Raw genomic sequence first — 144,179 nt, forward strand, 5'->3', positions numbered from 1 at the left:
TCATGGTTTCACTTTACAACCCCAGTTCTTTCCTCTCCCCCAAATTTGCAGGACCCTACTCCATTTCAGACAAAGTGAGCCCCTCCGTGTACAAGATAACGTACCCCAATGGTAAAACTGGTTGGTTCTTCACCAACCACCTCATAGTCTACGGATGACAATTTAGCCACTCCCACCATATCTCTCTGACAATAAGAGATGATTATGCCCTGCCCATCGGCAACCTAGTCCGGCCCCTACGCCAACCCTCCCCCAGGCATGCCAGCATTTATCCCTTATCTACGCCCACAGGCCCGAACTTGTCTCCGCCCACAGGTACAGACTTTCACCTTGCATTTGACTCCGACGACAGCGAGAGCCTCCCGGGTTTGATTACTATCCCTGAACACTGGCGCGATCTCTCTGCCACCAGTCACCCCAGGCCCCGGAACCTGACTTAGATATCTTTGACCCCCTTTATGCCCTCCTCCAGCCACTGCCACAGCCACCGCCCGACCATAGTAACTTGCCCTCCACTCCCACCGCCCCTATGCTTCACTACAAACAAGCCCCTCTTTGGCACCACGACAACTCTTGCAGACTGGTAAGGCATGACGATTCGAACCATCCGATGGCCCACGCGGCCAAGGCACAGAAACGGCAGAAATGAGTCTGGCAACCAGGAGATGGTGATGATTCAGATACTGAGTCTCGTTTCGGTAATGCTTTTACAACACTGTTTGGTACAGAACCCTGAGGTGTCCAGATGATGAGAAAGAGACACCGTCTAAGTATTAAGGTGTCCAAAGTTCTAATGGAGCCTACCCGCCTTTTTCCTTCTTCTTCTTCGACCACATAGTTTTAATTCATGTCGCCCGAAATTACTCTACTAATTCGAGGGTAAGATGCCCAATGACAGTTAAAGGCACATGTTTGTTGGGAAATAGATCACTGTTCTCCCAGTCTTTATCACAGGTTTCCACACGACTGCAAACTTTCCCGTTCATCCAGGTTACCGAGGTAGGGAATTACGGCTCTGATGCCCGCTCTACCTGAGTACCCCAAATTAATCCGGTCAGTTAAGCTCGGGTAGTGGAGTAACGGCACTAACCCCCCTACCCAGGGATTCCACCCATTCTTCTCCCACAGCGTCCCACATGAACCTCGTGTTCCCTTCGCTTCACACACTCTGGAATGGTTCTCTACACTCTGCATTGCCTTTGGCAGGCCTTAGTTTCATCTTCTGAATTCTCTCTTTGGTTGTGGTATGAAGAATATATTTTGCCACATTCCGTACACCCCTTGATTCTTTCCTTTACCACCCACGACTCCCTGGTCGTTCCCCACATGCTATTTACATGTACAACACAATTGGTTGGTGATCACTGCTGTTATACACGCTGCTACACGCAAACTACCCCTGAGCCTTGGGACGAAAATCTATAAAACTGGCTGCCCTGAAATTCGGCTGGTTAAGGTAAGCCTCAACCACCACTGGTTGCAAGTAAAGAAAAGACTGGTCGAAGAAATTGTCGGACCACTCCCTGCATCGACCTCAAGCTACGAGAGTCTCTGTACTTTAAAAATTTGCATTTCGTGTCTCTCCAAAATGGTATTTCAAAAAAAAATGAGGGAGTCGCACATGGTGACAATTGTAATAGATTATTGGAGTAAGGAGAGAAAGACTAATAAAACAAGATATTAACCAAAGATAATAACAGATACGATGCTTGCACCCCCAGGATTACACGGAAAACAGGATGAAGCAAGGACTGCAGACATGCGTTTGGATCATCGCTGGACTTCTGCAACTGCGCACGCAACGGAATTTTGTCACAAACCCCACACCAGCCACGAACACTGCCACCCAACAGACACCACCAGCTCGGACACGACACCACACATAATGACAGACATCGAAACCCCCGCCTGCTGCAAAAACATTGCCAAATGGAACCCCTTTCATACATAGCAGAGGCCCTTCTAATAATTTCAATAATCTACAGTGTCATTCAGACACTCTGACTCCATAAGTGGTGAGCAAAAGCCTCCCACTCCCCGATATATACAGTCCTTCTTTGGAATTCAACAAAATTGAACTCATGTAACAATCGCTGCTAAAAATAAACCATGTTCCTCTTTAACTTTATTCGGATTCAGTAGAAATGTGATGCTGCTGTTTTAAATTTTGTACTGTATATAAGTTCTTTGATATCCACCAGCAGCATAGAACATAGAACATAGAACGATACAGCGCAGTACAGGCCCTTCGGCCCTCGATGTTGCACCGACATGGAAAAAAAACTAAAGGCCATCTAACCTACACTATGCCCTTATCATCCATATGCTTATCCAATAAATTTTTAAATGCCCTCAATGTTGGCGAGTTCACTACTGTTGCAGGTAGGGCATTCCACGGCCTCACCACTCTTTGTGTAAAAAACCCACCTCTGACCTCTGTCCTATATCTATTACCCCTCAATTTAAGGCTATGTCCCCTCGTGCTAGCCACCTCCATCCGCGGGAGAAGGCTCTCGCTGTCAACCCTAACTTACCCCACTGATCATTTTGTATGCCTCTATTAAGTCACTTCTTAACCTTCTTCTCTCTAACGAAAACAACCTCAAGTCCATCAGCCTTTCCTCATAAGATTTTCCCTCCATACCAGGCAACATCCTGGTAAATCTCCTCTGCACCCGTTCCAAAGCTTCCACGTCCTTCCTATAATGAGGCGACCAGAACTGTACGCAATACTCCAAATGCGGCCGTACTAGAGTTTTGTACAACTGCAACATGACCTCATGGCTCCGGAACTCAATCCCTCTACCAATAAAGGCCAACACACCATAGGCCTTCTTCACAACCCTATCAACCTGGGTGGCAACTTTCAGGGATCTATGTACATGGACACCGAGATCCCTCTGCTCATCCACACTACCAAGAATTTTACCATTAGCCAAATATTCCGCATTCCTGTTATTCTTTCCAAAGTGAATCACCTCACACTTCTCCACATTAAACTCCATTTGCCACCTCTCAGCCCAGCTCTGCAGCTTATCTATGTCCCTCTGTAACCTGCAACATCCTTCCGCACTGTCTACAACTCCACCGACTTTAGTGTCGTCTGCAAATTTACTCACCCATCCTTCTGCGCCCTCCTCTAGGTCATTTATAAAAATGACAAACAGCAACGGCCCCAGAACAGATCCTTGTGGTACGCCACTCGTAACTGAACTCCATTCTGAACATTTCCCATCAACTACCACTCTCTGTCTTCTTTCAACTAGCCAATTTCTGATCCACATCTCTAAATCGCCCTCAATCCCCAGCCTCCGTATTTTCTGCAATAGCCGACCGTGGGGAACCTTATCAAACGCTTTACTGAAATCCATATACACCACATCAACTACTCTACCCTCGTCTACCTGTTCAGTCACCTCAAAGAACTCGATAAGGTTTGTGAGGCATGACCTACCCTTCACAAAACCATGCTGACTATCCCTAATCATATTATTCCTATCTAGATGATTATAAATCGTATCTTTTATAATCCTCTCCAAGACCTTACCCACCACAGACGTTAGGCTCACCGGCCTATAGATACCGGGGTTATCTCTACTCCCCTTCTTGAACAAAGGGACCACATTTGCTATCCTCCAGTCCTCTGGCACTATTCCTGTATCCAATGATGACCTAAAAATCAAAGCCAAAGGCTCAGCAATCTCTTCCCTGGCTTCCCAGAGAATCCTAGGATAAATCCCATCCGGCCCCAGGGACTTATCTATTTTCACCTTGTCCAGAATTGCCAACACTTCTTCCCTACGCACCTCAATGCCATCTATTCTAATAGCCTGGGTCTCAGCATTCTCCTCCACAATATTATCTTTTTCTTGAGTGAATACTGACGAAAAGTATTCATTTAGTATCTCGCTTATCTCCTCAGCCTCCACACACAACTTCCCACCACTGTCCTTGACTGGCCCTACTCTTACCCTAGTCATTCTTTTATTCCTGACATACCTATAGAAAGCTTTTGGGTTTTCCTTGATCCTACCTGCCAAAGATTTCTCATGTCCCCTCCTTGCTCGTCTCAGCTCTCTCTTTAGATCCTTCCTCGCTTCCTTGTAACTATCAAGCGCCCCAACTGAAACTTCATGCCTCATCTTCACATAGGCCTCCTTCTTCCTCTTAACAAGAGATTCCACTTCTTTGGTAAACCACGGTTCCCTCGCTCGACCCCTTCCTCCCTGCCTGACTGGTACGTACTTATCAAGAACATGCAATAGCTGTTCCTTGAACAAGCTCCACATATCCAGTGTGCCCAACCCTTGCAGCCTACTTCTCCAACCAACACATCCTAAGTCATGTCTAATGGCATCATAATTGCCCTTCCCCCAGCTATAACTCTTGCCCTGCGGGGTATACTTATCCCTTTCCATCACTAACGTAAAGGTCACCGAATTGTGGTCACTGTTTCCAAAGTGCTCACCTACCTCCAGATCTAACACCTGGCCTGGTTCATTACCCAAAACCAAATCCAATGTGGCCTCGCCTCTTGTTGGCCTGTCAACATATTGTGTCAGGAAACCCTCCTGCACACATTGTACAAAGAACGACCCATCTAATGTACTCGAACTATATCTTTTCCAGTCAATATTTGGAAAGTTAAAGTCTCCCATAACAACTACCCTGTTACTTTCGCTCTTTTCCAGAATCATCTTCGCCATCCTTTCCTCTACATCCCTAGAACTATTAGGTGGCCTATAGAAAACTCCCAACAGGGTGACCTCTCCTTTCCTGTTTCTAACCTCAGCCCATACTACCTCAGAAGAAGAGTCCCCATCTAGCATCCTTTCCGCCACCGTAATACTGTCCTTGACTAGCAGCGCCACACCTCCCCTTCTTTTGCCCCCTTCTCTGAGTTTACTAAAACACCTAAACCCCGGAACCTGCAACAACCATTCCTGTCCCTGCTCTATCCATGTCTCTGAAATGGCCACAACGTCGAAGTCCCAGGTACCCACCCATGCTGCCAGTTCCCCTACCTTATTTCGTATACTCCTGGCATTGAAGTAGACACACTTCAAACCACCTACCTGAACACTGGCACCCTCCTGCGAAGTCAAATCTGTGCTCCTGACCTCTATACTCTCAATCTCCCGTACCCCAAAACTACAATCCAGGTTCCCATGCCCCTGCTGAATTAGTTTAAACCCCCCAAAGAGCACTAACAAATCTCCCCCCCAGGATATTGGTGCCCCTCAGGTTCAGATGTAGACCATCCTGTCTATAGAGGTCCCACCTTCCCCAGAAAGAGCCCCAGTTATCCAGAAATCTGAATCCCTCCCGCCTGCACCATCCCTGTAGCCACGTGTTTAATTGCTCTCTCTCCCTATTCCTCATCTCACTATCACGTGGCACGGGCAACAACCCAGAGATAACAACTCTGTTTGTTCTCGCTCTGAGCTTCCATCCTAGCTCCCTAAAGGCCTGCCTGACATCCTTGTCCCCTTTCCTACCTATGTCGTTAGTGCCAATGTGGACTATGACTTGGGGCTGCTCCCCCTCCCCCTTAAGGACCCGGAAAACACGATCCGAGACATCACTTACCCTTGCATCTGGGAGGCAACATACCAAACGTGAGTCTCTCTCGCTCCCACAAAATCTCCTATCTGTGCCCCTGACTATTGAGTCCCCAATTACTAATGTTCTACTCCTTTCCCCCCTTCCCTTCTGAGCAACAGGGACAGACTCCGTGCCAGAGGCCCGTACCCCATGGCTTAACCCTGGTAAGTCATCCCCCCCACAAGTATCCAAAACGGTATACTTGTTACTCAGGGGAACGACCCATGAGAGTACCTTAGATAGCGTTAGCTAGAGATCAACTGTGCGGATAAATTAAATGTTTTATAGTGACCTAAATTATAGTAACTGTTAGAAATTAATTCATTTATGAATGTATCAATGGAATATTAGGTAAATGTCCCAAACCATAAGATAGAGTAGAGTAGAACCTTGCCTTGACCAAGGGTGACCGGTCCACCAAGGATGAACAGGGATCAATAGTGTGATCAACCACGCTTCGTGTTCAGGATCAAAAGGACAGAATATAGCCATCTCAGATGGCCACCTGCAAAGGACCATTGGAATCATGGCCAGCCCAGGACTCAGACAGATACACAGCCTATGTGTATCTAAAACACAGGTAACCAGACCTTACCAAAACCCCCGCTTGTTTACATTTTAATGGCCAATTTTCCCAGGACAATAGAACTCCAATCAAGCAACTGGTATAGCCACAGACTGATCGGCGCCACTCCCCTCTCTCAGAAAGCACAACTGCCAAAGTCAATGACCGCTAAGGACCCACCCAGCTACCAAGACACCCGTCCCTTTATTGGCCGAAATCGAAGAGAGTGATTAGACCCCTGTCGAACTATTGGGTGCAAGGTTAAGGACCGCCCCAAAGAGCGCAAAATCCCGGGGGGATAAAAGAGAACGCAGCCATGTGTTCTGTCTCTCTTGGATCCGGCCTGTGCCTAACCCAATTGCAGCACGAACAGCCAGCCAAGTTCAAGACCAACGATTGCCACCTGAAGGATGAGCCCAGCAGAGACAGAGCCACTTTCTTCGAACCAGCCAAGTGAAATCCAGATATAGGCCTTTATCCATTTGCACAGTGCCGGTCACCCTGAAGTTAAGTATAGGTTATTGTAGCTGATAAGAGTAGATTAACTTGTAGTAGATATTGTGTTTGTTTGTTGAGATGACTCTTGTGTACGTAAATAAACCATCTTTTGAACTAACTAACTGGTTATGTGGTCATTTGAGCGATATAAAGGAAAGGCTTGTGGTTCACCGATATAAATAAATAGAGCAATGGGGGGGGGCTTGCGTTGCCGAATTTGATTAATTATTGGGCTGCAAACATTACAATGGTGAGGAAATGGGCCGTGGAGGAGAGGTCGGTTTGGGGATGGCTGGAGGCAGCATCGTGCAGGGGAACATGTTTGAGGGCTTTGTTGTTGGTGTCTTTGCTGCTCTCGCTAGCCAGGTATTCCGATAACCCAATGGTGGTGGTGTTGGCTTTCAGGGTGTGGGGCAGTGTAGGGAGCACTTTGGGTCAGAGGGTATGTTGTTGTGGGCACCTATCTGCAATAACCATAGGTTTGTGCCGGAGAGACTGGTTGCGAGGTTCCGGGGTGGCGGCAGGAGGGGATTGAGTACGTCAGGGACTTATTTACAGGAGAAAATTTGCGGGATGGAGGAGTTGGAGGAAGTGTATCAGTTGGCCAAGGGGAATAGTTTTAGGTACCTGCCGGTTCAGGATTTTGTGAGGAACGGTGCTGCCCTTCCCGGGGTTACAGCCTCCAGTGCTGCAAGATAAGCTCCTGTCGGAGGACAAAATAGGGGAGGGGAAGTTGTTGGATATTTCTAAAACTGATGGAGAGGGAGGAGCGCCCTGGTGGAGGATGTTAAGCACAAATGAGAGGAACTGGGTGAGGAGGTGGGGGCTGGGACATGGGCTGAGGTCTTGAGGAGGGTGAATGCATCCTCATCATGTGCGAAGTTAAGCCTCTTCCAGTTTAAAGTGGCGCGTAGAGCCCACATGACGTTGGCGAGGATGAGGAAGTTTTTTTGAGGGGTGGAAGATTGGTGTGGGTGGTGCGCAGCGGGGCCCGTGAATCACGTCCACATGTTCTGGCTGTGACCAAGACTGAGGGGATTCTGGCAGGGATTCTCGGATGTTATGTCCGAGGTTCTGGATGTGAGAGTGGCCCCGAGTCCAGGATGGCAATATTTGGTATGTTGGAAGTCCCGGGTGGGACTCTCTCACATCTGTTCTAAACATTTCCCCACGCACTTTAAACCTATGTCCCCCCAGTACTTGACTCTCCTACCCTTGGAAAGAGCATCTGACGATCCACTCTGTCCATGAAACTCATAACAGGGGCAGCACGGTAGCATTGTGAATAGCACAATCGCTTCACAGCTCCAGGGTCCCAGGTTCGATTCCGGCTTGGGTCACTGTCTGTGCGGAGTCTGCACATCCTCCCCGTGTGTGCGTGGATTTCCTCTGGGTGCTCCGGTTTCCTCCCACAGTCCAAAGATGTGCAATTTTAGCATGGCCAGTCCACCTAACCTGCACATCTTTGCGCTGTGGGAGGAAACCGGAGCACCCTGAGGAAACCCACGCAGTCACGGGGAAAATGTGCAGACGTTGTGGACAGTGGAGCTGTGAAGCAACTGTGCTAACCACTGTGCTATCATGCTGCCCACTTGTCCAGATTAAACTCTATCTGCCATTTCCCGCCCAAGTCTCGAATCAGTTTATAACCTGCTGTACCCTCTGACAATCCTCTTCACTATCCGCAACTCCACCACTTTTTGTGTCATCTGAGAACTTACTAATCACACCAGCTACATTTTCTTCCAAATCATTTACATACACCATGAACAACAAAGGCTCCAGAACTGATCCCTGTGGAACACTGCTAGTCACAGCCTTCCATTCAGAAAAGCACCTTTCTACTGCTACACTCTGTCTTCTGTGCCCAAGCCAGTTCTGTATACAACTTGCCAGCACTCCTCTGATCCCATGTGACTTCATCTTTTGTACCAGTCTACCATGACGTACCTTGTCAAAGGCTTTACTGAAGTCCATGTAGACATCATCTACTGTCTTTCCCCTCATCTATCATCTTTGTCACTTCCTCAAAAAACTGAATTAAATTAGTCAGGCACGATCTGCCCTTCACAAAACCATGCTGTCAAAATAGTGTTGGTGGACTTACCGCCCTGTGAATGGTAAGGCTCCAGCAGCTGCTATTTTTACAGGAGCCCAGAGTTGGACAGTTAAAGTGCTGATCTGTTTTATTACCTCACAATATCCATGTGCACACTGATGTTGCCCAGTTCTACCTCATGACCGCTCCTCCACTGCCTCCGAATTGTCAGATTGTTTGTCTGATGTAAGTACTGGATGAGCTGAAATTTTCTCCAACTAAATATGAAGCAGACTGAAGTCATTGGGCGGGATTCTCCTTTTGGGATACTATGGGCGGAGAATCGGTCGTGAAATCAAAATCGTGGCGGTGCCAGAGTGCCATGTTCGAGCCTCGACAGCAGCGTCAATGTGTTCTACTCCACATGTACACTGAACAACGTTCGCATTTCATTAGTGGGCCTGACCCGGTTTTCTCCGGAGCAATGGCAGGGCAGACTGGAGTCAGGAGCGGTGTAGCCGTCTGCCAGGCCTGGGGGTGGGGGGGGTGACAGGTGAATGGGCCGTGGAGTCGGGGTGACCACCCAAGGAACAGGGCACTTCGGCATGGAACGCCATTGCTGTGGCCTGCAAGGCAGTCACCTGCAGTTCCCCCCACAAACCGTCATCCGTGGGCTGTGGCTGTGCAGAGCAACACCGGCCATACAGATGCAGCCAATCCACCTACCCCGCATTCCATTCCCCCCCCCCTCCAACCCACCAACTTCCCCCCACCCCAAAAAGGTCATCACCGCCAGTGGGGCAGGAGGAAGTGAGAAGGAGCACTGCATCAGGCAGCGCCTGTCATTTGTGATCCTGCAGGATCGGGCATGCCGTGGAAGACTCTGGCTGAGCAGGGAGACAGTACAATATATCTGACAAATAATGGTGCACCTGGCCCGGGGGGGGGGGGGTTTGGTGGGCAAGGGAAGAGTCCACATCCCGGACCCACACCAGAGTGAAACGGATTGAAATATTCTGAACTGTTGTCATCTGTGAAAACAGAGAAGTGAGATTGGGTAATACGATGAACCACAACAGGGCAAGGCACCAGATCTGAAATTTCCAATGAAATTCTGAGTCACTGCCATTACAAAGTTTAGAATAACAATCATTATTTTTTTTTTAGAAATTTAGAGTACCTAATTGTCCAATTAAGGGGCAATTTAGAGTGGCCAATCCACCTACCTGCACAGAAAACTGCAAACTCCACACGGACAGTGACGAAGAGCTGGGATCGAACCTCAGATGGCCGCGTCGTGAGGCAGCAGCGCTAACCACTGTGCCACTGTGCTGCCCTAGAATGACAGGCATAACGAAGAAAAATTTTCAGTGAACTTCACTCAGAAATGAACAGTTCACATAGTCACAGAAATATATAATAACCAATCTTAACCCAGCAAGAGAGGTTAGGTAGGATATGGTTGTTTTCGCTGGAGCTGAGAAGACTGAGGGTGACCTGATCGAGGTGTGCAAGATTATGAGGGGCATGGACAGGATGGATAGGGAACGGCTGTTCCCCTTGGTTGAAGGGTCAGTTACGAGGGGACACAAGTTCAAGGTGAAGGACAGACGATTTGGGGCAAATTCGAGGAATAACATTTTTACCTAGTGGATGGTGATGGTCTGGAATGCACTGTCTGGACTTCCAGTGGTGGCCATGGAGTGAGTGGTCGCACATTTGGTGGCTGCCGCTCAAGGTGCATTTTGTTGGTCCTTCCCACCTGTATGGGAGACTTTTTAAGTACAAAAGGTGTGTGAGTGCCCAGGGAAGGTAATACTCCTCGGGTGAAATCGGTGTATGGATCAGAAGACGAGGAGCGTCACGAGAAAGAGAGAGCAGCTGGAGCAGGACAGTTTTTATGGTGCTCCACAGGTTAGGAGGGCGGAGGGCAAGGGGGCAGTGCTGCCCATCCAGTGGTCAATGGAGCAGCTGGTGGAATTTTTAAACAACAAATTCCAGCAGCAGATGAAGGAGTCTGAGAGAGAACTGGCTGAAGTGGTGGAGCCACTCAGAGCAGTGATTGAGAAAGTGGGGCAGAGACTCCAGAGGACACAATTTGAGGAGATTCGGAATGTCTGAGGGCATCAAGGGAGTGGAGGCCACCAAGTATGTGGCGAGGATGCTGGAGCAATTGATGGGGGAGGGAGTCTTTGACCGGCCCGTGGAGGTGGATAGGGCGCTGAGGAGGAGGCCATAGGTGAGGGAGCCGCCGAGGGCATTGGTGGTGTGGCTGCATCGTTTCCTGGACAAGGAATGGATTCTGAAAAGGTTGAGGCAGACCAGGAGGTGCACCTGGGAAGGGAGTGAGCTGTGGGTCTGTCAAGACCTGGGTACGGAGTTGGCGAAGAGGAGGGCTGGGTTTAACCGGGTAAAGGATGTCCTCTGCAAGAAGGGAGTGAAGTTTGGGGTTTTGTACCCTGCCCACTTGTGGGTCACTTGCCAGAAGCAGGAGTTTTATTTTGACTCATCAGAGGAGGCGATGAACTTTATGAGAGACCATGGACTGGGAGGAGTGTGGGGACATTGAATTTTGGAAAGGAGCTTTGGGTTTATGGTAGAATGTTTGGGGTGGGTTTCGACGAGGGAAAGGTGATGGTGAATGTGCCTTTTATTCTTCTTTGTTGGCTGGTGGGTGGGAGAAGGGGGATGGGGAGTTTAGAGGCCTTGGGCAGGGACCGGCATGCTAGCTGGAGGGGCTAGTTAATGGTAGTGAAGTGGGGGGGTTGTCAGGAAGAAGGCGTGTGGGGGGTGGGGTTAGTTCTTTAATTGGGTGTGGAGACGGGAGGGGGTGGAGGTTTGGTGTGGCTCAGTTGGGAAGAGCGAGATGTGGTCGACATCCGAGGGCGGGCTGGAGGGGCGCATGATGCGGTCTGGCCCAAGCAAGTGTATGGCTGATCGGCAGGGGAGGGGGGAGCAGGAAGCCCCCGACCAGGTTGGTCACGTGGAACATGTAAAGGTTGAATGAGCTGGTTGAACGGTCGGGTGTGTTCACGGATCTGAGGAGTCTGAAGGAGGGCGTGGTGTTTTTGCAGGAGACAAACCTGAAGTTGGGGGATAAGAGGCTGAGGAGGGGATGGAATGGGGCAGGCGTTCCACTCGGGCTGACGATGGAAGTGGCGGTGTTGATCAATAAGAGGGTGGCGTTTGAGGTGGGGAGAATTGTGGCCGATCCAGAGGGTAGGTGTGTGGTGGTCAGTGGAAGCTGGAGGAGATGCCGGTGGTCCCAGTAAACATTTATGCCCTGAATTGGGATGATGTGGATTTTATGAGATGTGTGTTGGTGAGGATTCCTCTGTGAGCAGCTCACAGGTCATTACGTACATGAAAAGAAAAAGAAATAAAAGAAAATACATAATAGGGCAACAAAAGATACACAATGTAACTACAGAAGCACCGGCATCGGATGAGGTATACAGGGTTGTAGTGTTAATGAGGTCAGTCCATAAGAGGGTTGTTTTGGAGTCTGGTAACAGCGGGAAAGATGCTGTTTTTGAGTCTGTTCGTACGTGTTCTCAGACTTCTTTATCTCCTGCCCAATGGAAGAAGTTGGAAGAGTGAGTAAGCCGGGTGGGAGGGGTCCTTTATCATGCTGCCCGCTTTCCCCAGGCAGTGGGAGATGTAGGTGGAATTAATGGATGGGAGGCAGGCTTGTGTGATGGACTGAGCTGTGTTTCTTGTGGTCCTGGGCCGAGCAGTTGCCATACCAGGCTGTGATGATGTCAGATAGGATGCTTTCTATGGTGCCTCTGTAAAAGTTGGTAAGAGTTAATGTGGACATGCCAAATTTCCTTCATTTCTTGAGGAAGTATAGGCGCTGTTGTGCTTTGTTGGTGGTAGCGTCGATGTGGGAGGAGCAGGACAGATTTTTGGAGATGCGTACCCCGAGGAATTTTAAACTGCTAACCATCTCCATCTCAGCCCCATTGATGCTGACAGGGCTGAACAAAGAACAAAGAAAAGTACAGTGCAGGAACAGGCCCTTCGGCCCTACAAGCATGCGACAACCATGATGCCCGTCTAAACTAAAATCTTCTAGACTCACAGGGCCCGTATCCCTTTATTCCCATCCTATTCATGTATTTTGTCAAGATGCCCCTTAAAGGTCACTATCGTCCCTGCTTCCACCACCTCCTCCGGCAGCGAGTTCCAGGCACCCATTACCCTCTGTGTAAAAATCTTGTCTCGTACATCTCCTCTAAACCTTGCCCCTCGCACCTTGAAGATATGCCCCCTGGTAATTGACCCCTCTACACTGGGAAAAAGTCTCTGACTATCCACGCTGTCTATGCCCCTGTAATTTTGTAGACCTCTATCAGGTAGCCCCTCAACCTCCTTAATTCCAGTGAGAACAAACCAAGTTTATTCAACATCTCCTCATAGCTAATGCCCTCCATACCTGGCAACATCATAGTGCATCTCTTGTGTGTACAGAACGTTGCTTCCTGAAGTCAGTGACCAGCTCTTTAGTTTTGCTGGCACTGAGGGAGAGGTTGTTGTCGCTGCACCATTCCAATAGGTTCTCTATCTCCCTCCTGGATTCTGACTCGGCCCACTATTGTGATATCGTCAGCAAACTTGAAGATGGAGTTGGAACCAAGTTTTGCCACGCAGTCATGTGTGTACAGGGAGTAGAGTAGGGGCTAAGTACGCACCCTTGCAGTGCCCAGGTATTGAGGACTATTGTGGAAGAGGTGTTGGTGTTCATTCTTACTGATTGTGGTCTGTGGGTCAGAAAGTCGAGGATCCAGTTGCAGAGTGAGGAGCCAAGTCCGAGGCTTTGGAGCTTTGATATGAGCTTGGCTGGGATTATGTTTTGAAGGTGGAGCTGTAGTCAATAAATGGGAGTCTGATTTAGGAGTCTTTGTTGACGAGGAGTGTAGGGCCATGGAAGTGGCGTCTGCTATGGACCGTTTGCGGCGGTATGCGAATTGCAGTGGATGAAGGCGGTCTGGGAGTATGGAGGTGATGCGCTTCATGACCAACCTCTCGAAGCACTTCATTACGACTGAAGTCAGGGTCAACAGACAGTAGCCATTGAGGCACGTTGCCTCATTCTTCTTTGGCACCGGCATGATGGTGGTCTTCTTGAAGCAGGTGGGGACCTCGGAGTGGAGTAGGGACAAGTTAAAGATGCCTGCGAACACATCTACCAGCTGGTCCGCGCAGGCTCTGAGTGCACCAGCCAGGGATTCCATCCGGGCCCTGTCGCCTTCCAAGGATTTACTTTCAGGAAGACCAATCTGACTTCGGAAGCTGTGATGGTGGGTATGGGTGAGTTATGGGCTGCGAGGGCACTCAACAGCGGATTGTAGGTTTCCTGCTCGAACCGAGCATAGAATGCATTGAGTTCATAGGATAGGGGTGCGCTGCTGCTGGAGATTTTGCTCAGCTTCGCTTTGTAGCCGAGAGTCTGTCTGTGACCCAAGCATGGTTTGATATTCTCTGTTTTCATCTTGGATGGCTTTGTGGAGGTCGTAGCTGTATTTCTTGCATAGGTCAGGGTCGTCTGACTTAATCGCCTCAGACCTGTCCTTCAGTAGGGAGTCAATCTCACGTACGTTCCCCAGCCGGAAACCATGGCTCAATCGTGAGATCACCTCCTCTGATAGTGATGCAAACACTTCACTCACCCTACCTACCAGCTTTGTTTAAATCAGTAATACCCACATGTCCTGTGGCCATTTCAATTCTTTAGCTACCTTCTCAAATGAAATGTAAAAGTCTTCTACCTCCTTCTCATCAAACCTTGGAAATGCTTGTACATATTTAAATAGATCCCCACCAAGCCTTTGACTATGATGCTCTTTCTCACTACCCTCATCACTATCATCCAACTGTACGTTTCCCTTTACGCCTGCCAATTTTAACTGACTGTCATGTTTCATGGACATTTTATGAAGTTCAAACTCTCTCTCTTTATCTTTTTTCCCTTTCACTTTCTTTTTCCTCTCTATCTATTTTGTATTCAAGCTGCTTTAATTCTTTCTCATGTTACATTTTTAAAATTTGTTGCTGAATTTTTGCCATTTCCAATGAGTCAAACTGTATCTCAGGCAACTTTAAATGTTAGCCACCGCCATAATGACCTCACCTTTTCACATTTTGTCAGGTAATGTTAACTGCAATGTTTTTGCCAAATCTAACAGTCTGCTTTTAGTCTCTGTCCGTAAGGTACTGCATGTGACTGTCTCCACCCCCAAACACTTCTGAGCCTTTGAAAGAGCCATTGTCCACAACACACTCCCGCCTTAAGCTAGAATACCACACCTCAAAAGCAACCACAATATGCTCACATATCACTGTCTTTCTGTTCACTAAAGCCAATCCAGTAGGTAGACTTTTATCCCGGAGAAGCCCCCAATTTGTTATGGGCCAGGGTTTAAAGAACCCCAAAGTGTATCATGAAGTTCACCTGATCCACAACTTTTAATAGATTGTGGTATGGGGAGCACACGGCCCACTCTACAGGTGCGGTACAGCAGAAATGGTAAAGTATTTTTTTAAAGCAAAACAATGTTTATTCTATGAACTCAAGTTAACCTTTTTAAAACATACAGTGAACATCTTTGAAACCATTAATTAAAATACAACCCCCAAAGAATACAACACTAAGTAATCCTTAAGCTGTCCTTTTAACATACATAAGACTTAAAAAAGAACTTTTAACAGAAGCACATCAGGTAAAAGTCACTGCTGAGAGCAGTTATTAGTTTTAAATCATCAAAAGATCGATTCACAGTTTTTAGATTGCGGAGAGAAAGACTCGTACCCCTTCTGGCTGTAACTGGAGCTATCCAGCTCTGAAAACGAAACTAGAACATAGAACAGTACAGCACAGAACAGGCCCTTTGGCCCTCGATGTTGTGCCGAGCAATGATCACCCTACTCAAACCCACGTATCCATCCTATAACCTTTACCCAACAACCCCCCCAACCTTACTTTTAGGACACTACGGGCAATTTAGCATGGCCAATCCACCTAACCCGCACATCTTTGGACTGTGGGAGGAAACCGGAGCACCCGGAGGAAACCCACGCACACACAGGGAGGACGTGCAGACTCCGCACAGACAGTGACCCAGCCGGGAACCGAACCTGGGAGCCTGGAGCTGTGAAGCATTTATGCTAACCACCATGCTACCGTGCTGCCCGATGCTACCGTGCTGCCCGAAACTAAAACACACCCTGCAGCAAACAGCCTAAAACAAAAGTAAAAAGCTGACAGACTGCCCTTCTCCACCCACACTCTGACATCACTGATAAACAGCCATTTCTTAAAGTTACGTTTCTTAAACACCCATTTCATAAAGGTACTCTCACATGACAGCACTGTCCAGAGCCCTGGCAGGGACCAGGGCGCTGGTTATGTTTCCGTGGTTGCGTATGGCAGGGTCCCGCTTGCTGGTTGGGATAGAGGGGTTGCTGGGGGGGCATGTCTGCGATCTAGACGGGTCCTGGAATTCTGCAGGCAGGGGAATACCTTGCAGCGCGTTCGGGTCATTGCATGGGATCTCCACCATTTTAGGGGTCCTGGGACGTGGGTAGGGTCTTCTAGATGCAGGTTGGGCTGGGTCCCGTGGTTTGATCCCTCCCTGGGCGCTCCTGGCGTTGGGTTTCGGAGTAGTCCCACGTCGAGTTTTCTTTCTTCCATCTGCAGGCAGGTCAGGTTGTTTGGCGGGCCTCTCTGGGTCGGGTCGCTGGCCGGGCCTCTCAGGGTCGGGGTTGGGCCTGATCGCATGGTCAGGGGCTGGGTCGGGAGCTCTGGGGACTGGCCCGGGCGATCCGGGGGCTGGCGACGATTGTTAGACCAGGTCGGGTGCTCCGCGGTCTGGGTCGGGTCCAAATCCAGGTCGGCGCTTCATTTCCGGTTTGGGCCCGATCCGCTTCCAGATTGGGTCATGACAAAAGGTCTCCATGGGCCTCGGAGGATGTTCAAACCTGCAAGAAAAGATAAGAGAGACAGGTTAGTAATAATGTTAGTCTTAGTATTGAATTTTAAAAGATTAGAACGATTATAAGATAAATAAAAAGAGGATCTGTGAGGGAGGGCTCGCAGAGAGTCGCCTCGCTCCGGCGCCATTTTGAGATTGGGTTTGTGTATTAGGTCCAACTGCTGTATAACGCGCAGACCGCGAGTGTGCGGACGAACCGAGTAAGTTCGGGATATTTTGGGCTACACTGTGGAATGAGACAGGGGTGCCGCACACCCTGTTGCTTTTCGCCTTGGCAATGGAGCCATTGGCAATGCCACTTCGGGCGTCGAGATTGGAGAGGGATTGAGCAGGAAACTGCCAAGCATAGGATTTTATTGTATGCAGATGACCTGTTATTACATATTTCAGACCCGTTGGGCTGCATTAGGGGATTATGGAGATTTTAGGGGAATTCAGCCCTGTTTTCGGGATAGAAGTTGAACATGGGAAGAGTGAGGTGTTCCCGATCAATATCAGAGGGCAGGAAAGGAGGTTAGGGGAGTTGCTGTTCAGGGTGGTGGGGACGAGCTTCAGACATCTTGGTATCCAGGTGGTGCAGAGCTGGGCCGAGCTGCATCGATTGAACTTGGCCCGGTTGGTGAAGGGAATGAAGGTGACTTTGAAGAGGTGGGATGTTTTGCTGTTGTTGCTGGCTGGGTTGGTGCAGACAGTGAAAATGCCGGTGCTGCCCAGGTCTTTGTTTGTGTTTCATAACCTCCCTATTTTTGACCCTAAGTAATTTTTTAGGAATGTCAATGGGTTGGTCTTGAGGTTTGTGTGGGTGGGGAAGGCTCCGCGGGTGCGGCGGGCTTTTATGGAATGGCGGCGTGGGGGACAGCCATCTCAGTTGGCCACCTGCAAAGGACTATGGTAATCATGGCCAACCCAGGACTCAGACAGATACACAGCCTATGTGTGTCTAAAACACAGGTAACCAGACCTGACCGAAACCCCCGCTCGTTTACATTTTAATGGTCCATTTTCCCAGGGCAATAGAACTCCAATCAAGCAACTGGTATCGCCACAGACTGATCGGCTGTGTGACTGCTAAGGACCTGCCAAGCTACCAAGGCACCCACCCCTTTATTGGCCGAAATCGAAGAGAGTGATCAGAGCCCTGTTGAATATTGGGTCCAAGGTTAAGGACCGCCCCAAAGAGGGTGAAATCCCAGAGGGATAAAAGAGAACGCAGCCATGTGTTCTGTCTCTCTTGGATCTGGCCTGTGCCACCCAATTGCAGCAGGAACAGCCAGCTAAGTTCAAGACCAACGATCGCTACCTGACCGATGAGCCCAGCAGAGACAGAGCCACTTTCTTCGAACCAGCCAAGTGAAATTCAGATAAAAGCCTTATCCATTTGCACAGTGCCGGTCACCCTGAAGTTAAGTATAGGTTATTGTAGCCGACAGGTGTAGTTTAACTCGTAATACATATTGTGTTTGCATGTTGAGATAACTCTCGTGTATGTACATAAACCATGTTTTGAACTAACCAACTGGTTGTGCAGTCATTTGATCGATATAAGGGAAAGGCTTGTGGTTCACCAAGTTGAATAAATAGAGCAACGGGGGGGGGGGGGCGGGGGGGGGGTCACGTTGCCATATTTGATTATTTATTGGGCTGCAAACATTACGATAGTGAGAAAATGGGCCTTGGAGATCGGGTCGGTTTGGGGACGGGTGGAGGAGGCACCGTGTAACATGTTTGAGGGCTTTGTTGTTGGTGTCTTTGCTGCTCTCGCTAGCCAGGTATTCCGATAACCCAATGGTGGTGGTGTTGGCTTTCAGGGTGTGGGGCAGTGTAGGGAGCACTTTGGGTCAGAGGGTATGTTGTTGTGGGCACCTATCTGCAATAACCATAGGTTTGTGCCGGAGAGACTGGTTGCGAGGTTCCGGGGTGGCGGCAGGTGGGGATTGAGTACGTCAGCGACTTGTTTACAGGAGAAAATTTGCGGGATGGAGGAGTTGGAGGAAGTGTATCAGTTGGCCAAGGGGAATGGTTTTAGGTACCTGCCGGTTCAGGATTTTGTGAGGAACGGTGCTGCCCTTCCCGGGGTTACAGCCTCCAGTGCTGCAAGATAAGCTCCTGTCGGAGGACAAAATAGGGGAGGGGAAGTTGTTGGATATTTCTAAAACTGATGGAGAGGGAGGAGCGCCCTGGTGGAGGATGTTAAGCACAAATGAGAGGAACTGGGTGAGGAGGTGGGGGCTGGGACATGGGCTGAGGTCTTGAGGAGGGTGAATGCATCCTCATCATGTGCAAAGTTAAGCCTCTTCCAGTTTAAAGTGGCGCGTAGAGCCCACATGACGTTGGCGAGGATGAGGAAGTTTTTTTGAGGGGTGGAAGATTGGTGTGGGTGGTGCGCAGCGGGGCCCGTGAATCACGTCCACATGTTCTGGCTGTGACCAAGACTGAGGGGATTCTGGCAGGGATTCTCGGATGTTATGTCCGAGGTTCTGGATGTGAGAGTGGCCCCGAGTCCAGGGTGGCAATATTTGGTATGTTGGAAGTCCCGGATGGGACTCTCACACATCTGTTCTAAACATTTCCCCATGCACTTTAAACCTATGTCCCCCCAGTACTTGACTCTCCTACCCTTGGAAAGAGCATCTGACGATCCACTCTGTCTATGCCACTCATAACCTTGTGGACTTCTATCAGGTCGCCTCTCAACCTCCGTCGTTCCAGTGAGAACAGACCTAGTTTATCTAACGTCTCCTCATAGTTAATGCTCTCCATACCAGGCTACATCCCAGTAAACTGCTTCTATACCCTCTCCAAAGCATCCACATCCTTCTGGTAGTGTGGCGACCAGAATTGTACACAATATTCGAAATCAGGCCTAACTAAGGTGCTGTAAACTTGCAACATGACTTGCCAAGTTTTATATTCAATGCCCAAGGAGCCGTGCTCCGAAAGCTCGTGTTTGAAACAAACCTGTTGGACTTTAACCTGGTGTTGTAAGACTTCTTACTGACTGATGAAGGCCAGCATACCGTCTGCCTCTTGACCACTTGTGTTGCCACTTTCAGTGATCGATGGACATGCACGCCTCGATCTCCCTGCCTCTCAGTACTCGCAAAAATTCTACCATTCATTGTGGAATTCCTACATGCATTAGACCTTCCAAAGCGCATTACCTCACACTTATAGAATTTACAGTGAAGACGGAGGCCATTCGGCACATCAAGTCTGCACTGGCCCTTTGAAAGAGCACCCTACATAACCCCACACCTCCACCCTATCCCCATAACCCAGTAACCCCACCCAAACTAAGGGCAATTTTGACATGGCCAGTCCACCTAACCTGCATATCTTTGCACTATGGGAGAAAACCGGAGCACCCGGAGGAAAACCGCGCAGTCACGGGGAAAACGTGCAGACTTTGCAGACAGTGGAGCTGTGAAGCAACTGTGCTAACCATTGTGCTATCATGCTGCCCACTTGTCCGGATTAAACTCCATCTGCCATTTCCCGCCCAAGTCTCTAATCAGTTTATAACCTGCTGTACCCTCTGACAATCCTCTTCACTATCCCCTACTCCACCACTTTTTGTGTCATCTGAGAACTTGCTAATCACATCAGCTATATTTTCTTCCAAATCATTTACATACACCATGAACAACAAAGACTCCCGAACTGATCCCAGTGGAACACTGCTAGTCACAGCCTTACATTCAGAAAAGCACCTTTCTACTGCTACACTCTGTCTTCTGTGCCCAAGCCAGTTCTGTATCCAACTTACCAGCTCTCCTCTGATCCCATGTGACTTCACCTTTTGTACTAGTCTACCATGAGGAACCTTGTCAAAGGCTTTACTGAAGTCCATGTAGACATCATTCACTGTCTTTCTCTCAGCTATCATCTTTGTCACTTATTCGAAAAACTCGTGTTGGTGGACTTACCGCCCTGTGAATGGTAAGGCTCCAGCAGCTGCTATTTTTACAGGAGCCCAGAGTTGGACAGTTAAAGTGCTGATCTGTTTTATTACCTCACAATATCCATGTGCACACTGATGTTGCCCAGTTCTACCTCATGACCGCTCCTCCACTGCCTCTGAATTGTCAGATTGTTTGTCTGATGTAAGTACTGGATGAGCTGAAATTTTCTCCAACTAAATATGAAGAAGACTGAAGTAATTGGGCGGGATTCTCTGTTTGGGAAACTATGGGCGGAGAATCGGTCGTGATATCAAAATCGTGGCGGGTGCCAGATTGCTATGTTCCGAGCCTCGACAGCAGCGTCAATGTGTTCTACTCCACATGTACACTAAACACCGTTCGTATTTCATTAGCGGGCCTGACCCGGTATTCTCCGGAGCGGCCACGTTGCTCCACCTCCGTGAGGGGGGAATTACTGACGGCGCGTTTCACTTGTGGACTCAAAAATTGGTAAACAGGCACCGTGGCCGATGAGGGAGAGCGAGGAGATAGGACATGCAGAGGCACGACTGTGGCCTGTCGGTCCTGCCAGTGGCAGGGCAGACTGGAGGGAGGAGGGGTGTAGCCGTCTGCCAGGCCTGGGAGGGAGGGGGTGACCAGGGAATGGGCCGTGGAGTCGGGGTGACCGCCAATGGAACAGGGCACTTCGGCATGGACCGCCATTGCTGTGGCCTGCAAGGCAGTCACCTGCTGCTCCCCCCACAAACCGTCATCCGTGGGCTGTGGCTGTGCAGAGCAACACCGACCATATAGATGCAGCCACTCCACCTACCCCGCATTCCATTCCCCCCCCCCTCCAACCCACCAACTTCCCCCCACCCCAAAAAGGTCACCACCGCCAGTAGGGCAGGAGGAAGTGAGAAGGAGCACTGCATCAGGCAGCGCCTGTCATTTGTGATCCTGCCAGATCGGGCATGCCGTGGAAGACTCTGGCTGAGCTGGGAGACAGTACAATATATCTGACAGATGATGGTGCACCTGGCATCGCGGGGCTATGGGGGAAGGACATCCGCTTCCTGTGGCAGTCAAATTGAAGATCTTCCTTAATATTTAAGCCACAGAGTCCTTCCAGGTTCCCAGTGTTGGCCTGTCTGGGTTCTCGCAGACCTCGGGGCACAGGTCACGGAGGCGCTGTATGCCTGTATGCCCGGTCAATACAATGTTGGCCAAACCCACCAGGATGCCCGGGCATTAGAGTTCGCTTTCATCGCTGAGATGCTCCAGGGGTGATCGACGGGATACATAAAATGAAAATGAAAATCGCTTATTGTCACGAGTAGGCTTCAATGAAGTTACTGTGAAAAGCCCCTAGTCGCCACATTCCGACGCCTGTCTGGGGAGGCTGGTACGGGAATCGAACCGTGCTGCTGGCCTGCTTGGTCTGCTTTAAAAGCCAGCGATTTAGCCCTGTGCGCTAAACCAGCCCCTGTTGCCGTACATGTCGCTGTACAAGCACCAGCACATGACATGCTGCAGTGATACACGCTGGCTGAACTGGGGTCCCTTGCCCACCTCCAATGTCAACCCACCTCCCGTCCCTCCCACGGTGTCCCCTCTGTAGCCAGCTTAGCACATCCCTCACACCCTTCTGACAGAGCACCGAGTCAGGTTGAAACATGAACATGTGTTTATTGTGCAACTGTGAACATATATATACAGGTTTGTGCCCTCGCCCCTATTGCTGCACTACGTGCTGCACCCGTGCCAACTTAACTGGTGTCTACCATTCTGGCCTTATTGGCACCAACGTCCCCTGTTCAGCCGGAGTCTTCCACACCTAGGTGGACCCCATGCGGTACATCAGGAGTGGAAGTGGCCTTCTGCGATTTCCACCGTGACCTGGGTCCCCTTTGGCGGCTGTCTTGTGGGCCAACCAGGCCTGCATAGGACCGGCTGCTGCTTGGGTGTCCCAGGTGGCGTGGTGACTGCTGCCCATCAGATGTGCCTGGGCCATGTTGGGGGGGTGGGGGAGGGGGTGATCCGATGCGCTGTGGTGTTCCAGCACCCGCCCTGCAGGAGTCACCGGCACGGCAGGTGCCGGGTGGCGGGTGGGGTGGTGGTGGAGGGGGTTTGTGGGGATGGGGTGGGGGTGGTGGAGGAGGGGTGTTGTGAGGATAGTGGTGGTGAGGGTGCAAGGATGGTGGCAGTGGGGGTGTGAAGGTGGAGATGGGTTAGTGGAGGGTGGGAGTGGGATGGGGTGGTGATGGTTGAGGGGGATGTGGGGTTGGTGCTGGTGGGGGTGAAGGGAGGTTGGCAACACATGCACCACGGAAAACTGCAACTCAGTGGGGTCTTACTTGCTCGCCTGATGCCAACCTGTGCCTCGGTGACTGCCCTCTCTCCAGGGCCAACGACCAAGTCCAGTGCCCGCTGCTCTGCTGCGGTGATGCGCCACAGGTCCGATGGTCCCCCCTCTGGTCTTTTCCCATTCTCGGCGGTTGTGGGCCACCTTCCTCTGGTGGGGGGTGGGTGGGGGGGGGGGGGGGGGGGGGGAGGGGGGGGGGGGATGCGACGGGGGGGTGGTGTGGGGGGTGGTGGAGAGGGGAGACAGAAAACACCGTGTTAGGCCGTTGGGCTCATGCAGCGCAGGAGCTGGGTAGCTGGTGGCCTACATGGCCAGGGCACCCGGACATGGCAGCTGGCAGGTGGTGGAGGGTGGGGGTTTGCTCACCCTCAGGGTGGTGGTGGGGGGGTTACGGGGGTGTGTGACGGGGGTTAGTGCCAGGGGCAAAGTGCTGTCCGCCCTGAGGAGGTTGTGTAATTTTTTCCTGCATTGCTGGCCGGTCCTGACGGTGTTGCCCATGGTGCCCATGAACTCTGCCACCTGCGCCGAAGCCCAGTGCACGGAAGTGGGTGGCAACCTCCTTCCCACCCCAGGGTACTAGGTGGCTAAAGAGGGGGTCCTGAGATGAGACCCCTTAAAACCAGATTGTTCGGATAACACTAGAATAGCTCTGCATAAGTTACTTTATTGTGGACTGGAACTAACCACAGAAAATATATCCAGTAATCATTATTAACTATTAAATATGTATTCTTAGTCAAGACGCTGAGGACCCAGGTTCGATCCTGGCCCCGGGTCACCGTCCGTGTGGAGTTTGCACATTCTCCCTGTGTCTGCGTGGGTCTCACCCCCACAACCCAATGATGTGCAGGGTAGGTGGATCAGCCCCTTAATTGGAAAAAAATAAGAATTGGGTATTCTAAGTTTTTTTGAAATGTATTCTTAGAACATAGTAGTAACAGGCATTTAAACTCTTGCTAATAGTAGTGGCCACACTGTATTATGGAATTTAAACAAGCTAACTTGACCACATTTCTAAGAAAAAAAGAATCACACAGAAATAATGTGATCAGCAGAAACACATCCATAGGATGCAGCAACCCTAGACATCCCATACTCAGGCAGGCAAAGGTACGGCTAGGAACCTGACTATGATAAAAAGAAATGGGAGTGAGGGAGAGCAAAGGACAGTGGATGCGAGGGTCTTGGAAAAACAAAAGATGGTCAGTGGACAGGAAATGACTACATCATGAGCTGATCATGCAGTTTCCAAACTGCATAAAATAAAATTCATTGGTCAAAGTATAATCTACAGTTACAAGGATTGGACCGAGTCCAGCTAAGGCAGGGCTACTGATTTTTGGAACTCGTCTAACTGTTGAACTTAAAGCAATATGTTGCAGAGTAATTTTGGCACTTATCCAAATCCCTAGTACGTTGACCAAGCTTGAAAAGTAAAGCCGTCTTAACCAGAGTTGCTGCCTCCGCGAGTCTTTGTGTTAGCTGAACCGCAATTAGGTGGGAGATTCCCCACGTAAAAGCCATCTCAATACTCAATCTCTGAAAATGTTCCCACAGAATTTGGCACTGCGAGCAGGGTCACCCACAGGACTCTGGCAGAATGATGCGTAGAAAGTGGCGGAAACTGAATACGTGCTATTGTTGGGTGGGCAAAGATGGACTTTTGTACCATGTCAATGAACAGAGTGAGATATCCGCCACGTGTAAAAAAAAATACTGGAAAGGGGAGAGCCCAGTGACTAATTGTTGGTGGCCAAAACATGGAATACTCAATGCAGATCCTAAGGCAGCGCCGAGCAAAAATTTTGGACGTTCGGACAGACTAAAAAGTAAACTAGAAATAGCAGCTGTCATAGCTGCTTCTAGGGTGAAACACTGTCGCTGAAGCGAGGCGCAGTGCAAAATGGAGAGATGCTCAGACTAATGACAAGACAGACAAAGCTGTTGTCATTATTCTGAGCCTGTAGAACAAGATTAAAACCCCATGACTTCTGCTCCAGGGGCAGCCATGGAGAAACGTCGCTGATGATTTAGAGGGAGGGGCAGCCGACCTCCACCCCAGCACAGGTAACCTCTTTTCAAATGGTGGTGAAAGTATTGCACGAACATATCCAGACAAGGAATGTCGAAACAGTGGGCTGAGTTTCACAACGGCGTCATCGGGTCCCCAGCGGCAGTGATTCAACGGCCCACAAGGGGCCAGCACGGGCGGATCGTGAAACTCATCACTTGGGCAGCACGGTAGCATTGTGGATAGCACAATTGCTTCACAGTTCCAGGGTCCCAGGTTCGATTCCGGCTTGGGTCACTGTCTGTGCGGAGTCTGCACATCCTCCCCGTGTGTGCGTGGGTTTCCTCCGGGTGCTCCGGTTTCCTCCCACAGTCCAAAGATGTGCAGGTTAGGTGGATTGGCCATGATAAATTGCCCTTAGTGTCCAAAATTGCCCTTAGTGTTGGGTGGGGTTACTGGGTTATGGGGATAGGGCGGAGGTGTTGACCTTGGGTAGGGTGCTCTTTCCAAGAGACAGTGCAGACGCGATGGGCGGAATGGCCTCCTACTGCATTGTAAATACTATGATAATCACCGGACCAGCGGCCGATTCGCTGGTCGCTTGATTGATGCAACGCCGCAGCTGGACTTAATCCATTCTCCCACTCACAAACACAAATGTTGCAGGGAAGATGGCCGCAAGGAGGGCTGTGCCACGATTTCGGGACGCCAAATTGGAGACCCTCCTCGACTCCATGGAGGAGAGGAGGCTGGTATTGTACCCCAGGCCGCGACAGAGGTCAGCAGGCGCCATTGTTCGCCATGCCTGGTAGAGGTGGCAGGCGCTTTCAGCGCCATCGGGGTGGTGGCCCAGACTGCAGACCAGTGCAGGAATAAACTACACGACCTCCTCAGATCAGCCAGGGTGAGTACCCAGTACAGTGCCCCTGGCACCAAGCACCCTACCCCCCACACATCTGTGATGCGCCCAATCCCCCAGGATGACGGCCTCACCACCACCCTGACCCACATGGCTGCACCCACCCATGCCAGCCGCAATATACGTGTGCCCTGCACACCAATGCCATCAGAGACCCAACCCCTGGGCTGCACGCGTTAGATCGTCTAACACTGTTGCTGTTTCTGTTTGCCCACCCGCCCCCAGGACAAGTCCGCGCATAACCGCTGGGAGCAGGAGAAGACCGGAGGGGGACCGGAAGACCTACGTTCCCTCACCCTGCCCAAACAGAGGGCAATAGACATTGTCGGCGGGCCGGAGGAGAGGGAGATCGCCGATGCAGAGGTCGGAGGCGGCCACCAAGTGAGACCCCCTGCCTGGTTGGGGGTCCTCATGACACATGTGTGCCCAGCCCTCACCTCCACATCCCACACCCCTCACCCCAACACTCCTCACGCCACACCCCCGTCTACCTGTCTAACCATACATGCTGTCTTGTGTCTTACAGGACCAACCGTCGATGGGGCCGGCCCATGCGGGGGCCCCGCCCCCAGCCAATGCCAGAGATCGTGCCCCCCAGGAACCCAAACACCGACGGGTAGAGCATTCGGAACACCAGCCCCCTGCCCGAGACGAGCCAAGAGACCACTACCCAGGGGACAATTACACAGGAGTCCACAACCCTAGGACAGACACACAGGGGACAGATACACAGGGGACAAACACACAGGGGACAGATACACAGGGGACAGACACACAGGGGACAGATACACAGGGGACAAACACACAGGGGACAGACACACAGGGGACAAACACACAGGGGACAGACACACAGGGGACAGATACACAGGGGACAAACACACAGGGGACAGACACACAGGGGACAGATACACAGGGGACAAACACACAGGGGACAGATACACGGGACAAACACACAGGGGACAGATACACGGGACAAACACACAGGGGACAGACGCACAGGGGACAGACACACAGGGGACAGACACACAGGGGACAGATACACAGGGGACAGACGCACAGGGGACAGACGCACAGGGGACAAACACACAGGGGACAGACACACAGGGGACAGATACACAGGGGTCAGATACACAGGGGACAGATACACAGGGGACAGACACACAGGGGACAGACGCACAGGGGACAAACACACAGGGGACAGACATACAGGGGACAGACACACAGGGGACAGACACACAAGGGACAGACACACAGGGGACAGTACACAGGGGGCGAACACACAGGGGACAGACACACAGGGGACAGACACACAGGGGGCAGACACACAGGGGACAGATACACAGGGGACAGACACACAGGGGACAGATACACAGGGGACAGACACACAGGGGAAAGATACACAGGGACAGACACACAGGGGACAGACACACAGGGGAAAGATACACAGGGACAGACACACAGGGGACAGATACACAGGGGACAGACACACAGGGGAAAGATACACAGGGACAGACACACAGGGGACAGACACACAGGGGAAAGATACACAGGGACAGACACACAGGGGACAGATACACAGGGGACAGATACACAGGGGACAGACACACAGGGGACAGATACACAGGGGACAGATACACAGGGGACAGACACACAGGGGACAAACACACAGGGGACAGACGCACAGGGGACAGACACACAGGGGACAGACACACAGGGGACAGATACACAGGGGACAGATACACAGGGGACAGACACATAGGGGACAGATACACAGGAGACCTTGGGCTTTGGGTCGGATGAAGTATTTGACTTTCCGTCACTGCTGTCTCCTACACCCTCCACCATCTCAGAGATTATCACCTCGTTTGGGCAATTTAGTGGGGCACTCACTGGTGAGCACCACACAGCCGTTCCGGTACAACAGGTGGAGGTAGGAGGAGCCAAGGGCCGGACGGTCAGAGGGAAGCCCGGTCCCAGGAACCAGCTGCTGCCCGGATGGGTCCCGGGCTCCTGGAATATCCATTCCCACCCATACTTCTGGTGCAAGCAGAAATCCAGGGACTAGTGGAGGAGATGACGGCCGGCTTCCAGCAGATGCAGGTGGAGGGGTTCAACCACCTGGAGGAGCAGGGAATGTGCTGGTCAAAACCGCATGGGTGACGTTCGCGATGGAGGCAATAGGGGTGACGGTGTCAGACATCGGTCAGCGTGTGCAAGGCCTGGGACATTCCGTGTAGGCAGATGCCATGGCTGAGGACAGGGCCCCTCTCTCACAGGCAACCATGTCCCGAAGCCAGTTGCAGATTGCAGCAGCGCTCCTCAGTGAGGCCCAGTCACAGCAGGCCATGGCTGAGAGCATCGGCGGCGCTCCTCAGTGAGGCCCAGTCACAGCAGGCCATGGCTGAGAGCATCGGCGGCATTGCCCAGGTGATGGCCCAGTCACAGCAGGCCATGGCTGAGAGCATTGGCGGCATTGCCCAGGTGATGGCCCAGTCACAGCAGGCCATGGCTGAGAGCATCGGCGGCACTGCCCAGGTGATGGCCCAGTCACAGCAGGCCATGGCTGAGAGCATCGGCGGCATTGCCCAGGTGATGGCCCAGTCATAGCAGGCCATGGCTGAGAGCATTGGCGGCATTGCCCAGGTGATGGCCCAGTCACAGCAGCCCATGGCTGAGAGCATCGGCAGCATTGCCCAGGTGATGGCCCAGTCATAGCAGGCCATGGCTGAGAGCATTGGCGGCATTGCCCAGGTGATGGCCCAGTCACAGCAGGCCATGGCTGAGAGCATTGGCGGCATTGCCCAGGTGATGGCCCAGTCATAGCAGGCCATGGCTGAGAGCATCGGCGGCATTGCCGAGGTGATGGCCCAGTCACAGCAGGCCATGGCTGAGAGCATCGGCGGCATTGCCCAGGTGATGGCCCAGTCATAGCAGGCCATGGCTGAGAGCATCGGCGGCATTGCCCAGGTGATGGCCCAGTCACAGCAGGCCATGGCTGAGAGCATCGGCGGCATTGCCCAGGTGCTGGCCCAGTCACAGCAGGCCATGGCTGAGAGCATCGGCGGCATTGCCCAGGTGATGGCCCAGTCATAGCAGGCCATGGCTGAGAGCATCGGCGGCATTGCCCAGGTGATGGCCCAGTCACAGCAGGCCATGGCTGAGAGCATCGGCGGCATTGCCCAGGTGCTGGCCCAGTCACAGCAGGCCATGGCTGAGAGCATCGGCGGCATTGCCCAGGTGATGGCCCAGTCACAGCAGGCCATGGCTGAGAGCATCGGCGGCATTGCCCAGGTGCTGGCCCAGTCACAGCAGGCCATGGCTGAGAGCATCGGTGGCATTGCCGAGGTGATGGCCCAGTCACAGCAGGCCATGGCTGAGAGCATCGGCGGCACTTCCCAGGTGCTGGCCAGCATCGCACAGACCTAGAGGGAAGTTGCGCAGTCCCAGACGCCGATGGCCCACTCCCTCTGCTCCACGGCCGCTAACATACAGATCCTTGTCGATACCAGAGGGGGCATCCAGGACTGGCAGTGCCAGGTGTCGTGGGGGCCTCGGGGTTTGGCTCTGCTCCTACCACCATCGCATGGAGAAGCCCGAGGGCCATCAAGCACCTCGAGGGAGGAGGAGGTGCTGGGGACTGTGCCGGTGACCCCGCAGGGGAGGTGCCAGAACACCGCAGCACCTCGGACTGTCCTCCACCCCCTTGTCCCTGGTGGGCAGCGGGCAGAACAGCGCAGTACCATGCCACTCGTGACATCCAAGGAGCAGCCGGGGCCATCCAGGCCGGGCCACCCCAGGAGACGTGCGCCAACGGGGACCTTCATCGCAGGGCAGGAGTCACAGCAGTCCGCCTCCACTCCTGCTGTGCCCTCTGGGGAACCATCCAGGCGTAGTGTTAGTGCCCGTAAGGTCAAAAAACTAGACACCAGTTAAGTTGGCACGGGTGCAGGGGAAGGCTGAATTATAAGGGCTAGGCCACAGACTGTATGTACCTCTTCACATTAAACACCTGTTAACACCGTTGAAACCTGCCTCTGTGCTCTGTCTGATGGGTGTGGGGGTGGAACGGTCAGTGATGGCCACTGGGAGTGAGGGGTGGTGGACGAATGAGGCCCAGTAGGTGGGCCGTCTAGCCCCCCCCCCCCCCCCCCCCCCCCGACCATCGCCATCATTCCGTCCCCAGCTGATCGACAGGGCCATGTAATGGACTGGCCAGCTCGCATGCAGGGATCAGCCAGGTGGAAGGTGCTACTGTGGGCATGAGTCAGACATTGTCTAAGGATATGGAGCTTGGAGCTCATCGCAGAGCGGGCTGTCATCACCCTCCAACCCATGGACCAGACCCGCTGTCACTGTCAAACCAGTGCCCCAGGCTTGTAGTGTCACAGGTATATATAACGGAGGTGTGTGCATGTGGGTTGTTCGGTTGTTTGAGAGTGAGCGTGGCCGGTGGTGTGGGATGTGAGGGTGTTCGGTGGTGAAGGGGTGTGGTATTGTGGTGCCGCGCCCCTGCCGAGCAACCCTCCCCACCCCACTAGTTGGTGAAACGTGTGTCAACAATGCACTGGCCCTGCCGATAGCGTAGTGCAGCCAGCCCCCATGTCCCGCCCATTGTCCCCCTCCCCCTCATCGTCATTGTCCAGCGAGGCATGCCCTTGTTCCTCATCCTCCTTTGCTGGGCTATATTGTGGACTACTCAGCAGACCACATCGATGCGGCCGACATTCCTGGCCTCGTACTGGAGGGCTCCTCCTGAGTGGTCCAGGAACCTGAAGCGCATCTTCAGCACCTCGAAGCACTTCTCGACCACACCCCGATAGCACAATGGGCATCATTATATCGGGTCTCTGCGTCAGCCTGTGGCCTCCATATAGGCCTCATCAGCCACGACCGCAGCGGGTAATCCCTGTTGCCCAGCAACCAGCCCCACAGCTGGGGGAGGGGGGGGGGGAGGGGGGGGGGGGGGGGGGGGGCGTTCCTTGAACATGCCGGGGATCGCAGATTGCACCAACACGAACATGTAATGCACACTGCCTGGGTATCCGGCACAGACATGCAGGATCCTCATCTGGTGGCCACAGACCACCTGAATGTTCATGGAGTGGTACCCCTTGCAGTTAGTTGAACAGCAGCCTGTTATCCGCCGGTGGTCGGAGGGCGATGTGCACCCCATTGATGACCATCCGGACCCGGGACATCCCGGCCACAGCAGCGAACCCCACTTCCCAGGCATCCTTGTGGGCGTGGTCCACAGGGAACTGGATGTACCAATCCGCCAGGGCACACAGGGTGTCGGTGACGGCACGGATGCACCTGTGCGCCGATTCCTGGGAAATGCCGGACAGGTTCCAACTCGACGACTGGAATGACCCCGTGGCATAAAAGGTTACTGGTAGCCGGTGTCCTCCCCCTTTCCCATGCGGTATCAGGTGTGCCATCATGTGGCAGATGTGGCCAACAGTCTCCCGGTTCATCCGCAGTCACCTTTTGCATGCCAGGTCCGGTTGTTCTTCAAAGGACATGCGGTGCCGGTACAGGCGTAGCCTCATCCAACTTCTCCTTGGCACCACCACCACCTCCTCCTCCTTGTCTTGTTCCTCCTCCTCCTCATCCCGTTCCTTCTCCTCCATCTCGGCCTGTCGGGCGGGCCGGCCCTCCAGCCTGAACTGCTGGCACCTGCCCCTCTGCAGCCCACTCCTCTGCTGCAGCCTCCTCTGAGGCGCATAGGCTCATGCTGCCACACAGCTACATGCCGGGCAGCGGCCCCCGTCACGATAGCCAACATCGCTGGTTGGTGACCAAACATGATAATCTGCAGGGGGTGAGGGGAGAAAATGTAATCATGGCGCATACACCCGTGCCAACCAGGTGCCATGGGCTACATGGTGGCCCCGGTTGTCATCGCTCGCCCCAAACACGCAAGTCCCCCATACCCGCCTATCGGTACCCCCGCTCCTGGCGCCCGTCCCTGCTGCCAGGGCCAGCATTTGATGGCACTGCCCTTACTGCATGCTGCCGTCGGTGTGGCCCTGGATGTTCCCCCCCCCCCCCCAGTGGGTGTCGCCGGTTGAGTGGGGTGGTCAGGGAGAGGAGCGGCACCCTCCTATACGGCTGTTAACCCTGTGTTCACCATGCGCCCAGGGTGGGAGGCCAACAAGATGGCTGCCGTAATGGGGCTCGGTGCATGGCCACCGACCTGTCATGTTGGGGGCTCCCTGACTGCTCGGCCCAGCCCCCCATTCCCCTTCCCCCGCGCCCCTGGCAGGCCCCCCCTCCCAGAAAACACGGCTTATATCCGATATGGGAGCCCGCAATCCCACCCACGCCAACCCCTACCTCCCCTCACAGCCGCCTCAGCCAACATGCCAGTATCACGATTTTGTATAGGTGGTTAGAACCACGCCGTCAGGAAATCGGCCCATCTGGCCCGCTGAATCACTGAGGCCCCAGAGAATCAGTAATCGGCAGCGCTGCAATTTTGTCCGGTTGGGGGGGTCCGGAGAATCCAAAATCAGCCCGAAACCGGCGTCAAACCCGATTTTGGTGTAGGAGGCGATACCCCGGCCGATCGCGTTTCGCAATTTTGGCGCGATGTCTCGGACAATCCAGCACAAATTTTCTGAAGGCTATTATAAAGCTCAAGATTATTTGAAGTTTGTGATGATTCATATTGCAACTGGAGGACTGTTAACTTCCATTGTTAAACTAAACAAGTGAGTATTTAAACCAATTAGAATTCCCCAGTTGACAGCTGCGAAAAAAAACTACTTCCTCCTGTGAGGTGATTTATATGGAAATCCGTGAGTAAAGCATTGCACTGTTCTCACACAGAGCCGGAGAAAGGCAGGAGTAGCATGTAAGGTAGGAACCATCATTTCTGATCAACTTCCATCTAAATGCAGTTCTTGTTTATTATCTGAAAACATTTCCTTCTCTTATTTCACTGAATTGATATTATTTTTGCTAATTATGATAGTTTTCTTTCAAGGAGGAGAGTTTTCTAAATTATTTAGTTTATTCGAAAGCCTGAAGCAATTTAATGTTTGTGATGATTGAAATTTTCATCTTCACCACACGGCTAGTATCTGTCAGAGTGGATCACCCACTTATTCAGACAGATTTCAATGGATTGAAAGTTGGCAATCTCTATAATGGGTGATCACTCTTCCAGATTATAGGCCACGTGGCAAAGTTAAAAATATACGCAATATATTTTTGGGCATTGCTACCTTTGGTTTGGCTTTTATTTAAAGTGATTTTCAATAATGGGTGTAAAATTCATGTGCCCTAATGTTTAGGTGGGGGTGCAGCAATCTGTGCCTGTGCCTATTGAGTTAAGGTGAGTAATGCTTGAGATGAGGTGGGTAATGCAACTTGAATGATTTATAATAATAACACCTTTATTGTCACAAGTACACTTACATTAATACTGCAATGAGGTTACTGTGAAAAGCCCCTAGTCGCCACACTACAATGCCTGTACGGGTACACGGAGGGAGAATTCAAAATGTCAAAATTGCATAATAGCACATCTTTTGGGATTTGTAGGAGGAAACCGGAACACCCGGAGGAAACCCACGCAGACACAGGGAGAATGTGCAAACTCCACACAGACAGTGACCCAAGCCGGGAATCAAACCTGGGACCCTAGCGCTGTGAAGCAACAGTGCTAACCACTGCGTTACCGTGCCACCCAAGTTCCTGTGCCTCTGGGACAGGTTGCCTCATTTCAATGTTGCTGGAGCGCTCTGGACAAAGCAGGAGGTGATGGCAGCTTTTCTGCAGATCACATGTACAGTCAGCCTGTGTTTTCTTAAAGACAGTCTGCTTGTTAATGGAAAGCTGGAAATAGAGATTGCTGGGGCAGCACGGTGGCACAGTGGTTAGCACTGCTGCCTACAGTGCTGGGAACCTGGGTTCGAATCCTGGCCCTAGATCACTGGCTGTGTGGAGTTTGCACATTCTCCCCGTGTTTGCGTGGGTTTCACCCCCACAACCTAAAGATGTGCAGAGTAGCTGGATTGGCCATGCTAAATTAGTCAGTGACGGCCATGGTTGAGCGCCTCGACAGCATGTCCCAGACACTGGGGGACGTGTCCTTGACTTAGTGAATCTTTCCTAGGCACGGTGGAGCAGGTCCCAGTCCTAGGTGGGCATTGCTGAGGCACTCCTGAGCGTGTCCCATCACTGAGGACCGTGTCCCAGACACAGGTGGACATTGGCGAGGCATTGCAGAGCATAACTCGCTCACAGAGAAGCATCGCTGGGAGCGCGACACTATTGTACGGAATTAGGGAGCCCTGATGCCCATGCAGAAGATGCATGGGCATCAGGGCTCAATCCAGCCACCCCTCTGTCCCTGGGTGGCTCCAGGAACCTATGGTCACCGACCGGGAGGAGGGAGCACTGGAGGCCGTCACGGATCCCCCCTACAGGGAGGCAACGACAGTCACCAGCCCTCCCGAGTCCATCCCCCCTGACAACGGTGCATTGCCAGGGTACCAGGCTGGCACCTTTGCTGCGGTGAGGATCGGGCCAGAGGGTGCCCTGTGTGTGTGAGGTGGGATGCTTGGAGAAGAGGGGGGGAGGGGGGTGGGGGGGGGGGGGGGTGGCGCTAGAATCCTCTTATACGTGAGTTGGGCCTTTGTGGAGGATTGGGGGGGGGGGGGTGGTCAGGACATCAGTGGCATCCCAATCTCTTCCTGCACTGAGGAGTTCCAGCAAGCGAAGTTCCTAAGTGCAGGAAACGGGATTAAGTTTGGCCTCGGTGGGGTGTTCCCTGCTGAGGCCCTGAATTGAAATAAGAGACCCGATAGTTAGCATGGTGTTTCTTGGCACTGTGAGTGCTGGGAAACACGTGGCTAAACACATTTGTCACAGGACTCTTTCAATTTGGTAAGATCGTGCCCTAACTATCAAATTTGGTACAAGTTTTTCTCCACACAAATTTGAATATAAATTATTTAGATATTTTTAATTAAAAATTCTTCGGTATTTAGCTTGGAAAAATTAGATACTTTGCTGATCATTTCTCAGTCAAATTTTGTCAGTAACTCAAGGAAGCTGCAAGCCACCTTCTCAAGGATAGTTAGATTTGCACTTGCAATTCCAGGGCATACGAGACTATGCTGGAAAATGGGATTAGAATGGTTAGGTGGTTGTTTTTGACGGGCGCAGATGCAATGGGCTGAAGGACCTTTTCTGTGCTGTATGATTCTATCACTCAATGCAGCCTAACCAATTGACCTGAGAGGCCACCTAATAAATAGTAAGTAAAGTTATCCCAATATAAATGGGGATAGCAACTGACATGACAGAGAGGAAGAAGATTTTCAGCAGAGAGTTCAGGAGAATTTTCCTGATTAGCATGCTTCCGAAGTAATAAAGAAGGAAGCATTGCTGGATCTGATTTTGGGGACTGAGGGAATCAAGTGGGTCATTCGAGTAACATTTAGGAAACAGTGATAAAAGCAACATAAGATTTTGATCACCTATATAATCCTATCTATACCTGAATAACAATACCTATTGGAGGAAGGCTAATCTGAATGGTTTTAGAATGGACCTGTCCCTGGTAAATCAGAATAAAAGATTGGCAGGCAAAACTGTAACGGAATAATGGGCTGTTTTTAAAGAGGAGGTGGTTCAGGTACAGTCTAAATGTCTTCCCACAAAGATCAAAAATAAGACAACCGTAGCAAGAGCTCTCTGGATGATGAAAGAGATAGAGCGGAAGATGAAGCAGTAAACTGGTACATAAGACAGATGTGACTTGATAATACAATTGAGAATCAGACTGACTATAGAATGTTCAGAAGGGAAATGAAGAAGAAAAGAAGAGGCAAAGAGAGAGTATGAGATGGGACTGGCAATTAATATAAAGGGGAATCCAAAAGTCCTCCATTCCCATATAAATGGTAAATGGGTAGTAAGAGGAGGAGTGGGACTCTTCAGTGACTAAAAAGGGGATCCCCACATCGGGGCAGAGAGCATGGCTGAGGTACTAATTGAGTATCTTGTATTTGACTTTACCAAAGAAGAAGTTGCTGCCAAAGCCAGAGATAAGGAGGAGTTAATTGATGGGCTAAGAATTGAAAAAGGGGTGATAAAGCTGATTGCACATAAAGTTTAGAAAATATATATTTTAATTGCCTTTTTTCAGTTTTTACAGAGTAACAACTCAATCTATGGTGCACCTGGTATTTACATATAGAGTCATTCTTAATTGCAGAGATTTTTTTAATGTGTTTCCTCCACCTGCCACCACCAACCACCCCCCCCCCCCCCTCAATTCTCCCATCTGTTTTTTTCCCAATATAGACTTCTGCCCTGGGTGTCACATACTGTGCTCCGTTTATTTCTGTTGCAGTTTTAGTTGTTCTCCTTGTGGGGTCGAGGGGTGGGGAGGGGGGGGGGGGGGGGGGGGGGCGGTGGGGGGGGGGGGGGGGGGAATGTTTCCTGGCATCTCCCCTCCTCCCTTTTCCATCTTGTTTCATTCTGTACCTCCCTTGGGTTCCCTCCTCTCTTCCTCTCCCCTTCCCCCTCTGCTCCTCTCCAATGTGTGTGCTTTTATTTGTTTTCCTCCATCCCACCTCCCTGCGCCCCCCCCCCCCCCCCCCCAACTTACTAGTCGCTATTGGCTTCGAACAGGTCTTGGAATAGGCTGATGAATAGTCCCCATGCTTTGTGGAAGCCCTTATCCGACCCTTGGATGGCGTATTTGATCTTCTCTAGATGCAGAACATTTGATAGGTCTGCCAGCCAGTCTGCAGCTGTGGGTGGTGCTGCTAATCGTCAGCCGAGCAGGATTCTCTGGCGTGCGATTAAGGAGTCAAAGGAGTCAAAAGCCAGGACTCTTTCCGATAAAGCATTCTGAAGGGTGAGGGTGAACAGCCAGAAGTCGTGGTATGTACTGGTATGAACAACATAGGTAGGAAGAGTGACAAGGTCCTGAAGCAGTTTAGAGAATTAGGTAGAAAGTTAAAAAACAGAACCTCTAGGGTTGTAATCTTAGGATTACTCCCTGTGCCACGTGCCGGTGAGGCTAAAAATAGGAAGATGGTACAGCTCAACATGTGGTTAAACAGCTGGTGCAGGACGGAGGGTGTCAGATATCTGGACCATTGGGATCACTTCTGGGGCAGGTGGGACCTGTACAAGAAGGACAGGTTGCATCTAAACTGGAGGGGCACCAATATCCTGGCTGGGAGATTTGCTAGAGTACACGGAAGGATTTAAACTAGTTTGGCAGTGGGGTGGGAACCAAAGCAAAGGTGAATTAACTGAAGGGGAACTAGAGAGTAAGGCCAGTAAGACTCAGAGAAAGAGCAGGCAGTGTATGGTTGCTGATCAAAGAGGGTCTGGTGGCCTGAAGTGCATTTGTTTCATAACATATGAACTAGGAGCAGGAGTAGGCCATCTGGCCCCTCGAGCCTGTTCTGCCATTCAATTAGATCATGGCTGATCTTTTGTGGACTCAGCTCCACTTTCCGGCCTGAACACCATGACCCTTAATCCCTTTATTCTTCAAAAAACTATTTTTATCTTAAAAACATTTAATGAAGGCGCCTCAACTGCTTCACTGGGCAAGGAATTCCATAGATTCACAACCCTTTGAGTGAAGAGGTTCCTCCCAAACTCAGTCCTAACACCTTACACAATTGCAGCATAATCTTCCTAGTCTTAAACTCCATCCCTCTCGCAATGAAGGACAAAATTCCATTTTCCTTCTTAATCACCTGTTGCACCTGTAAAGCATTTTTTTGCCACTCATGCACTAGCACACCCAGGACTCTCTGCACAGCAGCATGTTTTAATATTTTATCATTTAAATAATAATCCCATTTTCTGTTATTCCTACCAAAATGGATAACCTCACATTTGTCAACATTGTATTCCATCTGCCAGACCCTAGCCCATTCACTTAACCTATCCAAATCCCTCTGCAGACTTCCAGTATCCTCTGCACTTTTTGCTTTACCACTCATTTTAGTGTCGTCTGCAAACTTGGACACATTGCCCTTGGTCCCCAACTCCAAATCATCTATGTAAATTGTGAACAATTGTGGGCCCAACACTGATCCCTGAGGGACACCACTAGCTACTGATTGCCAACCAGAGAAACACCCATTAATCCCCACTCTTTGCTTTCTATTAATTAACCAATCCTCTAACCATGCTACTACTTTACCCTTAATGTCATGCATCTTTATCTCATGCAGCAACCTTTTGTGTGGCACCTTGTCAAAGGCTTTCTGGAAATCCAGATATACCACATACATTGGCTCCCCGTTATCTACCGCACTGGTTATGTCCTCAAAAAATTCCACTAAATTAGTTAGGCACAAACTGCCCTTTATGAACCCATGTTGCATCTTCCCAATGGGACAATTTCCATCCAGATGCCTTGCTATTTCTTCCTTGATGATAGATTCCAGTATCTTCCCTACTACCGAAGTTAAGTTCACTGGCCTTTAATTATCCACTTTCTGCCTACCTCCTTTTTTAAACAGTGGTGTCACATTTGCTAATTTCCAATCCGCCGGGACCACCCCAGAGTCTAGTGAATTTTGATAAATTATCACTAGTGCATTTTCAATTTCCCTAGCCATCTCTTTTAGAACTCTGGGATGCATTCCATCAGGGCCAGGAGACTTGTCTACCTTTTAGCCCCATTAGCTTGCGCATTACTACCTCCTTAGTGATAACAATCATCTCAAGGTCCTCACCTGTCATAGCCTCATTTCTATCAGTCACTGGCATGTTATTTGTGTCTTCCACTGTGAAGACCGACTCAAAAAAACAGTTCAGTTCCTCAGCCATTTCCTCATCTCCCATTATTAAATCTCCATTCTCATCCTCTAAAGGACCAATATTTACCTCAGCTACTCTTTTTTTGTTTTATATATTTGTAGAAACTTTTACAATCTGTTTTTATATTCTGAGCAAGTTTACTCTCATAATCTATCTTACTCTTCTTTATAGCTTTTTTAGTAGCTTTCTGTTGCCCCCTAAAGATTTCCAGGTCCTCTAGTCTCCCACTAATCTTTGCCACTTTGTATGTTTTTTCCTTTAATTTGATACTCTCCATTATTTCCGTAGATATCCACCATGGATTTTCCCTCTTCCGTCCTTTGCTGAGCACTGTGAAAAATCACTTGGAAGATTCTCCACTGTTCCTCAACTGTTTCACCAGAAAGTCTTTGCTTCCAGTCTACCTTAGCTAGTTCTTCTCTCATCCCTTTGTTTAAGCACAAAACACTAGTGTTTGATTTCACCTTCTCACCCTCCATCTGTATTTTAAATTCCACCATATTGTGATCGCTCCTTCCGGGAGGATCTCTAACTATGAGATCATTAATCAATCCTGTTTCATTACACCGGACCACATCTAGGACCGCTTGTTCCTCGTAGGTTCCATTACATACTGTTCTAGGAAACTATCGCGGATACATTCTATAAACTCCTCCTCAAGGCTGCCTTGACCGACCTGGTTAAACCAATCGACATGTAGATTAAAATCCCCCATGGTAACTGCTGTACCATTTCTACATGCATCAGTTATTTCTTTGTTTATTGCCTGCCCCACCATAATGTTACTATTTGGTGGCCTATAGACAACTCCTATCAGTTACTTTTTCGCCTTACTATTCCTGATTTCCACCCAAATGGATTCAACCTTAGCCTCCATAGCACCGATGTCATCCCTTACTATTGCCCGGATGTCATCCTTAAATAACAGAGCTACACCACCTCCTTTACCATCCACTCTGTCCTTCCAAATAGTTTGATACCCTCGGATATTTAACTCCCAGTCGTCACCATCCTTTAACCATGTTTCAGTAATGGCCACTAAATCATAGTCATTCACGATGATTTGCGCCATCAACTGATTTACCTTATTCTGAATACTACGAGCATTCAGGTTCAGTACACTTATGTTGGCTTTTATACATCTGTTTTGAATCTTAACATCTCAATCAGTAACCTCTCCCAAGTTATATTTCCTCTTAACTTTTCTCCTAATTTTCCTTGTCGTAGAACCCATATCTTCATGTGACAACCTGCCGCGTCTCAAACCATTTATGTTTTTACTTCCCATTTTATTCCTTTTAGTATTACTCGGCCTATTCACTGAGCTTCCCTCAGTCACTATACCTTGTACTGTCGCCCTTTTTGATTTTTGACTATGTTTTCTCTGCCTTATACTTTCCCCCTTACTTCCTTTTGTTTCTGTCCCTGTTTTACTACCTTCCGACTTCCTGCATCGGTTCACATCCCCCTGCCATATTAGTTTTAACCCTCCTCAACAGCTCTAGCCAACACCCCACCTTAGGGCATCCGTTCTAGTCCTGCCCAGATGCAGACCGTCCGGTTTGTACTGGTCCCACATCCCCCAGAACCGGTTCCAATGCCCCAGGAATTTGAATTCCTCCCTCTTGCACCATCTCTTGAGCCAAACATTCATCCTAACATTCCTACTCTGACTAGCTCGTGGCACTGGTAGCAATCCTGAGATTACTACCTTTAAGGTCCTACTTTTTAGTTTAACTCCTAACTCCCTGAATTCAGCTTGTAGGACCTCGTCCCGCTTTTTACCAATATCGTTGGTGCCTATGTGCACCACGACAGCTGGCTGTTCACCCTCCCCCCCCCCCCCCCCTCCCCAGAATGTCCTCCAGCCGCTCCGAGACATCCTTGACCCTTGCACCAGGGAGGCAACATACCATCCTGGAGTCTCGATTGCGTCTGCAGAACCGGCTGTCTATTTATCTTACGATTGGGTCCCCTATCACTACAGCCCTGCCATTCTTCTTCCTGCCCTGCTGTGCAGCAGAGCCAGCCACGGTGCCATGAACCTTGCTGCTGCCTTCCCCTGGTGAGCCATCTCCCCCAACAGTATCCAAAGCGGTATATCTGTTTTGCAGGGAGATGACCGCAGGGGACACCTGCACTGCCTTCCTACTCTTGTTCTGTCTTTTGGTCACCCATTTTCTATCTCCCTCAGTAACTTTCACCTGCAGTGTGACCAACTCGCTAAACATGCTATCCACGACCTCCTTAGCATCGCGGATGCTCCAAAGTGAGTCCATCCGCAGCTCCAGAGCCGTCAAGCAGTCTAACAGGAGCTGCAACTGGACACACTTCTTGCACGTGAAGGAGCCAGGGACAGTGGACCTGTCCCTGAGCTCCCACATCACACATGAGGAGCATGACACGGGTCTGGGATCTCCTGCCATGTCTTAAATCTTAGGTTAACTTATACAACTACAATTCCAAGAAACAAAAGAAAAAATAAATAAATATACAAATGAAAAAAAACTACTTACCAGCCACTTAGCAGGGATAAAAAGCACCTCCTCCCCATTCAGCTTTGAATTCCCACCTAGCTTCAAATTCCCAAACTCAATTTAACCAGAGACACGAGTTGAAGTAAACTGTGGCTTTAATCGGCTTACAACTGAGCCTGCCTGCGACTATGCTGAACTGAAGGTGGACTCGCAGGACCGCAGCACTTATACTTGCTGAAGGGGATGGAGCCGACGGCGGATCCCGGTACATGCTCCTCATCTCCCCCTGTGGGCAGAGCCGCACAACGGCTCACAGGTGGAGCCCACAGGGACACAGTAATGTACATTGTGAATTATAGTGGTTACACATTCACCACACAGGGTTGTTGTGGTGGGCAATTTTAACTTCCCCTATACTGACTGGGACTCACTTAGTGCTAGGGGCGTGGGCTGGGCAGAATTTGTAAGGAGCATCCAGGAGGGCTTCTTGAAACAGTATGTAGATAGTCCAACTAGGAAGGGACCTGGGGAATATTGGGGAATGAGCCCTGCCAGATGGTTGATGTTTCAGAAGGGGAGCAGTTCGAGAACAGTCACCACAATTCAGTAAGCTTTAAGGTACTGATGGATAAAGATAAGTGTCATCCTCAGGTGAAGGTGCTAAATTGTGGAAAAGCTATTACAACAATATGACGTACGAACTGAAAAATGCAGAATGGGAGCAGATGTTTGAGGGCAAACATGGCATGTGGCACGCTTTCAAGTGTAAGTTGATAGGCATTCAGGACTGGCATATTCCTGTAAAGGTGAAGGATAAGTATGGAGAGTTTCGGAAACCTTGAATAACGAGAGATATTGTGAGCCTAGTCAAAAAGAATAAGGAAGCATTTGTCAAGGCTCGGAGGCTGGGAACACGCAAAGCAAGAGTGGAATACAAAGAAAGTAAAAAAGCTTAAGCAAGGAGTCAGGAAGGCTAAATGGGGTCATGAGAAGTCATTGGCCAGCAGGATTAAGGAAAATCCCAAGGCTTTTTATACATATATAAAGAGAAAGAGGGTAGCCAGGGACAGAATGGGCCTCCTCAAGGACAGGGGAGGGAATCTATGCATGGAACCAGAGGAAATGGGTGAGGTATTAAATGAATACTTTACGTCCATATTCACGAAAGAGAATCATAGAATTTACAGTGCAGAAGGAGGTAATTCGGCCCATTCAAGTCTGCACCAGCCCTGGGAAAGAACACCCCAATTCAGCCCACGCCTCCATCCTATCCCCGTAACCCCACTTAACCTTTTTTGGAAACTAAGGGCAATTTAGTATGGCCAATCCACCTAACCTGCACATCTTTGGACTGTGGGAGGAAACCGGAGCACCCGGAGGTAACTGACGCACACACGGGGAGAACGTGCAGATTCCGCACAGACAGTGACCCAAGCCGGGAATCGAACCTGGGACCCTAGAGCTATGAAGCAACTGTGATAACCACTGTGCTACTGTGCTGCCCGAAGGACTTGGTCGATGATGAGTCTGGGGAAGGGTGTGTAGATAGTTTGGGTCATGTCAAGATGAAAAAGGAGGAGGTATTGGGGGTCTTGAAAAACATTAAGATAGACAAGTTCCCAGGGCCTGACGGGATACTGATTCTATGATTCTCTTTCGTGAATATGGACGTAAAGTATTCAGTTAATACCTCACCCATTTCCTCTGGCTACAGAATACTGAGAGGCTTGGGAGGAATTGCTGGGGCCTTGAGAGAAATCTTTGTATCCTCTCTGGCTACAGGAAAGGTCCCAGAGGATTGGAGAACAGCCAATGTTGTTCCTTTGTTTAAGAAGGGTAGCAAGTGTAGTGTTCTTTGTGTTGCTAAATTCAGGGTGGTTGGTGTAGTGTTCACAAAGACCACAAAATAACTTTAACTTGAACAAAGCTATAAATTTATTAACACTATTAATTTGGATTCAACACTTACTCCTAGATAAAACAGTTGATAATAAACATAATCTATACTCTACTACTAATCTCTACACTATCACATTATTTCTGATCTGCTCTCATTCGCACTATCTTTCCTTCAGTCTGATCTCCAGCCTTCTCCTCAATCTCTCACCCATAAAGCTTAGCATCAATGTCTCACACACTTGTGCATCTACCTACCTCTAGTGGTTGAGTTATACATTTCATTAGCCCTTGCAGTTCTTACATTTCTGATAATGTCACACCCACCTTTCTTTGGAAACAAAAATTTTGTGACATTTTTTCTTTGAACATTACATGAGCGAGCATGAATCATTAACCAGTGTTTTTACATTCATTTGCAAAAAATAGCTGTGAAGGCATATTGATGATGATAACTGAATAGTCATTACAAATTTAATCTGTTCGGTGGTATCCTGGTTCTAGTTGATCTTCTTAATGGTTTCAAGTTATCTTCCAAATTGTCTTGACGTATTGGTGATAATGATGGATTAGGAAAGTCAATGTTGATGCCTTCGTGAAAACGTTGGTGTTTCACGACGGCGTGATCGGGCCCACAGCTGCAGCGATTCAACCGCTCCCAAGGGGCGAGCACGGGCATATCGCGAAACACAACATGCTGTTACCAGACCAGAGGCCGATTCGCCGGTTCTGTGATTGACGTGACACCACGGCTGCACATAAGCCATTCTCCCCCTCACACACAAACGTCGCAGCCAACTTGGCCACAAGGAGGGCAGCACCGCGCTTCCGGGACGTGAACTGGAGACCCACCTTGACTCCGTGGAGGAGAAGAGGCTGGTGCTGTACCCCAGGCCGGGACGGAGGTCAGCAGGCGCCATCATTCACCGTGCCTGGGCGGAAGTGGGAGCCGCCGTCAGTGCCATCAGCGAGGTGGCCCGGACTGGAGACCAGTGCAGGAAGAAACTGTACGACATCCTCAGGGCGGCTAGGGTGAGTACCCAGCACTGTGTCTCTGGCACCAACACCCCTACCCCCCCACAGACAAGTGACCCCCCCGCCCGTCCAGGGGGACGGCCGGACTCCCACCCTGACCCACATGGCTGCACCCATGCCAGCCGCAATGGCTCGGTGCCCTGGCCAATGATACCATCAGATACCCACCCATCGATTGCATGCGCTGGGCCGTCTAACACTGTTGCTGCTTTTGTTTGCCCCCCCAGGACAAGGCTGCGCACAACTGCCGGGAGTGGGAGAAGTCCGGAGGGGGACCACCAGACCTGCATCCCCTCACCATGTCCGAGCAGAGGGCACTAGACATTGTCGGTGGGCCGGAGGAAAGGGAGGTCGCCACCGTGGAGGTCGGCGATGCATCACAAAGTGAAACCACCCTGCCTGGTTGTGGGTCCCCACGATAACCCCCTCACCCCACACCCCAACCCTACACCCCAGCCCTCACCACCTCACGCCTCATGCCAGTCCCACTGTCTAACTATACATGTTGTCTTGTGTCTTACAGGACCAGCCGGGGATGGTCCTGGTCCATCCTGGGCCCTCCCACCCTCAGCCAGTGCCAGGGCTAATGCCCCCCCCCCCACCCCCCCACCCCCCCCCCCCCCCCCCCCCAGACAGCCGAGCACCATCTCAGAGACTATCACCTCGGTTGGGCAAATTAGTAAAGAGTCTCCTGGGACACTCACAGGTGAGCACCACACAGTCGTCCGGTATAGCAGGTGGAGGTAGGCGCAGCCGAGGGGCCAGATGGTCGGAGGGCTGCCAGGCCCCAGGAACCAGCTGCCTCCCAGATGGGTCCTGGGCTCCTGGAAGATCCAGTCCCATCCATAGTTTAGGTGCAGTTAGAAAGCCAGGAACTACAGGAGAAAATGATGGCCGGCTTCCAGCACCGACAGGGGCAGGTGGAGGAGTCCATCCGTCTGCAGGAGCAGGGAGTGGTGCCGGTCATGCGTGCCACTCACACCGAAACTGCAGGGGTGGCGTCCGCGGTGGAGGCAATGGGGGCGACGGTATTGGACATCAGTCAATGGTTGCAATGCCTGGAGCATTCTGTGCAGGCGTGGGCTGTGGCCCAGGACAGGGCTGCCCTCTCACAGCAACAATGTGCCGGAGCCAGCTGGAGATTGCAGAGGTGCTCCTCAGTGTGGCCCAGTCACAGCAGGCCATTTCTGAGAGCATCGGCGGCAGTGCCCAGGTGCAGGCCGGCGTCGCACAGACACAGAGGAAGGTGGCACAGGCCCAGACAGAGATGGCCCACTCCCTGTGCTCCATGGCCTCAAATGTTCAGACCCTTGTTGATACCAGAGCGGGTGTCCAGGACTGGCAGCAGCAGGTGGCGGGCGGGTTCCGCTCGCACCCCATCCCTTGGAGAAACCCGGGGGGGGGGGGGGGGGGGGGGGGCATCGGGCACCCGAGGGGGGAGGAGGTGCTGGGGCCTGTGCCGGTGACCCCTGAAGGGGAGGTCCGGAACACCGCAGCACCTTGGACTCCCCCTCCTGTCCCTGGTGCATCTGGTGGGTAGCAGACAGAACAGGGCGGCACCATGCCATCCTGGGCGTCTGAGGTCCAGCCGGGCCCATCCAGGCCGGACCGCCCCAGGAGACATGCACCAACTTCGGGACTCTCTTTGCAGGGCAGGAGTCACACCAGACAGCCTTCGCTCCTACTGTACCATCTGGGGAATCACAAATGCATAGCAGTGGCCAGAAAGTTAGACACCAGTGAGGTTTGTACAGGTGAAGGGCCCAACTGAGTTATTGTGGCTGGGGCAGAGACTGCATATAACTAATTGTTTGGAATAAACGTTCACACCATTAAAACCAGCCTTGGTGCTCTGTCTGATGGGTGTGGGGTGGGGCAGTCAGTGATGGCCACTAGGAGTGAGGGGTGAGTGAGACCCAGTGGGTGGACCGTGCAGCCCCCCCTCTCCAACCATCCCCATCACTGCGTCCCCAGCTATTCGACAGGGCCATGTGATGGACTGGCCAGCTCGGATGCAGGGACCACCCAGGTGCTACTGTGGGCATGAGTCAGACCTTGTCTAACGATAATGAGCATGGGGCTCATTGCAGAGCAGGCTGTCATCATCCTCCATCCTATGGACCAGACCAGCTGTCATTACCAACCCAGTGCCCCCGGCTCGTAATGCCGAAGGTATTTATAACGGAGGGGGGTGTGCATGCGGATGGTTTGGTGGTTTGGGGGGTGAAGGTGGTCAGTGGTGTGGGAGGTGTTGGTGTTCAGTGGTGAAGGTGGCTGGTACTGTGGTGTCCATGCCCCTGCCCAGCAACCCCCCCAAGTTGGTGAAACATGTCTTGATGAATGTGGCCCATGCTCGCTAGCCTGGGCGGTTCCGTTTTGCGGCCTCCCGTGCCTGGTCAGCCCCCATGTCCCGCTCATTGTCCCCCTCCCCCTCATCCTTCTCGGCTGACGAGGCCTGCCCTTGCTCCCCATCCTCCTCCAGCACATCACCCCTCTGCTGAGCTTTATCGTGGAGTATGCAGCAGACCACCACGATGCAGCCGACCCTCCTTGCCTCGTACTGGAGAGCCCCTCCTGAGCGGTCCAGGCACCTGAAGCACATCTTCAGGACCCCGAAGCACCTCTCCACCACACCCCTGGTTGCACAATGGGCATCATTGTAGCGGGTCTCCGCGTTGTTCTGTGCCCTCCGTATGGGCGTTATCAGCCATGACCGCAACGGGTAACCCCTGTCACCCAGCAACCAACCAGCCGGTGATGTGGGGGAGTGGGAAGGGGTGTGTGTCCTTCGAACATGTTGGGGATCACAGATTTTTCCATCTTATGATTTGTCTTCTGTGCAGATTATCTGATCATTGAAGCGGCGTGATTGTTTTCTTCAATCTTCTTAAAGCTAACCTGTCTAATGTAACTTAGTATTTGTAGAAATATATAATCTCCTGGTACCATGTGGGAATGTGGTACCTTACTATTTAAAGTTTTCCACTCCTGGTGACATGTAATAATAATAATAATATTTTATTGTCACAAGTAGACTTACATTAACACTGCAACGAGGTTACTGTGAAAAGCCCTTAGTCGCCACATTCCGGTGCCTGTTCGGGAACACAGAGGGAGAATTCAGAATTCTCAGTATGTGGTGTTCTTTGTTGCTAAATTTAGGATGTTTCGCATCGTGTTCACAAAGACCACAAAATAGTTTTAAATTGAACAAAACTATAAATTTATTAACACTTTTCTTTTGGATTCGACACTTACTCCTAGATAATACACAGTTGATAATAAACATATAATCTACACTCATCTGCTACTAAACTCTACACCAGTACATTAACTATGATCTGCTCTCACTCACACTATCTTTCCTTCAGTTTGTTCTCTAGCCTTCTCCTCAACCTCTCACCCATAAAGCTCAGCATCAATGTCTTCTCTACTTGTATATCTAGCTCCATCTAGTGATTGTGTTATACATTTCATTAACCCTTCCAGTTCTTACATTTATGATAATGTCACAGCAAGGATAATCCAGGTAATTAGAGGCCGGTGAGCCTTATGCCAGTGGTAGGGATATTATTGGAGAGGATTCTTCGAGACAGGATTTACTTGCACTTGGAAATATGTGGACGTATTAGCGAGATGCAAAATGGTTTTGTGAAGGGAGGTTGTGTCTCACTAGGGGCTTTGACAAAGAGTTATTGGACTCGAAACATTAGCTCTTTTCTCTCCCTATAGATGCTGCCAGACCTGCTGAGATTATCCAGCATTTTTTCTTTTGTTGTGTCTCACTAACTTTATTGAATTTTTCGAGCAAGTGACGAAGATGATTGATGAGGGTAGGGCAGTGGATGTTGTCTACATGGACTTCAGTAAGGCCTCTGACAAAGTCTCTCATGGCAGACTGGTGAAGTGTCACAGGATCAGAGCTGAGCTGGCAAGATGGATACGGAACTGGCTCAGTCATAGAAGACAGAGGGTAGCAGTGGACGTATGTTTCTGAATGGAGGGCTGTGACTAGTGGCGTTCCTCAAGGACCTGTGCTGGGACCTTAATAATTTGGAGGAAAATGTAACTGGTTTGATTAGTAAGTTTGCGGATGACACACAGGTTGGTGGAATTGGGGATAACGATGAGGAACGTCAGAGGATACAGCAGGATATAGATCAGTTGGAGACCTCTGCAGAGAGATGGCAGATGGAGTTTAATCTGGACAAATGTGAGGTAATGCATTTTGGAAGGTCTAATACAGATGGGAAATATACAGTAAATGGCAGAACCCTTTAGAATATTGATAGGCAGAGGGATCTGGGTGTACAGGTACACAGGTCACTGAAAGTGGCAATGCAAATGGAGAAGGTAGTGAAGAAGGAATGCGGCATGTTTGCCTTCACCGGCTGGGCATTGAGTATATAAATTAGCAAGCCATGTTGTAGGTTTATATAACCTTAGTTAGGTTGCACTTGGTATATAGTGTTCAATTCTGGTCACCACACTACCAGAAGTATGTGGAGGCTTTGGAGAGGGTACAGAAAAGATTTACCAGGATGTTTCCTGGTATGGAGGGCATTAGCTATGAGGAGAGGTTAGAGAAACTTGATTGATTCTCACTGGAATAATGGAGGCTGAGGGGCGACCTAATAGAATTCTACAAAATTATGAGGGGCATAGACAAAGTGGATAGTTAGAATCTTTTTTCCAGGGTGGAAGAGTCAATTACTAGGAGGCATAGGTTTAATGTGCGAGGGGCAAGGTTTAAAGGAGATGTACGAGGCAAGTATTTTATACAGGGGTTGGTAGTAACCCAAAACTCGCTGCAGGGGGAGGTAGTGGAAGCAGATACGATAGTGACTTTTAAGGGGCGTCTTGACAAATACATGAATAGAATGGGAATAGAGGGAAATGGTCCGCGTAGGATAGTGGGTTTTCGTTCAGATGGGCAGAATGGTTGGTGCAGGCTTGGAGGGCCAAAGGGTCTATTCTTGTGGTGTAATTGTCTTTGTTCATTTCTCTTTGTTCTTAGTTCTGGCTGGTCTGATACCCTGAAGACTGCTACTCTGGGGCACGGCCCCTACCTCACCCCAACAATCTTGGACATTGCTTTGAAGAAGGCTGTCCAGAACCCGCCAAGTCAGCGGCAGGCCCAGATCATCTGGACCTGGTTGACCGGGCCTCCCTGGCACTGTTCGCATTTATCCTCCGCCTCCGGGAAGAACCTGTTCATTCGGGTTCTCGTTAGGTGAGCACCACTTTAAACTGCGCAGGAGGAGGTGGAGTTGGCCCTACTCAGTGCTTCGCTCCAGAGTCACCAACCTAATTCCGTCGCCTGTTCATCCTCCCATTTTAGCCTGGCTCCGTGCAGTGGTATTCTTGCCCTTTCCTGCAACCGTCCATAGATGTCCCCACAGTTGCCCCCCTCCTTACTGCCCATGTTTATTAGCTCCTCCAGTAACGTGTCTCTCGGGGCCTTGGGGTACCATTATGTCTCCTTGCGGAGAAAGTGTTTAATTTGAAGGTGCCTAAGTTCCTGTCCTGTCAGTAGTTCCAGGGGCATGATTCTCCGAGCCTCCATGCCGAATTGACGCCGAAATCCGGCGTGATGCCGCTCCTGAGATTCTCCGGTCACCGAAGAATTGCTACCAATCGCGCATGCCCAGTCGACGCGGCGCTGGTCAGGGGCCATTGAAAGAGGCCCCCGCGGCGATTCTCTGACAGCAGCTGGCCGAGTTCCCGCCAGCGTGGTTCTAACATGATTTCCCCGGTGGGCACTCGGGGTGGCAGCTGAGGACTCAGTCCCCAGATCCTTGTGGTACACCACTAGTAACTGAACTCCAGGATGAACATTTGCCATCAACCACCACCGTCTGTCTTCTTTCAGCTAGCCAATTACTGATCCAAACCGCTAAATCACCTTCAGTCCCATACTTCCATATTTTCTGCAATAGCAACCGTGGGGAACCTTATCAAACGCCTTACTGAAAATCCATATACACAACATCAACCGTTTTACCCTCATCCACCTGTTTGGTCACCTTCTCAAAAAACTCAATAAGGTTTGTGAGGCATGACCTACCCTTCACAAAACCGTGTTGAGTATCGCTAATCAACTTGTTCAAGGTGATTATAAACCCTATCTCTTATAACCTTTTCCAACATTTTACCCACAACCAAAGTAAGGCTCACAGGTCTATAATTACCAGGGTTGTCTCTACTCCCCTTCTTGAACAAGGGGTCAACATTTGCTATCCTCCAGTCTTCCGGCACTATTCCTGTAGACAAAGATGACATAAAGATCAAGGACAAAGGCTCTGCAATCTCCTCCCTGGCTTCCCAGAGAATCCTAGGATAAATCCCATCTGGCCCAGGGGACTTATCTATTTTTACACTTTCCAAAATTGCTAACATAAGAACATAAGAACTAGGAGCAGGAGTAGGCCATCTGGCCCCTCGAGCCTGCTCCGCCATTCAATTAGATCATGGCTGATCTTTTGTGGACTCAGCTCCACTTTCCGGCCCGAACACCATAACCCTTAATCCCTTTATTCTTCAAAGAACTATCTATCTTTACCTTAAAAACATGTAATGAAGGAGCCTCAACTGCTTCACTGGGCAAGGAATTCCATAGATTCACAACCCTTTGGGTGAAGAAGTTCCTCCTAAACTCAGTCCTAAATCTACTTCCCCTTATTTTGAGGCTATGTCCCCTAGTTCTGCTGTCACCCGCCAGTGGAAACAACCTGCCCGCATCTATCCTATCTATTCCCTTCATAATTTTAAATGTTTCTATAAGATCCCCCCTCATCCTTCTAAATTCCAACGAGTACAGTCCCAGTCTACTCAGCCTCTCCTCATAATCCAACCCCTTCAACTCTGGGATTAACCTAGTGAATCTCCTCTGCACACCCTCCAGCGCCAGTACGTCCTTTCTCAGGTAAGGAGACCAAAACTGAACACAATACTCCAGGTATGGCCGCACTAACACCTTATACAATTGCAACATAACCTCCCTAGTCTTAAACTCCATCCCTCTAGAAATGAAGGACAAAATTCCATTTGCCTTCTTAATCACCTGTTGCACTTGTAAACCAACCTTCTATGACTCATGCACTAGCACACCCAAGTCTCTCTGAACAGCGGCATGCTTTAATATTTTATCGTTTAAATAATAATCCTGTTTGCTGTTATTCCTACCAAAATGGATAACCTCACATTTGTCAACATTGTATTCCATCTGCCAGACCATAGCCCATTCACTTAACCTATCCAAATCTCTCTGCAGACTTCCAGTATCCTCTGCACTTTTCGCTTTACCACTCATCTTAGTGTCATCTGCAAACTTGGACACATTGCCCTTGGTCCCCAACTCCAAATCATCTATGTAAATTGTGAACAATTGTGGGCCCAACACGGATCCCTGAGGGACACCACTAGCTATTGATTGCCAACCAGAGAAACACCCATTAATCCCAACTCTTTGCTTTCTATTAATTAACCAATCCCCTATCCATGCTACTACTTTACCCTTAATGCCATGCATCTTTATCTTATGCAACAACCTTTTGTGTGGCACCTTGTCAAAGGCTTTCTGGAAATCCAGATATACCACATCCATCGGCTCCCCGTTATCTACTGCACTGGTAATGTCCTCAAAAAATTCCATTAAATTAGTTAGGCATGACCTGCCCTTTACGAACCCATGCTGCGTCTGCCCAATGGGACAATTTCTATCCAGATGCCTCGCAATTTCTTCCTTGATGATAGATTCCAGCATCTTCCCTACTACCGGAGTTAAGCTCACTGGCCTATAATTTCCTGCTTTCTGCCTACCTCCTTTTTTAAACAGTGGCGTCACGTTTGCTAATTTCCAATCCACCGGGACCACCCCAGAGTCTAGTGAATTTCGGTAAATTATCACTAGTGCATCTGCAATTTCCCATGCCATCTCTTTTAGCACTCTGGGATGCATTCCATCAGGGCCAAGAGACTTGTCTACCTTTAGCCCCATTAGCTTGCCCATCACTCCCTCCTTAGTGATAACAATCCTCTCAAGGTCCTCACCTGTCATAGCCTCATTTCTATCAGTCGCTGGCATGTTATTTGTGTCTTCCACTGTGAAGACCGACCCAAAAAACCTGTTCAGTTCCTCAGCCATTTCCTCATTTCCCATTATTAAAACTCCCTTCTCATCCTCTAAAGGACCAATATTTACCTTAGCCACTCTTTTTTGTCTTATATATTTGTAAAAACTTTTACTGTCTGTTTTTATATTCTGAGCAAGTTTACTCTCATACTCTATCTTACTCTTCGTTATAGCTTTTTTAGTAGCTTTCTGTTGCCGCCTAAAGATTACCAGTCCTCTAATCTCCCAGCAATCTTTGCCACTTTATATGCTTTTTCCTTCAATTTGATACTCTCCCTTATTTCCTTAGATATCCACGGTCGATTTTCCCTCTTTCTTCCGTCCTTCCTTTTTGTTGGTATAAACCTTTGCTGAGCACTGTGAAAAATCGCTTGGAAGGTTCTCCACTGTTCCTCAACTGTTCCACCATAAAGTTTTAGCTCCCAGTCTACCTTAGCTAGTTCTTCTCTCATCCCCTTGTAATCTCCTTTGTTTAAACACAGGACACCTTCTCCTTGTGAACCTCAATCCCATCTAGCCTGGTCGACTGTACCTGAGTATTCTCCTCGACAACATTGTCTTTCTCCAGTGTAAACACTGACAAAAAATATCCATTTAACGCTTCCCCTATCTCCTCTGATTCCACACACAACTTTCCACTACTATCCTTGATTGGCCCTAATCTTACTCTAATATTCTTTTGTTTCTGATATACCTATAGAAAGCCTTAGGGTTTTCCTTGATCCTATCCGCCAATGACTTTTTGTGTCCTCTCCTCGCTCTTCTTAACTCTCCCTTTAGGTCCTTCCTGGCTAACTTGTAACTCTCAAGTGCCCTAACTGAGCCTTCATGTCTCATCCTAACATAAGCCCTCTTCTTCCTCTTGACAAGTGCTTCAACTTCCTTAGTAAACCATGGTTCCCTTGCTCGACAACTTCCTCCCTGCCTGACAGGTACATACTTATCAAGGACACGCAGTAGCTGTTCCTTGAAAAAGCTCCACATTTCGATTGTACCCATCCCCTGCAGTTTCCTCCCCCCCCCCCCCCCCCCCCCCCCCTCTTTTACCATCGTCTCTGTTCTTACAGAAACATCTAAATCCTGGAACCTGCAACAACCATTCCTGTCCCTGCTCTATCCATGTCTCCGAAATCGCCACAACATCGAGATCCCAGGTACCAACCCATGCTGCAAGCTCACCCACCTTATTCCGGATGCTCCTGGCATTGAAGTAGACACACTTCAAACCAGCACCTTGCTTGCCGGTGCCCTCTTTCGAACTTTTAACCGTATCCCTGACCTCACTACTCTCAACATCCTGTACACTGGGACTACAATTTAGGTTCCCATCCCCCTGCTGAATTAGTTTAAACCCCCACTGCCTGCTTTCTCAGCTGGTGAGCCAGTTGGCAGCTGGCCTTTTCGCCGTGTTCATAAATGGTCCCCCGCGTCTGGTGAAGCTAATGCACTGCTTTCCTGGTGGATAGCAGGTTAAAGTCTATCTGTAGCTATTTCCTCTCCGCCAGCAGCTCTACGGTCGGGGCCTCGGAGTACTTTCTGTCTATCTCTAGAATGGAGTCAATCAGTTGTTGCCTGGCCGCCCACTCTTCCCTGTCTCTTTGTGCCTTGAAGGCTATAATCTCTCCCCTAATCACCGCCTTCAGTGCCTCCCATAGCGTGGAAGGTGAAAATGAAAATTGCTTATTGTCACAAGTCGGCTTCAAATGAAGTTTCTTTGAAAAGCCCCTCGTCGCCACATTCCGGCGCCTGTTCGGGGAGGCTGGTACGGGAAGCTGGTATTATTCCTGGAAACACCGATTTTCCCACTGCAAAGAAGTCTGTCTGTGAGTATGCTTTGTACGCCGGCAAAAAGAATGAGAATTCCTTCTCACCGGGGTGTAGGAACCACCATGGAGTAGAAATGATATTCCATGAATGCCCCCAGTTCCCCAGCCATGCTTGTCCTTTTCCCCGATCTGGGGCTCGATCAGTCCATCAGTGGGGTCTGTACACAGTTGAAGTTTCCCATGATCAGTCGGTGTGTGTCAATGTTGGGGATTTCCACCATGGTCTTTTTTATGAAATCTGTGTCGTCCCAGTTGGGTGCGTGCACGTTTACCGAAACTATTGGTGCCCCGTCCAGGACACCCCTGACCATGACATACCGTCCCACTGTGTCTGTAACCATCCTTGCCACTGTAAACACCGTCCTCTTACTAATCAGTATGGCTACTCCCCCAGCTCTTGTCCCGTAACATGAATGATACGTCTGTTCCACCCAGCCCTTACCTGCAGTCGGTCCTCCCTCAGGTGTATCTCCTGCAGGAAGATTATGTCGGCTTTCAAACTTCTCAAATGATCAAAGACTCTGGATCTTTTCACTAGGCCATTTAGTCCCCTGACGTTCCAGGTGGGAGCTTTCATTATCCCCTTCCTGCGGGATCAACCATATTTACCTGATGGACGTCCCCCTGCGCTCTAGGGTTTCCCTTTGTCCAGGGACCACCCTACATGGCAGACAACTGTGTGTGCTCCAGGGTTTCCCTTTGTTTAGGGACTCTTCAAAGTGGCTGCTTGCGGCGCCATCTTGTTTCCTCAACCCGGTATTATTATTGTTATTATTGTTAGTATTATTATTGCTTACTTGTCGAGGCCAATCTGAAAGCCAACTCTTTCTTCCCATCCTGTTCCTTTTGTGTTCCTCCCCCCCCCCCCCCCCCCCCCCCACAACCCCCGCATCACCCTCTCCCATCTCCCCCATGTGCATTGGTTGTATATAAAGTTAATTGGTCACCAGAAATGGATGGGATGCATTCAAGGAGCAAGTGTGGAAATAGCGGAGGCATTGACCAAGAACTTCCAATCCTTCTCAGATATGTGAATGATACCAGAGGACTGGATAATTGCAATTGTCAGATCTTTGTTTAAAAAATATTGTACGAATAAACCAGCAACTACAGGTTTACAGGTAATTCAACCTTGGTAGTGGAGAAGCTTTCAGAAATGTTAACCTGGGACAAAATTAACAGATTAATTAAGTAAATATAGCATGGATTAGTGAAGGGCAAACCATGTTTAATTAACTTGATTCAGTTTCTGATGAGGTAACAGAGAGTTGATAAGGGCAGTGAAGGTGATGTAGTGTATATGGACTTACAAATGGTATTTGATATAGCACCACATAATAGATTTTCAGGCAAATTTGAGGCCTATGGAATAGAAATGATGGCATGGATGTGAGGTTGACTGAGTAACAGGATGCAGAGAGTAGTGTCAGAAGATGCAGCAGGATTCTTGGAGTCTTGGTCGGAGAAATGGCAGATGGAGTTTAATCCGGACAAGTGTGAGGTAATGCACTTTGGAAGGTCCAATGCATGTAAGAATTACACAATAAATGGTAGAATTCCTGCGAGTATTGACAGGCAGAGAGATCTGGGCGTGCATGTCCACCAATCACTGAAATGTGGATAAAGTGGTCAAGAAGGCATACGGCATTCTGGCCTTCATCGGTCGGGGCATCGAATATAAAAATTGGTAAGTCATGTTGCAGCTGTACAGGACCTTAGTTAGGCCTCATTTGGAATATTGTGTACAATTCTGGTCGCCACACAACCAGAAGGATGTGGATGCTTTGGAGAGGGTACAGAAGCGGTTTACTAGGATGTTGCCTGGTATGGAGGGCATTAGCTATGAGGAGAGGTTAGATAAACTCGGTATCTTTACACTAGAACGATGGAGGTTGAGAGGCGACCTGATAGAGGTCTACAAGATCATGAGTGACATGGACAGAGTGGATAGTCAGATGCTCTTTCCTAGGGTAGGCGAGTCAAGTAGTAGCGAACATAGATTTAAAGTGCGTGGGAAAAGTTTAGAACAGATGTGCAAGGCAAGTTTTTTACACGGAGGGTGGTAAATATATGGAGCCCACTGCCTGGGGAGGTGATGGGAGCAGGTACGAGCGGCATCTAGACAAATATATGAATAGGATGGGAATAGAAGGATACAGACTCCGTAAATGCATATGGTTTTAGTTTAGGCAGGTACCATGGTTGGCGCAGGCTTGGAGGTTTGCTGTATTGTTCTTTGTTTATTGTGAACTTTGAGGTGGATACTGTTAAACGTCAAGATGACATAGGCTGGTAGAATGGGCAAACACATGGCTGATAAAGTTTAATGCAGAGAAATGTGAGGTGGTACATTTGGCAAGAAGAACAGTGAGACAAAAGAAAGGGTACAATTTGTAAAGCAGGTACAGGAATAGAAAGATCTGGAATATATGTGCACAAATTGTTGAAGTTGGCAAATTAGGTTGAGAAAGTGTTTATAAAATCCAGGACCTGCCAGACAGGATCCAGGGCTTCATAAATAGAGCCAGAGGCTGGGATTTACCTCTGGGCCTAAGTCCCATAATGGGGGAGGGTAGTCGGAGGGGCTCCCGCTGCAGATGTGTAGTGGTTAAACTCACTGAATTGCACAATGTTGAGCTAATTAATTATGCAGCTGGGGGTTTGATGTTGAATTGCGAGGCGGGTAGGCATGTTTCTGTGGAATTAACTTCCTGTGTGCATTTCCAGATTTCGGATGCCGGTATTATCCCAAACGGCATTCGAAGGGGCAGCAGGGTAGCATGGTGGTTAGCATAAATGCTTCACAGCTCCAGGGTCCCAGGTTCGATTCCCGGCTGGGTCACTGTCTGTGTGGAGTCTGCACGTCCTCCCCCTGTGTGCGTGGGTTTCCTCCGGGTGCTCCGGTTTCCTCCCACAGTCCAAAGATGTGCGGGTTAGGTGGATTGGCCATGCTAAAATTGCCCGTAGTGTCCTAATAAAAGTAAGGTTAAGGGGGGGGTTGTTGGGTTACGGGTATAGGGTGGATACGTGGGTTTGAGTAGGGTGATCATGGCTCGGCACAACATTGAGGGCCGAAGGGCCTGTTCTGTGCTGTACTGTTCTATGAAACAAAAAGTAGCGCCCAAATGAAGTGTTAAATGCACAAAACTTCGGACTCTTCTCATCCAATTTGAGGTGCCAAAAACTCTGCAATGCATCCAGTTTACTGAAGCACGGTGCATCTGACATTCTGCTCGTAATTTCTTCACATTTTAGTATTGGATACTGTTCTTGCTTAATGCTGGCATTGAGGTCTTTAGGATCCATGTAGATTCTTAAATCATTATTGCGTGTCTTCACACGCACTATTGAATTTCCCCAATCTTTTGGATCTTCAATTTTCTTAATCACCCCCAGATTTGTCATTCTATCAGGTTCAGCTTTCAGCCAATCCTTTAATGGTGCTGATACTCGCCTTGAAGCATGTATTACGAGTTGCGCATTATCCTTCAGTTGAATTCGATAAGTGAATGGCAAAACACTGAAACTTTGGAACATTTCTGGAAATGCTTGTCCTATTGAATCCACCGATGTACTGGTCAGCGTGTATACTCTTTAGACAAATTCAAGTGTTTCACAAGCTTCCACACCCAGTATACATTCACGATCTGTGACTCCAGTGGAAAATTTCACTTTATGGATTCTATCTTTGACTTGAACTTCAAGCTCACACATACCTAGAGTATTAATTCGTTAACCATTGTAATCTTCTAAAAATACCGGTCTGTTCAAAATCTTGGGTTTAATTCTGTGGCTATGACTCATCTTTCATTCTCCACAGTATAAATATTTCCCACTTCCTCTGTCTGTTAGCTTTGACAAAGAGTCATCAGACTCGAAACATTAGCTCTTTTCTCTCCCTACTAATGCTGCCAGACCTGCTGAGATTTTCCAGCATTTTCTCTTCCGTTTCAGATTCCAGCATCCGCAGTAATTTGCTTTTATCTTGGGTTTAATTCTCATCGCCTCAATATCCGAAATAAAGATAAGATTGGCTCTTGCTCTTGTATTTAGTTTGACATTTACATAGAACATAGAACAGTACAGCACAGAACAGGCCCTTCGGCCCTCGATGTTGTGCCGAGCAATGATCACCCTACTCAAACCCACGTATCCACCCGATACCCGTAACCCAACAACCCCCCCCCCCCTTAACCTTACTTTTTAGGACACTACGGGCAATTTACCATGGCCAATCCACCTAACCCGCACATCTTTGGACTGTGGGAGGAAACCGGAGCACCCGGAGGAAACCCACGCACACACGGGGAGGACGTGAAGACTCCGCACAGACAGTGACCCAGCCGGGAACCGAACCTGGGACCCTGGAGCTGTGAAGCATTTATGCTAACCACCATGCTACCGTGCTGCCCAATGTTTGATTGATTAGTAAAGAAACTGTCCAGTTATAATCAAAACTTCATTACCCTCGCTTCTGATTCTCGTCGAAGACATTTTATTTTGCTTGACTACTTTAGGTCTGTCTTCATTAGAGACAACATCGATGAAGAATGTATCTTCTAAATTAATTTCATCAACAGCATTTAGAGATTTTTGCACTTGGATTTTCTAGCCAGAAAAACACTGCTTAGCAAAGTGGTTTTTGCCTTTGCATTTCGCACAAATTTTACACCTCTGCTGCGGATGTCGGGGAAGCACCGTATATAATTGTATGATAAGAAATTCACTCTGGTAGCATGGGTGTACAAGCAATCCAACAATTGTTGCACCTTTGTATATATATGATTAATTGATTTTACAGCGGTTGCTAGGTTTTCCTTGCTGCTGCTTGTGTTCAAGAGCCCCCCACCACCCTTCCACTTTTCAAGGAGCCAAGCCAGACTGGGTCCGGCTGAATCAAGTCTGCACATGGAGACATTGCCCTTTGGTAAGGGTCTTGCAAGCCATGTGTGAGGAGCCTCCCCCACGCACTGTTCTCCTTTTCCCTCCACTGCCTTTCTGAATCAACAGAAAGACCTTTGTCTTGGCAGGACAGATTATCAGGTTCCCCTTCAGTTTTTCAGTGGAGCTGACGTTCAGCTCTGCCCACCGATGACCCTCCTCCCAACAGTATTTCGTGAGCTGGACATTGAGTGTGTGCTTTCTCAACAGGATGGTGAGTGAGAGCTTTCAGACCATATTCAAACCTGTTGCTCTCTTCCTGTAACCCACACCTTCGTACCCCACACCATCGCTGCCCCCCCCTTTATCTTCACCTCCCATCTGTCACCCTTGAACATGCCTCCATCACTGTAATCCGTCAACTCCATGCCCATCCATCCCCTAATGAGCCCATGCCTGTGCCCTCCCCCCATGCTCACCCTTATCTTGCCCACCCCTAGGATACATGTCCCCTCCAGCCAGTAATTGACCTTTACCTTCCCAATACCCCTCTAACAGATACTCCCACCACCAGTATCCTTGATTTCCCACAAGATTCCTCCATCGGCACCACAGATCCCTCCATCTGAGCAATCAGCCATCTATCCCAAGTGTCCTCTCATAGGAGCTCACCCCAGTGCCGATCCCTTCCCCCCCACCACCCATATGCAAGGCTCCAAGGCCAATTGGTGGAGTCCCAGAGGCTACGGGCACAGGAGATGTCACAGGCAATTCGTGGCACCAAGGCCAACACTGCGAGGGTGGTGACTACAGTGGAGAGCCTGGTACATGACATCAGCACCATTGGTGGAGGTGTCCAAGGCGTGAAGCAGTCGGTGACGGCCATGGCTGAGGGCCTTGGCAGAATGTCGGACTCGCTGGGGGATATCACCCAGTACCAGGATGACCTGGATGAGGTTCTACGGTATATGTCCCATTCTCGGATGGCAATGGCCGAGGCACTGCGAAGCTTGTCCCAGTCATAGGTGGGCATTGCCGAGATGCTCCAGAGAATGGCCCAATCACTGAGGGCGAAGACACCATGGTGCAGACATCGGGAAGCCGCCAGGTCTGGCAGAGCCAGATGATGCAGAGGCAGCTGGAGCTCGAACGAGCTGCCCCTCCAACCCGAGCTGAACCCGGAGCCCTATGGGGACCGAACGGGTGGAGAGGGTGCTGGGTTCCAACCTAGACCCATCCCATGGAGTGGGAATGGTGACCACCAGCTTCGCAAGTTCCACCCCTCTGATGAAGCCGCATCTCAAAGTCAGCACACAGGACAGGGCGGCATGGCTGTGTATGAGCTGTCGACAAGTGCGCCGGGTCCCTCCGGCCCCAGCGGACACCTGCTGGGCGCATGTAAGGCCACAGGACGTGGTAAGCAGCTGGCTGCCTCCACCTCAGATGTGCATCCTGGGGACACAACCTAGACGTAGTGGTAGAGCTAGGAAGGTTAAGCATGTTGAGGATCACTGAGGGCACCGGGGGAGGCCAAAATTGGGCACTTTAAATTTATAAAAAGAAAATAATTATACAAGAGAAAAAGATTAAAAAGCCAAAAAAGTATAAGCAAATGAGGCCCGCTACACATAATATAAAAAATAAAAATAATGAGGTTCACAAAAATGATCCCTAGATTGAACAGCTTGTTGTATGAGGAAAGGTTAAGGACTCTGGGTCTGTACTCATTGGAGTTTCGAAGGATGAGGGGAGATCTTATTGAAACTTACATGATTCTGAGAGGCCTGGGTAGAGTGGACGTGGAGAGGATGTTTCCATTGTGGGAAAAGGTAGAACCCAAGGCCACAGCCACAGACTGAAGGGGCAATCTTTTAAAACAGAGATGAGGAGGATTTCTTCAGCCAGAGGACGGTGAATCTGTGGAACTGATTCGTTGCAGAGACAGTGAAGGCCAAATCACTGAGTGTCTTTAAGATAGAGATAGATAGGTCCTTGACCTGCTGCTAGGTAATTTGGGCATTCTGAATTCTCCTTCTGTGTACCTGAACAGGCGTCGGAATGTGGCGACTAGGGGCTTTTCACAGTAACTTGATTGCAGTGTTAACGTAAGCCTACTTGTCACAATAAAGATTATTATTATTATAGTGATGAGGAGTTATGTGGAGAAGGCAGGAGAATGGAGATGAGAAACATATCAGCCATGATTAAATGGCGGAGAAAACTCAATGGGCCAAATGGGCATAATTCTGCTCCAATATTTTATAGTCTTCAGGTCTTGAGGAGACACAGAGAGGGCATCGTTAGCCGCATGCGTGGTTCACAGTAGTGGGAGGGGGCTGTGAAGGAGGGGTTGGGGGGTGCTGAAGGGAGGGTGTGTGATGGAGGGTTGGGGACTGCATGGAGGGTTGGGGGGGTGGATGCTCATCTGGGGGCGGAAAGTCTCGGCGGGCGGGGGGGGGGGGGGGGGAGTTGGTGTCAATTCACCCGTGCTGCCTGAGTGGGCCGTTAACCTTTTTGACCTTCTTGTGACCCTGGAGGCCAGCTCGTCCTGGTCACTCTCCCTGAGCTCACGTTTGCTGCCACCGTCGACCCAGGGACCCTGGCTGCCCTGTGGCTCATCCACGGAACCCCCAGTGACAGGACATCCCTCCTGGCCACCACCGTATATAAGAGCCTCCCCAGGTCCGCATCCCCGAATCTTGGAGCTGGTTGACTCGGCGCCGTAGTGGCTAGCTGAGTGGGGCTGGCTGTGCAACTGCTGTTTAAGTGCTGCTTGACTTTGTTAGCGGGGGTGGGGGCCGGGGGGGGGGTGGGGGGGGGGGGGGGTGGGGGTGGGGGGGGGGCCGCTGGCAAGTGGGGTTATGGCAAATCGTCTGGCGAGCCTTCATTTGTGGCGAGAAGCCCATGGGGCCTCGTTAACTGGACCATTTAACTTGAATAGCATTGCCGGCCTCGCCAGGCTGAGCACCGGGAAACTTGCGACAGTTCCTGCTCACCATGTCAGTTCTTGTTATGTTGGATGGGATTCTCCGTCACTCCGCACCAGATTGCACCCCCTGGATTCTTCGTCTTGCCAGCCGGCCAATGGGGTTTCCCATTGTGAGCAGGTCCACGCCATTGGGAAATCCCCGGGCTGCCGGCGAAATGGAGAATTCCGACAGCGGAGAATACAGCCCATTGTTCTAACATTCTTAAAGGATGCAGGGATATCACGAATGCTCTCAGCAACCTGATAATAATTTGAAATTGTTAAATATTTTGCTGTATTCTCTTTTTTCCCAATAGACACAATCAAGGAAAAATGGAAAATAAAGGTGAAGAAATAGCAATTGTTGGAATAGGATGCGATTTTCCTGGAGGTAGGAAAATGAGGATTGGAATTATAAATGGTTATTGACATTATTATACATTGCAGATGAATTAGGGCAGATTTTACTCTAATGCTTGAGCATAAAGGGCTGTTTGCACTCAGGTGTGATTACTCACTCGCCCATCATGGGACCTATTAATTTTCTGCCCATTTAATTCAATAAAAATGTAGCTTCCCTGATGCACGATCAATTGCACAAAAGACTCAGATTGGTACAACTGTGGCTTTATTGCAGTCAGATGCGTGGCCTCCAACTGTAGCCGGCGAAATGGCAGATCAGAGGAGGACAGGTATACTTATACGGCTCCTTGTGGGCGGAGCTAGCTGGCAGGGGCTACCGGCGAACCTGTAGTGCAGGTCCTACCTTACATCCCCTAATACAGGTGCACATAGTGGTTCACCACATTCACCCCCTGTTAAAAATGAGTCCAGCGGGTTTGGCGTGGAACTATATACAATGTTGCAAATAAGTGCAAAATATAGCTGAAGGCGAATGCCAAGCCAGTTATTCACCTGCTCCCTTGAAGGAACGCCTGAAACAGGAACTCAACCGCATGCAGCAGCTGGGAATCATCACAAGAGTGATGGAACCCACTGACTGGGTGAGTTCAATGGTCTGCATCAAAAAAACAAATGGTGATCTCAGAATCTGTAATGATCCGAAAGGTCTCAATCAGAATATAAAAAGGGAACATTACCCTATTCCTGATAAACAACTGAAACTGGATGAAACCAGCAGAAAACTATGCACGTTCAATATTCCCTGTGAACGATATTGTTTTAACAGAATGCTTTTTGGTATAATATCAGCATTAGAGATATTCCATCGTGCAATGGAGCAAATGCTTGAAGGAATTGAAGGTGTCAGAGTCTACTTTGACAATATAATGATATGGTCAACAGGGCCCCAACAACCACATTACCAGAGGCCTGATAAATACAGACATTAAGGAACAGGGAAACTGCAGGAAAATCTACGGACAGCTACTGGACAGAGCGAGACTGCCACTGCACGAAGCCAGACGCAAACGGGAGGACAGACTGGGGACAGAATTGGGCTGGGGACTCTGGAGCGAAGTCCTGAGCAGGGCCAACTCCACCTCCTCCTGCACAAGGCTCAGCCTCATGCAGTTCAAAGTGGTGCAATAGTACACCTACACAGAACCCGAATGAACAGGTTCTTCCCGGAGATGGATGATAAATGCGAATGGTGCCAGGGAGGCCTGGCCAACCACACCCTCATGTTCTGGGCTTTCCCCAGACTTGGAGGGTTCTGGACAGCCGCCTTTGAGGCGATAACCAAGGTTGTGGGGGTGGAGCCTTGCCTGAGAGTGGCAAGCTTCGGGGTATCAGAACAGCCAGAACTATACATGGGTAAGAGGGCCGACGTCCTTGCTTTCGCTTCCCTAATCGCAAGAGAATCCTGCTCGGCTGGCGATCAGCAGCACCACCCATCACTGCAGTCCGGCTGGCAGACCTGGCAGAATCTGCAATCTGGAGAAGATCAAGTACACTATCCGAGGGTCGGAAAAAGTCTTCCTCAAAGCATGGCCACCCCCCGCAGGCCGTTCGTCAGCCTGATCCAAGACCTGTTCGAGACAAACAGTGACTCGGGAAATACTGTGAAGCAGGGGAGAGCAGACAGAAATGCACAACACTAAGAGGTACAAAGGGAGGAAGCGAGAAGGAAACTCAAGAGAACCACAGGAGAAGGTGTGGGGGGAGGGACCCCTCCCCCGGACCCACAAGGCCTGCAAAAGAAACGATGCTAGCGTTGGGCTGGGGTGAGCACAGTAAGAAGGTGAATGGAGAGGTAGAGGTAGAGGTACATGTCCATTCACCTGAGGAAGAAGCAGTGCTCCTAAAGCTCGTGTTTGAAACAAACCTGTTGGACTTTAACCTGGTGTTGTAAGACTTCTCACTGTGCAACAGAAACCACAGAAGGAAGGGGGTTAGGAAGGGCTGGGACAGAACAACCAGAATGAAAGAGGGGGATGCCAAGGAGGGGTCAGGAAGAGGGGTGGCAGGGAGAGGGGAAGGGCGTGGGGAGAGCATATACCAAGAAAGATTGTATGTACATCAGAACTGCATAAACTGTAAATATCAGACGCAAAGTTTCAAAGTTTCATTGTGCAAAATTGAAAATGCAAATAAAAATATTTTGAAAAATAATTATATGGTCAGCAACTCAGAAAAAACATAACACAAGCCTACTTTGAGTAATGCAACAAATAGACAAGTTTGGTTTGAAGCTCAATCGAACCAATTGCCAAATTGGTGTATCCAAACTCACATTTTTGAGTGACCCGGGGCAGGATTCTGCGACCCCGCGCCGGGGATCACACAAATCGCCGCCATTGGTGCCGGCGTGGCGCCGGTCGGGGGCCGCTCAACGCGGCCCTCCTGGTGATTCTCCCCGCGTGATGGGCCGAGTGCCTGCCGAGTTAGGCTGAGTCCCGCCAGTGTCGTTCTTGTGTGGTCCTACCCAACCGGACCTCGGTGTTCATGCTGCGGGGGGTGGCCTGGTGGGGGGAGGGGGGATCCGGCTCTGGGGGGGGCCTCCATGGTGGCCTGGCCCGCGGTCAGGACCTACCGATCGGCGGGTGGGCTTATCCTGGTGGGTGCCTATGTTCCACCGCGCCGGGCCCCTGTATTTCTCCGCCATTTTCTGTCGGGCCCGGCACAGAGATGGCAACCCACGTGCATGCGCGAACGCGCGCCGGACGTGGTGGCATGAGCAGACCCGCGGCGCCCGTCCTGACGCCCGTATCAGCAGCTGGAGCAGCGTGAGGTGCTCAAATGTCGTGCTGGCCCTCTCTGTGGTGCAGGATCGCTGTTCCTAGCGACCAGATGATGCCATCGTAAAACGATCCGACGTTTACGACGGCGTCAACACTTAGCCCCAGAATCGGAGAATCCCGCCGCAGATTTCCACTCAAGGTGTGAAGCCAGACACTGAGAAGGTTGCAGCAATTAATAAGATGTCTTTGCCAAAGGGCAAAAAAGCGGTTTCTCAGATTGCGGGATGTAGTCAACGTCCTTTGAAGGTTTATCCAAACCTATCCTCAAGAACAACAGCTTTGAGAGAGCTGATAAGAAAGAATGTTTTGTTCACATGGATGGAAGAACATGTAAAGGAGTGGTCAAAGAACAAAGAATAATACAGCACAGGAACAGGCCCTTCAGCCCTCTAAGCCTGCGCTGACCATGGTACCTGCCAAACTAAAGCCGTCTGCACTTACGGAGTCCGTATCCTTCCATTCCCACCCTATTCATACATTTGTCTAGATGCTCCATAAATGCCGCTATCGTACCTGCTCCCACCACCTCCCCAGGCAATGCGTTCCATATGTTTTACACCCTCTGTGTAAAAAACTTGCCTCGGACGTCTATTCTGAACTTTTCCCCACGCAATTTAAACGTACGTCCCCGAGTACTTGACTCTCCTACCCTAGGAAAGAGCATATGACAATCCACTCTGTCCATGTCACTCATAATTTGGTGGACCTCTATCAGGTCGCCTCTCAACCTGTTATTCCAGTGAGAACAGACCGAGTTTATCCTCATAGCTAATGCCCTTCATACCAGGCAACATCTTAGTAAACCACTTCTGTACCCTCTCCAATGCATCCACATCCTTCTGGTTGTGTGGCGACCAGAATTGTGCACAATATTCCAAATGAGGCCTAACTAAGGTCCTGTACAGCTGCAACATGACTTACCAATTTTATATTCGATGCCCCGACCGATGAAGGCCAGAATGCCGTCTGCCTTCTTGACCACCTTATCCACATGCGTTGCCACTTTCAGTGATTGGTGGACATTCATGCCCAGATCTCTCTGCCTGTCAGTATTCGCAAGAGTTTTACCATTTACTGTGTAATTCCTAAATGCATTGGACTTCCAAAGTGCATTACCTCACACTTGTCCCGATTAAACTCCATCTGCCATTTTCTGCCCAAAACTCCAACCAGTTTATATCGATGTTTCTGGAACATACCTCTCCATTTACCTGAGGAAGGAGCAGTGCTCCAAAAGCTCGTGTTTGAAACATAAGAACATAAGAACATAAGAACTAGGAGCAGGAGTAGGCCATCTGGCCCCTCGAGCCTGCTCCGCCATTCAATTAGATCATGGCTGATCTTTTGTGGACTCAGCTCCACTTTCCGGCCCGAACACCATAACCCTTAATTCCTTTATTCTTCAAAAAACTATCTATCTTTACCTTAAAAACATGTAATGAAGGAGCCTCAACTGCTTCACTGGGGAAGGAATTCCATAGATTCACAACCCTTTGGGTGAAGAAGTTCCTCCTAAACTCAGTGCTAAATCTACTTCCCCTTATTTTGAGGCTATGCCCCCTAGTTCTGCTGTCACCCGCCAGTGGAAACAACCTGCCCGCATCTATCCTATCTATTCCCTTCATAATTTTAAATGTTTCTATAAGATCCCCCCTCATCTTTCTAAATTCCAACGAGTACAGTCCCAGTCTACTCAACCTCTCCTCATAATCCAACCCCTTCAGCTCTGGGATTAACCTAGTGAATCTCCTCTGCACACCCTCCAGCGCCAGTACGTCCTTTCTCAAGTAAGGAGACCAAAACTGAACACAATACTCCAGGTGTGGCCGCACTAACACCTTATACAATTGCAACATAACCTCCCTAGTCTTAAACTCCATCCCTCTAGCAATGAAGGACAAAATTCCATTTGCCTACTTAATCACCTGTTGCACTTGTAAACCAACCTTCTGTGACTCATGCACTAGCACACCCAAGTCTCTCTGAACAGCGGCATGCTTTAATATTTTATCGTTTAAATAATAATCCCGTTTGCTGTTATTCCTACCAAAATGGATAACCTCACATTTGTCAACATTGTATTCCATCTGCCAGACCCGAGCCCATTCACTTAACCTATCCAAATCCCTCTGCAGACTTCCAGTATCCTCTGCACTTTTCGCTTTACCATTCATCTTAGTGTCATCTGCAAACTTGGACACATTGCCCTTGGTCCCCAACTCCAAATCATCAATGTAAATTGTGAACAATTGTGGGCCCAACACGGATCCCTGAGGGACACCACTAGCTACTGATTGCCAACCAGAGAAACACCCATTTATCCCAACTCTTTGCTTTCTATTAATTAACCAATCCTCTATCCATGCTACTACTTTACCCTTAATGCCATGCATCTTTATCTTATGCAGCAACCTTTTGTGTGGCACCTTGTCAAAGGCTTTCTGGAAATCCAGATATACCACATCCATCGGCTCCCCGTTATCTACTGCACTGGTAATGTCCTCAAAAAATTCCACTAAATTAGTTAGGCATGACCTGCCTTTTATGAACCCATACTGCGTCTGCCCAATGGGACAATTTCTATCCAGATGCCTCGCAATTTCTTCCTTGATGATAGATTCCAGCATCTTCCCTATTACCGAAGTTAAACTCACTGGCCTATAATTTCCTGCTTTCTGCCTACCTCCTTTTTTAAACAGTGGCGTCACGTTTGCTAATTTCCAATCCACCGGGACCATCCCAGAGTCTAGTGAATTTCGGTAAATTATCACTAGTGCATCTGCAATTTCCCTAGCCATCTCTTTTAGCACTCTGGGATGCATTCCATCAGGGCCAGGAGACTTGTCTACCTTTAGCCCCATTAGCTTGCCCATCACTCCCTCCTTAGTGATAACAATCCTCTCAAGGTCCTCACCTGTCATAGCCTCATTTCTATCAGTCGCTGGCATGTTATTTGTGTCTTCCACTGTGAAGACCGACCCAAAAAACCTGTTCAGTTCCTCAGCCATTTCCTCATTTCCCATTATTAAAACTCCCTTCTCATCCTCTAAAGGACCAATATTTACCTTAGCCACTCTTTTTTGTCTTATATATTTGTAAAAACTTTTACTGTCTGTTTTTATATTCTGAGCAAGTTTACTCTCATACTCTATCTTACTCTTCTTTATAGCTTTTTTAGTAGCTTTCTGTTGCCCCCTAAAGATTTCCCAGTCCTCTAATCTCCCAGCAATCTTTGCCACTTTATATGCTTTTTCCTTCAATTTGATACTCTCCCTTATTTCCTTAGATATCCACGGTCGATTTTCCCTCTTTCTTCCGTCCTTCCTTTTTGTTGGTATAAACCTTTGCTGAGCACTGTGAAAAATCGCTTGGAAGGTTCTCCACTGTTCCTCAACTGTTCCACCATAAAGTCTTAGCTCCCAGTCTACCTTAGCTAGTTCTTCTCTCATCACCTTGTAATCTCCTTTGTTTAAACACAAAAAACTAGTATTTGATTTTACTTTCTCACCCTCCATCTGTATTTTAAATTCCACCATATTGTGATCGCTCCTTCCGAGAGGATCCCTAACTATGAGATCATGAATCAATCCTGTCTCATTACACAGGACAAGATCTAGGACCGCTTGTTCCCTCGTAGGTTCCATTACATACTGTTCTAGGAAACTATCGCGGATACATTCTATAAACTCCTCCTCACGGTTGCCTTGACCGACCTGGTTAAACCAATCGACATGTAGATTAAAATCCCCCATGATAACTGCTGTACCATTTCTACATGCATCAGTTATTTCTTTGTTTATTGCCTGCCCCACCATCTCGTTGGACTTTAACCTGGTGTTGAAAGACTTTTTACTGTGCAATTTTATAATAATAACAGTAACAACAACATTTAACAATGGAAACCAAATATAATCATATTGCATAAATCATCTCCATCCCTGACAAGCCCCTCCTACCCGAAACAGAAAATAGCCTAACTCCCCCCCCAGTTTTATATTTTTTGCCTCTGCTGACAATTAGTTTACTCCAAAGAAGTCGACAAACGGCTACCACCTCCGGACGAACCCTCGCATTGACCCTGTTTAGCTCACAGGACTAATCGCTGGCTTTGAAAGCAGACCAAGGCAAGCCAGCAGCACGGTTCGATTCCCATAACAGCCTCCCCGAACAGGCGCTGGAATGTGGCGACTAGGGGCTTTTCACAGTAACTTCATTTGAAGCCTACTCGTGACAATAAGCGATTTTCATTTTTTCATTTCATTTAAGGCGAACTTGATTTCCTCAAGACTGAGAAACCCAGCCATGTCGCTAACCCAGGCCTCCGATTTCAGTGGCTTCGAGTCCCCTCCACACTAGCAATATCCATCTCCGGATATTGGCAAAGGCCAAGACATCAGCCTCTCTCGCCCCCTGGACACCCGGATCTTCCGACACCAAAAATCCCCACCTCTGGACTCGGCACCACCCATGACATCTACAAAATCCTGCCAGAATCCCCTAACCTTCGGGCATGCCCAAAACATATGGACATGATTTGCTGCCCCCCCCCCCCTTCCGCACACCTGTCCTCTATCCCAAAAAACTTGCTATTCTGGGCCACCGTCATGTGTGCCCAGAGAACGACCTTAAATTGTATCAGGCTGAGCCTGTCACATGATGAGGACGTATTGACTCTACTCAAGGCATCTGCCCACAGACCTGCCTCTATCTCCCCCGCTAGCTCATCTTCTCATTTACCCTTTAGCTCCTCTATCTGAGTTCTTTGTAGATATCCGATACCTTCCCCTCTCTCACCCCCGTTTTAGAAACTACCCTGTCCTGTATTCCTCGTGGCAGAAGGAGCGGAAAGGTCGTAACCTGGCTTCGCAAAAAATCCCATGCCTGCAGATACCTGAATCCGTTTCCTGCTGGAATTCAAATTTCTCCTCTCAATCCTTCAAGCAGGGAAAGCTCCCATCTATAAATAAATCCCCCATACTCTCGATCCCTGCTCTCTGCCACCTCCGAAGCTCCCCATCCAGCCTTCCCGTACAAACTGATGATTGTTACAAATTGGAGCCCAGACCGATGCTCCCTCCACTCTCATGTGCTCCCTCCACTGCCCCCAGGCTCTCAGGGCCGCCACTATCACAAGGCTTGTGGACTACCGGGACGGCGAGAACGGTAGAGGTGCCGTTATCAGTGCCCCTAGACTTGTGTCCTTATACAATGCCACCTCCACTCACTCCCACACCAACGCCCCCTCCCCCCCAACTACCCACTTCCTAATCATGGCTATATTTTGCCACCCAGTAATAGTCGCTAAAGTTCGGCAGCGCCAGCCCACCCTCCCCTCGACTACGCTCCAGCAACACTTTCTTCACTCGCGAGGTTTTACCCGCCCACACAAATCCCGAGATCACCTTGTTTACCCCTTTAAAAAAGACTCTTGGGATAAAGATGGAGAGGCACTAGAAAACAAACAGGAATCTAGGGAGGACCATCATTTTCATGGTCCGTACCCTCCCCGCCAGTGACAGCGGGAGCATGTCCCACCTTCTAAAGTTCTCCTTCATTTGCTCTACTAGCTGGGTCAGATTTAGCTTATAGAACATAGAACATAGAACACTACAGCGCAGTACGGGCCCTTCGGCCCTCGATGTTGCGCCGACCTGTGAAACCATCTGAAGCCTATCTGACCTACACTATTCCATTTTCATCCATACGTCTATCCAGTGACCACTTAAATGCCCTTAAAGTTGGCGAGTCTACTACTGTTGCAGGCAGGGCGTTCCACACCCCTACTACTCTCTGAGTAAAGAAACTGCCTCTGACATCTGTCCTATATCTATCACCCCTCGATTTAAAGCTATGTCCCCTCGTGTTGGTCATCACCATCCGAGGAAAAAGACTCTCACTGTCCACCCTATCTAACCCTCTGACTATCTTATATGTCTCTATTAAGTCACCTCTCAGCCTTCTCCTCTCTAACGAAAACAACCTCAATTCCCTGAGCCTTTCCTCGTAAGACCTTCCCTCCATACCAGGCAACATCCTAGTAAATCTCCTCTGAACCCTTTCCAAAGCTTCCACATCCTTCCTATAATGCGGTGACCAGAACTGCACGCAGTACTCCAGGTGTGGCCGCACCAGAGTTATGTACAGCTGCAGCATGACCTTGTGGTTCCGAAACTCAATCCCCCTGCTTATAAAGGCTAGCACACCATATGCCTTCTTAACAGCCCTATTAACCTGGGTGGCAACTTTCAGGGATTAATGTACCTGGATGCCGAGATCTCTCTGTTCATCTACACTACCAAGAATCTTGCCATTAGCCCAGTACTCTGCATTCCTGTTACTCCTTCCAAAGTGAACCACCTCACACTTTTCCGCATTAAACTCCATCTGCCACCTCTCAGCCCAGCTCTGCAGCTTATCTATGTCCCTCTGTATCCTATAACATCCTTCAGCACTATCCACAACTCCACCGACCTTCGTGTCATCTGCAAATTTACTAACCCATCCTTCTACACTCCTTCTATTATGTAATGTCTCCCATTCCCGTGCCACCTGGAATTCCAAATAGCGGAAACTCCCTCCCACCACTCTAAACGGCAGCTCTCCCAGTCTCCTCTCCTGTCCCCTCGTCTGGATCACGAACACCTCACTTTTCCCCATATTCAATTTATACCCCAAAAACAGCCAAATTCCACTAAGATCTGCATAATCTTCCCCATCCCCCCTAACGGGTCAGAAATATACTGGAACAGATTGTCAGCATACAACGAGACCCTGTGTTTCACCCCCCCCCCCCCCCCTCAGACTAGCCCTTTCCAGTCCATAGATGCTCTTAGCGCCAATGCCAATGGCTCTATGCCAGGGCAAACAACAGCGGGGGAGAGGGGGAAACCTTGCCTTTTCCCTCGGTGTCAGCTTAAAATAGCACGACATCAGGCCATTCGTTTGTACATTTGCTACTCGTGCCTGGTACAGCAGCCAAACCCAATCAATGAAGCCCTGCCCAACCTGACCGACCTAACACCTCCCACAAATAATTCCACACCAACCTGGTCAAAGGCCTTTTCCGCATCCATCGCAACAACTATCTCCATCTCCCTCCCCTCTGAGGGCATCATGATACCATTTAAGAGCCTTCTAAGTTGGCCGTTATCTGCCTGCCCTTAACAACCCCGTCTGGTCTTTCTCTATCTCTGGGACACAGTCTTCTATCCTTAAGGCCAAGATTTTAGGCCAACAGTTCAGCATCAACATTCCATAAGGAGATTGGCCTGTATGACCCCCATAACTCTGGGTCCTTCTCTTGCTTCAGGATCAGTGGAGATCGAGGCCTGTGACATGTTTGGGGAAGGACACCCCGCTCCCTTGCCTCATTAAATGTCCTCACCAGCAGTGGGCCAAACATCTCCGAGAAGTTCTTGTCGAATTCACTGGGTAGTTGTCCGGTCCCGGGCCTTACACGACGCATGGCCTCCAGCCCCCCTGCTATTTCTTCAATTCCAATCAGGTCTCTCAAGCCCTCCACCAACCCTTCCTCCATTTTCGAACCTTCAACTCACCCAGGAACTGTCTCATCCCCTCTAACCCGAGCGGGGGCGTCCGACTCATATAGCCGGCTATAAAACTCCCTTAAACACCCCGTTCACCACCTGCTGGGTCCAAGTCGCTGATGCGACCATCAATTCACGCGAGACAGAGAGTTGAAGTGAACAGTGGCTTTAATCGACTGGAAAACAGTGCCTGCCTGTGACTGCTCTGCTCTTTATACCTCCCCTCAAGGGGCGGAGCACACAAGGCACCAACATAATACATTCTGTGTAATATCGTCCACGTAGGTAAAATTAGGTTTGCACTGGAGTGCTGAGTTTGTGGCATTTGAGTGCTACAAGTGAAAGTTGGTGACTGAGGGAGTATAAAGGGTTCATTTTTATTTAAAGTCTAGTATTTCTTTTATTTAGTTAATTAACTTAAAAGTTGCTATTTGGTCTATAGGAAGGTGAATTTTGAATCAGCTTTAAACAAGGTTCTACTTGTACTTACTTGCAGCTGGAGCTTGTTAATTAGTTAATTGCATTAGGCCAGTTTCAGAGGCTAAAGTCACAGCATAAATAGGAGCTAGTTACAGTGCAGACTTTGTTTGCACTGGAGTGCTGAGCTTGTGGCATTTGAGTGCGACAGTGAGAGTTTGGTGACTGAGGTAAGTACGGAGCTTGTGGCATTTGAGGTGCTAAAGTGAGAGTTTGGTGACTGAGGGAGCGCTGAGCTTGTTGCATTTGACTGCTACAGTGAGAGTTTGGTGACTGAGGGAGTTAGGTGGTGAGGGAGTAAGGTGCTCTAGAACATAGAACATAGAACAGTACAGCCAGAACAGGCCCTTCGGTCCTCGATGTTGTGCCGAGCAATGATCACCCTACTTCAAACCCACGTATCCACCCTATACCGTAACCCAACAACCCCCCCCCCCCTTAACCTTACTTTTAGGACACTACGGGCAATTTAGCATGGCCAATCCACCTAACCCGCACATCTTTGGACTGTGGGAGGAAACCGGAGCACCCGGAGAAAACCCACGCACACAGGGGGAGGACGTGCAGACTCCGCACAGACAGTGACCCAGCCAGGAATCGAACCTGGGACCCTGGCGCTGTGAAGCATTTATGCTAACCACCATGCTACCGTGCTGCCCACTCCTTACATTTCATTTCCTATATTTATCAAAGAGCGTGAAGGGAGCCAGGAGTTTAGAGTACAGCTGACTAGAAGTAGAGTCGGAGGGCGGAGGTCCAGTTGGTCCACGGGGCAGCTAATTCTGTAAAGTAAGGGGGATGGAGGCTAGGGCAGTTGCAGCTCCTCCTGTAGGATGTGGGTGGTGTGTGAGGGATACCACTTGGTGTCCCGCCTGACTATACCTGCGGAAGTGCACCCAACTCCAGCTCCTCAGAGACCGTGTTAAGGAACTGGAGCTGGAGCTGGATGAACTTCGGATCATCGGGAGGCCAGAGGGGGTATCGAGAAGAGTTACAGGGAGGTAGCCACACCCAAGGTACTGGACCTAAGAGTAGCTGGGTTACAGTCAGGGGAAAGAAAACTAACAGGCAGACAGTGCAGGGATCCCTCGTGGGCCGTTCCCCTTCAAACAAGTATATCGTTTTGGATGCTGTTGGGGGGGATGACCTACCGGGGGAAGGCCCCAGCGGCCAGGTCTCTGGTACTGAGTCTGGCTCTGGGGCTCAGAAGGGAAGGGGGGAGCATAGAAAAGTAATAGTAATAGGAGATTCAATGGTTAGGGGAATAGATAGGAGATTCTGTGGTCACGAGCGAGATGCCCGAAGGTATGTTGCCTCCCGGGTGCCAGGGCCAGGGATGTCTCGGATCGTGTCTTCAGGATCCTGAAGGGGGAGGGTGAGCAGCCAGAAGTCGTGGTACACATTGGTACCAACGACGTAGGTAGGAAAAAGGGTGTGGAGGTAATAAACAAGTTTAGAGAGTTAGGCTGGAAGTTAAAGGCCAGGACAGACAGAGTTGTCATTTCTGGTTTGTTGCTGGTGCCATGTGATAGCGAGGCTAGAAATAGGGAGAGAGTGCAGTTGAACACGTGGCTGCAGGAATGGTGTAGGAGGGAGGGCTTCAGGTATTTGGATAATTGGAGCGCATTCTGGGGAAGGTGGGACCTGTACAAGCAGGACGGGTTGCATCTGAACCAGAGGGGCACCAATATCTTGGGGTGGAGGTTTTCTAGTACTCTTCGGGAGGGTTTAAACTAATTTGGCAGGGGAATGGGAACCGGATCTGTAGTCCAGCAACTAAGGAAGCCGATATTCAGGACGCCAAAGCACGTAGTGATGCAGTGGGGAAGGTAACACTGACAAAGGAGAGTACTTGCAGGCAAGGAGACGGGTTGAAGTGTGTATACTTTAATGTAAGAAGCATCAGGAATAAGGTGGGCGAACTTAAGGCATGGATCGGTACTTGGGACTACGATGTGGTGGCCATCACGGCAACTTGGATAGAAGAGGGGCAGAAATGGTTGTTGGAGGTCCCTGTTACAGATGTTTCAACAAGATTAGGGAGGGATGGTAAAAGAGGTGGGGGGGGGGGGGGGGTGACATTGTTAATTAGAGATAGTATAACAGCTGCAGAAAGGCAGTTCGAGGGGGATCTGCCTACTGAGGTAATATGGGCTGAAGTCAGAAATAGGAAAGGAGGCAGTCACCTTGTTGGGAGTTTTCTATAGGCCCCCCAATAGCAGCAGAGATGTGGAGGAACAGATTGGGAAACAGATTTTGGAAAGGTGCAGAAGTCACAGGGTAGTAGTCATGGGTGACTTCAACTTCCCAAACATTGAGTGGAAACTCGTTAGATCAATAGTTTGGATGGGGTAGTGTTTTGTGCAGTGTGTCCAGGAAGCTTTTCTAACACAGTATGTAGATTGTCCGACCAGAGGGGAGGCCATATTGGATTTAGTACTTGGTAATGAACCAGGGCAGGTGATAGATTTGTTAGTGGGGGAGCATTTTGGAGGTAGTGACCACAATTCTGTGACTTTCACTTTAGTTATGAAGAGGGATAGGTGCGTGCAACAGGGCAAGGTTTATAATTGGGGGAAGGGTAAATACAATGCTGGTCAGACAACGAATTGAAGGTGCAGAAGTTGGGAACATAGGCTGTCAGGGAAGGACACAAGTGAAAATGTGGAACTTGTTCAAGGAACAGGTACTGCGTGTCTTTGATATGTATGTCCCTGTTAGGCAGGGAAGAGATGGTCAAGTGAGGGAACCATGGTTGACAAGAGAGGTTGAATGTCTTGTTAAGAGGAAGAAGGAGACTTATGTAAGGCTGTAAGAAACAAGGTTCAGACAGGGCGCTGGAGGGATACAAGAAGCCAGAAGGGCACTGAAGAAAGGATTAGGAGAGCTAAGAGAGGGTCATGAAAAATCTTGGCAGGTAGGATCAAGGAAAACCCCAAGGCCTTTTACACATAGGTGAGAAATATGAGAATGACTAGAGCGAGGGTAGGTCCGATCAGGACAGTAGCGGGATTGTGTATTGAGTCTGAAGAGATAGGAGAGGTCTTGAACAAGTATTTTCTTCAGTATTTACAAACGAGAGAGGCCATTATGTTGAGAGGACAGTGTGAAACAGACTGATAAGCTCGAGGAGATACTTGTCAGCAATGAAGATGTGTTGCGCGTTTTGAAAAACTTGAGGATAGACAAGTGCCCCGGGCCTGACGGGATATATCCAAGGATTCTATGGGAAGCAAGAAATTAAATTGCAGAGCCGTTGGCAATGATCTTTTCGTCCCTCGCTGTCAACAGGGGTGGTACCAGAGGATTGGAGAGTGGCGAATGTCGTGCCCCTGTTCAAAAAAGGGAATAGGGATAACCCTGGAATTACAGGCCAGTTAATCTTACTTCGGTGGTAGGCAAAGTAATGGAAAGGGTACTGAGAGGATAGGATTTCTGGGCATCTGGAAGGCATTGCTTGATTAGGGATAGTCAGCACGGATTTGTGAGGGGTAGGTCTTGCCTTACAAGTCTTATTGACTTCTTTGAGGAGGTGACCAAGCATGTGGATGAAGGTAAAGCAGTGGATGTAGTGTACATGGATTTTAGTAAGGCATTTGATAAGGTTCCCCATTGTAGGCTTGTGCAGAAAGTAAGGAGGCATGAGATAGTGGGAAATTTGGCCAGTTGAATAACAAACTGGCTAACCGAAGACAGAGAGTGGTGGTGGATGGCAAATATTCAGCCTGGAGCCCAGTTATCAATGGCGTACCGCAGAGATCAGTTCTGGGTCCTCTGCTGTTTGTGATTTTCATTAACGACTTGGATGAGGGAGTTAAGGGTGGTCAGTAAATTGCAGATGATACGAGATGGTGGAGTTGTGGATCGTGAGGAGGGCTGTTGTCGGCTTCAAAAGAGGACATAGAAGCAGAGCTGGGCTGAGAGTGGCAGATGGAGTTTAACCCTGACAAGTGTGAGGTGGTCCATTTTGGAAGGACAGAATATGAATGCGGAATACAGGGCTTAACGGTTAGGGTTCGTGGCAATTGTGGAGGAGCAGAGAGATCTTGGGGTCTATGTTCATAGATCTTTGAAAGTTGGCACTCAAGTGGATAGAGCTGTGAAGAAGGCCTATGGTGTGCTAGCGTTCATTAGCAGAGGGTCAGGGGATGAATTAAGAAGCCGTGAGGTGATGATGCAGCTGACAAAACCTTGGGTCAGGCCACATTTGGAGTACTGTGTGCAGTTCTGGTCTGCCTTATTTTAGGAAGGATGTGGAAGCTTTGGAAAAAGGTGCAAAGGAGATTTACCTAGGATGTTGCCTGGAATGGAGAGTAGGTCATACGAGGAAAGGTTGAGGGTGCTAGGCCTTTTCTCATTAGAACGGAGAAGGATGAGGGGCGACTTGATAGAGGTTTATAAGATGATTAGGGGAATAGATAGAGTAGACAGTCAGAGACTTTTTCCCCGGGTGGAACACACCATTATAAGGGGACATAAATTTAAGATAAATGGTGGAAGATATAGAGGGGATGTCAGAGGTAGGTTCTTATACAGAGAGTAGTGGGGGCATGGAATGCACTGCCTATGGAAGTAGTTGAGTCGGAAATGTTAGGGACCTTCAAGCGGCTATTGGATAGGTACATGGATTAGGGTAGAATAATGGAGTGTAGGTTAACTTCTTAAAGGCAGCACGGTAGCATTGTGGATAGCACAATTGCTTCACAGCTCCAGGGTCCCAAGTTTGATTTCGACTTGGGTCGCTGTCTGTGTGGAGTCTGCACATCCTCCCCGTGACTGCGTGGGTTTCCTCCGGGTACTCCGGTTTCCTCCCACAGTCCAAAGATGTGCAGGTTGGGTGGATTGACAATGAAAAATTGTCCAAAATTCTATGATTAACCTAGGACAAAAGTTTGGCGCAACATCGTGGGCCAAAGGGCCTGTTCTGTGCTGTATTTCTCTATCTATCTAATGGTCCATAGGTGGAGCCCACATGGGCAACAGCATGGTACAGTTACATACATGGTGAATGGTTACTGCAATACATTCACCACATTCACTCCCTGTTAAAAAATTGAAGTCCGGCCAGGGTGAAGGGTTCACAGGTTTAGTCTGTCCGGTGCCCGGATCGTGCACTGCGATCGCCGGAGCTCTGGTATCGCAGCTGCCCCGGGTGTCGAACTCATCCGTGTGGGCATGGGTGGTGAACTGGCCGGTGCGGGCACAGACGTGGACTCTGGGAGCGTGTCTTCTGGAGCTTTGTTCCTGTGGGTCGGTGAAGGGGGGGAGGGAGTATAGGAGGGGGTGCGGAAGCCATGTAGGGGCGGGGGCGCTGGTCGGCGTAGTTTGGGGGGGGTAGGTTGGGGTGGTGGTGGTAGTGGAACCTGCGGGTGCCAGGTCCCGGAGGGAAACGTATCCTGTCAGCCGTCGGGGTGTTCTACGCATGCGTACTGTGGGTTGGGGTGAAGGAGCTGCACCCTCTCAACCAGTGGGTCGGACTTATGCCTCCTAACGTGTTTGCGGAGTAGGACGGGCCCCGGTGTCTTCAGCCAGGACAGAAGCGAGACCCCGGAGCTGGATTTCCTGGGGAAAACAAACATGCGGTCACGAGGGGTCTCATTCGCGGCCATGCAAAGGAGGGACCTAATGGGGTGGAGCGCGTCGGGGAGGACCTCCTGCCAGTGGGAAACGGGGAGATTCCTAGACCGTAGGATCAGGAGGACGGCCTTCCAGACCGTCGCATTCTCCCTCTCCACCTGCCCGTTTCCCCGGGGTTTATAACTGGTAGTCCTGCTCGAGGCGATGCCCTTACCGAGCAGGTACTGACGCAGTTCGTCGCTCATAAATGAGGAGCCCCGGTCACTGTGGACGTAAGTGGGGAAACCAAACAAGGTGAAGACACTATGTAGGGCTTTAATGACGGTGGCCGCAGTCATGTCAGGGCAGGGGATTGCAAAAGGGAAGCGGGAGAACTCGTCAAAGACGTTTAGGAAATACGTGTTGCGGTTGGTAGAGGGGAGGTGCCCTTTGAAGTCGATACTGGGGCGCTCAAAGGCTGGGATGCCTTCACCAGGTGGGCCTTATCCGGTCGATAGAAGTGCGGCTTACACTCCGTGCAGATTTGGCAGTCCCTGGTCATGGCCCTGACCTCCTCGGTGGAGTAGGGCAGGTTGCGGGCCTTGATGTAGTGGAGAAGCCGGGTGACCCCCGGGTGGCAGAGATCATCGTAGGTGGCCCGGAGTTGGCCAGCTTGCGCGCTGGCGTACGTGCTCTGGGACAGGGCATCTGAAGTCTCGTTGAGCTTCCCTGGACGACACACTATATCGTAATTATAGGTGGAGAGTTCGATCCTCCACCTCAAGATCTTATCATTCTTCAGGGTTAGGCTCCTGAGGTTGCACTGGAAGTCCAGTCCCAACAGGAGAGGAGGGCAGAGGTCGGAGAGTACATATAGTTTAAAATTGGCGTACTCAGCACCCTGTATCGCGAGGTTTGCGACAGTGTACCCCCGGATCTGCACTGAGTGCGAGCCAGTAGCGAGGGAGATTGTTTGAAGTGCGGGGATGATTTGGAGTGAGCAGCGCCTTACCGTGTCTGGGTGAATGAAGCTCTCTGTGCTCCCGGAGTCAAACAGGCAAGGCGTTTTGTGTCCATTGACCCGGACGGTCACCATGGAGTTCCGGAGGTGTTCTGGTTGTGACTGGTCGAGGGTGACCGCGCCGAGTTGCGGGTAGTCGGCATGGTCGGAGTGATGGGGTGGTCCCAAGATGGCTGCCCCCGTCGGTCGCATGTGTCGGGCGGTGTTGCAGATGGCGGCCAAGATGGCTGCCCTCGTCGGTCGTACGTGTCGGGCGGCGTTGCAGATGGCGTCCAAGGTGCCAGCCCGCATGAGTTGCACGTGGCGGGCCGCGAGGGAGATGCTGGCCAAGATGGCGGCCCCCGTGAGTCGCACATGTTGTGCGGGCTTGAAGATGGCTGCCCCCACGGACAATACGAGGCAGATGACACATCCAGAGGGGGCGGAGCCGGCAGGCACGCAGCCACACTGCGGGGTTTGCGGGCCTGTGAGTCTGAGAATCGGGCTTGCAACTTGGAGGATTTGGACCTGGCCAGGCAAACTTTGGCGAAGTGTCCTCTTTTGCCGCAGTCGCTGCAGTTCGCGTACCGAGTCGGGCAGCGCTGCCTGGGGTGCTGGTGCTGGCCGCAGATATAGCAGGGTAGCCCCCGGGTTGGGTGGGTAGCCGCGCGGCATAGACCTGGGGTACTCTCTGGTCGGGAGTCCACGAGAGGGTCGCGTGATCGGACGGGAACGCGTTGAGGCTTTGGAACGCTACTTCTAGGGAGGTGGCTAGTTTGACCGTCTCTTCTAGGTCGAGGGCACCTTTCTCGAGCAGGCGCTGTCTCACGGAGTTGCACCTGACTCCAGCCACATAGGCGTCCCAGACGGCGAGTTCCAGATGTTGAGAGGCAGTGACGGCCTGGTAGTTGCAACTTCGCGCGAGGACTTTGAGATCGCGTAGGAACTCCTCCAGCGATTCCCGGGGGCGTTGGTGGCGAGTGGTGAGGAGATGCCGTGCGCACACCTCGTTCACTGGCCTTACGTATAGACGTTTCAGCAACGCGAGGGCGTCTGCGTATGGGTCGAGTTCCAGTCGGTCAGGTTTGAGGGCCGATTCCATTGTGGTGTTGTAGTCGGTTAAATTGATGCGACCATCAATTCACGCGAGACAGAGAGTTGAAGTAAACTGTGGCTTTAATCGACTAGAACAGTGCCTGCCTGCGACTGCTCTGCTAGTGAGAGCCGCCTACAGGGCTACTGCTCTTTATACCACCCCTCAAGGGGGCGGAGCCAGGGACGGAGCCCACAAGGGCACCAACATGATACATTCTGTGTAATATCGTACCATGGTCTACAGGTGGAGCACACATGGGCAACAGCGTGATACAGAGTAGTACATGGTGAATGGTTAGTACAATACGTTCACCACAACCGCGTTCCCTCCTCTGTCATTCACTCTTCGTATCTCCCTGGCCGCCACCCTTTTCCTCAGCTGGTGTGCAAGCATCCTACTGGCCTTTTCTCCACACTCGTTCATCGCCCCCTCACCTTCCTCAATTGCTCCACCGCCTTCCCTGTAGAAAACAGACCAAACTCAATCTGTAGCCTCTGCCGCTCCTTCAATAACCCTGTCTCTGGGGCCTCCGAATATCTCCTGTCTACCTGGAGTATTTCCCCAACCAGCCTATCTATCTCTGCTCGTTCCACCTTTTCCCTATGGGCCTGTATGAAGATTAGCTCCCCCTTAACCACTGCCTTCAGCGCTTCCCAAACCGTTGCTGCCGAGACTTCCCCCGTGTAATTTATTTCCAGATAGTTCTGGATGGACTCCCTCATCCGCCCAAACCTACCCCCCCCTCATCCGCTAATAGCCCCACGTCCAATATACAGGGCTCACCACTCTCCTTGCTCACCTGTAAATCCACCCAATGTGGGGCATGGTCTGACACATCAATGGCCGAATTCTCAGTACCAGCCACCCCCGCCAGTAACCCCCGTCCGAACCTCCATGGGTCTTTCCCCCCCCCCATATGCTCCATGAACCCCTTTAGTTCTTTTGCCACGGCTGGCACCCTCCCTGTCCTTGACCTTGAACAGTCCAACCTTGGATCAATGACCGTTTTAAAGTCCCTCCCCATGATCAGCTTATGCAAATCTAGGTCCGGGATCTTCTCTAACACCCGTCTCATAAATTCCACATTGTCCCAGTTTGGTGTGTAAATATTCACAAGCACCACCGGCATCGCCTCCAGGTTTTCGCTCACCATGATGTACCTACCTCCCCACGTCTGCCACTATTTTCCCTGTCTCAAATGCCACCCGTTTGTTGATCAGGATCGCGACCCCCATATTCAGTCCAACCCCGAATGAAACACTTGGCTGACGCACTCCTCCTCAATCTGGTCTGATCTTATTACCCTCGGGTGTGTTTCCTGTAACATTGCCACGTCCGCCTTCAAACCCTGAAATGTGCGAACACGCGAGCCCTCGTAACCAGCCCATTCAGCCCTCTAATGTTCCATGTGATCAGCCAAGTCGGGAGGCCCCCCCCCCCCCCCCCCCTCCCCCCCTCCCCGGCGATCAGCCATCACCCTTCTTAAGCCAGCCTCCAGCTCGCGTCCCTCGCCTCCGTAGGCCCACCCTCGGGTATCCACCGTTCTCGACCTCCCATTTGTCTCCCAACAACAGTCCTTCCCCTGTCAGCAGAGCAGCTCCCCCCCCTCCATCCCATGAGCAGCACCACAATCCCAACCCCCCTTAACAAACTTATCAGCTGCTCGCCCCTCCACTGCGCTTCCGTGAGCTAGCCCGCCCAGCTAGCATGGTAGCCCATGGCATCCAACCCCTATTGTCCTCCCTCTCCCCCCCCGCTTGAACATACATATTTAAAACATCACAGTCCCCAATAAACACACAGAAGAAAAACAAATCCCCCCCACCCTCCCCCACTGGAACAATGTTAATTTACAGATCTGAGCAACAGCCCAAAAATTGTTACAGAAGGCACTGCATGTGCTGTTCATAACAAAAATAACTTTTAAAGAATTAATACATAAGAACATAAAAACATAAGAATTAGGAGCAGGAGTAAGCCATCTGGCCCCTCGAGCCTGCTCCGCCATTCAATGAGATCATGGCTGATCTTTTGTGGACTCAGCTCCACTTTTCGGCCCGAACACCACAACCCTTAATCCCTTTATTCTTCAAAAAACTATCTATCTTTACCTTAAAAACATTTAATGAAGGAGCCTCAACTGCTTCACTGGGCAAGGAATTCCATAGATTCACAACCCTTTGGGTGAAGAAGTTCCTCCTAAACTCAGTCCTAAATCTACTTCCCCTTATTTTGAGGCTATGCCCCCTAGTTCTGCTGTCACCCGCCAGTGGAAACAACCTGCCCGCATCTATCTTATCTATTCCCTTCATAATTTTATATGTTTCTATAAGATCCCCCCTCATCCTTCTAAATTCCAACGAGTACAGTCCCAGTCTAGAACATAGAACATTACAGCACAGTACAGGCCCTTCAGCCCTCAATGTTGCGCTGACCCCTAAAACCCATCTATACTATTCCCTTATCATCCATATGCCTATCCAATGACCATTTGAATGCGTTTAGTGTTGGCGATTCCACTACTGTTGCAGGCAGGGCATTCCACGCCCTTACTACTCTCTGAGTGAAGAACCTACCTCTCACATCTGTCCTATATCTATCTGGGATTAACCTAGTGAATCTCCTCTGCACACCGTCCAGCGGCAGTATGTCCTTTCTCAAGTAAGGAGACCAAAACTGAACACAATACTCCAGGTGTGGTCTCACTAACACCTTATACAATTCAAGCATAACCTCCCTAGTCTTAAACACCCTTCCCTCTAGCAATGAAGGCCAAAATTCCATTTGCCTTCTGAATCACCTGTTGCACCTGTAAACCAACTTTTTGCGACTACAGCAATATCCTCCCCCCAAGGTTCAGTGTCTTCAAATACCTGCCAGCCTTTTATCTTTGACAAAATCCATCGCCTCGTCCGGCGATTCAAAGTAATATCCTTGACCCCTATAGGTGACCCACAAGCGCGTTGGATATAGCATTCTAAACTTCACCCCCTTCGTGAAGAGGGCCGACTTTACCCTATTGAATCCAGCTCGCCTTCTGGCCCGTTCCACACCCAGGTCCTGGTAGATGTGCAACTCACAGTTCTCCCACTTGCAGCCCGCCACAAAATCTGTTCCTTGTCCAGGAACCGGTGCATTCGCACCACCATCGCCCTCAGCGGTTCATTCACTCGCGGCTTCCTCACAAGAGCTCTTTGCACTCTGTCCACATCCAAGGGTCGAGTAAACGCCCATCCCCATCAACTTTTCCAGCATACTTGCCACATATGCCCTTGCGTCTGATCACTCGCTGCCCTGTGGGAGGCCGACGACCCTCAGGCTCTGTCTCCGGGACCTGTTCTCCAGGTCCTCCACTTTCTCCTGCAGCCTTTTCTGGTGGTCCTTCATCAGCCACACCTCCGCTTTCAACGTGGTTAAATGGTCCTCGTGCTCAGTCACCTTCTCCTCCACCTTCTGGATTACCAGTTTGTGAGCTTCCAGCCCCTGTTCCACCCGGTCGATCGTTGCCTTAATTGGGTCTAACCCTTCCTTCTTTTGCTTGGCGAAGCTCTCCTGAATGAACTCCACCAACTGTACCACTGTGCCATCAAGCCAGGATCATGCCTCTCCGCCATGCTTTTCCATGCTGAAGGTTCTGCACTCGCCTTCTTTGCTCGACTATTTCTTTTTATACGACCATTTCTGGTCCACGTCTCCATATACTGGTGGGGTATTTCTCCTCACTGTCTCACTCTTCACCGATTTTTCCAACAAAATCCTGAAAAAAGGTTCAAAAGGTCCGTCACGAGCGGGAGCTACCAAATATACAACCTCTCACTCCATGGCCGCCACTGGAAGCCCCTGCTGCCTTTCTTAAACAATGGAACATCGGCTACTCCTCTGGAACTTCACCTGTAGCCAATGCGGATACAAAATTACTGTCAAGGCCCCAGCAATATCCTCTCTTGCCTCCCTCAGTATTCTGGGGTAGATCCCATCAGGCCCTGGGGACTTATCTACTTTAATGCTTTTTAAGATGCCAACACCTCTTTTAATTAATATCAACATGACTCAGAATGTCTACACACTCTACCCTATACTCCTCATCCACCAAGTCCTTCTCTTTGGTGAATACTGAGGCAAACTATTCATTTAGTATCTCGCCCATTTCCTCTGGTTCCATACTTAGACTCCCTCCAATATCCTTGAATGGACCAACCCTTTCTCTGGCTACCCTCTTGCTCTTTACATATGTTTAAAACACTTTAGGATTTTCCTTAATCCCGTTTGCCAAAAACATTTCATGACCCCTTTTAGCCTTCCTAGCTCCTACTTTAAGTTCCTTCCTACTTTCTTTATATTCTTCATCTGTCCTAAGCCTTTTAGATCTTATGAATGCTTCCTTTTTCTTTTTGACAAGGATCATAATATCCCTCGTTATCCAGGGTTCCCTTTACTTACTGACCCTTATCTTTCACCCCCACAGGCACATGCCGGTCCTGAATTCTAAACAATTGACATTTGAAATCCTCCCAAATGCCAGTGTTGATTTTCCCTCAAACAGCCTCGCCCAGTCAACACTCTCCAGATCCTGCTTAATGCTGTTGTATTTAGCCTTCCCCCAGTCTAACACCCCACCTGAGGACCACTCTTGTCCTTATCCATAAGCAGCTTAAAACTTACAAAATCATGATCACTGTTCAACTTCGATCACCTGGCCGGGCTCATTCCCCAGTACCAGGTCGAATATGGCCCCTTCCCGAGTTGGGCGATTTACATATTGTTTCAAGGAACACTCCTGGACGCTCCTTAAAAATTCAGCTCCATCCATGCTTCTAGCAGTAAGTGTGTTCCAGTCAATATAGGGAAAGTTAAAAGCACCCATCACAACAACCCTATTGTTTATGCATCTTTTCAAGATGTGTCTACATATCTGATCCTCTATCTCTCACTGGCTGTTAGGAGGTCTGCAGTAAACGGGCAGCACGGTAGCATGGTGGTTAGCATAAATGCCTCACAGCTCCAGGGTCCCAGGTTCGATTCCCGGCTGGGTCACTGTCTGTGTGGAGTCTGCATGTCCTCCCCGTGTGTGCGTGGGTTTCCTCCGGGTGCTCCGGTTTCCTCCCACAGTCCAAAGATGTGCGGGTTAGGTGGATTGGCCATGCTAAATTGCCCGTAGTGTCCTAAAAAGTAAGGTTAAGGGGGGGTGGGTTGTTGGGTTACGGGTATAGGGTGGCTTCGTGGGTTTGAGTAGGGTGATCATTGCTCGGCACAACATCGAGGGCCGAAGGGCCTGTTCTGTGCTGTACTGTTCTATGTTCTAAACCACAACATTGTCACAGCAGCCTTCCTATTCCTGAGCTCTACCCATATTGCCTGATTGCCTGAACCCTCCAAGGTGTCCTCTTAATCTTACTGGCCTTCATCTGTACCTTTCCATCAGTTATTTCTACCGCTGACTTACTGCGCTGGTTCCCACCCCCCTGCCATAATAAGCAGTTCAATCTGTTTCTCTGCCTTCCACTTTTCTCCTTACTGGCTTTTCTTTATATCCCCTCTTTACTACCCTTGACTTGCTGCATTGGTTCCCAACCTCCTGCCACATTACTTTAAACGCTCACCAACAGCACTAGCAAACAACCCCCTAGCACATTGGTTCTAATCCTGCCCATGTGTAGACCGTCCGATTTGTATTGGTCCCACCTCTCCCAGAACCGGTTCCAATGTCCCAAAAATCTGAATTCCTCCCTCCTGCACCATCTCTCAAGCCACGCATTCATCCTGTCTATCCTGTCATTCCTACTCTGACTAGCATGTGGCACTGGTAGCAATCCAGAGATTACTACCTTTGAGATCCTACTTTTTAGTTTATTTCCTAACTCCCTAAATTCAGCATGTAGGACCTCATCCCATTTTGTACCTATATCATTGGTGCCTATATGCACCACGACAGCTAGCTGTTGACTCTTCCCCTTTAGAATGTCCTCCAGCCGCTCTGAGACATCCAGGACCCTTGCACCCGAGAGGCAACATACCTTCCTGGAGTCTTGTTTGCTTCTGCAGAAACGCCTGTCTACTCCCCTTAAAATCAAATCCCCTATCTCTATATCTCGACTACTCTTCTTCCTGCCCTCCTGCACCGCAGAGCCAGCCAGAGTGCCATGAACCTGGCTACTGCTGCCTTCCCCTGGTGAGCCATTTTCCCCAACAGTATCCAAAACGGTATACCTGTTTTGGAGGGAGATGACCACATGGGACCCCTGCACTGCCTTCCTACTCTTCCTCTGTTTGGTGGTCACTTATTTCCTATCTCCCTGAATACTCTTTATCTGTGGTGTGACCAACTCGCTACACATGCTATCCACGACTTCCTCAGCATCATGGGTGCTGTAAAGTGAGTCCATCCGCAGTTCCAGAACTATCAAGCAGTCTAACAAGAGCTGCAGCTGGACACACTTCTTGCACGTGAAGGAGCCATGGACAGTGAACATGTCCCTGAATTCCAACATCGCACAAGAAGAGCATGACACGGGTCTGGGATCACCTGCCATGTCAGATTTGAAGACAGCATTTGCAACTGCACCAGTACTGTCATTCTTCAACACAATGAGCGAAACAAAGATATCAACAGATGCAAGTAAGGATGGCAAAGGAGCTGTGTTACTTCAGAAATCTTCTGATGGGCAAAGGCAACCCATAGCCTATGCGTCCAGAGCGATTACTCCGACTGAACAGCGCTATGTGCAGATAGAAAAACAATGTCTGCATCTTCTTACAGTAATGGAGAAGTTCCACAACTATGTATACGGGTTACCGACCTTTCCTGTAGAAACAGATCATCATCCACTTGTATCATCATCAAAAAGAATTTGAATGATATGTCACCGAGACTACAACGTATCATAATGAAACTTCAATGTTATGACTTTGAGCTTGTCTACACACCGGGTAAAAACCTTGTGGTAGCTGATGCTTGTGGTCGTGTGCAACTAAAGAAGATACTGGGATGAACGACATAGTCCAAGTGATAGATGCTCAAGCAGATCTATTAGAAGAAAATCTACCTGTCTCGGATCAGAAATGACATTAATAAAAGAAGAAACCACCAAGAATGACACACTACAGCATGTGATGAGTAATATCAGAGATGGTTGGCCGAAAGGAAGCTGTCTACTATAGAATATTTGAACTGATTCTAAGCAGCAGTCACCGGACCTTAGGCCAGACTGCATCGTGATTCATTGACGATGTAAAGACTCCTGGTCAAAGGTTAGCATCATGTATTCTACTTCCATGGTAAAGATTATTTACTAATCAATGATTACTATTCGAACTACCCTGAAGTGATAAGGATCCCCAATTCTAGTCGCAAGCAGTAGTAAAACTACTAAAGAAGATGTTTGCCCGAGCATGGAATCCCGTCACATGTCATGACAGACAATAGTCCATGCTTCGACAGCTGCGATTGGACAGAATTTGCACAGCAATACTATTTTTAAGCATATTATGTCAAGCCCATGACATCAGCAATCAAGATGGAAAAGTGAAAAAAGGTGGTCACATAGCAAAGAAGAAACTCCTCAAGAAATCGTTGGATTCAGGAAGCGATTCATTCTTAGCTCTACTCAAGCTATAGAGCTATGCTATTAGCTACAGGTTTGTCACCAGCTCAACTGCTGATGATCGACAGACTACATCAACATTACTGTACTTAGAAATAGCAGATCCTTATGCTGACATGTGAACAGATGAGCAGAACAAGGAAATGCAACAACAACATTACGACAGGACAGCTAAGGAGCTAGTTAAGCTAGAACAGGTGATAATGTCATAGTACAGGTTCCGACTGGAGGATTGGTCCTGCACGGCCACATGTGATTTGGCTAGGCAGCTCCACACTCATATGTTGTGATGGAAAATGAAGGTTCTATCTTGCAAAGGAACAGGGGAGTACATCTAAAAGTGAAAGCATCTCAACCAATCTTCAGAACATTGAGTTGGACACAGAACTAATCAAGTCAACTGCTACAAACTTTGTCAGAGCATGAAGGGAGATGTAGTCACACCGGAAAAAGACAGAAATCTCTGCTGATTGAGAAGGTCGACCTTGAATCAAAAATAAGCCGGACAGACTCAATATGTGAACTGTAAAATGTTTAAAATATTGTAACACAGAACGATATTCATTTACATGTATAAATGTTTGTAGTAATCTCCAAACATTTTCAAATATGTATATTGTAACAATATGTATATTGTAAGAAGACAAAGGGGCAACAATTTCATATTATACTTCTCACCACCAGATGAGGATAAAGAGGAGCCATATAATATCAGGTGACTCCTGGGATTATGGGAGAAGTTGTTTTAGGCGTGAGGAGAGAGATTAGTTGCATAGTGAGAGAGTTCTGTAGTTAGAGATATCATATAGTTTAGTTTTTGTACCCTTTTACCTAGGAACTTGTTTGAATCTAATTTAAGTAGTGTAAATAAATTGGCTTTGTTCATTTACTTAGCTTGATGTTCTTTGTTGAACACCACATACCAAGACGTCCTGACAAACAAAACAGAGAACATCACAAGGATGGTTAGTGACTTGGAGGGAACCTGCTAGTGGTGGTGTTCCAGCTATGAGCTGCTCCTGTTCTTCTGGCAGTGATCCAGGGATTGGAAGGTGCTGCTTTAGGAACCTTGATCAGTGCGCCTCTTGTGTTCATTGTCCTCTGTTGCATTGGAGAACTGCTAGAAATACCAAAGAAAGGCACCTATAATAAAGAGTAGTTTGGCTCAAGTTCACTTTGCAGTGTGATTAGAAAGTTTGCACAAATTGGTGCAGATTATTCAATCAAGTTATCAAAACATGGTCAGATGTGATGACATTAGTCCATCTTGGGAGATGATGGACTGCGCCAGGGTTATGTCACTTCTGTATTGAGCATCATTTGTTATGGCTGTGGAGACTGGGTGATGAGTGGCAGTCTCTTCCACAACTCACACAGATGCACCAGTATTGACTTGAAGTTGACTGAGTGGTTTTTTCCTTCCTCTCTTTCTGCCATCTGGGCATTTCTTTTATCCTCTGCTTGTTTCCGTGCCCTTCCTGACTTGTCTCCAAGCACTCCGATCAGCAACAAAGACTTGCCAAGTATCAACTCTGACCCTGTCAGCTTGAAATCTTGCTTCCAGGCATCCTTATATCACAAATGTGGGAACCTGTAGGTCGTGTGCCAGAAGCAAGCTCACCATAGAGCATACCTCTGGGGATGTGGCCATTATTCAGCTCAACAGGTACCAGACAACAGAGTCACAGCTGACTCAAGAGGGCAAACATGCTGGATTCCTGCACACTGGTTTACTTTCATTGTTGGCACTCTGTCTTGCCAACAGATTCCCAATATTCATCTGAGTCAGTGGTTGTGGAAGCTGGCTCTGGCTTTTTTTCCTGGTTGGCATAAGTTGTCCCATGCCTGGTTACTTTAAAGGAAGATGCTGAGAACATAAGAACTTGTACACATGGAGCTTTGTATTTTCATTAGTTTGCTGTGGTCCACACTTGTCTTCTCAACTTTGATATGACAGCTGTGGCCTTGGCAATCCTGCTGCTGATTTCAGCATTGAGGGACAGGATCCGGCAATTGCTGACCCAAGGTATGCAAAGCTATCAACATCCTCCAGAGTGAGGTTGTCAATGTTGATGGAAGGTGGAATCTCTATGTCCTGGCCCATAACTTGGAGACTCCTGATGCTCACTGTGAGTGCAAATTCCATGTAGGCCCAGGAGAACGGACCTACAAGCCACAGCGAGTGAATTTATGGGATGCCAGTGTAGGAGTAATCAGCATGTAGAAACCCACAGGCTAAGATGTTGTGCATTTTGGTCTTAGTGTGCCGTCTTGCCAAGTTGAACCAGCTTACCTTCAGCTCTGGCATGTAAGGTAGACATCCTCATTTGAGACACTGAAAGCATCCAATAGCAGGATTGATAAAAATATGCCAAAGGAGAAGGTGCCAGAATGCAGCCCTGCTTTATCCCGCTGCTGATTTGAAAACGTTTGACGATGCTCCAACGTAACTAACTGAACTGTGCATGTTGCTTGTGGAAAGAAGAAATGATGCCCAGGAATCCAGGGTGGACAATCTATTTTCCCACAGCAGTTCAAGAGGTTCATCTCTGCTGACAAGGTCAAAAGGCCTTGGTGAGGTCTATGAAGGGCAATGTAGAGTGGTCTAAACGTTTTTCACAGTCACTTCTCCTGTAACTATCAGAGTGAGGAAATCTGCCAGCTATTGATCTGTCAGCTCAGAAGCCACATTTAAGACCTCATGGATCGATGATTGATGTTCGGGTCTGCAATTTCCTCTCAGCAAGGTGGAAAGACCTTCCACACATTCATAAGCAAGGTGATTCCTCAGTAATTGTTGTGATCACTGCATCCCTTGTGTTTCTACAAGGTGACTATTTTTTGCATCACAGATGCAATATTTGTGAGGCACAAATATTTACCTCTAGCAGACACATAACAACTATGGAGATGTGACCAGAATGCATGGTTTTTCACTTTTGCTAACTTCAGGGGAAATGCCATTGGTTTTTCTAGGCTTTACACTGACACGATGGTCAGTGGCCTTGTTGAGACTCTGCTATGAGGGCTCGCTGTCCAGCTCAGCCATGACAGGAAAGTCTGGAATGGTGCTGGGAGCTTCTTCAGTGACAACATTCTCCATTGCATAAAGTTCTAGGGCTCCACCACCTTCCCAACTGCTCGCTAAGTTCACTTTTTACCTGGTGCATAGATTAGTGTTATATTTTTGTTGTTAGCCATAAATAGAAAAAGAAGTAGAGGTGCCACGCTCTAAGTTCGTAAAAACATAATGCACCGTTTGTTTAGAGATGTTGCCTCTACACTGTAAAATGATGAACTGAAAGCCCTCGTAAATACTTTGCTGATGTCACTACAGATTATGTGACATTCCACCAATACGCAGTATTACTTGAATACATAACAGCCCTCCCACTTAACTCCTTCAGTGCAAACAACTTTACTTTTAAGCATTTTAACAGACCCAACTAAGTATTAATTACATGACACCATTATGTTATCTAGCAGGCCATTCAGCCCATTGAGTCTACACAACTCTCCGGTGGAGCACTCCATCTAGACCCACTCCACCACCCTATCCACCAACCTTTGGACACTAAGGGGCAATTTAGCATGGCCAATCTACCTAACATCTTTGGACTATGGAGGAAACAGGAGCACCCGGAGGAAACCCACGCAGACACGGAAAGAAAGTGCAAACTCCACACAGTCACCCTAGACTGGAATTCATCCCGGGACCCTGGAGCTGTGAGGCAGCAGTGCTAACCACTGTGCCACCGTGCCACCCTATGACTCCTTCAATGACTCCTTTCTGAAATAATCTTTAAAGGTTCTTTTCTACTTTTGGTCTTATGGCATATGGTACAGTTCTCGCTTTGAGGTATTTAAGTGCACTGTCTGGCTTGATCATGAGTTTAATTTCAACTCCTGTTATTGAGCACCAGTGATTCTTCAAACACTTTACATACTTGTTCAGAAGTTGTTGCAGGCCATTCTTTGAATCAACTAGTTGGTTCCGATTGCCCGGTTGAGTTTTATCTTTCTCAACCATTAACTATCAAACAAGGCTGGAGAGGCAACTCCCCTTTTTGACCATTACCTCCACATTCACCATTATGCATCCCTTTAGTGGCATGGCTTCTTCTATGTACAGCCTTCGGTCGACATTGGTGGCTGTTAAGTTAGATTGTTTTAGTTTCTGACTGTATTATCTCAGGTGCTAGTGAGACTGCAGCACCCGTATCCACTTCCTCCTGATTGTATTTCCATCAGGTTTTGAGAATACCCAGAAGGATTGTTGATCACCTTCCTACTGACAAGGTTGAATTCTTGAAGCTGATTTGGCACATTGCTCCTACACAGGAACGTAGGGAATTAGGAGAAGAAGTAGGCAATTCAGCCCTTCATGCCTGCTCTACCATTCAATCAGATCATGGCTGATCTCTTCCTGGTCTCAATCTACCTCGCTGCCTGCTTCCCAGTATCCCTTTAAAGCCGTTTTTAAAATCAGAAATAACCCCCTTCAGTTCTGTCACGTAACTTGTAAATTCGACTTGTAGATTGGCTATATTTTTCTTGGTCCAGTTCTTTTGCGCTGATAAAGATTGGCTTGACCAATATGTCTTGGAAATGTGGCTCAATTTTTCACCTTATTCTCCTTCCTCCAACATTCTCCTGCTGAATGTCCCACTTGAGTACAACATGATGTGGTGATATGCATCACTGTAAATACACAAGGGGTTAATGTAAATACATGGAGACCTGATAGACACTAGAGGGAGCACCAGAGACATGACACACAGACATTCAACCAATAGGTCAGTAAGATAGGACACGGGCCATGGGCATTCACGATACACACAGAGGTGACACCACCACAGGAGGGCAGTACAACAACCCATATAAAAAGGACACAGCACACATGATCTTCCTCTTTCCAGTGGAGACACTCAGTGAGCACAGACACAGGATTGATTCAACATCATACCCACCCACGTGGATTGTAGCAGACTGGTTCGTCATCTGAGTGGCTATAGAAGGATTAACAGTAGAGGCGAATCTGAGTAGGAGAATTGTAAATAGTTTAATAATGTTTTGAAGTTATCTCCACATCTGAACCTTCTTTGTCAGAGTGAACATCAAGGAAGCAGCTTATGCTACGCCAAGAGCATAACAAGACAAATGACATGGTAGATTTTTCACAGACTTGCTTTTTGCAGCCTCTATCTTATGAACATTTGCTTGAACTCTAATCACGAAGCCTCTTTTGATGCAAGCTCAATTTAAGTAGCAATTTCCACAGCAGATTTAAGTTATGGCACCTTCACTCAACAGTTTCCTTTGGATGACTTCATTTCTAATTCCACTGACTAATCTGTCTCGAAGTGTATCATCAAGTGTTTGACCAAAGTCACAGTACATTGCTAATTTGTGTAACATAGCTATGAATTTCAAATGCTTTCATCCTTCCTCTTGACCATGGGCAAGAAAAACAAACCTCTCAACTATCAACAGTGAATGGGGAGAGAAATGTCCTTCCAAGATTGTCATTAACTCTTTTTGTATGTCTTTCTCCTGGTTTAGTTGGGTGGACCACATTTTGTAATAACATTAATGTTTCTCACCCAACCAAGCTGAGGAAGATCAAAATCTGCAGGTTTCCAGGTGTCTGATTTGCTACAAGATACAATTGGGAACCTTTCTTCATAAGAATTCCATATCTCATAATCCTCATCAAACGCGTTCATAGCACCAATTTTTACCGCCATTTTTGGATTCCAGTTCCTTGCTCTGTACTTCTTCAGCCTTCAAGCCTTTCTCCCTTCCATTACCTTTCAAAGCAAGCAATATCTTAGACCACAAGCAATCTCCTCACCAACAAGCAAACTAGTTCTTCCCTTACCCGGACAGTAGGTCACAGAGTCAGCAACTTTCTAGGTTCCCATTCCCTCAGCCCGTTTACCAGTGAAGGGTTATTTAGAGATTTTGCTTCTACAGGGTAAGATGGTGAAATGAAAGCCCACACAAATACACCACTGACATCACTACAGATCGCGTGACATTCTATCAGTAGGCAGTATACTTGAATAATGTAGCAATTAGCAACCCATCTGGCCACCTGGGAGTCTTGTGATGGCAGTCTCTGATGCCGGGGGTGGGGGGGGGGGGGAGGTTTGTGGGGGAGAGGGATCGGGTCACCCTTATGTGTGCATGCTGTCGGGGAGAGATGACCCATTATTCCCGTGGTGGGGTAAAGATGCCCCTACTTGTCAGCGGATGGTAGAGAGATGCCCCTACTTGTCAGCTAGGTGGGGGGGGGGGGGGGGGGGGGGTAGGGCAGGATTTGTATTGTTGGGGAGGGGGGGTGCTCACCACTAGGCCTTCATATCAGGCCACACACTCAAAATGGCAGCCTGGTATTGTTGAATTCTGATGGAATCCAGTGCGGTCTCTCCCATGTATAAATTAGCATGTGAAGAGAGAGACTTGCACTTGGCACCTCTGCCTCGCACCAGCGGGGACCGTAGTGATTCTCTGATGGTGGGGAGCACTCAGGCTAGAGAACGGAGAATCCAGACATCTGTTTCTCTGCTAATAGGTGCAGGCAGAACTGCACTGTATCCAGCAGGATGATCTCTGATAGACTCGCACTACTCAGGAATATTATTGCTATGTACAGGATGTGGGATAGACACAGGCCTCATCAGCCTTGACCAGGAGAAAGCATTTGACACAATATGTGCACCTTTGTTTGGGCAGAAAAACACCTTTGACCTCAAGCCCATCAGGCAGTGTGTTTCTAGTAACATTCTTGAGGTCCTGCGGGAATAGGAGATGGTGGATCTGTTAGATCACTCCCTGAGCAGTCTGTCAAAGTCTTGTGGTGTTCCTTGTGTTTCTTATTTCAGGATAGTTGGCATATTGTTCACAAAGACCACAAAATAGCTTTACTTAAATAAAGCTATGATTTTATTTACACTGCTAAACTAGGATTCGACACAAAATCCTTAGAATAGCACATTGATCAGTAACACCTAACTGCACTCATCTATTGCTATCTCACTACTGGTATAAACTATTATCTGCTTTATCTGCTTTTCTGACCTTCACTAGCCAACTCCGGCATACACTCCTCCCCTAAGGTTTAGCATCACTGCCTGATATCGTTGTAACTATATTTCCCTCTACTGGCTACTCTTGACACATACAGTAACCCTTGCAATGCTGATAGTTATGATAATACCACAGTCATTTGGCAGAATAGATCATCGCCCAAATTTCCAAACAAGCACCAAGATGTAGCTTGACTGGTGATGAGAAGTGCACTCCCCATCAGAATCTTCACGTATTCCCCAAAGTCCTCTGCACCACCACATGCTGTCCTCAAAGCAGCTGTGATGGAAAGAGACTCACACACCTCCTTCAGGAATGTGCTGTAAGAGCGTTCTCCAAAGCCTGAGTATGAGCCAACCTTAACGTGGGGTTCGTCCCTCATGTTGGCCTTAGCTTAACAAACAGAGCAGACACACAACAATCTTGGATATGGCGGCTTTTATTATCCCAAGCTTGGTTTTGTGTACACGAGAGACAGACCTGGATAATGCCAAGATTGATCTGCTGAACACTGATAAAAACACATCAAATGTACAATTTCCAAAATCAATAGCCCACCCCATTTGGACTGGATCCAATCCCTGAAGCTGTCATGTTCAAACTTATCCAATAAAATTACGATCAACCCATGATTGGATCCTAATCGTCCTGCTCACCCATTGTCCAGTTAGGGACAGCATGGCAGAACTGACTTCCTCTTCACTTCATGGATTGTTTCAGAGGATATTGGGGGCCACGATAAAACCTGCTTATGTCCACTGTGCAATCTGCTCATCACACATCTCCTGTCTGTCAAAAGCATGGGCAAGTTAGTAAGCCTAATCCCATCATGCATGTGGCCACTGTTTGTAGCTAGAGATTACGTGATTATCACTGCTATGTCCTAAAATATAGGTTTAATGGTTAATAATGATTACCCAGTACACTTTCTATAATTAATCTCAATCCTTAATAAACTAACTTATGTAAAACTACTCTAGTGGCATCCTAGATATTCAGTTTTAAGAGGTCTCATCGCTGGACACCCCCTCCATGTGCCATTGCAAAATAGGGTCTGGAAAGGGATGCAGTGGTTTTTGTCAAGGTTCATCATGTGCAGTTCCTTGACACAGGACTCTGTGCTCCATGGGATGTTCCCAGGAACACATACTGAGACAAATATCAACCATGGCTGGAGGGTTATCAACCCAGTGAAACACACGTTTTGGTCTGACTGAAACATGTTGGCCTTCCAGTGCAAAGAGCTATCCATGACTGAGTGTTGTAAACTGACACATTCTATGAGCCAGGACTACAAGCTGAGGGAGGCAGTAAAGCTTGGGGCATGCGCCACAAATGGCGCAATGAGGAAAGGTAATCACCTCAGTCCTTTCAGTCATAGTACATTGAGGGGCTGGGAGCCATAGCACATCGAGGGACTTGAAACTCTGTAGAACCCCTTCGGCTGTCTGTCAGACATTGAATGCATATGGTAAATATCACATGTATCACAGTTGTATTGAGACATGTCAGGGTGCAACATGCTCCATGAGAAAAATGTTATGTTATTGCATTTTGTAATCACCAGGTTGAAATGTTTGGAATGTTCTTTTAGATATTTTATGAATAAAGCATATTTCTGGAAAAAAGGATGTGAGCAATGGCCATATGGCCAGCAAGAGCTGTCATAACCAATGACACTGTCTTTCTTCAGACAATTTTACTGACGTATTCAGAATGATTTTAATACCTGTGATTCCCCTCTGAATTCTTGTGTTTTATTTTCAGGGGAAGGCATTGACAATTTCTGGAAAGTTCTTCATGAGGGAAGAAACTGTGTCGTAGATATTCCACCAGATCGATTCGATACTAAATTCTGGCATGACACAGATGACGACAAAGTTGGAAAAATGATCACAAAACGTGGATGTTTTATCGAAGGGTAATGCTGTATGAAATACTCTGCAATAATAACTTCAATGATCAGAGAGTAGTAATGATTATAAATCAATAAAGCATAATCAGCCAATTGAAATGTTTTATTCTTAATCTTGAGATCTATTTGAACTCGGAGGTGAATGCAGTAAAAAACAGTTTGACTCAATTTAGAAATAAAAAATGTAACCATTAATTCAAACTTCTCTCTCTGTTTCTGTGCCAATTAGTTTATATTGCCTCTCCTTTTGTTCCCCATAAAATACATCACTACACATTTCTCTCACATTTCTAATATGTGAGGCATGGGGCCGGGGGGGGGGGGGGGGGGGGGGGGGGGGGGGGTCTGGATTTAACTTCATCAATAGAGCCACAGAAACTCTGGAATAAAAATAAATGTAATTTCCGCCATTCTTCCTGAGTTTTCACAGCTCTTCAGCTGAAATTATATCCGATGAGCAGGAGAACACTCCACCCATTGTAAATTCACCTGCATGTAGTTAATGTAAACTTGTTATTTTTTTTAATTTACCAGGCTTAATGAATTTGACCACAAGTTGTTCAGCATTAACCAAACAGAAGCCAGCAGTATGGATCCACAGCACAAACTTCTGTTAGAGTGCACATACAAAGCATTTGAAAATGCAGGGATGCCTATGGAAGACATCAGTGGCAGCAGAACAGGAGTTTTCATTGGTGAGTTCCATCTGTTACATGGGAACAAACCATTCTGCCCCTCAAATTTGTTCAGCCATTCGACTGGATCATGGCTGATTTGTATCTCAACAACATTTACACATCTTTCATAACCTTTGATACCCTTACCAAACAAAAGCCTAACTCTTGAAAATTTCAGTTCACAAGCATCCATACAGCCTGTTGGCAAAGGAATGAAATAGGTTTATTTGTGAGCACAGATATACTCCTCATCGATACTCCTCAGTAATATATGACACTTTATTCTTGTTTTTTTTTAGGACTTACAAATCGTGACTATGAAGGAATTTTCAATAATGCCGCCGACAAAATCACCCATTACAATGCGACAGGGACATCAATGTGTATCGCAGCAAATAGGATTTCTTTCACTTTCAACCTCACAGGACCATCATTGGCTATCGACACAGCATGCTCATCATCCCTTGTTGCTCTGCACTTTGCTTCTCAGGCTATCAAGCAAGGTACAAGTAATTATTTCACTTTTTAACAAGCATGTAAAAACAGAGGAAATAGGAGCATGAAGAGGTTATTTGGCCCCTTGAGCCTACCCCGCCATTCAATAAGATCATGGTTCATCTGAATTTGGCTTTAACACCATTTTCCTACCTGTCCTTCTACCCCATAACCTTTTGATTCTCTTGTAGATCAAAAATCTATATTAACATCGAGAAAATGCATTTTACTTGTTCCGCCTAATATGTATTTGGTGCCAAGGAAGTGTGGTGTATGAGCATTTCAGCAACAATCCTAATTTCATACAGAAGTCGGGATTGTCCGGATTCCCAGCCATGTGTTTCTCAGCAGTGGGAGGCGGCGGACGTTCGCTGGTGGCGGGATTCTTTGCCCATTGATGTCAATGGGAATCCCCATTGAAGCCACTCCAGGTTGCTGGGAAACACACCGTTACCTATAGAGATGGTAATCAGTGCTACTCAACTCAGTTACAATAGACGCTCTGGAAGAACGCTCGAAGTCGTTCAGAAGTTTGATAGAAGGTTTATTGAGCAACACAACTTAAATAACTGCGTGAACTCTTACTTAAAGAACTGCACTAATAAAAAGGTTACAACTTTTCTATGCTCTGCAACTAGGCCTGACCACACTAGCAGCCCTGAGCTAAATTTCTGTTCATGTTCACCTCACAGCCACATCAGCCAAAGAGAGGGAGAGGGCTGTCTGTGTCCCACTTTTATACCTCAGTGCTGCCCCCTGGTGGTCTTTCCATTACCCATCAGCCCCTTCTGTACATACCCATGTGGGGATCACTACACGCCTAATATGTATTTTGGTGCCAAGGAAGTGTGGTGTATGAGCATTTCAGCAGCAATCCTAATTTCATACATAGGTTGGGATTCTCCGGCCTCCCAGCCATGTGTTTGTCAGCAGCGGGAGGTGCCGCGCTGTTCGCTGGTGGCGGGAATCTTTGCTCCCGCCGTTGTCAATGGGAATCCCCATTGAAGCCACTCCAAGTTGCTGGGAAACACACAGGCAGGGATGCTCCGCCAGTGGCCCAGAGAATCCCACTGCCAGCAAATGGCCAGAGAATTTATAATGTCCACTAAGGTTAACCTACAGCTAAACAAAAATACATTGGTGTAGATTTTAGTTTTGTGCAAAGGTGTCAAAGGTGATTGCTGCTTACCTAATTTGGTTACATTTAGTTGCCATGTAAATGGGTTAGACCAGATTTTTTTTCTGAGGCAAGGCATACCCAACAGTTTGTCTTGAATGTATAATATGATCCTGTCTGCTGCAGAGTAATTTGATGTTCTCGCTAATGTGTAATTTGATCCAGCCTTTATCAGACAGACAGACAAGTTCATTGGAGTTTAGGAGGTTGAGGGGAGATCTAATAGAAACGTACAAGATAATGAATGGCTTGGATAGGATGGACGTAGGGAAGTTGTTTCCATTAGCAGGGGAGACTAGGACGCGGGGGCACAGCCTTAGAATAAAAGGGAGTCACTTTAGAACAGAGATGAGGAGAAAATTCTTCAGCCAGAGAGTGGTGGGTCTGTGGAATTCATTGCCACAGAGGGCGGTGGAGGCCGGGACATTGAGTGTCTTTAAGACAGAAATTGATAAATTCTTGATTTCTCGAGGAATTAAGGGCTATGGGGAGAGAGCGGGTAAATGGAGTTGAAATCAACCATGATTGAATGGTGGAGTGGACTCGATGGGCCGAATGGCCTTACTTCCACTCCTATGTCTTATGGTCTTATGGTCTTAAGTCTCGGAGCTGTTGTGGTTGTGCTGTATGGCTCAGGTCATGCGAAAACAATTATATGGTAGAATGTACAAATGGAGCTGTGTTTAGTTTTGTGAAGATTTCTATTATGTAGTGACTTGCAATTGTGATTATAGTTACTCTTGGTTGCGAAAATACAATACTTTATGCTCTAATTAGTGGATTAGTTAATTGTTTGGAGCTTTGTTCTTTTCCCCCAAAGTGATAAAATTCTGTAACTCAAAGTGAATTGTCCAAGTTCAGGATAACAGCTAAAAGTGCGAACAATCAATGGCCTCAAGAGCTCAGTGGTGTTAATGTAGCAGGAAGCTAGTATGGATTTGCTGGTCAATAAATCAATGGGTGTTTTATGCCTCAGAGATAGACAGGGATAACAAACTCAAACTTCTATGTGTGCAGCAGGAATTTTATTCAATGCTTTAAAATGTCGGCTCTCATGTTTACAGTTGCATGCTAACAGTTTTGTTTTTTTTCTTAGTAGCCACACTCAAGTTTAACTAATTAACTAATATAGTACTGAGAAGAATCAATCCAGCCCCAGATACTGAGGGCCCTGATAGAGTGCAGGTGGAGAGGATGTTTCCTCCTGTGGTAGAATCTAGAACGTGGGGGTCACTATTTAAAAATAACGGGGGTGCTCATTTAAGGCAGGGATGAGAGGAAATCTTTCTCTCATGGGGTCAGTCATGAGTCTTTGGAACTCCCTTCTTCAAAAGGCAGTGGAAGAACAGTCTTTGAATATTTTTAAGGCAGAGATGGATAAATTCTTGATTAATGGATAGATTAACAAGGGGAGGGGTGAAAGGTTGTCTGAGGTAGTCAGGTATGTGAATTTGACGTTACAATCAGATCATCCATGATCTAATTGAATGATGGAGCAGACTTGCTCCTAATTTGGATGTAAGTGCAGGCCAACTGTAACTTGTGTGTGCCCAATGTGTCTAACTCTGGACCCTCATTTCAGGAATATAACACATACACATAACCAAACACCGAACAACTGAACAGTTCAGGTAGCTGTATCTGGATGTGTATGTGTGTGGGGTATGGGTCTGTGTTAGTACATGTGTGTGGAGAATGAGATTATTTTTACTGGTTCATTCTACTTATTTCAAGGATGTAATAATAATAATAATCACTTATTGTCACAAGTAGGCTTCAATAAAGTTACTGTGAAAAGCAACTCGTCGCCACATTCCGGCGCCTGTTCGGGGAAGCCGGTACGGGAATTGAACCTGCGCTGCTGGCATTGTTCTGCATTACAAACCAGCTGTTTAGCCCACTGTGCTAAACCATACTGGAGAGGGTGGGGGAGGATCCAGTTGTTGTGGTCCATGTCGGTACCAACAACTTAGGCAAGTCTAGGAAAGAGGACCTGTTTAGAGATTATAAAGAGTTAGGATTCAAATTAAAAAACAGGTCCTCAAGGGTCATAATCTCCGGATTACTGCCCGGCATAGGGAGGCAAGAATAAGGGAAGTTAACACGTGGCTGAAAGAGTGGTGTGGGAAAGAGGGGTTCCTTTTCATGGGACACTGGCATCAGTTTTGGGACGGGGGGACCTATACCGTTGGGATGGTCTCCACCTGAACCGAGCTGGGACCAGTGTTCTGGCGAAAAGAGTAAATAGGGTGGTCAATAGGACTTTAAACTAGAGATTGGGGGGGAAGGGAAAGTCAGGGAACCAAGAGGTGAAGGAATCAGTGGGAAGCGTAGCTGCTTAGGATTACAAAAAATCACGAAAAGACAGAGCTCAGGAGAGGTTACGATAGTCCCCATCTCACAAAATATGACACAGTGTATGGAAAGGCTCAGTAAACCAAGGTCCACCACACTAAGAAAACAAAAAGGGACAGTCAATAGGGAATTAAAGGTGCTATATTTAAATGCCCGCAGTGTACGGAACAAGGTAGATGAGCTTGTGGCCCAGATTGTGACTGGCAGGTATGATGTGGTAGGCATCACAGAGACATGGTTGCAGGGGGTTCAGGACTGGCAGTTAAACATCCAGGGATTTACAACCTATCGAAAAGACAGAGAGGTGGGTAGAGGGGGCGGGGTTGCCTTGTTAATTAGAAATGAAATTAAATCAATAGCACTAAACGACATAGGGTCAGACGATGTGGAGTCTGTGTGGGTAGAGTTGAGGAACCACAAAGGCAAAAAAACCATAATGGGAGTTATGTACAGGCCTCCTGACAGTGGTCAGGACCAGGGGCACAAAATGCACCACGAAATAGAAAGGGCATGTCAGAAAGGCAAGGTCACAGTGATCATGGGGGACTTCAATATGCAGGTGGACTGGGTAAATAATGTTGCCAGTGGACCCAAAGAAAGGGAATTCATTGAATGTTTACAGGATGGCTTTTTGGAACAGCTTGTGATGGAGCCCACGAGGGAACAGGCTATTCTGGACTTAGTGTTATGTAATGAGCCAGAATTGATAAAAGATCTTAAAGTAAGGGAACACTTAGGAAGCAGTGATCATAATATGGTAGAATTCAGTCTGCAATTTGAAAGAAGGAAGGTAGAATCAGATGTAAAGGTTTTACAGTTAAATAAACGTAATTACAGGTGCATGAGGGAGGAACTGACGAAAATCGACTGGAAGCAGAGCCTAGTGGGAAAGACAGTAGAACAGCAATGGCAGGAGTTTCTGGGAGTAATTGAGGACACAGTGCAGAGGTTCATCCCAAAGAAAAGAAAGGTTATCAAAGGGAGGATTAGGCAGCCATGGCTGACAAAGGAAGTCAGGGAATGCATCAAGGCAAAAGAGAGAGCCTATAATGTGGCAAAGAGTAGTGGGAAGTCAGAAGATTGGGAAGGCTACAAAAACAAACAGAGGATAACAAAGAGAGAAATAAGGAAGGAGAGGATCAAATATGAAGGTAGGCTAGCCAGTAACATTAGGAATGATAGTAAAAGTTTCTTTAAATACATTAAAAACAAAGGGGAGGCAAAAGTAGACATTGGGCCGCTCCAAAATGACGCTGGTAATCTAGTGATGGGAGACAAGGAAATAGCTGAGGAACTTAATAAGTACTTTGCGTCCATCTTCACAGTAGAAGACATGAGTAATATCCCAACAATTCAGGAAAGTCAGGGGGCAGAGTTGAATATGGTTGCCATCACAAAGGAGAAGGTGCTAGAGAAACTAAAAGGTCTGAAAATTGATAAATCTCCGGGCCCAGATGGGCTACATCCTAGAGTTCTAAAGGAGATAGCTGAAGAAATAGTGGAGGCGTTAGTTATGATCTTTCAAAAGTCACTGGAATCAGGGAAAGTCCCAGAGGATTGGAAAATCGCTGTTGTAACCCCCCTGTTCAAGAAGGGAACAAGAAAAAAGATGGAAAATTATAGGCCAATTAGCCTAACCTCGGTTGTTGGCAAAATTCTAGAATCCATCGTTAAGGATGAGATTTCTAAATTCTTGGAAGTGCAGGGTCGGATTAGGACAAGTCAGCATGGATTTAGTAAGGGAGGTCGTGCCTGACAAACCTGTTAGAGTTCTTTGAAGAGATAACAAATAGGTTAGACCAAGGAGAGCCAATGGATGTTATCTATCTTGACTTCCAAAAGGCCTTTGACAAGGTGCCTCACGGGAGACTGCTGAGTAAAATAAGGGCCCATGGTATTCGAGGCAAGGTACTAACATGGATTGACGATTGGCTGTCAGACAGAAGGCAGAGAGTTGGGATAAAAGGTTCTTTTTCGGAATGGCAACCGGTGGCAAGTGGTGTCCCGCAGGGTTCAGTGTTGGGGGCCACAGCTGTTCTCTTTATATATTAACGATCTAGATGACGGGACTGGGGGCATTCTGGCCAAGTTTGCCGATGATACAAAGATAGGTGGAGGGGCAGGTAGTATTGAGGAGGTGGGGAGGCTGCAGAAAGATTTAGACAGTTTAGGAGAATGGTCCAAGAAGTGGCTGATGAAATTCAACGTGGGCAAGTGCGAGGTCTTGCACTTTGGTAAAAAGAATAGAGGCATGGACTATTTTCTAAACGGTGACAAAATTCATAATGCTAAAGTGCAAAGGGACTTGGGAGTCCTAGTCCAGGATTCTCTAAAGGTAAACCTGCAGGTTGAGTCCGTAATTAAGAAAGCAAATGTAACGTTGTCATTTATCTCAAGAGGCTTGGAATATAAAAGCAGGGATGTACTTCTGAGGCTTTATAAAGCACTAGTTAGGCCCCATTTAGAATACTGTGAGCAATTTTGGGCCCCACACCTCAGGAAGGACATACTGGCACTGGAGCGGGTCCAGCGGAGATTCACACGGATGATCCCAGGAATCATCGTTAAGGATGAGATTTCTAAATTCTTGGAAGTGGAAGATTGGGAAGGCTACAAAACTCCTGCCATTGCTGTTCTACTGTCTTTCCCACTAGGCTCTGCTTCCAGTCGATTTTCATCAGTTCCTCCCTCATGCGCCTGTAATTACGTTTATTTAACTGTAAAACCTTTACATCTGATTCTACCTTCCTTCTTTCAAATTGCAGACTGAATTCTACCATATTATGATCACTGCTTCCTAAGTGTTCCCTTACTTTGATTCATTGGAGTTTAGGAGGTTGAGGGGAGATCTAATAGAAACTTACAAGATAATGAATGGCTTGGATAGGATTGACGTAGGGAAGTTGTTTCCATTAGCAGGGGAGACTAGGACGCGGGGGCACAGCCTTAGAATAAAAGGGAGTCACTTTAGAACAGAGATGAGGAGAAATTTCTTCAGCCAGAGAGTGGTAGGTCTGTGGAATTCATTGCCACAGAGGGCGGTGGAGGCCGGGACATTGAGTGTCTTTAAGACAGAAATTGATAAATTCTTGATTTCTCGAGGAATTAAGGGTTATGGGGAGAGAGCGGGTAAATGGAGTTGAAATCAACCATGATTGAATGGTGGAGTGGACTCGATGGGCCGAATGGCCTTACTTCCGCTCCTGTGTCTTATGGTCTTATGGTCTTATACCCTATGTGACCCAATGCATTGGATACAGTAAATATCCCAGACAACAGACTGCAGGGCTTGTCTCTCCCCAGCCCAAACTACTCCAGTGCAGTCATGGCAATACCACCTACTTCTTCATATAGATAGTCACGCTTTACAATGTTAGATTAAGAAACACATGAATCATCTGATGTATGTTAGCTCTTAACACCACAGAAGAAACTAAAAATGTTAACAAATGTTAAACCATGCTCTGAAGTATCTCCGATACTGTTGTTAGCTCCATATAAGTTACTTTATCAATATTTGTATTACAAACCAACTACACTTATCAAGCTCAACGTTGCCCACAATGACTTTGTTCAAACTCCATTTTCATCTTTCAGGTGATTGTGAGATGGCTGTTTGTGGGGGAGTGAGCTGTATCATTGAACCAAGAGTCAATGTAGCACTTAGCAAAGCAAAGATGATATCACCAGATGGAATGAGCAAGCCATTTTCCAGCAAAGGTAATGGGTACGGAAGGGGAGAAGGTTGTGGAATTCTTCTGTTGAAGACGCTGACAAAGGTAATGCATAATTATCACACATGTTTCTCTTCATTTTTATCCAGAATATGCATTTAAATATTGATATTTATTCCAAAATCTATCATTGAATTACCATATCCATTAATCTTGTTAACAGGCTCAGAAGGACCTTGATCATATTTGGGGAGTAATAGTCCGTAGTGCAGTCAATCAGGATGGTAGGACAGTCACACCCATCACCAGACCCTCAAAAACACAACAAGAAGAGTTATTGAGAAGTATTTACAACAAAAATGTTGACCCATCAGAGGTTCACTACATGGAGGCTCATGGAACCGGAACACCAGCTGGTGATCCTACAGAAGCAGCCAGCATCTCAAATATCCTTGGGCAATCCAGGCATCCAAACCTACCTCCACTCATCATGGGTTCTGTCAAAGGAAACATTGGTCACACAGAGTCCGCTGCAGGAGCAGCAGGTTTAATTAAAGTGCTCCTAATGATGCATCATGGGAAAATTGTGCCATCACTCCACTACTCTGAGGAGAATTCAAGCATCAATGCAAAAGCTTTGAATCTACATATTCCTACCAGTGTGAAACAATGGAATGAAAGTTGGATGAAGAGAAGATGGCAGGGGTTAATTCATTTGGTTTTGGGGGAACAAATGCTCATGTAGTAGTAAGGGAGTACCGGCAGGATTCTGTACATAACTGTGGACAAAAACCATTTGAGATATTTGTGCTTTCAGCTGCCTCCCAGAATTCAGTTCAGATGATGCTAAAAGACACAAGTCACCAAATAAAGGAAAGTGGTGACATTGTGCTCCAGAACTTGGCATATACATCTGCCTGCAGAAGAAGCCACAAAAATAACAGATACAGAAAAGCATTTGTGGCATCTTCTCTCAGTCATCTGCAGCAGCAGCTTAAATCAGCCACAAATACTGAAGTAGCTCAGGGAAAGACAGGGGTAAAGCTAGTATTTGTATTTTGTGGCAATGGTGTTTTATATCGAGGTATGTGCAAACAACTTCTCCAAACAGAAGCAAAGTTCAGGTCACAAATTGAAGAGATAGAACGAATACTCAAACCATACACAAACATCAAATTGCTAGATTTAATTCGAGACGACTGTGCCGACTTCACAAAAGCAGACATCGCACAGCCAGTGCTGTTTGCCATTCAGATGGCAATTGTGTCTCTTTTGAAGTTTTGGGGAGTGCAGCCAGATGTACCATTGGTCATTCTGTTGGGGAAGTTGCTGCAGCTCATTGTGCTGGGATACTTTCATTACAAGATGCTGTAAAGGTGCTTTACCACCGAAGTGTATTACAGTCGACAGTAACAGAAGGTAGAATGTTGGTGATTAGTAATTTACCCCTGTCAACAGTATCAGACAAACTTGATTCATATTCAGGGAGATTGTGCATTGCTGCATTCAATAGTCCTTCATCATGTACAGTGTCAGGTGACTCCAAAGCAGTGGATGAACTGCACACAGAATTGTCCCGTTCATTTGGTGACAGAAATGTATTCCTTCATATTTTAGATGTTCCGACAGCATATCACAGTCACTTAATGGAACCAATTTTAAAACAGGTGGAAGAGAACATAGGCAAGTTAGAAAAACATGAAACAGAGACCAAAGTAATTTCCACTGTTACTGGACAACTAGTTTCAAGGGGTGACTGTGTCACAGGGGAATATTGGGCCAGAAATATTCGCAAACCTGTTGCCTTTGAACAAGCTATAAGAACTGCAGTTGCCGAGGTGAAAAATGCTGTGTTTGTAGAAATAGGTCCAAGAAGGGCCTTACAAAGGTACATCAGAGAAATTGTAGGGCATGATGCTCTGGTTCTTCCCGCAGTACAGCCAGAGGCAGATTGTGAAACACTGATTTCAGTTTTATCAAAACTATTTGAACTCGGGTACAATCCGAACTGGAAAAATTTGTACATAGGAGTGAGACTCCTCCAACATTGTATCCTTGCTACAAATTTGATCGCACTAAGCTTCAGGTCAATTTTGAAGACTTTAGGATAAGTAATGAAAATGCAGCATCTCCCACGCACCCCTTCCTCTACAGTTCAAAAAGAAATGGCAAGGAATTCAACTACAACCTAACACCAACAACAGTGCCATATATATCAGAGCACAAAAACAACAATGTCCCTATATTACCTGGCTCTATTCATGTGGAGCTTGGCTTAGCATCAGCCCTGGCAAGTATTAAGCCAAAGATACCACTCAGTTTGTGTCAAATCAGTACTACTTTTTTGAATCCCTGTATTGTGCAACCAAACTCAACTGAGCTCAAGGTACAGCTCAGCAAGGAAGGCAAAGTGACCAAGTTTGTTGTTTTTGCACCTGCTGCCACTTATGCAAAGGGAGAGGTTCGTCAAGTACCGGAATGCATCGTTGAAGAAAATATTATCGCTCTTCAACATATTCTGCCAAGGGCCAAGGAAAAGATAAAGGCGGAAGACTTCTATAACAAGCTCTCTTCTTTAGGTTTCCAATATGGTTCAGTTTTCAGACACCTTGGGGATGTGTTCTATGGGGATGAATTAAAGGAAGCTATAACATGTATTAAGGTACCTGACGAGATTGTGCTGCAGATGCACGATTACCACATTCATCCAGTCATTTTAGATTATTATATGCAAATGACAGCTGTCTTCGCCATGAAAATGTCAAATTCTAGAGCAGGATTCCCGACATCCGTGGGGGGTTTGATAATATGCCGACCAATGCAGCAGGAAATGATGTTGTATATGAGGACATGTAAACGCACTGCAGAATTATCTGAGATCTCCGGGGGGTTTACAGATACAAAGGGAGCCCTCATTGCAGAAGTAAAAAATGTCAGAATTACATATCTTAGCAAACAAAATTCTGCAGAATTGAATGACTATTTTTACCAGAATAACTGGGAGGAAATAGTTCATCTTCCCAAAGGCATAGATTATCCTACTGCTCCCAAATCATTGGTCTTTGCAGATAACTGTGGAATTGCTGGTAGCCTTCAAAGGTATTTGCACAAGCAGTCCTCATATATTCCTTACCAAGAACCTAAAACATTGATGGACACAGAAATTACACAGGTTCTAAGGCAGCACAATATAAGTGATTTGAGCAGCTTTGATGAAGTGTTATTCATGTGGGGGATGCAAAATTTAACTGACCAGAACAGCAAAGCAGTGGTGGAGCATATTAGCAGCTGCTGTGAGATTTACCGTCAAATCCTTCAACTAGTTCAAGGGGAAAATTCCACAAAGTCTATCAGAACAATCACATTCAGAACATCAGAAAACACAGCAGATCAGATCACGGCAGGCTTTGCGTTATGGGGCATGACCAGATCATGTGCCGCAGAACTTCAAGAAGTTACTTTTCACCTGATTGACATCAGTTCTGCCATTGATGCAGATATTAGAGCATTGGCAAATGCAATTACCTTGCCTCATAATTATCCTGAAGTAATGATTAGACGAGGAAAGCTGTATACATCCCACATCACACGGACACCCAATAAAATATCTGATAATGTTCACAGCACGGTTCCTTACTCTGGTTTTGAAAATGTCAGTTTCCAAACATTGGATCCCTACAAAGTTGTAAATTTCCATGCAACACCACAACAAGGGGAAGTGAATGAGCCAACAAAACAAACTGTACACATTAAAATTGATAAAATTTGCATCCATTCATCAGATTACTTTCCAATCAGTGTATCAGAAATGCACTTTGGACGGACAATGTACTGGAACAAATCAATGACAGAGGGGCACAAACTACTTGCTCTAGATTTCAGTGGCACAGTCACAGCTGTCAGCAGTGATGTAAAGACATGTAAAATAGGAGATCACGTTGCTGTATGTTACCCAGTTGCAGCATTTTCTACAGTCACTCTTTCTGCATCTGTTTGTTACAAAAGCAGTAAAATTCCACTGTTGAAGCAGACACCATGTGTTTCATACTTTGTACTCGCATGGGAAATACTGCATAACATTTTGCCTCACGCTAAATATGACAAACGTTTGCTAATTGTTTCCATGGAGCCAGAATCATGTCTGACTAAAGTGCTGTCCATGGCAGCCAATGGATTGGGGTGGAGAGTTCAGATTGAATCTCATGACTTTTCACCTGCTTTTACTCATTCTGATGCATTGATCTTCCTGCCCCCGATTAATACATCTTTAGTTGCAACATCTGTCAACAACTCTTCTGCTAAACATGTTGTTGTTCTCTTTGACAACAACCAGGCGTTTAATACTTCTCACAAGATTCCTGGCTGTGAAAAGGACAATGTTTATGTTCACGTTTTGCTCGTAGCTAACATATTTCAGAAGGGATATCTTACAAACACTGCACATGATATTTACAAGTGGATGAGATCAATGCATTTAGAAAGAAAACTGCTTGATTTACCAAAAGTTGATTTTCAGCAAGTGATCTCTGATGTGGATGAATGCAGGGCAGAATCATACTTTACCTGCAAAGCTGTTTCAATTGTTGACCTGAAGAGCACGCAGGTACCAAATAGTAGGATGCCACAGATACAAGTATATCACAGCCAAAAGCAACTTTTCAGAAGTGATGCTGCATATATAGTGACAGGGGGACTTACAGGACTTGGCTTTCACACAGTAAATTTCATTGCCAAGCATGGTGGTGGGTATGTCATTGTTCTGTCAAGAAGCACTCCATCTAATGAGAAGCAGGAAGAATTTAGAAATCTCTGGAATGAGTTTGGGACCAGGGTAACTAGCATGACCTGTGACATTTCAATGCTGTCGGATGTTGAGAAAGCCATCGATGCCTTTCATGACATTTTCCCAAAGATTGTAATCAAAGGAGTTTTTCACAGTGCTGTTGTATTACACGATGGCCTTCTTCAGAGTCTAAATCAAACATTGTTTGAAAAAGTTCTGAATCCCAAAATTGCAGGTGTCCTGAATCTTCACTATACAACACAGTCCCTCCAGTTGGACTACTTTGTATGTTACTCCTCAATTGCATCATTTTGCGGGAATTCTGCCCAGTCAAACTATTCTGCAGCAAACTCATTTCTTGATTTCTTTGTCCACTATCGGAGAAACCAAGGGCTTGTAGGGCAATCTTTAAACTGGGGTGCATTGAACCTTGGCCTGTTACTCAATAAGGACAGGACCCAAAGATTTCTGGAATCGAAAGGGGTAATGATAATGGATGTTTCAGAAATTTCTGAATGCCTTGAACACTGCTTGGTATTGAACAATCCACAACAAGCTGTCTGTAAATTCAATTTCTTGAATTTATATCAGAATGTTGTCTCTCAAATTCAATTTCTCAAAGCACGATTCTTTTTACTTGTGCAGGATGAAATCAGTAAAATACAGCTCATCCAACAGCAGGTTTTATCTACTAATTCAGCAATGACACCTGAGCAGTATGTCATTGCATTGTTGTCTGAAATTTGTAATACTGACCCTGCAGAGTTTACAAAAGAATCCTATCTTTCCAGCTTTGGCCTTGATTCCATGCTAAGTATGACAGTGCAGAATCGTATTTATCAGGAAAAAAACATCAACTTGCCACTCGTAACATTTCTTGATCCAAAGACAACAGTACATACTGTTGTGTCACTGCTGGTAGAGAAAACTGCTATTCAACCACACTTTGGAAAAGCAACACTGCCACTGAACACATCTTTGAGTGATACACTTGAAGACCACACCCAATTGTAAAATAATTACTATTGACTGCACTGACAAGGAGGAAGTACTTTCCATGTCTAAAAATAGTAATGCTTTTCCAGCAAACCCCAAACAGTTATATGCAGCGTCTAGATTCTCACTCCTATATTACTCAAGTAATTATCTGAACTTTAGTTCATGGTGAAATATAAATATTTTAACAAAGACATTCGCAGAAGCTTGCCATGGTGACAAGATCATGAGAGTCAGTGAGGACTTGCTGGCTTATTGCTCAATAGGAGGTGGTTAATTGGTGTTATGATAGATCGGCTATATTCTTTGTTCATGAGCTTTTTTGTATTGTTTTCTTTCTGTATTAGAGGAATTTTAATGGCATGTAACAATATATGGAATTCTGTAAGAATTTTTGTAATTTTAATTTGCAAAAGAATGCTCACAACTAATGAGGGCTGTGCAGTAAATCATTCCCTGCAGTGCCTGTGAATAAGTATGAGTGCATGGAATGATAGTGTGTTTCGAATATTTTCCATTGGGATGTTCTATCAATAAATAATGAAGTGCACAATATGTTTTTAACATGATTTATCACTTGGGAATACTTTCACTAAATGTTAAGACTTCGTTTGAATGTTGTTCTGAAATTCTTAATTAAAGGGTTAAGTTGAACTATTATATAATTATGGTGGCTATGGGTGTAACTGTTAATGTTCTTATCAAACTGCAGCGCAATAAAACATTTGACTATTACAAATACAACTGAATTCTAATGCGTTTTTGATTCTTCAGTTCAGCCCAGAATTGGATGGGTTTGAGGTCGGTTTCGTTGGGAAACGGATGACAGGTGATGACCTTGAGAGGATTGTTATCACTAAAGAGGTAGTGATGGGCAAGCTAATGGGGCTAAAGGTAGACAAGTATCCTGGCCCTGATGGACTGCATCCCAGAGTGCTAAAAGAGATGGCTAGGGAAATTGCAGATGCACTGGTGATGATTTACCTAAATCCACTAGACTCTGGGGTGGTCCCGGTGGATTGGAAATTAGCAAACGTGACACCACTGTTAAAAAAGGAGGTAGGCAGAGAGCAGGAAATTATAGGCCAGTGAGCTTAACGTCAGTTGTAGGGAAGATGCTGGAATCTATCATCAAGGAAGAAATAGCGAGGCATCTGGATAGAAATTGTCCATTGGGCAGACGCAGCATGGGTTCATAAAGGGCAGGTCGTGCCTAACTAATTTAGTGGAATTTTTTGAGGACATTACCAGTGCAGTGGATAACGGGGAGCCAATGGATGTGGTATATCTTGGATTTCCAGAAAGCTTTTGACAAGGTGCCACACAAAAGGCTGCTGCATTAGATAAAGATGCATGGCATTAAGGGTAAAGTAGTAGCATGGATAGAGGATTGGTTAATTAATAGAAAGCAAAGAGTGGGGATTAATGGGTGCTTCTCTGGTTGGTGATCAGTAGATAGTGGTGTCCCTCAGGGATCCGTGTTGGGCCCACAATTGTTCACAATCTACATAGATGATTTGGAGTTGGGGACCAAGGGCAATGTGTCCAAGTTTGCAGATGACACTAAGATGAGTGGTAAAGCGAAAAGTGCAGATGATACTGGAAGTCTGCAGAGGGATTTGGATAGGTTAAGTGAATGGGCTAGGGTCTGGCAAATGGAATACAATGTTGACAAATGTTAGGTTATCCATTTTGGTAGGAATAACAGCAAACGGGATTATTGTTTAAACAATAAAATATTAAAGCATGCTGCTGTGCAGAGAGACCTGGGTGTGCTAGTGCATGAGTCACAGAAAGTTGGTTTACAGGTGCAACAGGTGATTAAGAAGGCAAATGGAATGTTGTCCTTCATTGCTAGAGGGATGGAGTTTAAGACTAGGGAGGTTATGCTGCAATTGTATAGGGTGTTAGTGAGGCCACACCTGGAGTATTGTGTTCAGTTTTGGTCTCCTTACTTGAGAAAGGACGTACTGGCACTGGAGGGTGTGCAGAGGAGATTCACTAGGTTAATCCCAGAGCTGAAGGGGTTGGATTACGAGGAGAGGTTGAGTAGACTGGGACTGTACTCGTTGGAATTTAGAAGGATGAGGGGGATCTTATAGAAACATTTAAAATTATGAAGGGAATAGATAGGATAGATGCGGGCAGGTTGTTTCCACTGGCGGGTGAAAGCAGAACTAGGGGACATAGCCTCAAATAAGGGGAAGTAGATTTAGGACTGGGTTTAGGAGGAACTTCTTCACCCAAAGGGTTGTGAATCTATGGAATTCCTTGCCCAGTGAAGCAGTTGAGGCTCCTTCATTAAATGTTTTTAAGGGAAAGATCGATAGTTTTTTGAAGAAAAAAGGGATTAAGGGTTATGGTGTTCGGGCTGGAAATTGGAGCTGAGTCCACAAAGATCAGCCATGATCTCATTGAATGGCGGAGCAGGCTCGAGGGGCCAGATGGCCTACTCCTGCTCCTAGTTCTTATATTCTTATGTTCTTATGTTCTCACAGTGAAAACCCCCACCAAACCGAAACCCACCTGTTTTCTCAGTTAGAATTCAGTCCTGGGTCCCTTTGCGAATTGCACTTCAATCAGGGTTAGTGGACGACGCTTCCAGTCAAAGCAGACAGTTGATTAATTTACAATATGTTAATAATCTGGAAGTGCTATTTTGACCTCTTCCAATCTTCTCCAAAAATTAATACCCACGTCAATGACAACAGAAAATAATCTTCACCTCCCAAGAATCAAAGACATTTAACAGCATAAGAAAACTTGATGCACAAAGATAGTTCTTTCAAAAGCACCTAATAACAGTGGTACACTTCTGTAGCACATAGTATTATGATCCCAGACCAGACCCCAACAGTGGCTAGGATACTAGTCAGAAACCCCAATATTTATTTAATTTTGTCAGACTGAGAAGAAAGGATACTTTACTCCAGGAATGGTTCACAAAGAAATGTTAGTCTCTTGGTGTTACTGCATAGTAGCAGTGTGAAAGAGCTAGCTTCACCTGTTGATCAAATTTTTGAGACACCTTACCCTTCCAGGATAATCTTAGGTAGACGTGGACTATTCAGGACTGGGGTTGTTCCTTTTGAAATGTAGTATTCTTGCATCTGTTCTAGAACATAGAACATAGAACACTACAGCGCAGTACGGGCCCTTCGGCCCTCGATGTTGCGCCGACCTGTGAAACCATCTGAAGCCTATCTGACCTACACTATTCCATTTTCATCCATACGTCTATCCAGTGACCACTTAAATGCCCTTAAAGTTGGCGAGTCTACTACTGTTGCAGGCAGGGCGTTCCACACCCCTACTACTCTCTGAGTAAAGAAACTGCCTCTGACATCTGTCCTATATCTATCACCCCTCAATTTAAAGCTATGTCCCCTCGTGTTGGTCATCACCATCCGAGGAAAAAGACTCTCACTGTCCACCCTATCTAACCCTCTGACTATCTTATATGTCTCTATTAAGTCACCTCTCAGCCTTCTCCTCTCTAACGAAAACAACCTCAATTCCCTGAGCCTTTCCTCGTAAGACCTTCCCTCCATACCAGGCAACATCCTAGTAAATCTCCTCTGAACCCTTTCCAAAGCTTCCACATCCTTCCTATATGTGGTGACCAGAACTGCACGCAGTATTCCAGGTGCGGCCGCACCAGAGTTATGTACAGCTGCAGCATGACCTTGTGGTTCCGAAACTCAATCCCCCTGCTTAGAAAGGCTAGCACACCACATGCCTTCTTAACAGCCCTATTAACCTGGGTGGCAACTTTCAGGATTTATGTACCTGGATGCCGAGATCTCTCTGTTCATCTACACTACCAAGAATCTTGCCATTAGCCCAGTACTCTGCATTCCTGTTACTCCTTCCAAAGTGAACCACCTCACACTTTTCCGCATTAAACTCCATCTGCCACTTCTCAGCCCAGCTCTGCAGCTTATCTATGTCCCTCTGTATCCTATAACATCTTCAGCACTATCCACAACTTCCACCGACCTTCGTGTCATCTGCAAATTTACTAACCCAATCCTTCTACACCCTCTTCCAGGTCATTTATAAAATGACAAAACAGCAGTGGCCCCAAAACAGATCCTTGCGGTACACCACTAGTAATGAACTCCAGGATGAACATTTGCCATCAACCACCACCCTCTGTCTTCTTTCAGCTAGCCAATTACTGACCCAAACCGCTAAATCACCTTCAATTCCATACTTCCTTATTTTCTGCAATAGCCTACCATGGGGAACCTTATCAAACGCCTTACTGAAATCCATATACACCACATCAACAGCTTTACCCTGATCCACCTGTTTGGTCACCTTCTCAAAAACTCAATAAGGTTTGTGAGGCATGACCTACCCTTCACAAAACCGTGTTGACTATCGCTAATCAACTTGTTCTTTTCAAGATGATTATAAACCATATCTCTTATAACCTTTTCCAACATTTTACCCACAACCGAAGTAAGGCTCACAGGTCTATAATTACCAGGGTTGTCTCTACTCCCCTTCTTGAACAAGGGGACAATATTTGCTATTCTCCAGTCTTCCGGCACTATTCCTGTCGACAAAGACGACATAAAGATCAAGGACAAAGGCTCTGCAATCTCCTCCCTGGCTTCCCAGAGAATCCTAGGATAAATCCCATCTGGCCAGGGGACTTATCTATTTTGACATTTTCCAAATTGCTAACACCTCCTCCTTTTGAACCTCAATTCCATCTAGCCTGGTCGACTGAACCTGAAGTGTTCTCCTCGACAACATTGTCTTTCTCCAGTGTAAACACTGATGAAAAAATATCATTTAACGCTTCCCCTGTCTCCTCTGATTCCACACACAACTTTCCACTACTATCCTTGATTGGCCCTAATCTTACTCTAGTCATTCTTTTGTTCCTGATATACCTATAGAAAGCCTTAGGGTTTTCCTTGATCCTATCCGCCAACGACTTTTCGTGTCCGCTCCTCGCTCTTCTTAACTCTCCCTTTAGGTCCTTCCTGGCTAACTTGTAACTCTCAAGTGCCCTAACTGAGCCTTCATGTCTCATCCTAACATAAGCCCTCTTCTTCCTCTTGACAAGTGCTTCAACTTCCTTAGTAAACCACGGTTCCCTTGCTCGACAACTTCCTCCCTGCCTGACAGGTACATACTTATCAAGGACACGCAGTAGCTGTTCCTTGAAAAAGCTCCACATTTCGATTGTACCCATCCCCTGCAGTTTCCTTCCCCATCCTATACATCCTAAATCTTGCTGAATAGCATCATAATTGCCTTTCCCCCAGCTATAATTCTTGCCTTGCGGTATATACCTATCCCTGCCCATTGCTAAAGTAAACATAACCGAGTTGTGATCACTATCACCAAAGTGCTCACCTACATCTAAATCTAACACCTGGCCGGGTTCATTACCCAGTACCAAATCCAATGTGGCCTCGCCCCTTGTTGGCCTGTCTACATACTGTGTCAGAAAACCCTCCTGCACACACTGCACAAAAACTGACCCATCTATAGTACTCGAACTATAGTATTTCCAGTCAATATTTGGAAAGTTAAAGTCCCCCATAACAACTTACCCTGTTACTCTCGCTCCTGTCGAGAATCATATTTGCAATCCTTTCCTCTACATCTCTGGAACTATTCGGAGGTCTATAGACAAACTCCCAACAGGGTGACCTCTCCTCTACTGTTCCTAACCTCGGCCCATACTACCTCAGTGGAACATAGAACATAGAACGATACAGCGCAGTACAGGCCCTTCGGCCCTCGATGTTGCACCGACATGGAAAAAAACTAAAGGCCATCTAACCTACACTATGCCCTTATCATCCATATGCTTATCCAATAAACGTTTAAATGCCCTCAATGTTGGCGAGTTCACTACTGTTGCAGATAGGGCATTCCACGGCCTCACCACCTCTTTGCGTAAAAAACCCACCTCTGACCTCTGTCCTATACCTATTACCCCCTCAATTTAAGGCTATGTCCCTCGTGCTAGCCACCTCCATCCGCTGGAGAATGCTCTCGCTGTCCACCCTATCTAACCCTCTGATCATTTGTATGCCTCTATTAAGTCACCTCTTAACCTTCTTCTCTCTAACGAAAACAACCTCAAGTCCATCAGCCTTTCCTCATAAGATTTTCCCTCCATACCAGGCAACATCCTGGTAAATCTCCTCTGCAACCCGTTCCAAAGCTTCCACGTCCTTCCTATAATGAGGCGACCAGAACTGTACGCAATATTCCAAATGCGGCCGTACTAGAGTTTTGTACAACTGCAACATGACCTCATGGCTCCGGAACTCAATCCCTCTACCAATAAAGGCCAACACACCATAGGCCTTCTTCACAACCCTATCAACTGGGTGGCAACTTTCAGGGATCTATGTACATGGACACCGAGATCCCTCTGCTCATCCACACTACCAAGAATTTTACCATTAGCCAAATATTCCGCATTCCTGTTATTCTTCCAAAGTGAATCACCTCACACTTCTCCACATTAAACTCCATTTGCCACCTCTCAGCCCAGCTCTGCAGCTGATCTATGTCCCTCTGTAACCTGCAACATCCTTCTGCACTGTCTACAACTCCACCGACTTTAGTGTCGTCTGCAAATTTGCTCACCCATCCTTCTGCGCCCTCCTCTAGGTCATTTATAAAAATGACAAACAGCAACGGCCCCAGAACAGATCCTTGTGGTACGCCACTCGTAACTGAACTCCATTCTGAACATTTCCCATCAACTCTCTGTCTTCTTTCAACTAGCCAATTTCTGATCCACATCTCTAAATCACCCTCAATCCCCAGCCTCCGTATTTTCTGCAATAGCCGACCGTGGGGAACCTACGGGTCCTCAAACGTCCTTTCTACCGCCGTAATACTTTCCTTGATTAACAATGCCACAACCCCCCCCCCCCCCCCCCCCCCCCTCTTTTACCATCTTCTCTGTTATTACAGAAACATCTAAATCCTGGAACCTGCAACAACCATTCCTGACCCTGCTCTACACATGTCTCCGAAATCGCCACAACATCGAGATCCCAGGTACCAACCCATGCTGCAAGCTCACCCACCTTATTCCGGATGCTCCTGGCGTTGAAGTAGACACACTTCAAACCAGCGTCTTGCTTGCCATGCCCTCTTTCAAACTTTTAACCCTATCCCTGACCTCACTTCTCTCAACATCCTGTACACTGGGACTACAATTTAGGTTCCCATCCCCCTGCTGAATTAGTTTAAACCCCCTAGAAGAGCACTAGCAAATCTCCCCCCCAGGATATTGGTACCCCTCTGGTTCAGGTGAAGACCATCCTGTTTGTAGAGGTCCCACCTACCCCAGAATGAGCCCCAATTATCCTGGAAACCAAAAAGCCTCCCTCCTGCACCATCCCTTTAGCCACGTGTTCAACTCCTCTCTCTCCTTATTTCTCACTTCGCTAGCACGTGGCACGGGTAACAACCCAGAGACAACAACTCTGTTTGTTCTAGCTCTCAGCTTCCACCCTAGCTCCCTGAATTTCTGTCTGAAATCCCCATCTCTCTTCCTACCTATGTCGTTGGTACCTATGTGGACCACGACTTGGGGCTGCTCCCCCTCCCCCTTAAGGATCCCAAAAACACGATCAGAGACATCACGAACCCTGGCACCTGGGAGGCAACACACCAACCGTGAGTCTCTTTCGTTCCCACAGAACCTCCTGTCTGTTCCTCTAACTATGGAGTCCCCAATGACAAGTGCTCTGTTCCTTTTCTCCCTTCCCTTCTGAGCAACAGGGACAGACTCTGTGCCAGAGACCTGTGCCCTATTGCTTACCCCTGGTAAGTCGTCCCCCGCAACAGTATCCAAAACGGTATACTTGTTATAGAGGGGAACGACCACAGGGGATCCCTGCACTGCCTGCCGGTTCCCTCTCCCTCCCCTGACGGTAACCCATCTACCTTCTTTTTTTTACCTGAGGTGTGACTACCTCCCTATAACTCCTCTCAATAACCTCCTCCACCTCCCGAATGATCCGAAGTTCATCCAGCTCCAGCTCCAGGTCCCTAACGCGGCTCTCTAGGACTTCTGATGAGTGTAAGTTGGAAATCTTCAATTGCCTGTCTTTTTTTTCAGTGATACCAAATTTATCCACAAAAACTGCAAATTTGAAAATGAATATGGTTATGACAATCATATATAAATGAATATTGGATACATTATTTTATAATAAACAGCTGTAAGACCATAAGAAATAGGATGGGGAGTAGGCCTTGAGCCTGCTGCGCCATTCAATAGGATCATGGCTTATCCGACATTCCTCATGTCCACTTCACTGCCTTTCCCCGTAACCCTTGATTTACTTTCTGATCAAGAATCAATCCATCGCAGCCTTAAATATACACAGTTTGGTAAGGAGTTCCAAAGACTCACATCCCTCTGACAGAAGAAATTTCTCCTCTTCTCAGTCTTAAATTGGCACCCCTTTTGTGATAACCCTCTCGGGGATGAAGAGGGATTACTCATTGATCTCCCCGTGGAGTACGAGCTCTCTTGGTAACGGGTGGATGCCCATCCCGCTATCACTCGTTATCGAACCCTTTAAATATCGTCCAAAACCCAGGCCGGGATTTGTGTTAGTCCTGGAATGGGACACTAGTGTTGTATACCGCGGGTGCAGCTTTACTCTTGAGTTAAAATAAATGTAGCTGAATCTTTAACGATGTGTCTCCTGGATTAAAACTCCTTTACTCTGAGGCTATGCCCTCTGGTCCTAGATTCTCCTGTAGCCATCTGGGTTAGCCACTTCCCGACTTAAAATGAAGATTCACTGAGAACGCAGGGAAAAATGGACAGTCTCAGAAAAACAAGCAGTTTGCAGAGTTTTCCTGTGTATTTGATTTGCAGAAGGCAGACAGCACTGAAACCAGCAGTAATCTACATATTAATGAGCGATTCCCAGGCACAATAGAAACAGTTAGAGATGACCGAGGTAAAACCAGACTCCTCGGCACCAGCAGGAGTCCAAAACAAAAGAAGCCAACGACACTTAAGGACTGCCCAGCAATCAGGGAACAGCCCCAGTATTGGGGAAATCAAATCCATTGATTGGGAACATGATCCAATCAATTGGATCCAGGTACGGGGTCCACCCAAAAGGGCGCGAAGCCCCTGGGGTCTATAAAATAGAGTCCCCAAGTTCAACTCGTCCTTCTTGGCAGGGTCTCCCAGCAGCTCGAAACAACCCTTGACAGAGACCTGCCTAGCAGCTGCACCAACAAGTAAGTGTCCAGTCAATGCACGCTACGAGATAGGCGCTCCTGACCCTTAGTCCATGCCAGCTGGAAGCCTGCAGTCTCAGGATCGAATGAGAGGCCATTGTTCCCTGACCCAGTGGGTTCCTTTTCCAAAAGCTAAGTATTGGCCTTTAGTGGTAGAAGTAGTCTAGTTTTGTAGTATTTATGCATGAGTAGCGATTGACTGTGTATATAATAAATGTGTTTTGATTTGAACCTTACTAACTGGTGTATTGAGTTATTGATCAGCACTTGAACTTGAACCTCGTGGTGGTATAAAGATACCTGGCGACTCTAGAGCAAGGTTATAAAACAGAGCCAATTGAGTGTAAAGCACACTCACCAAAACGAGCAACACTCCCATGAGGGGAAGCATCCTCACAGTATTTAACCTGTCAAGTTATTTAAGAATCCTGGGCGGGATTTGTGACAATATGTGTGTTGCAAGAATAATGAAGGGATAACAATTTACAGTAACTACATCCAACCAGTAAATGGCGATCAAGCGCATACACGTGAATCACGTGATATTCTTGATTCGGGGAGTAGGTTGTTAGACGAGATAGTGAGTAGTCATGTTATCAGGAGCTCTGTAGTTAGTATCATAGTTTTAGTTAATCTGTAATCTTTTATGCCTTAGCAAGCAAGACAAATCCATTTATTTTGTAGTGTAAATAAACAACTTTGTTCAAAACATAGCTTGATGTTCTTTGTGAGACACTACACTACGAAACCATTCTCATTAAGAAATCAAAAAACATCACATGGACCAGGTGTGGATATATAAGGTACCAGGTGTGCATGCTAAATATAAGTAGAAAGGTACAGAAAGAAAAGAGAAGTTTGCATGAAACCTCCGTGAAAAAAACTTTGAAAAATTTCTAACCAGAGTCTGACTTCAATGATGACATCAAAACAAATCTCAGTCGAAGCGAGATTGAAGGTCTGCAAACTCCACATCAATTTCGTACTTCGGGTAAAGTAGGCGTTAATTGGCACAATTTCAAGCAACAGTTTGAATTGTATGTCTCTGCCCTAGACCTAGAAACGACCAACCACCAGCGCAAAATAGCACTGTTATTAACAGTGGCTGGCTCGCAAGTCATTGAAATCTTTAACTCGTTCCAGTGTGAGGATGAGGCAGATTAAAAAAACATGACAAAGTTATCGAGAAGTTTGACAAGCACTGCCAGTTGCAACAAAACAAAATGTTTGAACGGTATGTTCAGGTAAAGAGTACAAAAAGCAGGTGAAACGCTTGACTGCTTCATAACAGATCTGAGACTAAAGGTGCAGACATGTAATTTTTCAATTCTCCTGGACACACTTTTACGAGAGCAGATAGTCTACGTAGCAAAAAGTGACAAACTGCGATAAAGGTTATTGCAAGAGTCTGATTTGACTTTCGAAGGCATAATCAAAATTTGTAGAGCAAGCGAACTTGCAAGAAAACAGTTTTCAGAAATGATTGTCGGAGAAAGTGGCGCGAAAACTGACAATGTGTCAACGCCATTAATACAGTGGCGCATCTAAAAAAGAAACGTGCTCCAGACAGCAGCCATTTTACGAATGAATGTGTGAACGCCATCACGTGTAAAAAGTTGATGGTAGCCATGATGTGGAGATGCCGTGTTGGGACTGGGGTAAGCATAGTAAGAAGTCTTACAACATCAGGTTAAAGTCCAACAGGTTTGTTTCAAATCACTAGCTTTCGGAGCACTGCTCCTTCCTCAGGTGAATGAAGAGGTAGGTTCCAGAAACATATATATAGACAAAGTCAAAGATGCAAGACTATACTTTGAATGCAGGTAATTACGTCTTTACAGATCCAGAGAGAGTGGTAATCCCAGGTTAAAGAGGTGTGAATTGTCTCAAGCCAGGACAGTTGATAGGATTTCGCAAGCCCAAGCCAGATGGTGGGGGTGAATGTAATGCGACATGAATCCAAGATCCCGGTTGAGGCTGTACTGATGTGAGCAGAACTTGGCTGGAAGTTTCTGCTCGGCAATTCTGCGTTGTCGCGCGTCCTGAAGGCTGCCTTGGAGAACGCTTAACCGAAGATCAGAGGCTGAATGCCCTTGACTGCTAAAGTGTTCTCCGGCTGGAAGGGAACATTCCTGCCTGGCAATTGTCGCGTGATGTCCGTTTATCCGTTGTCCCGATGTCCCGAAGCGTGGTATATTGGTGAGACCATGCAGACGCTGCGACATTGTGCCTTCTCTTTAATTAGTCTGATGAACACAACAGAGAGTGGTCTGATATGAAAAGAGCACTTACTACAGCACCTGTTCTGTCATTCTTCGATCTAAAATGCATTCCGAAGATCTCGACAGATGCCAGCAAAGATGGCATAGGCGCAGTGCTGCTGCAACAGATAAGTGAAGGGTAATGGCAACCAGTTGTACATGCCTCAAGAGTGATGACACTAACCAAGCAGTGCTATGCGCTGATTGAAAAGGAGTGTTTGGATCAACTCACGGGTATGGACAAATTCCATAATTGCGTGTATGGGTTACCCACATTCACAGTTGAAACCAATCATCGTCCTCTACTCTCAATTATAAAAAAGAATTCAAACAACATGTCTCCACGACTACAGAGAATGGTCATGAAACTTCAGATACAATTTTGAGTTAGTCTACCTGCCAAGAAAGGAGATAGTTGTAATAATAATAATCGTTATTGTCACAAGTAGGCTTACATTAACACTGCAATAAAGTTAATGTGAAAAGCCCCTAGTCGCCACATTTGAGCACCTGTTCAGGTACACGGAGGGAGAATTCAGAAAATCCAAATTACCTAACAGCACTAGCTGATGGGCCATCATGTGCAACTGTGATCCAGGGATGACAGACATCGTACAGATCATTGAAGCTCAAGGAACCCTCATTGAAGAGAACCTACCTGTGTCTGATGACAAGCCAAAATTAATCAAGGAAGAAACAAGTAACAACAATGGGATGGAGAAGTGTAAAAAGAGAGCTTGTGAGTCCGTGTATTGGTCGGGAATCAACAACGACATTAGCAACCTAGTTGAACAATGTGAAATGTGACAGTCGAACCAATCCCATCAACAAAAGGAAGCAATGGCTATGCATCACAACTCTGTGGTCGAAAGTAGGAATTGATCTGTTTTTCTTTCAAGAAAGAGAATACTTGATAGTCATTGACTATTTTTTGAATTATCCTGAGGTAATCAAGCTATCCAACTCAAGTGCGAAGGCAGTCATCAAGGCAACAAAATAAATATTTGCGAGGCATGGCATCCCATTCACTGTAGTGAGTGACAATGGACCATGTTTTGGTAGCACCGAATGGACTGAGTTTTCAAGACAGTATGACTTCCATCATATAACCTCTAGTCAGCATTATCCCGAGTCCAATGAAAAGGTTGAGAAAGGAGTGCATATTGCCAAGAAATTACAAAAGAAATCTTGTGATTCAAACAGTGACCGAAACTTAGCTTTGTTAAACTATAAAGCTACACCACTTGCAACAGGACACTCACCTGCACAGTTGCTGATGAACAGCAAGATATGTAGCACATTACCGAATCTTGCAACAATGCTCGTAGTATTCGGAATAAGGTAAATGAGTTGCTGGCGCAAAACATCGTGAATGACGATGATTTAGTGGCCATTACTGAAACATGGTTAAAGGATGATCACAACTGGGAGTTAAATATCCAAGGGTATCAAACTATTCGGAAGGACAGAGTGGATGATAAGGGAGGTGGTGTAGCTCTGTTAATTAAGGATGACATCCGGGCAATAGTAAGGGATGACATCGGTGCTATGGAGGATAAGGTTGAATCCATTTGGGCGGAAATCAGGAATAATAAGGCAAAAAAGTCACTGATAGGAGTAGTTTATAGGCCACCAAATAGTAACATTATGGTTGGGCAGGCAATAAACAAAGAAATAACTGATGCATGTAGAAATGGGACAGCAGTTATCATGGGGGATTTTAATCTACAAGTCGATTGGTTCAACCAAGTCGGTCAAGGCAGCCTTGAGGAGGAGTTTATAGAATTTATCTGCAACAGTATGTAATGGAACCTACGAGTGAACAAGCGGTCCTAGATCTGTTCCTGTGTAATGAGACAGGATTGATTATTGATCTCATAGTTAGGGATCCTCTCGGAAGGAGCGATCACAATATGGTGGAATTTAAAATACAGATGGAGGGTGAGAAGGTAAAATCAAACACTAGTGTTTTGTGCTCAAACAAAGGAGATTACAATGGGATGAGAGAAGAGCTAGCTACGGTAGACTGGGAGAGAAGACTTTATGGTGAAACAGCTGAGGAACAGTGGAGAACCTTCCAAGTGATTTTTCATAGTGCTCAGCAAAGGTTTATACCAACAAAAGGGAAGACGGTAGAAAGAGGGAAAATCGACTGTGGATATCGAAGGAAATAAAGGAGAGTATCAAATTGAAGGAAAAAGCATACAAAGTGGCAAAGATTAGTGGAAGACTAGAGGACTGGGAAATCTTTAGGGGGCAACAGAAAGCTACTAAAAAAGCTATAAAAAGTAAACTTGCTCAGAATATAAAAACAGATAGTAAAATTATCTACAAATATATAAAACAAAAAAGAGTGGTTATTGGTTCTTTAGAGGATGAGAAGGGAGATTTAATAATGGGAGACGAGGAAATGGCTGAGGAACTGAACAGGTGTTTTGGGTCAGTCTTCACAGTGGAAGACACAAATAACATGCCAGTGACTGATAGAAATGAGGCTATGACAGGTGAGGACCTTGAGATGATTGTTATCACCAAGGAGGTAGTGATGGGCAAGCTAATGGGGCTAAAGGTAGACAAGTCTCCTGGCCCTGATGGAATGCATCCCAGAGTGTTAAAAGAGATGGCTAGGGAAATTTCAAATGCACTAGTGATAATTTACCAAAATTCACGAGACTCTGGGGTGGTCTCGGTGGATTGGAAATTAGCAAGCGCGACACCACTGTTTAAAAAAGGAGGTAAGCAGAAAGCGGGGCAATTATAGGCCAGTGAGCTTAACGTCAGTAGTAGGGAAGATGCTGGAATCTATCATCAAGGAAGAAATAGCGAGGTATCTGGATGGAAATTGTCCCATTGGGCAGACGGAGCATGGGTTTATAAAGGACAGGTTGTGCCTAACTAATTTAGTGGAATTTTTTGAGGACATTACCAGGGCGGTAGATAACAGGGAGCCAATGGATGTGGTATATCTGGATTTTGCACCTTTGATAAGGTGCCACACAAAAGGTTGCTGCATTATATAAAGATGCATGACATTAAGGGTAAAGTAGTAGCATGGATAGAGGATTGGTTAATTAATAGAAAGCAAAGAGTGGGGATTAATGGGTGTTTCTCTGGTTGGCAATCAGTAGCTAGTGGTGTCCCTCAGGGATGTGTTGGGCCCACAATTGTTCACAATTTACATAGATGATTTGGAGTTGGGGACCAAGGGCAATGTGTCCACGTTTGCAGACGGCACTAAGATGAGTGGTAAAGCAAAAAGTGCAGAGGATACCGGAAGTCTCCAGAGGGATTTGGATAGGTTAAGTGAATGGAAGAGAGTCTGGCAGATGGAATACAATGTTAAAAATGTGAGGTTATCCATTTTGGTAGGAATAACAGCAAAAGGAATTACTATTTAAATGATAAAATATTAAAACATGCTGCAGTGCAGAGAGACCTGGGTGAGCTCGTGCATGAGTCGCAAAAAGTTGGTTTGCAGGTGCAACAGGTGAGTAAGAAGGCAAATGGAATTTTGCCCTTCATTTCTAGAGGATGGAGTTTAAGACTAGGGCAGTTATGTTGCAATTGTATAAGGTGTTACTGAGGCCACACCTGGAGTATTGTGATCAGTTTTGGTCTCCCTACTTGAGAAAGGACGTACTGGCACTAGAGGGTGTGCAGAGGAGATTCACTAGGTTAATCCCAGAGCAGAAGGGGTTGGATTACGAGGAGAGGTTGAGTAGACTGGGACTGCACTCGTTGGAATTTAGAAGGATGAGGGGGGATCTTATAGAATCATATAAAATTATGAAGGGAATAGATAGGATAGATGCAGGCAGGTTGTTTCCACTGGCGGGTGAAAGCAGAACTAGGGGGCATAGCCTCAAATAAGTCGATTTAGGACTGAGTTTAGGAGGAACTTCTTCACGCAAAGGGTTGTGAATCTATGGAATTCCTTGCCCAGTGAAGCAGTTGATGCTCCTTCATTAAATGTTTTTAAGGTAAAGATAGATAGTTTTTTGAAGAAAAAAAGGATTAAGGGTTATGGTGTTCAGGCCGGAAACTGGAACTGCGTCCACAAAAGATCAGCCATGATCTCATTGAATGGCGGAGCAGGCACGAGGACCATATGGTCTACTCCTGCTCCTAGTTCTTATGTAAATTCTGAAAGCGAAGACGCAAACAAAAAAATCAAACAAGATAAAAGGAAACAACAAAAGTACTATGTTAGAACAGCACAAATCTATCGCCGCTAGAACAAGATGATAATTTCAGAGTACAACTTCAAATGGATGGTCGAGCATGGCACATGTCATACGCCAGGCAGCTCCACATTCCCATGTAGTAATAACGGAAGAGCGCTCTACCTTGAGAAACCGCAGAGCACTTGGTAAGGTAAAGATGACTCATCCCACATTTCCAAACATCACATCACAATAGATACAGAGCTACTCAAAGCAACAGCAACCGTATGTTAGGAAGACATCATTCCAACAACAAACATAACACAGCAGCAGCAATGGAACAACACCATAAAGAAACAATGGAGAATAACCAAACACAACTACAAGACAAGATTACATTGAGAAGATCTACACATCTCAGAAAAAAAAACGGACAGACTTAATAAGTAAAAAAAAATTGTTAACTGATGGACAATAATATTGTGAAACCATGTGTTGACTCAACATGCATCAAGTGCTGTAAATATGTTTGAATGCATATCCAAACAACTTCTAAGGAAAGGGGATGTGAAAATATGTGTATTGTAAGAATAGTTAACAATGTACTGTCAGTACATCCAACTATTAGTTGTGATCAATCGCATACACATAGATCACGTGATACTCGATTTGGGGAATAGGTGGTTCGGTGAGATACTGAGTAGTCGTGTTATCAGGACCTCTGTAGTTAGTATCATAGTTTTAGTCAATCATAATCTTTTATATCTTAACAAGCAAGACAAATCCATTCATTTTTTTCGTGTAATTAAATTAGCTTTGTTCAAAACATAACTTGATGTTCTTTGTGAGACTCTACACTACGAAGCCACCCTCATTAAGAAATCAAGAATATCACAGGATTCACTATTTCAGAGACAAAGGGCTGACGCTAGACAGAATCAGTGGGCTTCTATCACAGCAAAATTGGCGCAGCTCGCAGAGCAATTCGTCAACCGTGGAAAGCCACATGGAGCACGGGCGATTCCAATAAAAATGGTGTCGGATACGCCAGGGTCGGGATTAACACTCAAGAGGCTGACAAGCTGCAGCCACATATTAGCACTCCACTCCCCATACACACCATCCCAGCCAACAGATGGCAGCACAGAGAGCGGCACCCCAGTTTGTGGACGCAAAGCTGGAGACCTTGCTACAAGCCGTGGAGAAGAGGCAGGCCACCCTGTACCCTGGAGTGGGCGTGAGGCTGCCACCGTACACCGGGCCTGGCCGTATGTTATAGATGCCATGAGTACCGTGGACCCCGCCATCATGAGTGGCCAGCAGTGCAGAAAAAAGCTGCAGAACTTCCTCAGGGTGGCCAGTGTGAGTAGGGAGCGCTGTTCCCCTGGCACCAATCCCCGTACTACACACCCATAACCTCCCCACCACCTGGAAGGCCAGAGGACCCACCCGCCGGCAGTCTGTGTGTATCTCACCCTTTACCTCATGCCAGCACCCATACTGGCCACGAAAGCCACCAGCTACCCACCACTATGTTTGCATGCGCCAACCACCTAACACTGTGCACTTTCTGTCTCCTCCCTCCACCCCCAGGAGAAGGTGGCGCACGCCGCCGAGAGAGACAAAAGACTGAAGGCGAACTACCAGATCTGAGGCACCTCACAGCAACGGAGCAGTGGGCACTGCACCTGGTTGGTGGACCTGCAGAGAGGGTTCCACCCTCCACTACCACCCACCACTCCCACACACCCCCAAAACCCTCTCCACTACACCATCCCATCACCACCCCCTCCATCACCACCCCAACCTGCGATCCAATCATGTGCTGTGTCTTGTGTCTTACCGGATCACCTGCCGATGAGCCGGGCCCCTCTGGTGACCCCCGTCTCTGACCCCAACCCCAAACCCAAGCGGATAGAAGCGAGGTAGAGGAAATGGACAGCGACGAGTGCCCTCAAACTGCAGCCCAAGACACCACAAAGGGAACCAGTCGGGGATGACACTCACTTCCCGGCACAGCTGTCTCCAACACCCTACACCATCCCAGAGACACTCATCTAAGTTGGCACATAAGTGAATAGGCTCCTGCGGTACTATCTGGTACGCACTACACACGTGTTGCGGTACATCAGGTGGTGGTAGAAACCCCAGGCGAGGTTCTTTATTTTAAAAAATGTCCTTGGCCATTATTTAGACTCGGTAATCCTCTTACGTGACTTCGAACTTCTCCGGTATGATAGTCGGTTCAAGTCCCTAACAGACATCTGGATTTCAGAGGTATATAGGGTAGATGTACCAGCCTGGCTGAAAAGCTTCACGGTTTGAGTCTAAAGAGAAATAACTGGTGTTATGGCAGAAGAAAAGAACAAACAGTTGCCTAACACAGTCAAAGGTGGACAGGCCCCACCAGACGTTTCCATAGTCAAAATCCTTGAGCAGTTAAAAGAGTATGAAGAGCAGCAGTTTGACTTATCCAAAACCTGTAAGAGCAGTGGTCCTGGGAAGATATAAAAAAATTGGGGGGAAAACAATCCACATGAAAGGAAAGGAACTAACCAACTACAGCAGAAGGCAGTAAGCGAACAGGTAAAAAAGAAAAAAACTTAAATCGTAAAAGTTAGAAGCCGAAGTAAAAGAACTTAAGTCAGAGGAATTTAAGTCCGAAATCATGTCCGAAATGAAAGAACTTAAAAGCAATTGCGCGACGAACCAGAAACATGACCGAAAAGGTTAGGGACAGCGCTCAGATCCCCCCTCGAGTAAATCGTCCCATTCGTACCCTTGCCTAGAAGAAATAGAAATGGAACAGCAAAAAACGCAGTTATGCGAAGCCGATCTAGAAACCAATTCTGAGTCCTCGAGCTACTCTAGCGGAGAAGTCGTCTGGAGGATGCACCCTCCTCGGCGTGACTCAAACCTCTGAAGAAAAAACAAGCTAAAATTAAGCCAGAAGAAATTATTGATGAAGGTGGCAAGAAAATAATTAGCTAAATACACCCAGCATTTTCACCATGCCCCAGCGGACCCAGAGAAAATTGATAACTGGTCTAAAGAATTGTCACACCCAAAGAAAGGAGGAATAAAAACGTGGGAACGGTTAGAACGTTTAAAGGGCATTTACAATCTCCACCCATGGGATGGGGTACAGATCCTGAGGTAATGGCACCTAGAAAGAGGCGGGAAAAAATTAAATTGACCACATCAATCTGTGTAGGCCCAGTGGGCCAATCCCTTTTGAGCATGGATGTCCTGACTCAATTGAACTCCTTGTTGCATTTTGACGATGGCCAAGTCACATGGTCTCTGATAGACCTGATGAAGGAGGAGTTAGAAGAACACCCAATATGGGCCAAAGATAAGAATGATTGCGGCCTACTCCAAATGGAACCGGCGTCATTTACTGAGATTGCACCACCATGCACCAAACAGTATCCCATCAGGCCAATCTCCATTGCTGGCATCTTGCCAGTCATCCAACAACTAGAGAAGCAAGGTGTGCTGGCAAAAACACACAGTTCTTCTAACAGCCCCGTATGGCCAGTGCAGAAACCCAATGGTACTTTGGTCTGACCGTCGCAAAGGGCACCTTTGGTCGGCGACCCCTCCACCCCGCCGGAACATAAATGGTTCTCGGTAATAGATATGGCAAATGGATTTTGGTCGGTACCATTGGTACCCACCTTCAAACGTGGTTCGCCTTTACCATGTTCGCCTGGACACAACTATCACACGGTTTTCACAATAGCCCTACGATATTTATATGGCCTTACAAAGCCATTTGAGAGAGTTACCTACTCACCTACAATAGTTAACCAGTACATGGAAGATATCCTGTTGGCAGCCAACACAGAAGAGCAACACGACAAGACCTACATACCATGCTGGACCACCTCCACCTGAGAGGATACAAGCCAGCATTGCCAAAGGCACAAATTGCCCAACAAAAGGTGTGTACCTGGGACAAAAGATTTGGAAGGAAAGAGGGAACAATGTTTTTTGTAATAATGATTTTATTATTATTCATATATTCAATACTAGTATGCCAAATTAAAATGCTGGTGCAACAACAATACTCAACAACAGAAGCGTCGTATACCTCAAGGTGTAAAAACAGTAGGATACAAATGTGTGCGTGCGCCAACTCTTAATTTTTCTTTGGCTGCTTTCAAATCTTTAAAAATTGACGTGTTTCTTCATTAATCGACTCAAATTCAACTGTCTGCAGCTTTTTCTCATTTGTCTGACTTTCAAGCTGGTTCTCCATTTGCAAGAAGCAGTGTAGTTCTCAGGCCGAGTCTCAATTTACTTACATATCTTCAGGACCTTGTTTCAGTTCAAATTAATGGGTAAATAAGACATTTTCATTTCATGAAGTTTGTGTTTTCTTGTGGTTCAAGTAACCCGCTTCACAATGTGCTCCTCCAGAGGAACCAACACAAACATGCAGAGTGGGAACAATCAGTCTAACCCGAGACCTATAGACAATGCAAGGTGACTGCTCTCGAGAGGAAAAGTGGACATGGATTGAGGCAGGAATGAAGCTATATGATGAAGGCATCTGGAGACAAAGAGGTACCGACAAGCATGTCGCGCCACAAGCACTGATCCCTATTTAGCCCAACAGATCCATTCATAGGGGCACTTGGTCCCGCAACAAATTACACACAGTTCCAGAAAGCTGGTGGGGTCGGACATCAAGAAACATGGCCAGCTGGTAGCACTGCCAGAAAAATAATCCAGACCTATCACAGTAATGCCACAACTGAGGTTCCCTGCTCCTGCCAGACCATTCAGCATTTGTAGGTCGCCTATATCTGCCTTCCTTCATCTCAAGAATACACCGACATTCTTGAGGTGGTCGACAAATTCTCAAGGTGGGTGAAAGCCATTCCAACTAGAAGGGCCACAGCCAATCACACGGCCAAGGTCCTATGTAGGATTACATTCATAGAGTCATGGAGTTGTGGTAGGTTTACAGCATGGAAACAGACCCTTCGGTTGCTTCACAGCTCCAGGGTCCCAGGTTCGATTCCCGGCGTGGGTCACTGTCTGTGTGGAGTCTGCATGTTCTCCCTGTGTCTGCATGGGTTACCTCCAGGTGATCCGGTTTCCTTCCACAAGTCCGAAAGACGTGCTGTTAGGTAATTTGAACATTCTGCATTCTCTCTTTGTGTACCTGAACAGGCGTCGGAATGTGGCGACGAGGGGCTTTCACAGTAACTTAATTGCAGTGTGTTAATGTCAGTCTACTTGTGACAATAAAAATTATTATTATTAACTTGGCCATGCCACCCAGATTTTACCACTAGGCTAGTTCCAATTCCCTGCATTTGACCCATATCCCTCTTTACCCATCTTACCCATACAACTGTCTAATGCTTTTGAAAGACAAATTGTACCCGCCTCTACTACTGCCTCTGGCAGATCGCTCCATATACTGACCACCCTCTTGGGTGAATGAATTGCCCTCTACGAACCCTCCCGAATGGGGAAGTCTCGACCATCATTGACTCTGAACAGGGAACTCACTTTACAGATGCTATCTGTATTATTCCTTGTGTCTGAATAAATCTTGTAGTCTTACAGTTGAAATAGATGCTTTATTTCTGTGAGTTTGTTCTCTCACCAGTTCTTATACTATGTTACATCTGAGCTGCCAGTCTGTGTCCTGCTCACCAGCTGCCGTTCCTGTGAAGAGTGTCCTGACTTCCTGTTTTGTCTGTGTATATATACATCTCTGGTGCTCTTTCTAGTGGTTACTTAGTTGTAGTGTATTTACATTAACCCCTTGTATATATACAGTGATGCATATCACTACATGCCCCCTTTTTACTTTTCACATATTTTCTGTACTTTGGGAAAGAAAATTGTACAAAACTGGTAGATAAATGATGATGTGTACAAGTTGTGATTATAAGTTGTGAGTCCAAACTTTATGAATTTGTTCGGTTGATTTTTTTTCTGTTGTGACGTGGTGATATTGATTTTGTAATTTATTGTGAATGTCGTCAGTGATCTTGTTTTCAAGTTAGCAACAAATCATCACAAGGTGTTCGAGTGGTGGAACCACTGATGTTGACTGACGTGGACTTTTTTCTGTGCTTGTGATATTGATTTAGTGTGTCATCTGCCTTGAAAGCTGGTGTGCTTGTTTGTTCCGGAGCAAATGTGAATTTGTGAGATTCATTGTGTGTTTGTAGTCTTGTCATTATTTGGAGCGTGCTGTTGCTTTGTCCTTCATGTGCACAGTTGTACCATGTTGTACAGGTCGTTGTTTCATTGTGGTTGTTTCTGTCGTTTCTGTCCTTGTTATTTTTGTTGTCGTACTTGTTGTTTTTTGGCATGCTTTTTGTTGCTTTTTTTGTTGTTTTGTTGTTAGACAATAGAACATAGAACGATACAGCGCAGTACAGGCCCTTCGGCCCACGATGTTGCACCGACATGGAAAAAAAAAAACAAACTACAGGCCATCTAACCTAGTTGTTCTTGTTGTTGTCGTATTTGTTGTTGGCTGTTGTCTTTGTTATGTTTCTCGTTGTTTTTGTTGTTGTTCTTGTAGACTTTGTTGCTGTGCTTATAGTTTTTTGTTGTTGTTCTTGTTGTGCTTCTTGTTGTTTTTGTTGTTGCGGTGTTGTTCTTGTTTCTGTTGTGCTCTTTGTGGTTTTTTGTTGTTCTTGTTGCACTCAATGACTGCCCCGTGTGGATAATTTGAGTCATTCTCAAATTGATTGGTGTCAGTGTCCTTTGTTGTATCTGATGTTTCATTGAGCGTTTCTTCTTGAGGATTGTGAGAATGATCTGATGTTGCATGATGTCGCTGACATCAGCATTTGTGGTGGATTTGATTCCTCTTCTTTGATTCCTTGGTGCTCCTCTTCTTGAGTCATTTCTGGTTCATTTGAATCACATTTGGTTTCTTGGTGCTCCTCTTCTAGAGTAAAAATCTTCAAGGTTACATTTTCTTAGGGCAGCACGGTGGCCTAGTGGTAGCACAACCGCCTCACGGCGCTGAGGGTCCCAGGTTCGATCCCGGCTCTGGGTCACTGTCCGTGTGGAGTTTGCACATTCTCCCCGTGTCTGCGTGGGTTTCACCCCCACAACCCAAAAATGTGCAGAGTAGGTGGATTGGCCATGCTAAATTGCCCCTTAATTGGAAAAAATAATTGGGTAATCTAAGTTAAAAAAAAGATTACATTTTCTGTGGATAGTTTAGAGTAGATGAGGTTTCAATTTATGCGGTCCCACTAGACTCATGAGTGGTTGTGCTTTGATTGTCAAGTTCTTTTGTACAGATGAGCTGAGATCTGTCAGTCTCACTGTGATCTTGCACATCTTGTATGGGAATTGTGATTTCTTCGACACTTGTCTCACATGCAGTGGGTAGACTTACATTATCTTCTTGTTGATTATGTGAGCTTGGTAGATTTTCATAGTCTGCTTCTGGTTGCTCAGATTAGGTTGGTAGTCCTTCATGGTCTTGTTCATGCATGGACTTCACTCTGGAGTCTTTAGTTGCTTCCATTTTGGAATTTGTCAACGAGATCTCTATGTGGAGGCTTGCGTCGCTCTCTGTGTGGAGTCTTTCATCGCTCTCTGTGTGGAGTTGTGCAGTGTTCTCTCTGTGGAGTTGATCAACGGAGTTGTTCAGTACTCGCGTGTGGCATTGTTTTCTTCTTGGGTACTTGACAGGTTGCTGTCATTCAATGTATCAATGATCTGCCATTGCATCATGGTATTGGATTCATCTACCATGAGTAGAGTCGTGTTGAGCTTTTCAACCCTTGTTGCTGATGCTATGATTAGCATATCCGAATAATTCAGCCATGTCTGAGTAATATTTTCGATAAACAAATCATCTTTTTTGTTTCGGATTTGTTATTGTCCTCCTCATGTTCAATGAACAATAATCTTCTTGGTTTCGGATTTGTCATTGTGCTCTTCACTTTGGGTGGTTGCAAACTGCGTGTTCCAGGGAGCTGCAAAAGTTAGTTCAACTGCTGATAAAATTCAGGCATTGTTGTGCCTTTTGAGGTTAAATTGGTGGTTTATGCCTTTAACAGTCTTGTTTGTGATTTTCGGGCATTCCCCTTTAAGTGGGCGTGGTCAGAGTTGTCCGATGTCATTACGCTCGTGACGTAAAGCGTAGGAATTGATTGTGCATGTGCAAATCGATCTTCCTTTACTGTGTGCTTTTCGTAAACTGCACCATGCATGATCCCTCTTCGAGCTGTGCGCTCTTTTTGTTCAAACTGCGCATGCGCAGCTTGCGCACTGCACAGACACGATCTGTGGCCCCAAATATCTTTTTTCAATTGCGCATGCGCGGTTGCGTTTTCCTGCGCATGCTCAGACCCAGATTTGCGTATTTTGTTCCCCGGGCAGTTTAAAATGTGCTCAGACGCCATTTTAACTTCTTCAGACCCGTGAAAAAGAACTTTTATGCCGTTTTGTCTTGTTAAAAACGTAAAGTTTTTTTTTCTTGCAATCTGCACTTGTCAATCGTGATTTCCAGCATTAAACCTTTCTGTTCTGATGATTGTTTGAGTTTCGCAACACTCATTCTCTGTGCAATTTGGTCTCTGAGCATTGAATGTCTTAAAGCAGCATTGTTCCTGGTGTGACAGTGATCTTCAAAATGTTTAAGTATTACTTCTAATTTGGTGTTGTCTTGACCTTTCAAGTAATTAAAGCAGTTATAGATTTCTCTAGCTTCATGTCCTGGTAGTAGAAGGGCTATTTTCATTTCTTCTGAGGTCATGCTCAACTCATTAGCTACAATATATAGTTCGAACATTTGTTTAAAAATGTTCCATCTATGACTTAAATTATCGGTTGTTTTCAGCTGCGCTTGAGTTCCAACGAGTTTCATCGACTCAGCGAAGTCTCCCCACGTACACGTTTTCTTCTGTTTTCGATTTTGCTTCGTCTGCATCTTGTGTAACCTTTCTAGTAAGCGTTCTGAAGTCACCTGGTACCATGTATTATTCCTTGTGTCTGAATAAAGCTTGTAGTCTTACAATTGAAGTAGATGCTTTATTTCTATGAGTTCATTCTCTCTCCAACGCTTATACTATGTTACATCTGAGCTGCCTGTCTCTGTCCTGCTCACCAGCTGCCGTTCCTGTGAAGAGTGTCCTGACTTCCTGTTTTGTCTATGTATATATACATCTCTGGTTCTCCCTCTAGTGGTTACTTAGTTGTAGTGTATTTACATCAACACCTTCTGTATATACAGTGATGCATATCACGACACTATCTGCCAAGAAGTCGTAGATTACTAAACATCACCTGGGGCTACATTGTCCTCATCACCCACAATCATCAGGGCAAGTGGAATGAAATGAACAGCAACACTGAAACAACGACTTGCCAAACATCATCAGGACTGAATGCCGTGGCCCCAGACACTACCATAGTCCTGTGCAGTATTAGAGCAACTGTAATAGAACTATGGGTCTAAGTTCATTTTAAATTATAACAGGAAGACCATGTCTCTGCCAGGAACCATTGATTTGCAAAAACTGATTGTCACTTGAGCGATGTCTTATTAGAATATTGTCAGAATCTAACAAAATCGATTAGTTCTGCTTCCCAACAGGTATCGGCAGCCTGGGGGAGATCCACTAGGAGAGGACACCAACATCGTCCCGGAGTTTGTGTTTACGTGAAGAAGTACATAAAGAACCTCTGGATGCTAATGGGAAGGGCCCTATGAAATCTACTGACCGCCGAAGCAGCTGTTACAGTCCAGGGGAATAAAGCTTGGCTTCGCGCAGCTCACGTTAAATGAGTACACTGTGATTAAAACTCCAATCCTTTAAAAGGACAATTCTTATTTGCCAACATGTTTAACCATATTGTTGAATCCATTGCTTGCTTTTTCAGTTTTTTGCATTCCTTGTTTTCCCTTGACCTTCCATATCAGCTATGTCAAGGCCAGACTGGTTCCCAAGAAGCTAAATGGAAGGAAATGGAAGGTTCCCAAGGAGCTAAAAGGAACCCTCCTTTACATGTCCTATACGGATACCAAAGATGCGAACCTCTCAAGCTGTGGTGTATGTACTTATATTCCCATTTACTATAAGGGAGGCATTCCCTTGAGACCCATCCCCTTTGATGCGTCCGGAACAGCTGAATGGTATATCTTCCAGAACATCTGCTCACTATCCTCCCATGAGGAGCCAACCTCATGTGTAGAGAATAGCTACCTGATCGATATAGCATTGAAAAATGGCACTCAGCTGTTATCGTTTGACCGCTTTCTCGGGGTGGTACCAGCCCACTTACAATCAGAGCCATGGGCCCCTATATATAGAACTTCTCACCACCTCGAGTAAGAGAGGAGCTATAAGCCTAACTAGCATTTGGGGGCCAAGAGGTAGGACACAGCAATTGCACTCACTATTTTGATGTGAGCAAGGTAGTGCAATGTATTACATTACACGGGCGAACTATTACTAAGGGGACAGTCAAAAGATGTCTCCTATCTGACAGGGCTCTGCAATCTCACCAATGGCGGCAACTTCTCAGAGCACTGGTATCCTGAGGCAGGGTATCCCGCTTCGCCTCTATAATGGTGCTTACTTTATTTGTAGGCCACAGGGCCCTCTCCCCCTGGCTCCCATGCTCTTGGATAGAATCTTGTATTCGGGGCATGTTGTACCCTTCATTCGCCATCCTCATTGCCGGTAGCTCTGGAAAGCTTGTCAGCCACAATAAGATGTTTAGTCGGCGTATATACCAATTCAAAGTCACATCATGAACATTTGCTGCAGTCTTGGCGACTTCTCACTAAGATTTTCTTTTATGATGGCGACCTGTGGCTGTGGTGCGTCTCCACAAAGAAGGTTGGAAGCCCGTACGCATAAACATGGAACTTTGTTAGCCCATCAATGAGCCCGAGGAACTCTGTTTTGATTTGTGCGTATCTCGTGCACTGTCAGACATCGCCCTGGACGCATACGCCACTGGCAGCCAGTCTCCTTCCAGATCCTGCTGGAGTAAGACTGCCCCTAAAACATCCTGTGATGCATCAGTTGAGATTCTTGTATTTTTGTCTAGGTCAAAAATTGTGAGAATGGCGCCATGGCAAGCAAAACCTGCAATGCCTGCCACTCTTGTTCATGGTTTCTGGACCACTGGAATAGTATACTCTTCTTTATGGCCTCCCACAGATGTGCTATTTTGGCTGCCAAGTTGGGAATGAACTTTCCCACAAAATTTATCATGCCTAGCATTCATAAAATGCCTTTTTTATCTGGAGGGTGTGGCGCCTGCAGAATGTCCCTTATCTTGTCTTGATCGGGCTGAACACCTTGTGCGGACACTTGTCTCCCAGGAAGGTGATGCTGTTGCACCCCAACATGACATTTCACCGTTGAACTTCAGACCGTTTATCTTGATACATTTTAGGATCCTGAGAAGCCGTTTGTCGTGCTCCTCCCGGATCGACCCCCAAATAATATCATCTACATGCACATGGGCCCCAGGAACTTACTCAACTATATGCTGCATGATACGATGAAAGATCTCTGAAGCCGAGATGATGCCAAATGGCATTCTTAAAAAGCAACATCTCCCAAAGGGTGTGTTGAACGTACACACTTTGGTGCTATCTTTCCCCAGTTTTAGTTGCCAAAAGTCTTATGACACATCCAATTTTCTGAAACAGGTTGCTCCTGCCATTTCACACGTTATCTCCTCCCTTTTTGGTAGATTCTTAAGTCCCCATTGCACTTCTTTACACAGACCATGGCATTAACTCAGTATGTAGGGACGCTTAATGACACCCAATGAAGTCATTCTCTCTCGCTCTGCCTTTAGTTTATTCCTTAATGGCGCTGGTACATGTCTCGGCGCATGAATCACAGGCCTCGCATCTTCCTTTTATGAATCTTATACTTGTATGGCAATGTTACCGAAAACCGTGGAAAATTACGGGGAAACCATCCGTTGTGGAGTATCTGAGGGTTAAGGGCCTGTTGCAGCTTTATGTGCATATAGACTCGTCGGACTAGCTGTAGCTCTTCATACACCTCAACTCCAATAAAAGACTCGCGGTCTGCCGCGACCACAGAAAATTCAACTAGTGAATTCTGTTTTGGACAGCGACATCAAGCTCACATGTCCCAACGGCGAGATTTCATACCATTGTAATCTCTTAACAATACCGTTCTGGGAACTATTTTTGGTTCAATCGCAGCTTTTTTACATCGGACAGGTTGATGAGGTTGGACCTGGCACCAGTGTCGAGCTTGACTGTTATAATGGTTGCCATTTATCTTTAATGGCACTGTCCATTTATCTTTATGATTATCTGCCTTCGATTTACTATTGCTGCAGATTGGTACAAATACATTGGTATTTGGCATGACCAGACAGAGGAATAATAATAATAATCGTCACTATTGTCACAAGTGAAGGTACTGTGAAAAGCCCCTTGTCACCACATTCGGCACTTGTTTGGAGAGGCTGGTACGGGAATTGAAACCTGCTGCCTTGTTCTGCATTACAAGCCAGCTGTTTAGCCCACTGTGCTAAACCAGCCCCAAAGAGTAGGAAGGCAGTGCAGGTGTCCCCTGCAGTCATCTACCTTCAAAACAGGTATATCATTTTGGATACTGTGGGGGAAATGCCTCACAATGAGGATTGTCAGCAGTAGCCAGGTTCATGGCACCGTGGCTGGCTCTGCTACGCACGAGGGCAGGAAAAAGAGTGGTAGAGCTATAGTGATAGGGGATTCGATTTTAAGGGGAGTAGACAGGCCTTTCAGCGGATGTCAATGAGACTTCAGGAAGTTATGTTGCCTCCTGGGTGCAAGGGTCCTGGATGTCTCAGAGTGGCTGCAGAACATTCTAAAGGGGAGGGTGAACAGCCAGCTGTTGGGATGCATATAGGCACCAATGATATCAGTAAAAAACAGGATGAGATCCTAAATGTTGAACTGAGGGAGTAAGGACATAAACTAAAAAGTAGGACTTTAAATGTAGTAATCTCGGGATTGCTACCTGTGTCACGTATTCGTCGGAGTCGGAATGACAGGATAGACAGGATGAATGCATGGCTTGAGAGATGGTTCAGGAGGGAGGGGTTCAGATTTTTGGGACATTGGAACCGGTTCTGGGAGAGGTGGGACCATTACAAATCAGATGGTCTGCACCTAGGCAGCACTGGAACCAATGTCCTCGAGGGATTGTTTGCGAGCGCTGTTGGTGAGGGTTTAAACTAATTTGACAGGGGGATGGAAACCAATGCAGGAGGTCAGATGGTAGTAAAGAGGGGATAGTGACAATGAGGGGCAAGAAGCCAAAGCTTATAAAGAGAAAAGTGGAATGCAGAGAAACACATGAACTGCCTAGTATGGCAGGGGGGGGGAGGGTGGTGGTAGTGACCAGAGCAGGAGGTGAGCAGGAGAATAGCTGAGGCCAGTAAGATTAAGAGGAAGAGCAGGCAGGAGTCGTTGCTTTTCTGAGGAAGAGATATGCAGACAGATCTGGAAAGATACATAAACAATAGAGTTGTTGAGATGGGATTTTAGCTTTCCCTATATTGACTGGGGCACACTTACTGCTAGACGCATGGATGAGCAGAATTTGTAAGGATGTGTCAGGAGGGTTTCTTGAAACAATATTTAAATAGCCCATCACAGGAAGTGGCCATATTAGACCTGGTGCTGGGGAATGAGCCCTGGCCAGGTGATCGAAGTTTCAGTAGGAGATCATTTCGGGAACAGTGATCATAATTCTGTAAGTTTTAAGCTGCTTATGGATAAGGACACGGTCCCTCAGGTGAGGGTGTTAGACTGGGGGGAAGGCTAATTACAACAGCATTAGGCAGGATCTGGAGAGTGTTGGTTGACTGGGCGTCGCTGTTTGAGGGAAATCAACATCCGGCTTGTGGGAGGTTTTCCAATGTCAGTTGATTAGAATTCGGACCGGCATATACCTCTGAGGATGAAAGATAAGGGTGGCAAGTATAGGAACTCTGGATACGAGGGGTATTATGAACCTTGTCAAAAAGAAAAAGGTAGCATTCGTAATGTCTAAAGGCTTAGGACAGATGAAGCCCTTGAAGAATATAAAGAAAGTTGGAAGGCGTATTATAATATGTAAGAGCAGGAGGGTAGCCAGGAAAAGGGTTGATCCATTCAAGGATATTGGAGGGAATCTATGTATGGAACCAGAGGAAATGGGCGATGATACTAAATGGATACCTTTGCCTCAGTATTCACCAACGAGAAAGACTTGGTGGATGAGGAGTATAAAGTAGAGTGTGTAGATGTATGAGTCATGTTGATCTTATAAAGAGGAGGTGTTGGGCATCTAAAAAGCATCAAATTAGATAAGTCTCCAGGGCCTGATGGGATTGCTGGGCCCTTGACAGTAATATCTGTATCCCTCATGGCTACAAGTGAAGTTCCAGAGGACGGGAGAGTAACCAATATTGTTCCATTGTTTTAAGAAGGGCAGCAGGGATAATCAGGAAATTATAGGCCGGTGAGCCTTGCATCAGTGGTAGGAAAATTATTGGAAAAGATTCTTAGGGACAGGATTTCTCACATTTGGTAACAAATGTACTTACTCGGAGATGGACAGCATGGTTTTGTGAAGGGAAGGTCGTTGCCTCACTAATTTGATCAAATTTTTCGAGGCAAGTGACAAAAGATGATAGATGAAGGAAATGCCAGTAGATGCTGTATACATGGGCTTTGGTAAGCCTTTGACAAGGTCCCTCATGGTAGACTGCTACAAAGGTGAAGTCACAAGGGATCAGAGGATAGCTGGCAAGTTGGATACAGAACTGGCTTGGGCACAGAATGCAGAGGGTAGCAATAGAAGGGTGCTTACTGAATGGAAGGCTGTGACTAGCGGAGTTCCATAGGAATCAGTTCTGGGACTTTTGTTGTTTGTAGTGTACATAAATGATTGGAAGAAATGTAGCTGGTCTGATTAGTAAGTTCGCAGATGACACAAAATTGGTGCGTTGCGGAGAGTGAAGAGGATTATCAGAGGATACAGCAGGATATAAACTGGTTGGAGTCTTGGGCAGAGAAATGGCAGATGAAGTTTAATCCAGACAAGTGGTTGAGGTAATGCACTTTGGAAGGCCACAATGCATGCAGGAATTACACAATAAATGGTTAGAATTCTTGCGAGTATGACAGGCTGAGAGATCTGGGCATGCATGTCACTGATCACTGAAAGTGGCAACACATGTGGATAAGATGGTCAAGAAGGCATACAGCATTATGGTCTTCCTCAGTCGGGGGCATTGAATATAAAAATTGGCAAGTCATTTTGCAGCTGAACAGGACCTTAGTTAGGCCTCATTTGGAATTTGGCGCTGCCTGGGGAGGTGGTGGGAGTAAGTACGATAGCGGCATGTAAGGGGCATCCAGACAAATACATGAATAGGGTGGGAATGGAAGGATACGGACTCCGTAAGTGCACATGGTTTTAGTTTAGGCAGGTACAATGGGTCAGTGCAGGCTTGGAGGGCCGAAGGGCCTGTTCCTGTGCTGTATTGTTATTTGTTCTGTGACTTAAGTCTTCTTGTTTTTGCTGGAGATCGTGTCGACAAAGAATGTGTCTTCTTGGCACACTTCATCAATAGCACTGCTAACTCTTTGTTTGTTCAGGCCTTCTCCTTGAAACAACCTTGGGTTGCAAAATGTCTCCTGCCATTACAGATGTACTCGTCTTTCCATAAGCAGGGCATTGCCGTGGCAATGAGGGTGAGCAATGCCGATTGAACTGTTTAAGAACTTCGTTGAAGCTTTTGCTGTCAGCCTCGTTTCAAAGACAAAAGTGTTGGAAATTTCAATTGCTTTGCATACCTGCTAGTGAGCAGCAACACGATACCCCTCTCACCAGGCAATGCCTGCAGACCAAGGGCTGCAACATAGAATTTAAACTGTTGCTTTATACACCCTCCAATTCTCATCTATGTTACCGTTAATCCGAAGCTGTTGAGGTGCCTTGATGCCTTCCATTCCAGACTTTGAAGTTTTACCACACGTTGAACACCAGATGCCAGTAGCTAACAAGGTTAGCAGCAAAGACTTTTCTTTCTTATCCTTCAAAGTTATCTTTAGTGGTTCGGATTTTTTCATACATAATCTTCAAATTCTTAGTCAGTCAACAACCTGGTACCATGTCATGTTCGTAGACTGGCCGTAAACTACTAACATTAATTAACTATTGTAGAACAGCTGCAAAACATGTCTGTCCTCCAGCACGACCTACTCCCAGCTCCCAGCCACAGGGTCATGTGGTGGATTATGCACTGCCAACGGTCGGAGGCCGTGCATAACATTATGTATAAACTTGCTTTATGCTTATCATCACATTCCTCTGCAATATTTCTTGCTTGCTTGTTGTTATTGATTCATTCTCTTCGAGTTTTTAGAAGAATCAAAGATAGGGAAATATTAAGGTGCACCATTAGGAAGCCACAATTCAAAACTTGTAAGCCAGGGGGCAGAGAAGGGGCGGTACCAAACCATGCAAGTATAACGTTACTGGTGCACATGTTACCCGCTCTCTTTGTCTTTGCTCTGCTTCCATTGTTTTCTTCCTTATGCCCTGCTGAGCTTTTATTTCCTTTTTCTTTGTATTTAAAAGTGTGCTCACCACGTTTTTGCAATAAACTCAATCTCAAACTCTCACCGGACCCCGTCTCTTATGTGAAAATAAGAGATCCTACAGTCAAACCGTTCCCCTGCTCAGCCGGAGTCTCCCAGTCTGGCAGGCCCTCGAATGACAGGCACTGCTGGTTCACACAGGGCTTGTTTTGGTGCTTCCTTCCCACCTTCTCCTTGGCCTGTTGGGTGACCGACTCTCCATCCTCACTGGCTGCCTCCTGTTTTTCTGAGGCCGGCTCTGCCACTGCAGGGTCATCCTCAGGAAGTTACAGCTTATATAGC

The 144,179-nt window shown here is 47.3% G+C and overlaps 1 protein-coding gene across 1 annotated transcript; it reads left to right on the top strand.

Annotated features, from left to right (window-relative positions):
* Positions 1 to 59,842: 59,842 nt before the first annotated feature.
* LOC119965697 (mycocerosic acid synthase-like polyketide synthase) lies at positions 59,843 to 112,245 on the top strand. The gene is given in 10 exon segments (XM_038796456.1): positions 59,843 to 59,922; positions 62,244 to 62,317; positions 97,266 to 97,419; positions 97,948 to 98,108; positions 98,390 to 98,593; positions 105,715 to 105,896; positions 106,015 to 106,471; positions 106,474 to 107,091; positions 107,094 to 107,813; positions 107,816 to 112,245. Coding segments are annotated over 10 exon segments (6,423 nt in total). The 3' UTR covers positions 111,589 to 112,245.
* Positions 112,246 to 144,179: the final 31,934 nt, after the last annotated feature.

Source organism: Scyliorhinus canicula, chromosome 5, assembly GCF_902713615.1.
Source record: "Scyliorhinus canicula chromosome 5, sScyCan1.1, whole genome shotgun sequence".
Classification (NCBI taxonomy): Eukaryota; Metazoa; Chordata; class Chondrichthyes; order Carcharhiniformes; family Scyliorhinidae; genus Scyliorhinus; species Scyliorhinus canicula.